Below are 144179 nucleotides of genomic sequence, written 5' to 3' on the forward strand. Positions count from 1 at the left end.
GAACCCTCTTTTTTCACCTAAACGAGCTCTCTCTTGCCAAAAAGTGTAACCCAACTCCATGCTATCACCCCTTCCTAAGAAGCTCACATCCCTATTGGAAACTAATTCCAAAGTTGATATGACTTAGAATAATACACAACTAAAGACACAAGCTTAAGAGAAATTTAAATATTAATATTTAATATTTGTATTTGGCTCCCTTTGAACCCTTAAGCGTTGTTCTTTTCTTTATTATAGAATCTTATGCCCCATTTTTTTCATCCTTTTCTTAAAAGCTATAATGTATTCTTTTATAATGTATTCTTTTATGAAAATACAATATTTATATATTCATAATTATTTCGCTTTTAACCATTCATCACATACACATATATAAATTGTTAATCCAAGGATCAAAACTAATGTTATTACAGTAACCATCATCACATGATGTTGGGATATTATAATCCAGTCTTGGATTCCATGTACTCTTTTTTAATATTCATAGTAAAAATTTTGGGCTTTTGGACATATTTAGATTTGGATTGGTAAGTGGTGTTATATAAATGCCTCTTCTTTGGTGGAAGTTGGTTTGAATGGTGTTAATATAGCCAATTTGTTTTACACCATGGCACCAAAATAATTTTCTCTACGAGTGATTTATGATACGAGTGACTTATGATATTCTTCAAAGATATACATATCTAACTAACTTGTTTAGACACTTAGACATGATTTTTACCTTCCCATCTCCATGATTGATATACATTGTAGTAAAACCAATAAAAGAGGCATAGGATTCAAAAGGGGAAAAAGACCCCTACGTCTATTGGGGACTAAATGATAGGAGAAAAGTCGATCGAGCCATGAAAACCATTATGAGTTCTATGATGATAGCAACTGCATTTGGTTATGGAAGAGAAGAAATAGAAAAGGGAAGTTTTATAATAAGGTAACAGATCTATTGAATCATCAACCTACCCAAATTTGGCATATTTGAAATTTTAGGTGCACTGCATATGAGGTTTGAAAACCCTTATATGCTGCAAATTATTCACCCAATTTTTTTTATGAAGCCAACATGAAGATGATTCTATTGCACTTGCGCATGATTTCGTCTTTATTTCACCGTGAAGATAATTTCTATTGTACCTGCACATGATCCTATTGCTTCCTCTATTTCTATTGTTGGAACTAGATTTGTAACTAGAACTATTGTAGCATCATTTGTTATGGAGAAATCGTTGGTTGAACCAGCCATTTGCATTATGAGAAGCAAGTCAAGCAACGATTGCTTGTTATGGTAATCCCATAATATGTGTGTGGAGACTTCCATGACCCTATTTTCCTTAACATACTTCTTGGAAAGTGAGTCAATCTATGCTACTAAAAGGAATTTAGACGGTGGGAAGGCTATGAAGCAGTGAAGTTGCCCCATGTCAAAGGCCAGTTAGATGAAATGCTGCTTAGTCGAACGTAGATGAGACATTTGTGTCTAATATCTTTTTTTTGTGTGTGTAAATTGATCAGTAGATTTCTATTAATATGGGAGAAGAACAGTTTACATTGTAACCACTTCCCTAGTGCTTTCCAAAATTTTCTTTTGAGTAGGCATGGTGTGAACTATGGAAACACAAAACGATAGAAGATTGAAAGACTAGCATTGATGCCTATCCAATCTCGCTACTAGAAACTTAACCAAGTCTTCTACTTTAAACTAAAACAAGTTGGAAAAGTAACTTATTTACTGCATACATATATATGTCAAAAGAACAAAAAGTGACTACATCCCAAGAGTAACCAACCCCAAATTTTTTTAATAGACCAACATACTGATTTCTTGGTGGCCCTTTTAGTCTAGGATTATGATGGTGATGTGGTTGTAGAGTTGGCCTAAGGGGAGGCTTGAGTTAGAGCATTGATGACAACAAGTCCTTCCTGGTGCTTGTTTAACTCAGTGTCTAAGTCAAAGACAACATAACGTTCTATGTGAGACAACTAAACAACTATATCATCCAATTTGTATCTAATTCCTCTCAGAATTCACTTTATATCCTCCTGACCTACAAAGACCTTGTAGTTGTCTTCTTACTTGTCTCTGATGACCACGCTGATAAGAGTTTCCATTTGACGATTTAAAGTGATAGACTGAAGGAAGTGGATCCTTCACCTGTGAAAATTCCTCGGGTCTGGTACCCACTTGAGGTTACTGCCTCCTATATTTGAGTTTGATAAGTAAACATGATCTTCGAATTCCTTTGCCTCAAGCTGAAGAATTTCTTTTCAAACCTCTAGGGGTGCTTCTTCAAAGAAATTAGTTACTAATTCCCAGCCAAACAGTCTATGATGACGCATCAAAGGGGACCCTGAAGCACCTCCTCTACGTCTGGGAGTGCGTAACCTTAGAGCCATGAGAAAAATAAACCTACAATACAAAGAACTACGATTGGTAGTTGAACGACCCACTTGAATGGACTTATAGACATGAAGGTACAACAACAGAAGAAGAGGGTTGAGGAGACTTGATGACACAACAACAACTCTAAGTTTTACACTACAATGACTCCAAATGGGCCAATTAAAACCATATGGAGAAGGTACATGGTTACCAAACTCCACACCCCAAAATAGGACAAGGAAAAGAAATCCACGTACGGTCCAATTTTTTGGGAGTTGTCAAGGGAAGGACCATAACGAGTTCAAACAAAAGTCTAGACCCGAAATTATGAAGAAAAAGAACAAATAACATTGACCCTTGTAAGAAGTAACCAGTAGAGCTTGACTAGAGAGAAAACATGAGTGATTACCAACAAACAATACATAACCCATTGGCAATTGAAATGGAAGAGGACTAGATGTAAACAATATTACTAGAGACCCAAGACTAATTTTAAGGAAACAGGTCGACCTTGGCAAGACAATAACCAAGCATTGCATTAACACTTTGAAAATGATAGGTTGAGAGATTAACCTAATACCCAATGACCAACCAAAAATGGTGAAGCTAGCGTCAGACCAAACTTTAATTCTATAGGTAAAGAACAGGTAAAAAATACCTTTGCTAGAAAATTCCTTGAAAATATCACTGAGGGTCTGGAAGCCAATACCTCTGTATCTGTGTGCAACATGAGAATTTTACCAACATGCAGAGAGCTTTGTCATGACCCAAAGTCTTCGTCACCCTAAGACCATAGTTATGCAAATATAAGGAACCCGAGACGTGAGTGTATGAGCCTATGGAATAAGGAGAGACGTCGGTACTCATTCCATTGCGAGCCAGGTGTATAGTATGAAACCATAGGCTTGCCTTCCAAGACTGTAAACCATAATTTGCTCATAAATGAGCTTACCTCCTATGTTAGAAGAGAGTGCAGATGCATCCAATCCGCCATGAGATGGGAAACCCATCTCCAAACTGACAGAAGGGAATTTACAGTCGGCCATTTTACCACACGCAGGGATTAACACTCCCATCTGCATGCATTTACGTTTCTTTGACTTACACATTTGCAAATAGTGATGCGACATGAAATCCTGCCACACCAGTGTCCTAGTCCTCTAGGTGTAAGGTGCATCTCTACCACTGAGGGTCGTCGCCTTAGTGACCAACCAAATTTTGCGCATGCCCATTATGACGAGGCCATTGAGAAAATACCACCAACGGGTCTTGGTATCGGAGAACCGCATTTTGCGTTCGAATTCCAAGCATCTCATGGTTATAACAGAGTGGTCGTAAAAACACCCCCATTGGGGAGACATATGTATCCAATATCAGTTGGACATCTGTATCCAATATCAATTACAAATGAGTGTTTAGCATGGATAAACATAAGCAATTTCATTGAAATTTATAAGTATTGAAACTTTAGTTTAGTAATTGTTGTGTCCAAAGTATGGTAGAGATGTTGTTCTCTAACTTAATGTAATGTAAACATTTTAACTTGGCCAAAATAAAATAAAATAAAAATAACCCCATAAAAATAAATAAAAAATAAAATGAAAATGACCAATCATATTGAGAATCCATGGTATTGACCCATGGTATTCATGTGGAATATAGCTTAATTAAAGGGGGACATTAAACCGACCTAGATCCATTTTAACTCTGGATTTACCAAGCGTCAAGAGGGATCAAATCTCTTGAGATGTAAACCTCTTTTAAAATGAAAAAAATCTCTTGAGATGTAAACCTCTTTTAGAATGAAAAAATCTCTTGAGATATGAACCTTTTTTATAGCGAAAAGGGATTTGATCAAGAATTACTACAATAAATCTAGGTTGATAAATATTGAAATTTGCATTGTTGTATCAAATATAAAAAATGGAGTTGTCTTGAGTGCGAATTTTTGGACTTTTCGATATTGGTATCTGGCGGAAAAATTTGAGGTGAAATTTTGATTGCATTATTTAAACTAGTTTTTTGAACGTATATATGGATTCAGCACCCTAAAAAACCCCTAGGGCACTTTGATTGTGTAAGGGTTACCCATCAAGCTTGTGATTTCAAAAAACTTCCTACCGGATTTTGGATAAATTAGACTGTGAAATCACACCATAAAAACTTCCAACAAATATCACTAAAGGCAACTCTGATAAAAAATTATGTTAAACTAAATTTATTAAAAGAACTAAATAAAATAAGCTTTGAATCCATTATCCAATCATATATAAAATAATAAATTATATATATATATATATATAAAACTAAATTTGTGTTTCCTATTTTAAACATTATATGTTAAATAAATAGTATATTCAAAACTAAGGTAATAGCAAGTCAATTGAAAATCGATCGCTATAATAAAGCAATGAAATGTTTCTAAGCTTTGTTTTTGTTTTTTTTTAATGTTAACATAGAGATATTTATTTAATTAATCGTTATTATATTAATCACATAGTAACATATGAACATAATTAAATTGCATTATGAACAAGAGTTACATAGTAACTAGTACTTGTTGTTTAGTTCAAATATAGCTTAATTAAACTAAAAAATCATATAGCTTAGTTCAAATATTGTATTGTTAAATGTCATGATGAAAAATTAAGAAATATGATTAACTAATATTGTTTATATAAACATACATACACTTTAATTTATATGTTTATTATCTATGTGTGTGTGTTTTATTTTATTTTTAGTATATATAATAATAATAATAATAATAATAATAATAATAATAATTAAATTTATTAAAATATGTTTTTAATATAATAATAATTCACCTTAAATTGAAAATATGGAGGAAAAAATACAAGTTATAAAAATGGAAATAATGGAAAAAATAAAAAAATAAGAAACGTAAATAAAAATAAAAATAAATAAAAATGAAAAATTAGTAACAAATAGAAGTTACTAAGCAACCTATAATAAGACCTAAACCAATCACCTTAAAAATAAATAAATTTAAATAATAACAAAAAATAATAAAAATTGAATTCCTAATGTTAAACTATGGGTAAACAACATAAATTCTTGGTCAAAGGCAAACTAATATGCGATGCGTAATACCATGCCTGAAACAAATATAATAAGTTTATAAACCTAAAATGTCACTATTATTAATAGTAAAATAAAAGTATAACATATGAAATTAAATTTAATAATAATAATAATACATTATATAGAATTCATTAAATGATATAGGTTAATAAGTTATAAAAGATTCATGAAATGAGATATTAAAAGTATTAATAATGTCAATATTAATGAATTTTGTGTCTCACAAATAAGAGGTTTCATACATTAATTTGGTGTCTACTTTAACCATGAAATTTGAATTAAATGAAATGTATTTATTAATATTACACTAGAGACAAAAAAATATGACATTGAAGATATCGATAACATTAAATATTATTTAAAATAAAAGAAAACAAGATAGTGTTATTAATACTTAACGACTGTAATAATAATTTAACACTATCAAAAGTACAATACAACATGAGTATATATTGGGAGTGCAAAAATAATTATTTTAGTTAATTTACTAAAAATAAAAATGATATGTAAACTACCTTAGATGTTCCAATGGAATAATTCTTCACAACATATTTGATAAAACACCGAAATCTTTAATGTGAAGATTAATATCCTTTGGATCTCAGATTGTTTAATTACTAGTTTTTTGCTTAAATATAAAATAGTTGAAATGTGAAAATACATAAAATAAAAATAAAAATAAAAAAATACTCACACATCATCCACATATAAACACAATATTTACCCTAGGAAACAGAAGTAGAAAGTGAGACCACTATGCTTTCTTTTCTCTAGTATGAATTTAGTATGCAAATACAAAGAAATATGTACTCTTTGTGGAGTTAACTAGACACTAGGGCCTGTAAGACAACTACAAAATCTTATCCTCCTCTATTATACTCTCTAAGTTACTACACCTAGTTTCTCTATTCAACTAGGGAACAAAAAATGACATAAAATTGAACTTATTTTTCCCCTAATGACTCAATATGTAACATAGCCAAATAACCATCTAGGATTATGGGTTTGAATTCCTCAAGCCTCATTGTGATAATGTTTTGGACCTTCTAGAATCTTCTTGAAATTACACACATGGATAACCCCACGTGTGAGCAATGGGGGTTGACGTTGCATCTTGTATTATGGTGGTAAACAAGGTAGGTCAACTTTCAAGAGGTGTAACTTTCACATACAAGTTATAATTGATGTGATTTTCATGTCATTGGTATGTTCTTAGTCTATATATAAATCTTAGTGGTGTGTGCACAACTTATGGACCCTATAAACCAAAAAAATGATGTTGTATGCCTAAAAAATGACCCCAAAAGGCTATGGACCCCAATTTTCCAAACTTGGACATATCGCTAAAATGGAACTACAAGTTTATTCCTCTAGTTTTTTCCACCTATAAAGTATCAAGATATATGACAAGTAGTATGATGATCCAATATATATCATACCTTCACATTTAGGGAGATTTTTGGTATCCAAAAGCCTCATTGAATGAGGTGGGGAATTATTTTTCTCTACCTTCTCTTTGGAGTACCATTTTCTTTTTTCAGAAGTTTTCCCTTCAACCCAATTTTCCAAAGATCACACTACTCTTATCTTGTAGTTCTAGATGTCTTCTACAAAACTATGTCTTATTCCAACTCTGATTGAGCAATTGGTGCTAAGACCTCTATCGTATGTAGTACCTACTCCTCTAAATCTAACATGGAAGGCTCATAAGTTTCAAATTCTACAGATTCACTACCAAGTAAATGTGCATATATCAAGGTAGATTGAGTCTATAGGAAATGTATCCCACCTTCTTTAATAAATCAAAGGATGTTACCACAGAACCTTGATCTTCTTACCAAGACCCTATAGTATTTCCTTGTTCAATGTAAACAAACTTTGTCTCCCACTTTGAATGATTTCTCTTGTGTACGCTATTCATGTCAATCCTTGTACCTTTATATGACCTATTCAACATCTATAATACTTGCAAATGGATTTTCCTAATATTTTCAGCAAAATTCTCTACTTTAATGCTTGTCTAATGTTGGATTCCCTTACTCTTTATTGCCCATAAACAACATCCAAATATGAAGGGTGGAAATACCCAAAAGAAGTTTCAAAAGGGGACTTACTAGTAAAGGTGTGGACTAATCTATTAGAAGAATGTTGAATATAAATTAGATTTCCATCTTAGGTATTTAGGTGCTCCTAATTATAGCCCCTCAAAAGTTGAACCAAAGTCTTGTTGACTAATTCAGTGTACCCATCTATTTGTGGATGGAATGTTGTATACCTCTTCAACTTAGTGTTCATATTTTCCCGAATTGTAGTCCAAAAGGCACTTATAAATTTAATATCCCTATCTGAAATGATGCTCGTTGTATCCCGAAGTGCACCTAGACTTGTTCAAAGAAAATTTTTGCTACTACTTGTCACTTTTGGTCCTTTTACAAGGCATCAAAATGCACATTTTGTTGAACCTGTCAACTACCATAAAAAAGTAAGCATGTTCCTTTTGATGTTTTGGTAATCAAACCAAAAAAATGCATGAAAATGATTTCTCAAGGTCATGTGGGTATGGTGAGATATGGTAAAGACCTTGTTTTATATTATTTGGCTTTTTGTACAAAAAATATGCATTTTCTAATATGCTATGTGTTGATGGTGCTGCAAATCCATCAACCAAGGAGATCTCCCTGATGTGAAGTCCCAACTAGACCTCACACTGTTTGGTGTAGGAGTCCCATCTGGTATGAAGACCCGGTTGCCATATACTTAGAGATCTGCCTTGGCTCTAATTTTCAGCACATGAGAGTGTTACATTGGTATCTTCAAACAACAAGGTATGTGTGCCTAGTGAGTGCATAATGTAATTGTGTCAAGGTTCTCTTACTGCAAAAGGGGAGAGTAAAGTGAGCCTCTAAGTGATAGGTAGTAGTACCACCTTGGAAGAGACACATGCGAACTAAAAAGGGTATGTCTAGCATCTAGCGGAATAGTCCACAGCGGATGCGATAGTCGTGAAAACTAAGGTGAAGGGGACAACACGTACACCACCCAACAGAGTAGTCCACACAGATGTGATAGTCATTATAACCAGAAAACAAAGATGGTCTATCGAGTATACTAGGGAGTAGTCCACAAGGATGTGATAGCTGTGATAAACAATGCACAAAGGTGGTCTATCTAGTATCCCGCGGAGTAGTCCACAGGGATGAGACAACGATGATAAACAATAGAACACATCTTCAACAATGTAAGTACTAAAATAACCAAAGTAGTTCAACTATCTTAGTACAGTTTAAGCAAACATGCATTACAAATGTTTAAAGAGTAGTCTTACAAACATGTGTGAAAACGTGTTGGCCTTAATAGGCTTCTAAATTAAGCAAAAGTCCCTAGACACAAGTGTACACCATACATCACTAGTCCCAGTTGTGGGACATTGGAGCCACTCCTCTCTCCTCAAATAACAGACTAAAAACTATCAAGGATATGTGGGAGGAGCCAAGGTAAAAATTCCTTTCTTATATAATGGGAGGGGTATATATGGCCAAGGGTGATGCTTGACCCTTGTGACTCTTGGACTACCCTCATGACCGTTCAACTTACAATGACTTTTCAACTAACATGACACTCTTCAACTTCTTGTGTGCGCCCATTGGAATTCACTTTACATTACATTGAGTTACAACATATATGGCCCATAGTGGTGATGTGGCCAAGACAACTCATGACACAACTCAACATGACACTGCTGACATGTATTGGTTGAATGTGGTGCCTGTGTAAAGCTGTTGCATTTTTTAGTGATGGATGTACTCTTGGTTTTCTTTTTCTTCTCCTCCGCATGACATAGAGTTGTGGGGTCTTTGATGGTCTTGGTCTTGCATGATGGTTCTATGCATGTCTTTCTCTCACTTGATGCTTGATGTGCTTGGTACATCCGTCCAACTGCAAGCAAGTATTCTAGCACGTGTGTTGCTTCTTCATCATGTTTGTCATCTCACCATGATGTATCAGTGTACTTGTTCCTACAATTTACTCATGACGAGACGAAATCAAACCCAAAACCTCCTAGTCTAGCATGATGCATTGTTCTCATGTTTCAGGTGACAAGGAGGGAGGTGTTGTAGTGGCTACAACCACCCTCCAACATTTTTCCTTAGCCTATTTTGGAGCCTCCCTACCAACCTTCACAGCAGCTTGCCTTGCTTCGTCAGGTCCTTAAGCTTCAATGTCTTTCTTGCTCAAAGGCAGTCTGTCAATCATAGTTTGATGTTTTCCCTTCACAGGTTGCTCACCCGGACTTGGTCCAGCTGCAAGCTAAGCAGCTTCCCCTTGAAAATTGTACATTTCTAGAGGGAAACTAGCCTTCCCTCCAAAATTGCGCAATCCTCTCTGACAACCTGCTAGGCTCCAAGATTGCGCAATCCTGCTAGCCAACCCTCCCAGCCAGATTTGCGCAAATTTTCCTAGCATCAGGTTTTTCAGCCCAGGATTTGCACAAATCTGGGCAGTAGTAAGTTGCTTTGCCCAGAAATTGCGCAAATCTCCTGTGCAGCCAACCCAAATCCCAGCTAGAAATGCACATTTTTCTCCAGCAGTTAAGCAGTCTCTTGCATGTGCAGTTGAGTTGACTAGTTCCTTCCGGGACCGAGCAAAACTGACTTTCATGCATGGGCTACTTCTCCTAAGGGAACATGCAAAGGAATCCCTTGTTTCATGGATCTATGTTTAGCAGTTGGAGGTTACATGCAAGGATCAATTCAAAAACCTCCCACCAAGTGTCGCTTCCCCTAGATTTGTGGCATGCATGTCACAACCTTGATGTTATCAAAACTCATCAACTGAACACTCCAGAGCTCATTCCTCACATCAACCTTGTAGCTCTGACATCCCACATCACATCTAAGAGAAGTCAGCACATTCAGCTCAACTTTTTGGGGTAAGATCGCTTCCCATGCCTTGTGTTTCATTTCTGTCACTTTTTGTGTTTTCGCTTGTGGGAGTATTGTTTGCTTTATTTATTTGAACGCTTGCTGTCATTTACATGTATTCTAGCTTGTCCTAGATTTGTTTTAGTTTTCATTGCTATCTCACTGCTGTCGCTTGCATGAAATTGTTTTGCATGGACGTTCACCAACCGACGAACTACCTCACCCACATACATGTTGATATTCTTAATGAATCTTTCTTTCATGTTTTTCATGCGCTATTAATCACTTCTTCTATCACTTAGTGTCGCCATGCATTCACTGACTTACTTGCTTTCAGTTGCCCATCGGCGAGTCAATCCAACCTTGGCCCAAGCTCTGTCTTCACCAAGGTTGCATTGCACAATCTAGGAAAGGAAGGCTCACCTTCCTCTCCATATTTGTGCATTCCTACCCAGCACTGGCCTCCAGGATTTTTTTCACATTTATGGAGGACAATGGCTACTTGGCCCAAGAAATTCCACAAATATGTCCCTGGGCCAGTAGTCCTTCCCAGCTGGAATTGCTCATTGTGTAATCCCAATAGTCAGCAGCCAAATTGGACTATGCATTGCATAGTTCCAACAGTCAGTTAGTCTCCCAGCAGCCCAAACTGTGCCTTGTGTAGTCTTGGCAGTCGGTCTCCCGACCTCCTGGCCAAAATTGCACAACCTTCATGATCATTCACTCAGGTATGTTACAAGTCAGTTCTCATGTTCATTTTGGTTTTCAACTGAGAAATTGCTTGCCATGAGTGTTGCCATGTCTCCAGGTATCTTAGGTGTTCATCTGCCTCTCAGTAGTATAGGTACAATGATTTCCAGGAGAGAAAAGACGAAGACACCATTCAGAGCATGCCTACGGATGCAGTCGATCAAGTGTCCATGGACTTTCCTACCCACAAAGACATCAAGTTGTTTGTAGACAAGGACATCAAGATAGGACAATAGTGACATCACAACAAGCATCATCATGAGCAGTAGCTGAAGACAGCATACCAAATGCAATGAATGCAAGAGGAGGGTTGTTGACAACACGAAGGCGGAATAAGGTTGCAAGCTCAAGTAGGTTCATTGATGATGAAAGAAACTTTGGAGACTCCAAATATGAAGTGACAGTGCGACATGAAGATCGCGCGAAGGCAGAAGATGGAACAAAGAAGGAGTTGCATGTGTTGAAGCAACAAATCAGGAAGAACATGAAGATGCACAGAAAAATGAATGAGTTGCAGCAGGAACATGAACATCAGTGGGCACAACATGCACTCACGGATGAAACTGTACCTGTACAAGTTAAGGATCCATCCCAGCAGCGGACACAGAGCAGAAATGGTGAGAAGTTTTGTTGATCACATGCAAGGGATTCAACAACATGCATGTCTTTGAGTGCACACATGCAATCCAACCCATTCAACACACTCACAAGGGTGAAGACACGAATCAAGTCCAACTTGGGCTAAACCTGTACTTCGGCAAGTTAGTGTGCATGACCACCAACACACACTTGAAGATCAGCACAGACACTATGCATCAGTGTGTTTCTGGTTCAACTGTACCCAAGAATACCATGCGCATGTTAGCAGACAAGTTGGATGAAGGGGTCGAACCAATGCACTGGTTGCAACAGAGGTAAGAGTTCGCTTCAGCAAGATGTCACCATGAGGTGCATGCACACCATCACGGACAACCAAGCTTGGCATCAGCTCACCACCTTCACCATCACAAGCATGTCAATGAGTTGGTATCATCACAACGGACCGAGTGTTAGTGATGTCTTGCAAGGCTTGCTTAAGCATGTTGTCTCACATAAGTACATGTGCATTGTAATGTTGAGTCATGTCAAGTGTTAATGGTTGGATGTAATAGTCATAGAGTAGGTGAAGAGTCATGAGGGTAGTTGAACTGTCACAAAGGGGAATGTCAAGGGTCACCCCACCCTTTTCTATAAATAGTCCCTCATAACTCATTGTAAGGGATTTTGGTCAGCCAAGCTTCTACTAAGACTATCTTGAAGAAATATTGGACAGTATTGTAACACACCTTGGCTTCTCCATTGCACAGAGCTAGTACATCTCTTTGGAGGAGCAGGAGGATGTGGCTGTAATGTTCCACTGTTGGGGCTAGCAGGTTTAAATGGTGTATTGTATGATTGTGACATAAACTTCTTTATATAATAAGAGCCAACACATTTTCATGCATATGTTGTTATTGTAGTTGGACTGCTCCAGTTTCGTTAATGATATATGTTGTTTAACTTATGTACTTGTGTATGAACTGATTTGTATGCAATTATATGAATCTTCAGTTGTTAATGTGTTGTGTATGTTCTTAATGTTGTCACCGTCCGTGTCGACTGCTCTGCCAGACATCAGAAAAACCTTTCACATGAACCTCGCTATAACAACTGTCACACTCGTCTTGGACTAATCCGTGAGTGTTGTTTGTTTGATCTTACCTTGTATAATGTGACTGTCACATCTGAGTGGACTTCTTTGCTGGAAGCTATGCATGTCCTTTGTGTTGTGTGTTCCTAGCCGAGTTGGGATTGATCCCTTTCAACTTGGAACTCACCTTCACCTTCTTCTCCCTTCAAAGTTTTGGAACCTCTCATACACCTTCCTTAACTCACTACATTAGTCACACCCTTTCTACTGACAGAGTTATCTTTCTTGCCTCTATGCGACATTGCGATCAAGGAATTACCTTACGATCCACTGTTGGGACTCCTACACCAAACAGTCTGAGGTCTAATTGGGACTTCTTAACGAGGAGATCCCCTTAACCTGTTGGCAGGTCCAGCACCGTCAATAGGAGGAAAACTCACTGAGACAACGCAGAGTGTAGCTTAGGTTGGAATGAGGAACTCCGGGAGGACATCCTGCACTGTCAGGAAAAACTGCACAGTGACCACTGGGATGAAGAATTGCGTAGTGAAGGACACCAGTGGTAGCTGCAAGGTGGGACCTTGAGGGGCATTTATGCATAGTTCCTAGAGGGAAGGCAAGACAAGGCTACAGGGTACCTATTGGGAATTTTTGCATAGTTTTCAGAAGCAAGGCATGACAGGGTTGCGAGGGACCTGCTGAGCATGACTGCGTAGTTTTGGAGAACAGTGTAGGATAGGCAACAGAGGGCCTACTAGACATGACTGCGCAGTTTTAGAGAATAGTGCAGGACAGGCAGCAGAGGGCTTGCTAGACATGACTACGCAGTTTTGGAGGACAATGCATGATATGCAGTAGAGGGCCTGCAAGACATGGCTATGCAGTTTTGGAGAATAGCGCGGGACAAGCAACAAAGGGATTAGTTGGGCATGTCTACGTAGTTTTTGAGAGTAGCACACACCCAAGCCTCGGTGTAGTGCAGGGTTCCGATAGATTAGAGGGAGGCTTGATGACCGTGGTTAAGAAATGTGTAGTTCAGTTTGGGCATGAAGGAAATTTCTGCACAGTTCTAGGAGGCAAACAGGTTGTTCCCCTCTGGGATTGCGCAGTGAAAATGACCTGGAGGACAACCTCAAACACTACGCAATTCCAGGTAGTAGAGGAAGGTCACTGAGGGCTAAGACTATGCAGTGCGACTTAGTCGGGGTCTGGTGGGAGAGAGTTATCCGGTCAGACAGATTTTCAAGAAAATGGCTAAGTGTTGAAAGAAAGTGAACTTGTGCAGACTTGACATAGTGATCATACACTTAGCGTAATTGGACGATGAGACAACACACACCACCAGTACAACAAGAAAAAACATGTCCTCAGTGAGACTGTCTTAGAGCTTAAAGTGACAAGCATGACACTTGAGATAGACCTTCGGACGACCGTGATAACACTTGCACGACGATGCTTAAAAATTTGTGTGTGAGTATGATAGATGTTTACATAGCGAAGACAACTAAAACACACAAATACAAACCTTTAACTCACCAGAACAAGATCACAAGCATGACAAAGCAATCAATATGCCAAAAGATGATTATTGGTCAAACAAGCAAAAGGGTGAAAAGAATTCACAAGATCCCATGGTGTGAGCTTGAGTGTTTGCAACCATCAAAGGAAAAACCAAGGAAGGCTCAGAAATTTGGATGTAAGCCAAAATTTTGGAGGGTGTTGCAATCACTACAACACTTGGCGAAACACTAGTTTAATACCAACTTCTCTATTTTGGTTCATTTTCAGCATAGGGCCTTCGGCTTTCAGGGAGTATTGATTCGTTGTGCAGATCACTTCAGCTTCCCCAGTTACCCCATGGATATACACGGTTCACCTTGTACCAACTAAGTTGAATATAACACAAAATATAGCCAGATCACAATGTTTCAAATCGGGAAGGGTAATTTGGCTCGCAAGCTTAAGATTTTCAAAGTATAGTTTTTCACATCTGGTGTTGCTCTGCTTCCAGCAGGCTTGGACAATACCCCAACAAAGTCACACAGGAACACAAGCATTGGTGCACTGCCAGCGAGCCTCGTGTTGGGCATGGAATCCCCCCAAGGCATGTTTTGGGGCTCAAAGCCCAAGTTTGACCTGATATTGTTGTAAAGACTTCGTGAAGTGTGGGCGCGGAGTGTGAAATGTATGATAGAGTCACAGGGTTGTCTGCCCTAGTTTTGTAACGTAATGTCAGCCTATCCATGGTCCGTGGGCCATGGGATTGTATAAATAGAGTGAGGCTCTAAGTGTAAAATAGAGCAGCGAAGAGAAGAGAAAGAGTCTAGGTGACTAAGTGTGTCTTTGGGTCGTAGAGTAGGAGAAGGCTCTGCAGCTGAGTGCGCAGAGGCCTAGTAGTCCGCAGCTGAGTGCATGGACCCCTACAACTGAGTGCACAGGGTGGAGTCGAGTCTGTAACCGAGGAAGAAATTAATAAAGAGAAGTTTTGTTACCAATTTGTGTATTTGTTCTGGGATTAATGCATGTTTGATATAAACTGCAAATATATTGTTTATTTACTGCGCTCACCTGTATGAATGATTTATGTTGTTAAGTATAACTTAAAGCACGCAATTAGGTTAAAATAATCAACTAACATTGGAATATTAGTATGGAATTGGGTAATAACAACGTTCGGCCCCCGAGTAGGGCTGCGCGAAGGTAACATTTCAGGCTGCGAGGTACAAGAAAGTGTGCGTAGCGACGTGTGCATAGGGTCGAACTGCGGACCACTTGAACTCATCAGAGATCTCCAGGGCGCGGAAACCTAGTTCTAGCACCCTCCCATACTACTTCAAGTGAGACCTCCATCTACGCTTCATGGGCTGTTGCCAAAAGGGCCAGTAGTACCGGGATTTTTTGGCTAAATCAACTCTAAACCTGGGTCAGGTCCCAATAAGCCAACAAATGGTTTCGTTGCCAGGACCGGGATCTGCATAAGAGATGTCTGATGTCGTGTCACTAGAATCCGACAAAGAAAGAAATTGAAGAGTGGTTGGACAGGAAAATTCACGAGTTCATGGTGCAGGAGAACAGGAATCCGTGAGTATTAAAGGAAGAGTGGTTAGAGTGCTACTTATATACAGAAATCCACAAAAGTTTCTTTGCATCCTTCCCCTCTAAGTTGTACAAGTGGATCACGAAGCTAGCAGACAGTCAAGGAAGGTGTAGGCTCAACAAACCTATTGTGTGGACTCCAGAGTTGGTGCGCAGACTGGAAGCATCAGAAGATAAGATCGTGTGCGATGTGGACCATTGGCTCGATCAAATTATAGGAGGGTTTATCACCAAGTTTGCGGTAGATATTTCAGTCAATTATAGAGAGGCAGAATGACGCTTCCTCAAAGGACCGTGAGGTAAGTATGTTAAATCTTTGAACACTTGGATTAAAATGTTGTTGTGTGAAAAGCGGGTTATGCGAATAAATTCATGTTTGGGGCTACATGAAGTGGGAAGATCTACAAAAATGAAGATAGCACAGAATTAGAGACTAGCCCCTTGATTTCACCTCTGCGAGAAAGCAAGGAAGAGCCTGTGAAAGTTTCACCAAGAAATGCGATCAGTCTGATAAGGCAATGAATTTCGTGCATACCACCCCCACCTAACCACCACTAGTTTCACCTTCTTCACCCCCATCTTCGCCCAGACCACCTCCACCTCCACCACCACCACTGTTCAATATGGCGAGCGCGATAAAGTTGTCGGTGTTCAAAGGAGTAGGGAACGAAGATCCTGACCAATTTTGGTTCATGGTAAAGGCTGTTTGGGAAGCACAGGGAGTCACAGATGACAACATAAAGAAAGAAACATTGGTCAGTGCCTTGCAGGATCGCACACTAACATGGTACATTAATCATTCCAATGAAAATCCAAATGTAGGGATCGTGGATATCCAAGCTGCGCTAAACAGGGAATTTAACAGGCCAAAATCAGAGACACAATCGATTATTGGATTTATGGAAATCATGATGCTTCCAGGTGAGACCCCCTGGGAGCTAGATCAAAGACTGAAGTGTATGATTCGTTAAGCCAATATGACCTTGACAGATGGGCAACGCCGCGCATGATTTGTGTCACTAACAACGCATCTAAGGACCATACTGTCACAGTAGAAGCTATCCACTCAGGCCGAGGCCTTGGAGATCGCGATGAGACTGCACGAGACCCCGATACAAGATCCTAACTTGGGAGTCCAATAGATCCATGCACAGTTGAAAAACTTATGTCTTGAGATGCAGAGCTTGAAACAAGACAGGACAACTCGCCTAGAAGCGCGGGAGGTGGTTTGGTGCATAAAGTGCAAAGGTCAGGGACATGACAAGGACCATTGTCTAGTCCTCGTGAACTATCAGGCGGGAGGAAGGCCATTGCCATTGAGACCAGAGGCACAAGCAGGACTGAGTGTGACACCTGCATTATGGTGTGCAATTTTTCAAATAGGAGGGAAGCATGCTACAGATAACTACCATCTATTACAGAAGTATATGCAGACGTCCCAACAATTGTTCTGTAATTTCTGCAGGTCAGTAGGCCATGATGAGTGTACCTGTAGAAGTTATGAACTGATGATGGATCAAACTCCTACCTACAGAGTTCAGACCAAAACATGATCCCTTGATCAAAATGCAGGGATGGTGCACACTGGATTTCAAGGGCGCGTATGAGGTCTAGGTGGAATGGGGCTAGGAAGGGGTCACAGATAGCTGATCTACTACAATTGCGGAGGGCCAGGGCATTATGCCCAGGGTTATAAAAATCCGATGAGAGCATCATGTTTATATTGTACCCAGTTTGATCATGAGATGAAGGACTGCCCCACACTGATAGAGAGGTTGCGCGATAAAGGAACACTCCAACCTCCCCTGACTCAGAACCTGCAAATGATGAGGTCTGAGCCACGCGAGGAGGACCTAAATGTAAAAATCATGCTTTTAAGTGGTATCATGATAGGGGATGACAAGGGCAAGCAGCCCGAAGAGAGTGCCTGGGTTCACAAGGCTCCGACAAAGGAACCAGAATTTGATTTGGAGTGCGCTAAGGAGACATTCATGGAAGCTAAGAAGAGCTTCACGGAGGGAGATGGACCCATCAATGCTCACTACCTTTCTGGAGACATGCATGAAGCTACTGTGTGATAGCAAAGCAGTGAAGGGGCTACAAGAACTCATCACTAGATGTGCTGGACTAGGAGAACCACACGTAGTCTGGAAGCTCGGAAAGCACACAACACATACAGGAAGGGAGATGAGATTGACTGCACAAATCAGAGAATATGAGATGGATCAAGTGATTTTGGATCTAGGATCGGATGCGAATGTCCTACCAAAGCAGATGTGGGAGTGCATGGGCAGGCCCGCATTGCAATGGTCTCCTATTCAATTGTGAATGGTGAACCAACAAAAGATCCTACCGATGGGAAGATTGCAGGGAATAACAGTAGATATCGAAGGTGCGAGCGCACTTGTAGATTTCGAAGTGATAGATATTTTTGATGATAGCAATCTCTATCTCATGCTATTAGGAATAGATTGGACCACTGACATGAATGGAGTAATAAATCTAAAGAAGTGCAAGATGATTTTTGAGAAAAAGTCATTATGCGTAGTGGTACCTTTAGACCCTACGGAAGGATAGTGCTACACAGAGCCGATGTGTGATTGTGACAGTGACGATGATCTAGAATGTATCTACAAGATAACCGCATGAGAGTAGGACTAGGTGAATCCAACAGTAGATGGCAGGATTTCGTGGGAGCACAAAAGGTCTTGCACCTTAGATTTAGATGAAGAGATAGAACGATTGCAGAACCAGTTACACGAGGTAACCATGCTTAACTGCAACATCATGACAAGGTTGCTACACTGTGTGGCAATAGAGGCAAGAGATCTGCCTATGTATGATGGACTGACCGAGGTAGATGATTTCCTGAACAAATTTGAAAGAGAAGTACTGGAACAGCAGTGTTTTGACGCTCTGAAATGGGCATTATGCGCTACACCTGCAAAATGGTGGGGTACGCATCAAAGAAGTTTTGAGGACTGGCACGAATGCAGAAGGATGATGCTCATGCAGTTTGGAAAGCCTCAGATGTGGATGAAAGCCGGGTATGATGGATGAAACATCCTGTGTGACCACCTCTCTAGATGGGTATAGGCATATGGTACACAACCTGCACGAACGCACACCATCCTCGCAATAGGTAACAAGACCAACAAGTAGGGGCGGGAAAGATGAAGGCACGAACGATGAAGTATGATAAGACCAAGCACACCAAAGATTATCCACATAGAAGCCTTTGACAAAGTGTGCGAAGTACTGAACATAGTCCACCATGTGAGACGCACTAATTGGGACCTGCGCGTACCAGCATTCTATGGGCTTATAGGACCATGTACAAAACCCTGACCAAGTGGGCACTTCCGAAGCTAAAGTATGAAGCAGAGGCTGTAATCCCTATGGAGCATGTAAAGCCTAGATCACGCACAGTAGCAACCGTAGATATGATGTTTCACAAAGCCCAGAAAGGAGGGATCACACAGCTGCAAGAAATTGAACGCATGGGACTTGAGGAAGCAATCCAATAGGGAAACCTTAGACTCCGCGAACTTGAAAAAGAAAGGGTATGGTTAAGGAATAAAACCGCTTTGATGGAAATAGAGGTCAAGAAGCTAGAGGATGAGATAAAGGAAGAGTTTCTCGCCGAAAAAACTAGGATGATAAGGCAAGGTGTGCACGATCATACTGACAGGTTTGAGAGCTATCACGTGAATTGGTTAGTCTGATGCCTTGAATTGGATCGCATATTGCTAAGCATAGTGACCAGGGTAGCGCGTTGCAAATGGTGAAGTGCGCGATGCTGACCACAACAGTAGAAAGTGGGGATTCTCCTAGAACAGTGATGGAGGACAGGATGGAGCCCCACACAGGTGGAGCGAACAATTGACTAGCCAAGGGAAGGATAGTCTTAGCACTCCAGGCAGTTGGAAGGGAGTGTGGGACTATAGACTATTCTACCCGGGAGCTGCGTGATATGGGAGATGCGCGCCAAAGCAGAGAGTCACAAGGTGTGCGACCACGCACGGAGGGCTGCGTTGCTGTGAGAGATGGCTAGAAAGTGACCGTTGAAGTCACTATTCACGATGGGATGCTCAACTTGAGGCCAAATGGAGCGGGCGACAGGCATTTAAGACGCGAATTATGGGCAATATTTGGGAAAATCTACTGCCAAGAAAGCATTAATGAACAAGAATTGGGGGAAATGGTCGAATTCGAATTTAAAAAGTGTTATAAAACAAAAAGGGCTGCCGAGTAAACAACACTTGGTCATTTTTGAATTGAACGATTAAGCAGAGCCCTAAGCATAGTGAGCTGAGCATTGATTGAGCCCCTGAATTTGCGAGTGACAAATTACAGCCCAGATACAATGACAGAAACTAAGGATGGTTTTGGAATAGAAGAGGTAACTACCAGTGAGGCCGCACAGGCCCTAACTGTGGAGGATGTTCCAGAAGGTGTTGGGGTTGTGGAAGAGATCCCCAAATCACCACGTACGCCAAGACCCAAGAAGGATAAACAAGCAATGGCTCCCGTACGCATGTCCCCAAGGAACCCACTGTGCAACAAACTATCGTTGGAAGAGAAGGGGAAAGCTGTCACGATAGAAACATATGAGGAAGAAGAAGATTTACAAGCCTTTATTATCGTAGAGGAAGAAGATGAAGGCATGGAGGTGGATACTCAGCCTAGGAACTCTACGACTAAACTACCCGCTTATGTCCCTCCGTGGAAAGGGAACGCCAAAGTTACCAAATACCTAGACGAGACCAAGAGTTCACTCCAGACCCCGCTACTCCTAGATGGCATTACGTTTGAAGGCACACACCTGGGCCACGTGTCGACTATGAAATTTGAATATTGGGACCTCACTAACTACGATAATTTCCCTCACCTTGAGACTGGGAACCTCATGAAGCAGCACATCACGGGGGTAGTAACAACATTGGAGCCGCGGAAGTGGTTGCGCGGTGTGGAAAAGGCCAGGTTGCTGAACCTACATTGGGTGTCGCATTTCCACCACCCCCCAATAACCATTTTCATCATCAAGCAGCTATTCGGCCTGGTGCATGATGGGTATCTATGGTTGGAGGAGCCCATCCCCATCACAACAGACCTAATTCATCGTGTCTCCCGGCTCCCCTACAAAGGAAAGGACCCTGCAACCATATCAGAAGGAAAGGGTAGTGATTTGGCCCTCGCGGAGGCCATGAAGATGAAGTACAAGCTAGAGAAGAAGAAGAGGGGTCACGCCATCTCCAGCATTAAGCACAAAGCGGTATGCATGGCAACCCAAATTCTGGCAGGCAAAGTTATGCAGAAGTGTTGCGTAGACGAGGTACTTGCGTCGATGGTCGCACTGGCCGAGCAGTGCGCAGAGGGGGTCTAGTTTAACTGGTCCAAATTCCTCTGCACGAAATTCTTAGAGAATTGTCACGAAGCCCAAGAGCAGGGTAAAACCTTCCACTACACGTGGCTATTGCTATCCATAGTGCTCGTAGCAGGGGAACTGCGGGAGGATAGTTAATTCCCCAAAATTGACAGAGATTTACTAGAGGCCGCGAAGTACGCTTCGCTCTAGGCCACGAAGGATGAGACAAGGATACGTGACACCAAAATATTCTGGGTTCTCATGGAGATGACCATTTGGATGTGGATCAACTGTAAGCGCGGTTGTTGCCCACGGTGTACAACAATCTGCAGAGTTTTGCAGAATTTAAGGCAAACATGCACAACATCTTTATCACAGCGCTCAAGGATCCAATGAAGCTATGGACAAATCTACCTTTTGTAGCCACTGACAACACCATTTTCACTGTCTTGGAGGAATGGCCTCCAGAATGACGCACCCCAGATCTTGTAGAACTCGAGAGGGCAACAGCGCAAAAGAAGAAAGACGATACCAAGTTGCGCATCACACAATTGGCCGAGAAAATGCGGAAGGAAACAACAGCAGTTGAGGTACGGGAAGCATAGGAAGCGACACAGAAAGCCGTTGAGCATAAGAAAGCCACAGAAGCAGCCGCCGTAGCACGGGAAGCAACTGTGTAGGCGAGCGAGGGCCAAGAAATGCCCTTGCAGGGGCAGGAGGCAAAGGAAGCAGAAACAGAAGAAGGAGGCGCGTACCCACGAACCGTGTCCACATAGTTGAAATGCCCACACAAGACAGAGCAAGCATGATCGAGGAAGAAGGTCAAGGCCTTGAAATTGGCCATTGACCCGATCACCCTAACCAAGGGTGATCTATATGACATCACCGAGATGGTGTGCGATGTCACAAAGGAGGCCCTTCAGGATTTCATGCAGGAGAACCAGACTGTGTTGGGGGCCCTCAGAGCGTAGTTGCAGGAGTTACAGGTGCACCCCCCTCAGGTTGGTACCCTTTCAACCCACCTCACAGCAGGATCCTCGGCAGCAGAGCAGATGCTGCGTGCATGGATGGAAAACACAATAGTGTTGTCGGAAGGGGCTCTAGTGACATTGAATGAGGCCGATATATTATCAGTTAGCATGATGAAAGGCCTTGGCCTTAATCTGGCTACCCTTCTGTGTGAGACACTATATCTGTTATAGGATGGGATAACAGCAGAGCTGCGCGCTAGGGAGAGCCGTGCGATCTAAGTCCTCAGTGATCAAAAGATAAATATGGAACAACTCAGCTTGTAGTGCGATGATTTGGTGTTGCAAAATCAACAGTTAGTGTAAGTGGTAAATGACGCTTGCTGAAGCATCCCAGAGCTGGCCATCCTAGCAGACCTACCAGTGGAGGTGCGGATCCACAGGTTAGCAACAAGAGTCCACGAGGCCAGGGAAGAAATGATAAAGGTTCAGCTGGAGCTAAATCTTAAGATCGCGAAGCTGCAGTTAAAGGTGCAGCCATCCGCTCCTCTAGAATTAAGAGAATAGCGTGTTAATGCTATCATAACGAGATTGGAGGAAATGGGAGATGTGGTGCAAGACTGCACCAGCATGTTGGAAGAAGCACTTGAGGTTCTCACAAATTTGTAGGAGGACCCCAACATCGAGCGCTTAGAGACCGAGGTGCGAGAACTCCAACAACAATATGACAATGTCCGAGGAACTACATAGATAGTGGTCCTCACCTAGCGGCTTGCGAGGATGCAACAGGATAAGGCACTAAAGGAGTAGGTGGACGCGGCTCGACACAAGGAGGAATTTCTAAAAGCGTGTGTCTAGCCTTGGATTGACGAGGCTTGCACTATCACGGTAGCCATCGAAGGAAATCTCACACACAGACAGGGGATGCATGTATAGATGTAGAGAAGCACCTCAGACACAGAGGTCTCGGAACAGCAGATGTAGCTGATCCAGCAAGCAACAACTCAGTGCGTTGTTGACCTCAGCACAAGTCGAGAACAGTTGGAGGGACTCCATGCAAAGATCATCGTGCTGACAGAGTGACTTGAGGGCGAGTCACGATATTTGTGTTGGGGGCTTGTTGGGCATGGAATCCCCCTAAGGCATGTTTTTGGGCTCAAAGCCCATGTTTTGACCCGATATTGTTGTAAAGACACCACGAAGTGCGGGCGCGGAGCGCAAAATGTATGATAGAGTCACCGGGTTATCCACCCTAGTTTTGTAATGTAATGTCGGCCTACCCATGGTCCGTGGACCATGGGATTGTATAAATAAAGCGAGGTTGTACGTGTAAAAGAGATCAACGAAGAGAAGAGAAAGAGTCTAAGTGACGAAGTGTGTCTTTGGGTCGTAGAGTAGGAGAAGGCTCTGGAGCTGAGTGCGCAGAGGCCAAGTAGTCCGCAGCTGAGTGTGCAGACCCCTACAGTTGAGTGCACAGGGTGGAGTTGAGTCTATAACCAAGGAAGAAATTAATAAAGAGAATTTATGTTACCAATTTGTGTATTTGTTCTGGGATTAATGCATGTTTGATATAACTGCAAATATACTGTTTATTTATTGTGCACACCTGTATGAATGATTTATGTTGTTAAGTATGACTTAAAGCACACAAGTAGGCTAAAATAATCAACTAACATTGGAATACTAGTAAGGACTTGGGTAATAACAACATTCGGCCCCCGAGTAGGGCTGCGCGAAGGAAACATCTCAGGCTGCGAGGTACGGGAAAGTGCGTGTAGCGACATGCATGTAGGGTTGAACTGCGGACCACTTGAACTCATCATACATCTCCAGGGTGCAGAAACATGGTTCTAGCACCCTCCTATACTACTTTGAGTGAGACCTCAGACTGCGCTCGGCGGACTGTTGCCGCAAGGGCGAGTAGTACCAGGATTTGTTTGGCTAAATCAACTCTGAACCTAGGTCAGGCCCCAATAAGCCAACACCTGGATAATACCTTGGTGGTATTGCCTACTTCACCTCTCTGTGCAAGAAGCCTTTATCTTCTTTCACCCTTTTTATTATCTTTTTAAAAGAGAACTGTGCATATGCACTTATTTATTTTTGGGGCAGAAGAGGGATCTTGCCTTATTGAGAGTAGGAGAGGTTTTTCCTTTAGAGAAGAATATAAAGACATTTGGTTCACGTTTTCTCATTTAGATTTTTCCCTTCTCTATCTATACTAGTTGGATAAGCTTGGACGTACTATAGAAGAAAACTTAGGTATGAGGTTTCCCAGACTGGACACGGGTTCATGGTTCGGACAAAACTTTCCTTGTAGATGGATCATATTTTCCATCAAGACTTCATCAGCCAGAAGTTTCAACCAAGAACAAAGAAGATAGACATAGCACTGGCCAAGCAATGGAGTGTCACAAGACTCTTTGAACTTCAGCCACATACCCATTTAGAATCCAGAACACAAGTCCAAGCACAACACTTATTCATGTAGTGCAAACAAACAGAAAATTCAACACAAAAGGAAAAACAAGATGAGAGGAAATGCATACACAACAAGGAAACAAAACCAGAAGACAAGAAATAAAAATGACTAAAGAAAACAAGTTGTAAAAACATAATAAGAAAACCATGACAGACTACGAGTGCAAGATGTAGGTTTTAACCCCGTAGAAAAATTACCTGCATACAAATTCTAAAACACAGAAAATAAACAATGCGAGAGCATAACACATAAAACACATATACATAGAGATTTTCTCTTGGATCCCAAAACCAAGACTACCAGCTTTATTTTTCATTATATTCCTTTCAATGTTACAATACATATTTATACATGCTGAAGCATCCAATACCATGGACCGAAAACCATTGCGTCCAAAACCATGGACCGAAAACCATAGGTAGGTCCACTCAACCTAATATAGGGTCAAAAAAAAAATTCCTGAGGCACTGCACTGAACCCTGTAGAGGGGGGCTACCCGCCCCCCTCAAACCCACCAAACAGGGGGAGCTGTCGCCCCCACTACGCAATTGGCACAACAAATGGGGGGCTCCGCCCCCCCTCTAACCCCCTGGTTCACTACGTAGGTTAGTCGTGGAAAGAATATAACACAACCCAACATTCTCCCACTTGTTGTTTTCTTTCCACAAGGGACCACATGAGAGCTTAGTCATTTTTCCAGCCTTGAAATGCCCATTGTTTCTCTACACCAGGAGAACTTCTCAGAGCTCACAGATTTTGTCAATGCATCTAAGTATTCTTCAAAGTATCCACCTTTTTGTCTTCTATCATATCCCTCACAAAGTGATACTGAACATCAATGTGATTTGTCTTTGAATGATAGGCAGGGTTCTTTGATAAGAAAATTTCACTTTGGCTGTCACAGTCTATCCTTATAGCTCCCTGTACTAACCCCATACTTAAACACAATCTCTGCAACCAAACTGCTTCCTTGCTTTCATGAGTGGCTTCCATGTATTCTGCCTCTATAGTTGATAGTGCCACTACAAATTGTTCCTTACTCATCCAACTGACTGCACCTCCAAATAGGTTAAACACATACCCATTTGTAAATCTTCTTTGATCCAAATCTCCAACCCAGTCTGCATCAACAAAGCCATGGATATCCAAAGCTCTATCCAATCCTGGTCTTCCTTGGTAGCACAAACCATAATCACTAGTGCCATGCAAATACCTAAAAACCCGCTTCATTGTTGTCCAATGCTCCTTCCCTGGTTTTGACTTAAACCTGCTCAATACTCCCACTACATGTGCAATGTCTGGTCTAGTACAGACCATTGCATACATTAGGCTACTGACTGCATTTTCATATGGAACACGAGACATATCCTCTTCCTCTTCTTGTGTCTTGGGACACTGTTCAGCAGATAACTTTACACCTACAGCAATAGGAACCTTCACCGGTTTACTATCCTGCATATTAAACCTCTACAGTATTGTCTCGACATACTTCCTCTGGTTTAACCAGAGCTTCCTCTTTGCCTGATCTCTTTTAATTTCCATGCCCAAAATATAGTTTGCAGCACCAGGATCTTTCATGTCGAATTTGGAGGACAATTTGGTCTTCAAATCCTGGATAATTTCTTTGTCATTTCCAACCAGAAACATATCATCCACATACAAAACCAGATAAATAACACGGTCAACAATTAATTTAAAATACACACAGTGATTTGCTTTGCTTCTGGTGAAGCCAAGTCCCCGTATAAGTGTATCAAATTTCTGATACCACATCCTTGGTGACTGTTTTAACCCATACAGAGACCTATTTAACTTGCATACCAATTCTTTCTTACTCTTCACCACAAAGCCTTCAGGTTGCTTCATGTATATCTCCTCTTCCAGATCCCCGTGAAGAAATGTTGTCTTCACATCCATCTTTTCTAACTCAAAATCAAAAGCAACAGCAACAGATAAAAGTAATCTAATAGAAGTTACCTTGGTAACAAGAGAAAAAATATCACCAAAATCAATTCCCGGCACCTGGGAATAACCTTTTGCTACCAACCGAGCTTTGTATTTCTCCTCCTTTCCTTCTACATTTGTCTTCTTCTTGAACACCCATTTGTTGCCAATGGGTTTCCTTCCAGCCGGCAACTCCACCAGATCCCAAGCCTCATTTTTGTGCAAAGATGCCATTTCATCAACCATGGCCTCTTTCTAGAGTTTTCCATCCTCTGAATCTACTACTTCCTTCACATTTTTGGGATCATCATCAATAATAGATAAAGCAAAATTTGAACAGAAAGCAGATGGACTATACCTTTCTGGTTGCCTTCTTTCTCGAACTGATCTTCTTACACTCGGAGTTTGTGGCTCTTCATCTTCTGATTCCTCCTCTGCTGTAGAGTCTGATTCTTCCTCCTTTAGCTCAAACTCTATCTTCTCAGGTTCCTTTGGTTGGACTTCATGTTTAATAACATCTTTCACCTCTTTGAACACCACATCTTGGTTGTACACTACCTTCCTTGTTGCTGGGTTCCAAAGCTTATAACCCTTTAAACCATACTTATAACCAATAAAGATGCACTTTTCAGATTTACTATCTAACTTGGTTCGTTTCTCCTTTGGAACATGTACATATGCATCACATCCAAATACCCTCAAATGTGAAAGGGAGGGTTTCTTACTAGTCCATACATCTTGTGGAGTCTTATCCTCCAATGCTAATGAAGGTGATTTGTTGACCAGGTAACATGATGTCTCCACCGCCTCTGCCCAGAATTCCTATCCTAACCTGGCACCACTGAGCATGCTTCTTGCCCTTTCCATCATTGTCTTATTCATTCTTTCTACAACTCCATTTTGTTGAGGTGTATATGGAGTAGTCTTCTTCCGTTCTAGACCACACTTCTTACAGAATTCTTCAAATTCCTTACTGCAAAACTCTCCACCATTATCTATCCTCAACACCTTTATCTTCTTCTCTGTCTAGTTTTCCACCAGAGCCTTAAATTCTTTAAACCTATCAAAGACTTTAGATTTATTCTTAAGGAAATATATCCATGTATTCCTTGAGAATACATCTATAAAGTATGCATAGTACACAAACTTACCCAGTGATGGAACCTTCACAGGTCCAAACACATCACTGTGCACAAGCTCTAATATCTGTTTCGTCCTCTTAACACCAGATGGGAAACTCACTCGATTCTACTTCCCATATACACAATTTTCACAGAAATCAAAATCCAGAGAGCTATTACTCATACCTTTTACCTTACCTTTACTATGAAGTATTCGAAGGCCCTTCTTTCCAATATGTCCAAGACTTTGATGCCACAACATGGTATTCTCTCCAGAGACCACTAGATTTCCTGCTCCACTTTTAGGAACCACAAAACTATTGAACCCATCAACAATAGTGCTACCTTGCAGCTTGTACAGAGTTCCAGTCCAAACTCCCCACATCAATACCAGTTCTCCCTGAACCATCTTGCAGGTATCCTTCTCGAACACTGTTTTTACACCTGCATCATCCAACTTGCTTACATAAATCAGATTTCTGGCTAATGCAGGAATACGCAGAACACTCGGAAGTGTTCTAACCCTTCCACCTTGCAACTTCAACTTTACTTTTCCACGACCAACAATTCTAGCCTTCCTATCATCCCCTAAGAAGACATCACCACCATCGTATTTATCATAGTCGCAAAACCACTCTCTATGGGGAGTGAAGTGAAAGGATGCACATGAGTCAATCAACCATGCCTCATGATCTACATGTGTACTTGAAGAAGCCAAGTACACATCCCCACCTTCATTTGAGGTGGTTTTCACCTCTGTAGAAGAAGCATCATCAGATCCCTTTCCTTTGTCAGGAGCTTTAGATTTACAGTCCCTTTTGTAGTGCCCTTCCTTTCTGCATTTCCAACATACCACCTTTACAGGTTTTCCTGGAGATTTAGATCTCCCTCTAGATTTAGATCTCCCACTCGATGACTTATTTTTGTTTCTGTTCTGGGACCATCCTCGTACAGACAAGGCATCACCATTCTGGCTCTCCATATTTTTCCATCTCATCTCCTCCATTAGCAAGGATGAGAGTATTTCATCAAACTACAAGGCAATTGCATTGCTACCTATTGCAATAACCAAACTATCCCACAAATTTGGTAGAGAACACAACAAACTGATGCACTTATCTTCATCTGAAATTGTAATATCAATAGATAATAACTGACTTGCCACTGTATTAAATGCATTCAGATGCTCTGTCACCGAGTCTCCATCTTTCATCCTTAGGATATACAGTTTTTTCCATAGGAACAATTTATTCACCAGAGACTTAGATTGGTACAAAGTCCTTAACTTGTCCCACAAAGCTTTCATCATAGCTTCCCCTGATACATTCAACAATACTGAATCTAAGACACACAATCGTATTGTGCTCTTAGCCTTCCGATCCAACTTCTTCCATTCTTCATCAGACACTCTCGTTGGTTTAGTACCTAGATCTATCATAATCCATTGATCTTTATCCACCAACAGATCCTCCATATTGAGTTTCCACAACTCAAAACTCTGACCATTAAATTTCTCAATCTCTATCTTTCCATTGCTCGCCATCTTCTTTCACCACCAGAATTGATCCCGCAGATCTCCCACTAAACAGGGTCTACCACAGGCCCGAGTGAAACCCCTCAGCAACAAAGGCATCCCCTTGAAGCCAAAACAAATCTGACACCAAATGTAGGTTTGAACCCCATACAAAAATTACCTGCATACAAATTCTAAAACACATAAAATAAACAATGTGAGAGCATAACACATAAAGCACATATACACAGAGATTTTCCCCTGGATCCCAAAACCGGGACTACCAGCTTGATTTTTCATTATATTCCTTTCAATGTTACAGTACATATTTATACATGCCGAAGCATCCAATACCATGGACTGAAAACCATCGCATCCAAAACCATGGACCGAAAACCATAGGTAGGTCCACCCAACCTAATATAGGTTCCAAAAAAAAAAATTTCTCGGGGCGTTGCCCCGGACCCCATACAAGGGGGCTACCCACCCCCCTCAAACCCCCCCTGCTGCGCAATCGGCACAACGAAGGGGGGACTCCACAACCCCCCCCGTCCCCCTTCCCCTTATAACCCCCCAGTTGACTACGTAGGTTAGTCATGGAAAGAATATAACACAACCCAACACAAGATGACTGCAAGGGAGGGAAAACTAAGATGCAACTAATCCTACTCCTATCCTAACAATTAAACGGGCAGGGTTATGTGAAATCAAATTTCCAGTGAAGCCACCATATTCGCTCATGACCTGCATCCACAAAGATACAAATGATTAAAACAAATAAAAATTAGTGTGTAGCAAAAAATACAAAAACTTGAACAAGCTGCACACAGAAAGGGAGGTCTTGCCTGTGGGAAAAAATATGTGTCACAACCACTACTTTTACCCAATACACATGCTTACCTTTTTGATGACTACCCTTATTCAACAAACTTTGGAAACCTCTTGCGAGTGCATCCTCATCTGTTCCTATCTTCTTGGCAAGCGCGAGGACTAATTGAAACTTATTGTCTGCATTAGAGCTTACCAAGTAAGATTGTTCCAGCCATTCAATGATTGGATCGTAAAATTTGTAATGGTTGTCTGGAAAGCCTCATGATCTTTGAAAAGATGGATTTTTTATTTGATAGACGTAATCACAATGGGAATATCATAAGGAAAAATAATTCTGATCATTCTCAATAGTCATTCCAAGACAGTGAGGACCTACCATCAACGCAGGCTAAAGTGCCTCACCTGATTGTCAAACATCTGAGGAGAAATATGTTAAACAATGAATATTAGAGTGTTGGAAGCAACTGTCGTCAGACGTTCTAATGGGAAAATGATAAGTCGAATGAAATTCACCCAAGATAGAGAAATTATTAGATGAGCTGGTTGAGACGTCATATTCCCAATTTTCAATTTGAACAGTGTTTTGAATGCTCTGCACAATCGAACCAAGTTCATTGTGAGCTAGATATGATGGACCACCTTCCTACAACTGGTGAAAAATTGCACAGGCATCATGGTCATCATAGGAATTTAAAAAGGATGCCAACACTGTGAATGTGTGAAACCAATTGGGGCATCGTGAATGCAGAGGAACTTGATCCATGTGATAGCTTGTGCGCTCATCATCACCCAAGGATATTTTTGGTGTGATGAGCAGACAAATTTTCACTACAAGGATTGCAAGTAGACTGAGGAGCTAATCGTGAGAGGGAAAATTCAATAAGTATGATTGCGGGCAAAGACAGTCTTTGAGATGATAAACTTCACAATTCCATGATTTCCTGAGGGACGGGCACTCCCAACCCAAGTTGGATGTAACAGATGTGCATGAAGACGGGTGCACTGTAATAGATTCATGGATTCGGTCATAAGTGAAATTTTGAAAATTTGAAAGATCACACCCAGAATACCAAATTTTTTTTTACATGGGAATACACATCAATTGAGACCATGTAGATAGACAGATTGTGTGTGAGAAACCAAATCTAATTGGGTTCGAGGTCTTACTAGAGTCGCAAGGTCCTAACATAACCATTAAAAGATGTTGAAGTGCCTCGACTCCTTGGCACATCCCGTAACTTTTCAGAATTTGATAATCGTATTTTGAAGCTTGAACCAGATCATGCATGGCTTGAGGATGGATGTTGTTGCTGATTTCAAAACTACTCTCAGGATGGCAGCCATCATTGTCATAGGTTGCACCAGATTTTTCAACTTCAGCAAGCTGACTTGAAGAGTTATCTTCATGCAAGAGAAGAGATGGCAGGGAGTTGGAAGTACGCTCTATGATTTGACTATTTTCAACTTTATCATGGACAACATCGCTGTCTTGTGTCAATCGAGGAGATAACTCATCGAATGGAGAAACAAAAAGGCACGGAATATCTTTTTCGCATGTACATGCATTGTGAATGGTAGGACACACAGGCAAGTGAGGTGAAGAGGAAGTTTCGATATGAATGTATTCTTTAACTAGAGCACATTCTAGATTTGAGTTAGAGTCTTCATGAGAAAATAGAAGATCACATGATGTGCTTGGGCATTCATCACGACATATGGAAGCATGGGAGTGGTGACTACCTAAGACTAGGGTTTGATCGAAAGAATTAATTATACATAATATTCCATCGAGATTAGAATATTTAGAATCGTTCAAGAATGGAAGCTCATTGTTTTGATGCACACAATTTTGAATCAGAGAGGGAAGATTGATAGTGTCCTTACCTTTTTGCTCCTTTTCCTATGTAATGTGACTGCCTTGTGCCTTATCATAATTTGAGCCAATAGCTTGAGAATTAAGAGGATACGAACAGCTGGCTAGTGAAGTGGGCTGATCAAGCGAGTCATGGTACAAGGAGTCATGTCTTGTAGATGATGGAGGATGGTAGAGATGCAGATTAGATTCAAGACTTGAGTTACGAACGGTGATGTCCTCTTACGGGATGGAGGAGTGAGTCTTCGCTATAGGCTTCCTGAACCATTCTAGAACTTCCTCCATAGAAGCGGGAGACAAATGAAAAGATGGGCTGGGGACATGTTCCACAAAATTCTCATCTTTGCAATCACTGCAAGGGGGCACCCACATCGGGATTGGAAAAGGAGGAGGACAAGGAACAAACGGGGTGTTGGGATCCTCCTATGTAATTTGAGGTGCCTTATGTTTTGCAAGAGGTGGGAAAGAGGGGAATTCAGGAGGTTCACCATATTAGGAAACATGAACTAGGCGTTTAAAATCTTGTCCCAAGAAATATGAGTTCAATTTTCTTTTCGGGAATTTCACAACAGAGGTGAAGGAACCAATCGGTAAAGTCCTCAACTAATTCATCATGCTTCATTCTTAAACAACGGATTTTTTTACAGACATCTTGGTGGTTGTACTTATTGAAATATTTACACAACATCCTAGAAAGCTGAGCAATTGAATGAATAGAAGCAACGGGTAGTGTATGACACCATTTCCTAACACGACCTTCAAATGTGAGGGTGAGTAATCTAGCCATGACATATTCAGAATCTACTTTGTTACAAAAATAGAGATAGATAACTTGAAAGAGATAGTCACAAAAAGTTGATTCACCCTCACCATCAAACTTAAGTTCAGAAAAGTCATGAACGAGTTCCGTAGGGATGGTACAATTAATCTCTTTGTAAAAACATCCCAGGATTATGATTTTAGGATGAGCCATTTTTAACATAAGAGGTTCAAACCAGACTCTACGGTCATAGTCTGTTGTCTGGCCCTCTACTAGCTTGAGGGGCTCAGACCTAGGTTTAGAGTTAGTTGCACTAACCAACAAAACCCTATACCACCGACCCTTTCAGCAATGATCTTCTTGCGCAGACTGCAGTCTCACCCAAGGTGATATTAGGGGATGCTAGAACCAGGTTTCCACATCGAGAAGGATATGGAGTGTAGATCTTGACTTAGTATTAGATCTATATCTACGCTATGCAATCTTACTTAGTATTATACTAAATCTAATCTATTCATGCAAAAAGACTACTTGAAATCTAAAATCTATCTATTGTACATAAATCAATGGATCTTAATTGTAATTAATTGTAACTGCATTCAGTTACGAATTTTGATTTTATCTTTATTGCAAAACACAAGATTAAATAATAATCACATAAAGTAAAGTACAAAAGGTAAGCACACAATTATGCCCTCAAAATCTTCTTTATTAACTTCAAATATTCATAGTTACAATATTCTTACCCTGCGCACATAGCTGTAGGGGTCTACGCACATAGCTGTAGGGGTCTATGCACACAGCCACAGAAGCCTTCCCCTTTGCTCTAACACAGAAAGATATAACAATATAGACTTGAAACGATCAAAATATGATGAATGCTTTTGACTTACTAAGACAACCCTTTATATTTCTTTTTCCCTCACAATACCATGGTTCGCAAACCATGGGTAGAACTTAAAACATTCAAATTAATCCCATCCCTTTATAAAATAAGGGGATTTGGCCTGCCCTAAAGCCCCTATGACTTCTAAAACACTGTGCAAAGTGCTTTCCTCTCCTCAAAATGTGGGTTCTTTGCAAAACTTTGACCTAGGGGTACCCTACCCAACAAGCCCCCAGCATAAATATGTGACTCGTCCCGAGTCACTTAGCTAGTACGTCATAAATCTTTGCTTTGAGACCACTGTATGCATCCTTCAAAGTTTGAAGTGTCTCTGCATATTACATGGCAGCTTGTTGTACTTACTCTACCTACTTTTCTATCGTCAGCCCTGTTGTCGCCAGAGCGATGGTTCTTTGCATTTGCCTTATGTTCTTCAGCTTGCTCTCCATTGACTGTGGGAGATGAAAGGCTTCCTTGACCCATGACTACATCTGTGCTTATATAATATTCTCCTTTAACCATAGCTCATAAATTTGTCCCTGAAAAAACTTCCCCACCTCAAGATGGGAAAACCGTTGCGTAGGTGCTAGGGTCTGCAATGTCACTTTGATTTCATCAAACTTTTGTTGCTTGTCGCAGATCTCTGCCTAAATCTTTTGTACATGTGGGTACTCCTGTAGTGAGGTCCATATCTCCATAGTGTCTTCAAATATATGACCACATTCCTTGACTGTATTAGCTATATCTTCCATAGTAGCCTTGATATATGTTGCACGTTATTCGCGAACCTCTGGAGAATTGTGAGCTACAACCTCATTTGCAACTCCACAATTTGCATTTACAACTTGAATTTGACTCTATCAACTTGTGCCTTTGATTCTTTGACTGTTGCTGCAAATTCTAAAACTTCTCCTCTGGTGCTACCTCAGTATAGATCTGGAGCTCTGGTAGCTCAGTTCATGCTCTAGCGATGGCTAATTCTAGTTGTTGTCTATGCACAACTGCCTCATAATGCTCCATGATGGCCTGATCCTTGGTCTCTAACATCTGTCGGTTGTCATATTTAGCTTCTTTAATCACAAATATAGTGCATTTCTCCTGTATCTTTAGTTCATCAATGACTCCCTGATGTAACTCATGCAAAGCCTGAATGGGGAGCGCCACAAGGTTGAGACTCATATTTTTCCATTGTTGTGCGCACTCCTTGTCTTCAGTTGTTTCAAAATGTAGATATCCCCCTGGTAGTTGCACAACCTAGAACTCGGATGTGATTTATGTAGTTGTACTAAATGATATCATGCTCGCTTGACCCACGCTCGCTTGAGTCACGCTTGTTTTAACCGCGCTCGCTTGAACTTCTAGCTTCTTGAGGCCCTATTGGACCTCTTTCAACACTTCTTTATACTGGTCTTCAATGTTTCCCCATAAGTCCTCCATCACAGCTCGAACTATGTCTCCTATCTTGTCGATGTCCCACTTAATGAGGACCATCAGTTATGCACCAGCAAATTTATCAAATTTTTTCTTCTTTTGGCTGCCTCCAACACTTGATTTCCACCTTTTAATGATGAAAGGGGAATCCACCTCCTCAGTATCAACAAAAGGGTCTTCACCACCCTAATCACCACATCCAGTGGCCTCTTCTTCCTGCTCGACTGCATGCTCTGTCTCTGGCCTAGTGTCCTTCTCTAGCTCGACTGTGACTGTCTTAGTCACCTTCCTTTGGTCCTTCTTGTTTCCATTGTTCGTTGGATGCTTCTAAGTCCACGCATCTAAAACATTTTTCACTGATCGACTGGTGCCTACTTGTTCTTTCTATGCTCCTTTCGTTGGTGGAGTTAGCCAATCACTTGACCAGTTGCTCACCACTTGCGTCATGTCGTCATCAGTGACCAAGAATGGCAGCTCATACCATACTCCCTCCAAGTCCTTCTTAGCGCAGATGTGTACATGGTAAAAGTCCACCTTGAAGTCTGCAATAGCTTTATATTGTTCAAACAAAAATGATGACATGCTCAACTTCTGGCTAATCATAGAGCGCAACTCCATTTCAACCAAGACCTAGAACATTGTTTTCTCTGTAACATGGGTCAGATCCTTGGATGCCAGTGAGGCAAACCTTGCAACCTCGCAGATATCTGGGTCCATAGTGAGGAGTTGTGAATCCTCTGGTGTTATCCATGTTGTTAATGCTATCAAGAGAAATAACCACACATAGTGGAATTGGATTCCCTCTTCTTGTGCCTCCCAACAATCATTCAAAAATTCTTGGCACAGATATCCTGCCCAGTTAAATTAGACGCCCTTGCTGCACTGCACAGCCAATGATATGATCGATGTGGGCACCTCATCTGCCTGAAACTTTTTCATTATTTTCTCAGCCAAAATGTGCACAGAAAAGTGCACAATCAAATCATTAATGGAGCTTATTAAAAATCTCCTAAACTTCCTGATTAGATCATGCTCCTTATTCATTGTCTCAGCCATCTTTTTCTCCTGATATTTTCCGATGAATGCATCAGTGGGGATCTCTCCTTGGTAGGGAAGCGTAGTTATCCTTCTAATCAACATATCATCAATGGGGATCCTCGCCCCCAACCATAGACATCCATCATGCACCAATGCCAACAACTGGTACACACAAATTGTGTTGATATTGTTGCGCCCAAAGTGCAGAATATAGAGCATATTCAACAACCCAACTCATTGAATTCATGCTACCCATGACAACGGTTCGACCTTGTTACTCCAACTTCCTCATAGTAAACTGATTTAAGATACTTGTTGGGCTCAAACTGGGGATACTTGCTCCGATTGTTAAGATCTCAATCCTCCATGCGCAGTTGTGGCACCCTTGCCAACAACTCTCCCTCAATTGGCACCTCATCTGGCAACAGTGATGTAAAGACTTTGAATTTTATAGCATCTGGGTCCTTGGTATCCTTGGAGGTTGGATTTTGCATGACATATAAGCTGGCAACCTGGAGATCGGTTCCACATCTTCTGCGTTGATATCTTCAATTCCAACGGCCACTTCTTCCACATCTGAATCTTGGGGCTCCATCAATTGCTTTTGTTTGTCCAATCTCTCCTTAGTTATTTGTTCCTTAGTGATTTTTCTCGGCGATTTCCTAACTAGAGGTTGGTTCGTATTCTACTTTTGTGTGCTTGCGCCAGTAGTTTTCTTCCTTGGGGACCTCAGCCTGGTGACAGGCGTTGGTGGTGTTGATCCAGGTGGATGTTGGTGGCCACCCACCTATCCCATTTGGACCCCCACAACTATCTCTTTCAGATTTTTTAGTTTCCTAAATTGTAGCATAGTTTACTATTTTTAGCAGTTTTTCGGGTCCTAAACTTCCGGAGCCGTTTTGAGGCCCTAAACGACATTTTTTGGGAAATCTGGGGGCAACATGGGTCCATGGATTGATGTTTCCCTTCCCAAAGTGGTAGTGCTTGGATAGATCTTTCTAACAAGCTATTGTATGCGTCAAACGGAGATCGTATGCCAAAGTTACGACCTCAGGAAATTGATGTACCAATTTACCCAAACGGGGCCCACAATTTGGCATTTCATCTTCTAGGGTTAGGTTTTAGGATGTTAAGGGTTTTACATTGTTTCTCAACAATAAATATGCCTTCGAGCCTCATTGTAACACATTTCAGAGGCATGTAGCCACCGCATCTCTTCTCAGAGATAAGCTACCATCGCCCTAGCTGTTTATTTCCATTTTCTGTTTGTAAGCATATCTCAGTATTTTACATTAATGAAATGTAGTATTATTTCAACTGTATCTTTGTGTTTATGGTTATCTCTGTAATTTGTTGCATTCATATTTAAATATGGATCAGTGGTATCAGAGCGGTCTGCTTTTTCTTTGTTTTTCTTTGCATGTCCCCAACGAGGTCGGGATATAAGGAGTTATGGCTTGAACTGGTCGAACCTTTGCAAGACCAGCCTTGCAAATCCCGACGGCCTCCCATGGTGGATGAGAAGAAAGACGAGGGGGCAGGAGATCCTATCAAAATCTTGCTCAAAGAAGCCCTCGAGTGACAAAGGAACGCGATGATGGACAACTTTACCCAGATCCTTCAGCGACTACCCAGAAGCGACGCATCGGCTTCCAGCAGCTACTCTGGAAACGCCATGCCCTTTAAGGTACAAGTTAATTTTGAAATCCCCATCTTCGAGGGTCAAATAGACGCAGATGTCGTAGATAAATGGTTAAATCTGCTAGATGGGTATTTTTCTGTTCATGAATTTTCGAGTCGAGAAAAGATTGTTTTCGCTCTTCTCAAAGTAGCTCCCCACGTCAAGGACTAGTGGGAAACCTACTGCACGCAGAAGGATGAAAGCACAGGCTCACTATTTTCAGTAGCACCCATTTGGGATTCATTCTGATATGCCGTCAAGGAGCAGTACTACCCTGTCAAAATCTATGAGGACAAATACATCAAATGGACCACGCTGCGGCAGGGACGGGACCAGGATGTGCCAGAGTTCACAAACATTTTTCATACCCTTCGCACATAGTTGGGTATCAAGGACTCTGAGCTGAATTTGGTACTCAAATACTACGGCTGCCTACACAGATACATCCAGGAAGAGATGGAGTTCCTGAACATCTCCTCGCTCGACACGACGTACCAATACGCTGTCAAAATCGAGCAAAAGTTCAAACAGAAGAAGTGAGACTTCGGATCTCCAAATCCGAAGCCCAAAGGACAAAGCCAAGGTGGGGTGACCCAAGACAACCTGTTGAAGCCGCAAGAAAATAACAACACCAAGAAGCTGAAGAAGGACATAGGAAAGTGGTGTGAGTTCCACAAGAGCCCCACTCACAACACAAGTGAGTGTTGGACCAAACAGTCACTGGTGGCCAAGTTGAAGGCTTCCGAATCAGATGCATGTTCCGACCCTGAGCCAGAACCCAGCAAGGAATGGCAAAGGGAAGTAGATCATTGATGCAGATCCCAGCGCCACTGTTGCCACCGCCAAGATCTAGAAGAATGAGCTTGAAGACCCAGAGGAGGGGGAGAGCCTTTTCCACTCACAAATGTGGGTGAAGGGTTCACGCTACAGTTCATTGTTGATAGTGGGAGCCAAAAGAACCTTGTTTTAGCAGAGGTCGTGAAGCGGTTGGTCCTACCGACTACACCACACCCGCAGCCGTACAGTATCAGGTGGCTTCACGAAGACGAGATCTCAAAGTTTGCCAGTAGTGTCGCCTTCCCTACAGCATCAATCCCTTCACAGACGAGGTATTGTGTGATGTTACACCTCTGGATGTTTGCGATGTACTATTAGTCCAACCATACTTGTGGAGGCGACATGCTGTGTATGAGTCAAAGCCTCGCGCTGTCATTATTTCTTTGGATAATTCATTATACAGGATACCGGAGGTAGCCCCACATACCGCCACCTCTTTGATCACTGCTAATAAAGGCAACAAGCTCATCTCCCAGACTAGGAAATTCATTTTCTGTCTGGTTCGCTCCCAAAGTAAGGGGAAGATCATTGCTACATCCATGACCCCCGCAAAGGGTTCCTCCACGCAGCAGCAGCAGCAAAGGGATACGGTCATGACAAAACACAGGAACAACTTCTCCTCACCCACAGGGGTACCACACAAGTTTCAGGTGGGTGACAAAGTTTTGTTACATCTGCAAAGAGAACGCCTTACCAGAACCCATCAGAAACTCAAACCACTCTGACATGGTCCTTACACCTGTACCAAGGCTATGGGAAATAATGCTTTGAAGCACAACATTCCCCCATTCCTTCGCTTGCACTGAGTTTTCAATGTGGACCATCGTCGACCATGCTTCCCACCATTTCTGGACACATCAGAGATTGCAGAACAGCTCACCAGAGACCCAGCTTAGCAGAAGCTTCCTCATCTCAGGGAGGAACTCAACGCAATGGGGACCATTGCTTCCTAAGGCGGGAGGAATGATCCAAGTGGATGTTGTTGGACACCCACCTATCCTATTGGACCCCCACAACTCTCTCTTTCATCTTTTTCAGTTTCCTAAATTGTAGCACAGTTTACTATTTTAGCAGTTTTTCGGGTCTTGAACTTTCGGAGCCGTTTTGAGGCTCTAAACGACGTTTTTTGGGAAATCCTGGGGCAACATAGGTCCATGGATTGATGTTTCCCTCCCCAAAGTGGTAGTTCTCGGATAGATCTTTCTAATGAGCTATTGTACGCGTCAAACGGAGATCGTATGCCAAAGTTACGACCCCGGGAAATTGATGTACCAATTTACCCAAACGGGGCCCACAATTTGGCGTTTCATCTTCTAGGGTTAGGTTTTGGGATGTTAAGGGTTTTACATTGTTTCTCAACAATAAATAGGCTTTCGAGCCTCATTGTAACACAGTTCAGAGGCATGTAGCCACCACATCTCTTCTTAGAGATAAGCTACCATCGCCCTAGCTATTTATTTCCATTTTCTGTTTGTAAGCATATCTCACTATTTTGCATTAATGAAATGAAGTATTATTTCCACTGTATCTTTTTTGTTTATGGTTATCTTTGTAATTTTTTGCATTCCTATTTAAATCCGGATCAGGTGTAGCAGTCATTAGGAATCCTAGCCCTCGTCTATGAAATTATTCTTCAATCTCCTCCCAATTCATGCAATAGAACACTCCGCTCACACTTAAGAGAAAAACCACCAGTCGAAATATCAGTGAGAAAAGTGTTCGAATGTGGAGTGGGTTGCGATATTTATAAACTTTTTGAATTTCAAACTTCATGATCTCCTTCAGATCCACCTCATAAATCTGAATTTGGTGGCAGATTTCCCTATATATGCCCATTAAATGTGTTCCCCCTGCTCCTTTTAACATAAATTTCCCTGTCAAATCAACTGTAGTGGTACCAATGGTCATATTATAGATGAAATTCATCAGATCTCACCCTACAACGTAGTTACTCCTTCTTTGTCACAGCTTCCTCCACTTGTGCCATCCTTCTGAATATCGTGCAACACTTCCGCTTCGACAAAGTCCTTCTTTGGCAGAGTAGATTAAAGTCTCATGCTTCCTTCCAAATACCTATAGCGCTAAGACTCTTCTCCATTCATATAGTCATTGCATTGATCCATAAAATACCATGGATATTCCACTGGACAGTTCATCACAACCGATCTGATAATATTATATTAAAAATTTTAAAATTCTACACTATTACAGTTTCATTTAATTTCTAGATCTGTAAAACTAATTGTAATTAGTGCATGCATGTAAAATTAAATCAAGAATAAAAGTAGATAATGACAAAATAAGCTCACACACACATAACACACAATATATTCTCTTTGGGAAACCATTTCAAAAGAAAGCCCAGTTGGAAGGTAAGGTTGCTTCACTCTCTTTCTCCATCTAGAAATATGGTTGTAGATACAAAGAAGTAATGTCTATGGCCTGTGGGCTGCTACAATGCACAAATACTCTCTTTTTGCTCTACCTCCTATCTCCCCTAGCTATCTTTTCTCAACTATGGAACAAAATTCTCTCGAAAGAATGGAATGCCTCTTCCCCCTAGTGGCCCGGTTATAATAGACCCTGATAGCCTACTAGTGGTTAATTTTGACTACATCAACTCTTAATTAGAGCTACAAAATAAACTCTTCTAGAGTCTTTTACATCAAAAACATGTGGCTATCCCCTTTTCCATAAATAATGGGGGCTGATGCGGCATCCTCCCGAGCTATAGGTGTGAAAATAGGAAGTTCAACTTCTGAGTGGCATAACTTTTGCATACGGACTCTGATTGACGCAATTCTTACGCCGTTGGAAATTTTTATGTGTGTATAATAGCATGAAAAGCTGATGTTCTTTAGCGGAAAAATTTTACCCCAAAAAAAACATCATTTGATGCCTAAAAACATTCTCGAAAGGTTTCAGACACTGTTTTGCCAAATTGGGTCCCGCTAGTAAAAACAGTCTCGTGCACTGATTCCTCCACCATTTCCACTCCAAATGCATCAAGATGGATGAAAGAAAACATAATGATCCAATTTGGATCATTCGTAGTCCCAGGGATAGAATCCTCCCTGTATATTTTCAACCTATTCCCATTTACTCGTCTAGGAAAGACTTCTCCATTAAGCTTCGCGAGCTTAACTATGGCAGCGATGCTTCTGCACTGCTATGGCAGTGACCTGCGCTATTTCCCAAAATTACACCACAATTCTAACTTATCTTCTTACAGATGTTAGTTAAATTCGTGTAAGCAAATATTATATCTCGCATTTGTTGGCTTGAGGTGGCTTGACCCAGGTTCAGAGTTATTTAGCCAAACAAATCCCTACACTACTGGCCCTTTCAGCGTCAGCCCGCGGAGCGTGGAATGAAGTCTCACCCGAAGCAGTATGGGGGAATGCTGGAACCAAGTTCCCGCATTCTTGAGATGTTTGTGGTGTCGATTTAGTCCAACTATGCCTACCTTTGTACAGGTTATTTCGCGCACTGTTCTAACCTTCAATACCTTTGCGATCTGTTATAATCATCTTTTGTGTAGCCCTAACTTGGCGCTGAGATGCTTCCGCGCTACTATGGCAGTGACCTGCGCTATTTCCCCAAATTACACTGTGATTATAACTTATCTTCTTACAGATGTTAGTTAAATTCACGTAAGCAGATATTCTATCTCACATTCACTTAATCAACACATTCATATATATTCGCGCATCATATAAACAGTGGAAGTGAAATTTATACCCAATATATTCAATGCATAAAACAAGAAATAAACACAGAGAATTGATATGAAACTTCTCTTTATTAATACTTCCAACTGTTACAGACTTGACTCACCCTGTGCACTCAGCTGTAGGGTTCTGCACACTTAGCTACATACTACTAGACTTCTTCGCACTTAACTACAAAGCCTTCTCCTACTCTACGACCCAAAACTAGACTTTACTCCACATAGACGACTCAACTCTTCATCCTTCTCCTCATCAATTTTTGTTATCTTTTAACTACTTAGACCCTCGCTCTATTTATACAATCCCATGGTCCGTGGACCATGGGTAGATTTCCACAGCCGACATTTCAATAACAAAACTAAGGGTGAACAACCCTATGGCCCTTTTACAAACTATGCGCTCCGCACCCACAAAATGCAGAGTCTTTACATCGAAATTACAATCTTTGGTCAAAATCCGGGCTTTAAGCCCCAAAACTTCTCTTGGCGGATCCCGCGCCCAATAGGCCCCCAACGCAAACATCGTGACTCACCCCTGAGTCACTCTGTTGGTGTGGAGATCTTTGCGTGAAGACCTCCAAGCTCTGACTCGATCACTGCAAGCTCGGCAGCGCACTGAGCGACTTCTTGTTGCACTTCCTCGACATGTTGTTCAATGACTGCTGTGACTGAATTGATGTCCTGGATCCTTTCCTGTATTGCTTGCAGCTGCATGAGCTTTGCTTCAATGGTGGTTGTAGTGGTGTACACCTCATCAATCCATGGCTATAAGCACGCCTTCAAAACTTCTTCCTTATGCCGAGCAGCGTCCACCTGCTCCTTGAGCGCTTTAGCTTGCTGCATCCTCGCGAGCCTCTGTGTAAGGGAAATTGTCTGCCTGGTCCCTTTTAATTCGTTGTATATCTATTGTAGCTAGCGCGCCTCTATCTTTAGGTGATGTATGTTTGGGTCCTCCTGTAGGGTGGTGAGAACCTCGAACGACTACTCGAACAACTTTGTGCAGTCTGTCACTGCACTGTTAGCCTCCACTATTACTTTTGTAATCATGATGTCACAATTTTCCTTAACCTCCAGTGGAGTTGAAGGTTGTGCCTTCAATTGCAATTCTGTTATCTGAAGGTTTAGCTCCAGCTGAACCCTGGCCATTTCCTCTTTTGCCTCACACACCCCTGCTGCTAATTTTCAGACACGCACTTCCACTAGTTCTTTTGCTTGGATGGCCAACTCCGGGACCATTTGGTAGGCTTCCTCTACCACCTGCACTATTTGTTTGTTCTATAGCACTACCTCGTCATGTTGCAGGCTTAACTGTTCAATGTTGATGTGTTGCTCGCTCATTACCTGGAGTGCGCGACCCTCCCTAGCTCATAGTTCTGCAGTAACTCCATCCTACAAAATATAGAGTGTCTCTTGAGGGAGCGCAGCTACGTTCAATCTGATTCCCTTCAACTCACTGACCATAGGCCTGTCGGCCTCATTTTCTGTAACAAGTGCTCCATCTAGCAGCACTATGGTGTTGGTCATCTGGGTGCATAGCATTTCCTCGGTCGCAGATGTGCCTACTGCGAGGCTGGTTGACACAGTACCAACCTGTGGAGTGCGCACCTGAAACTCGTGTATCTGTGCCCGGAGGGCCCCAAACACCATCTAGTGTTCCTCCTCGAACTGTTGGAGGGCCTCCATGGTGACGTTCCTCACCGTCTTGCCAATGTCAGGTAGATCCCCCTCAGTGAGGGTGATTGGGTCAAAAGAAGTTTTTGAAGCCTTTGAATTCCTTCGCGGTCCTACCTGCTCTCTTGGGTGCGGATGTTTTAGCTGGGTGGATGGTGTCTATGGGTCTGTGCCACCTTGCTCTGTATCTGTCTCCATCTCAAGCAAAGGCAAATTCTATCCTTTGCACTCTTCCTCTATTGCCTTTTGCTTCTCTTCCGCCAACTTCGCAGCGTCGCGCGCCTCCTAGGCCTTAGCTGTTGCTGCTTCGTTTATGCGCTTTTCTTCCAACTGTGCCATCTGTAGTTTTGCCTCTTCCTTTTTCCGCTGTGCAGTGGACTTCTCTGTTTCCACCATGGAGCTCACTGGAGCATGCCACTCTGGTGGCCACGACTCGAGGACCACGAAGATGACATCGTCTGTCACCAGATAGGGTAGCTTGCGCCACGTCTTCATGGGGTCCTTCCGTGCCTTGATGTAAACATGGTGGAAATTTGCCTTGAACTCTGTAAAGCTCTATAGACTGTTGTAGACTGTGGGCGATAACCATGCCTTGTGATTAATCCCCATTCTGGTGTTCATCTCCATGAATGATCCAGATTTAAGCAGGAACGCAATAGATTACAGAGATAACCATAAATACAGAGATGCGATAACCATAAAAACAGAGATGCAGCGGAAATAATACTTCATTTCATTAATGGAGAATACTGAAATATGCTTACAAATAGAAATAACCCAGCTAGGGCGATGGTAGCTTATCTCTGAGAAGAAATGTGTCGGCTACATGCCTCTGAACTGTTTCGAACTGTCTTTACAATGAGGCTCGAAGGCCTATTTATTATTGAGAAACAATGGAAAACCCTTCACATTCCAAAACCTAACCCTAGAAGATGAAACGCCAAATTGTGGGCCCCGTTTTAGGGTGAGTTGGACAGCCAACTTCCCGAGGTCGCGAATTGGTCGTCTTATCTCCATTTGACGCGAATGATAGCCCGTTGGAAAGATCTCTCCGAGGACTACGACGAAAAAGATGATTTTTATCAGAAAAATCGCTGCGGTGGATTTCCCAAAAAACGTCGTTTAGGGCCTCAAAACGGCTCCGGAAGTTTAAGACCCGAAAAACTGCTAAAAATAGTAAACTGCACTATAATTAAGGAAAGTGAAAAACTGAAAGAAACAGTTGTGGGGGTCCAAATGGGATAGGTGGGTGGCCACCAACATCCACCTGGATCATTCCTCCCCCCTTAGGAAGCAATGGTCCCCATTGCGTTGAGTTCCTCCCTGAGATGAGGAAGCTTCTGTTGAGCTGGGTCTCTGGTGAGTTGTTCTGCAATCTCTAATGTGTCGAGAAATGGTGGGAAGCATGGTCGACGATGGTCCACATTGAACACTTGGTGCAAGCGAAGGAATGGAGGAATGCTTTGCTTCAAAGAATTGTTGCCCGTAGCCTTGGTACTAGTGTAAGGACCATGTCGGAGTGGCCTGAGCTTCTGATGGGTTCTGGTAAGGCGTTCTTTCTGTCGATGCAACCAAACTTTGTTCCCCACCTGAAACTTGTGTGGTACCCCCGTGGGTGAGAAGAAGTTGTTCCTGTGTTATGTTCTGACTGTATCCCTCTGTTGCTGCTGCTTCGTGGAGGAACCCTTCGTGGGGGTCATGGATGTAGCAATGATCTTCCCCTTACTTTGGGAGCGAACCAGACAGAAAATAAATTTCCTAGTCTGTGAGATGAGCTTGTTGCCTTTCTTAGCAGTGATCAAAGAGGTGGCAGTAGGTGGGGCTACCTCCGGTATCCTGTATAATGAATTATCCAAAGAAATAATGACAGCGCGAGGCCTTGACTCATACACAGCATGTCGCCTCCACAAGTATGGCTGGCCTAATAGTACATCACAAACATCCAGAGGTGTAACATCACATAATACCTCGTCTGTGAAGGGCTTGATGCTATAGGGAAGGCGGCACTGCTGGCAAACTTTGAGATCTCGTCCTTCGTGAAGCCACCCGATACTGTACGGCTGCGGGTGTGGTGTAGTCGGTAGGCCCAACCGCTTCATGACCTCTGCTGAAATGAGGTTCTTTTGGCTGCCACTGTCGACAATGAATTGCAGTGGCGAACCCTTCACCCACATTTGTGAGTGGAAAAGACGTTCCCCCTCCTCTGGCTCTTCGGGCTCATTCTTCTGGATCTTGGCAGTGGCAACAGTGGCACTAGGATCTGCATCAATGATCTGCTTCCCTTTGCCATTCCCCTTGTCGAGTTCTGGCTCAGAGTCAGAACATGCATCTGATTCGGAAGCCTTCAACTCGGCCACCAGCGACTGCTTGGTCCGACACTCACTTGTGTTATGAGTGGGACTCTTGTGGAACTCACACCACTTTCCTGTGTCCTTCTTCGGCTTCGTGGTGGTGTTCTTTTCTTGCGGCTTCGAGGGGTTGTCTTGGGTCACCCCACCTTGGCTTTGTCCTTTAGGCTTCAGATTTGTAGATCCAAAGTCTCGCTTCTTTTGTTTGAACTTTTGCTCGATTTTGACAGCGTATCGGTATGCTGTGCCGAGTGAGGAGATGTTCAAGAACTCCATCTCTTCCTGGATGTATCTGTGTAGGAAGCCACGGTATTTGAGTACCAGATGCAGCTCAGAATCTTTGATACCCAACTGTGTGCGAAGGGTATGAAAAATATTTGTGAACTCTGGCACATCTTGGTCTCATCCCTGCCGCAGTGTGGTCCATTTGATGTATTTGTCCTCATAGCTTTTGACAGGGTAGTACTGCTCCTTGATGGCATCCCGAAAGTCATTCCAAGTGGGGGCGACTGAAAACAGTGAGCCTGTACTTTCATCCTTCTGCTCGCAGTATGTTTCCCACCAGTCCTTGACGTGGGGGGCTGCTTTGAGAAGAGCGAAAATAATCTTTTCCCGACTTGAAAATTCATGAACAGAAAAATACCCATCTAGCAGATTTAACCATTTATCTATGGCATCTGCCTCTATTTGACCCTCGAAGATGGGGATTTCAAAATTAACTTGTACCTTAAACGGTGTGGCATTTCCAGAGTAGCTGTTGGAAGCCGATGCGTCGCCTCTAGGTAGCCGCTGAAGGATCTGCGCAAAGCTATCCATCATCACGTTTCTTTGCCGCTCGAGGGCTTCTTCGAGCAAGATTCTGATAGGATCTCCTGCCCCCTCGTCTTTCTTCTCATCCGCCATGGGAGGTCGTCGAGATTTGCGAGGCTGGTCTTGCAAAGGTTCGACCAATTCAAGCCCTAACTCCTTATATCCCGACCTCGTTGGGGACATGCAAAGAAAAACAAAGAAAAAGCAGACCGCTCTGATACCACTGATCCAGATTTAAGCAGGAACGCAATAGATTACAGAGATAACCATAAATACAGAGATGCGATAACCATAAAAACAGAGATGCAGTGGAAATAATACTTCATTTCATTAATGGAGAATACTGAAATATGCTTACAAATAGAAATAACCCAGCTAGGGCGATGGTAGCTTATCTCTGAGAAGAAATGTGTCGGCTACATGCCTTTGAACTGTTTCGAACTGTCTTTACAATGAGGCTCGAAGGCCTATTTATTATTGAGAAACAATGGAAAACCCTTCACATTCCAAAACCAAACCCTAGAAGATGAAACGCCAAATTGTGGGCCCCGTTTTGGGGTGAGTTGGACAGCCAACTTCCCGGGGTCGCGAATTGGTCGTCTTATCTCCGTTTGACGCACATGATAGCCCGTTGGAAAGATCTCTCCGAGGACTACGACGGAAAAGACAATTTTTATTAGAAAAATCGCTGGTGGTGGATTTCCCAAAAAACGTCGTTTAGGGCCTCAAAACGGCTCCGGAAGTTTAAGACCCGAAAAACTGCTAAAAATAGTAAACTGCACTATAATTAAGGAAAGTGAAAAACTGAAAGAGATAGTTGTGGGGGTCCAAATGGGATAGGTGGGTGGCCACCAACATCCACCTGGATCAATGAACACCCAGAAGATTTTGCTGTCCCTTATCCTTTGCGCATCCCTTGTTTCCCACAGCGAAGCGTACTTCGCTACCTCCGGAAGGTCCTGCACAATCATTGGGAACTGGCTGTCTTTGGGCAATTCCCATGCCACTAGTACTATGGACAACAGAAGCCATGCATAGTGAAAAGTTTTTCCCTGCTCCTGTGCCTTGCAGCAGTTCTCAAGGAACTCTCTGCATAAGTAGTTTTCCCAATTGAATTGGACCCCTTCTGTGCATTGCACTGCTAGTGCAACCACCAGTGCGGGCACCTCATCCGTGTGGCACTTCTACATAACCTTTCCTGCCAATATTTGCGTCGCGACTTTGACCACAGGGTTGTTGATGCTGGAAATGGCGTACCCTCTCTTCTTTTTCTCCAGCTTAAACTTCTTCTTCATGGCCTTTGCGATGGCCAAGTCATCACTCTTTCCCTCCGAGATGTTTACTGGATCCTCCCCTTTGCAAGGGAGCTAGGTAATTTTGTGAATCAAATGGTCTGTGATGGGGATGGGCTCCTCCAGCCACAAGCACCCATCATGCACCAAGCAGAGCAGCTGCCTGATGACAAAAATGGTCACTGGGGCGCGATGGTAATGCGACACCCAGAGCAAGTTTAATAGTCCTACCTTCTCTACACCTCTCAGTCATTTACGTGGATCCAACTCTGTGATTCCAGTCGGTGTGTCTTTCTTCTAGCGCATTAGCTGCGTAGTTACCAAATGTGGGAACTTCTCGTAGTCCGCGAGATCCCACTCTTCAAATTTTAGTACAGACGCTCACCCCAAGTGTGCTCCTTCAAAAATAATGTTGTCAGGGACCAACGGAGTCCACATAGAGCTTTTTCTCTCATCTATATCTTTGGGCACCTTTTCTTTACCCTTCCACAGAGGAACATATGTGGGCAGCCTGGTAAGAGGGTCTGCACCCTGGGTTTCAACCTCCATTTCTACATCCTCCTCCTCTACCGGGATTTCTTCAAATTCTTCCTCCTAATCTACCTCCAAATTGATGGCCTTCCCCTTTTCTTCCATGGTAAGCTTAGTCCTTAACAGATTCCCAGGGGATACGCGCACTGGTACCATAGCCTACTTATCTTTCTTCGGTCTCGGTGTGCATGGATATTTAGGGATTTCTGTGACTATCTCGACACTTTTAGGGGCTTCTACTTCCATAATGGCATGCGTGACTTCCTCAACGGTCATTACTCTGGTATCCATGGCTTCCTTAGGTGTTGCCATAGTGCAATTCCACAATACTCTTAATGGCTCGGGTAATTGCTCAAGCAACGAATTCGACTTCAAAAGATTGAACAAGTCTGGGTTCATGAATGTCTGGGCACACAACAACTCAGTTCTCAAATTTCCAAGTGTTTTTTGCTAGGCAACCCTGTGTAATTTATAGCGCCTTTTGAATTTGAATTCGCCTGTTCCCCCCACATTCGATCCATTAATGCTTGATTGGCGACATATTTTCAACAATCTAGCCCATAAAGTTCGCCTTAAATTCCTGTTGCCCACTCCATTTGGTCTCAAACCAAGCATCACATCATGAATAGTGACTGTAACGGTCACTTTTCAGCCGACTCGTGTGGCAATGTAGCTACCCTCGCGCTGTCGTGGATTCTGTGACACTTCGCTACTGCGCGTATTCCTAACATCGTGTAACTCCCAGGCAGAGTAGTTTATAGTCCCACACCTCATTTCAGCTGCCTGGAGTGCTAAGACTGTGCTTCAGTCAGCTAGTTAGATGGCCGGTCCACCTATGTATGGCTTCAAACGACTACCATTTACTTTTCCTGGGAAGAGTTTTCCATTTAACTTTACCAACTACACCATGCCACCATCTGTGATCTCCTTAATAACATATGGTCCCAGCCAATGCATTTTGAGCTTCCCTAGGAATTTATCAAACTTACTATCATATAACAACACCAAATCATTCACATAAAGAGTGTGTAGCTTAATATGTCGATCGTGTCAGGCCTTTTCGCACTGCTTTTGTACCTGCTGGTGGAATCTAGCCAAAAATCGTTCTTCTTCGAGCTCCTCCAACTGTGTGAGCCTCTCCTCCAAGGCTCTGCGGTCTATCCTACCTTTGAGCATTGTTATGCACAAAATAGGCATGATGTATTTGTTAAAATTGGAAACCAGGGAAAAACTTCATGTGGGTCATCTTATTCATGGCTGATAATATTTTTATTAGATTCCTCTCGTCAAGAGGTATAGGATTGATATAAAGATCATCCGATTCCGATAAGTATTCATGGAGATATGAATTTATTTTGATTATGGAATTATTATCAAGCCGACCTACAACTCTTGTAGGCTCAGAAGCCCAACAGTCGCATCTATTCACCCACCAACGTTGTGTATAAATATAAGAGGACTTTTCCTCATTTGGACTCACTCATCTCATCACATCTCTCTCTCTCTACTGCGCAGATATGAGTCTCTTCTCTATTGCGCTGAAATGGGTCTCTCTCTCTCACACATGTGAAGCCGGAAACTGCTGAATTTGAAGCTGCAACTGCAGAAGTAAAGATTGACTTGCGTGGCCTAGAGGATCTCCTCTTTGGAACTGTGTTGTAGGTTCATCTGAACCTCCTTTGAAAGCCGCAACTTTTGGTGGTGGAATGAAGTCAATCCGACGAACGGTTTGTAAGATATCGACTGCCCTAGTTTGAAGCCGGAAACTGCTGAAACTGAAGTTGCAACTGCGGAAGTAAAGATTGACTTGCGTGGCCTAGAATATCTCCTCATCTAAACTGCACTATAGGTTCATCTGAACCTCCTCTGGAAGCCGAAACTTTTGGTGGTGGAATGAAGTCAATCCGACTGTCGGTTTGTGAGATATGGTCTGCCCTAGTTTGATAATGAAGCTGCTAATGCTGATGCTACTGATCTAGGGTTTGCTACTGCTGATATGAATCAGATTTGTTGTACTATTTCTCTCTGCTGAATTATTGAAGATAAAAGAAGATTTGATCAAAGGGTTTCCCCACACATTGTGGGGTTTGTCCCTGGCTAGCCACCACATCTTGTGTCTCTTGTCTTGGCTTGTTTTCTGTCGATCGTTTAATGTTCTATCTGCACTTTACTTTATGTACGTGTGATTGCTAATCTTTGGAATATAATAAGGAAAAGAAGTAAATTGTTATAAGCATAGAACATACCATAACTTAACATGGTATCAGAGCTGAGGTGAAGACAAAGCCCGAGCAAGAGCAAGAGCAATCATCGAAGAGAAGATTGGCAAGGCTATCCTAAAAGAACTATGGGGTCCTCAACACTCTTTCCTGCCGAAGACAAGCTCCGTGAGAAAGCTGACTATCATGGATGGAAGATGTCTATCGATCTAACCCTTGAAGATCAAGGAGTGCTGGACCATGTAAGAGGCAATATTGTTGAGCCTTCATCAAATGCATCTGCTGCTACCTGGAACAAATGGAAAAATGGAGAAGTCAAAACAAAGAAGATCATCCGGGACTCTATCAACAAGTGTTTGGTGGCCTACATCTTTGATCTAGACACCTCCAAGGAAATCTACGACAGACTGGTGAGTTTATTTAAAGTTAATGATGCATATCAAGTTTTGTTTCTTAGAAATAAGTTGAGGGAAATCAAGAAGGGTAAATATGAAAGTATGCAAGCATACTTCTTAAGAATCACCGAGATCAAGAACGATCTCCTATCTATTGGGGAAACCATTACTGACAGAGAAATGGCACTCACAACTCTCGGAGGATTACCATCTGAATGGTATGTGTTCAGGACTACTCTTCTGAACAATAATGTAATTCCTAGTTTCGAGGAATTAATGGCTAGATGCATTCAAGAAGAAACAAGGGAAGAAGTGCAAGAAATGCCCATGCCTAAAGGTCCTCCTGCTGCTTTTTCTTCTCATGCTAAGAAAAGAAATAATTCTGGGTCTAAATCGAAAAGAAAGGCTGGATTTAAGGGTGGAAGAAAAGGACGATGTTTCATTTGCAATAAAGCAGGTCACTATGCAAGGGAATGCCCTGATAGAAAGGACTCTCACCGTGACGATGATCGAAATCCCTCTGATGGCAATCAAAGGAATGACAAATTCAACAGCAAAGGTAAGAGGAGAGCTGGGAATCAAGGAAGAGGACAAGCATTCAAGAAGGCTAGAAATTCCAGGATGTATTAAATGCACCTGACCTCAAAAGGAACCTAGTGTCCATCTTGGCAATGGAAGACAGAGGCTACAAGGTAACCTTCAGCAATGGCAAGGTATGTATATGGAAAAATAATGTTAAAGATGCTTTTACTCTTGGGTTTAGTGTTGATTCATTATATCAGGTCGATGGAAGTCCGCTAGGTGTCATGTCTTGTGACACAACTCTTTAGTCCGAACTTTGGCATCAGAGGTTTGCCCACCTTCATTACAAAGCTCTACCCGATGTAAGACAGATGGTAACAGGGATGCCCAAATTCCAAGTAGAGAAAGAAGGTGTATGTCCGAGATGTGCCAAAGGAAAGCTCAAAAGGGGACCATTCCCCTCAAGCCAAAGCAAGACCTCCGATATATTATAATTGGTTCACTCAGGCATACCTGAGGTTGGCATTAAGAGGGAGACTACTACACCACATACTCCTGAGTAGAATGGTGTGGTGGGAAGGAAGAACCGCACAATTATGGAAGCTGTCCGGGCCATGCTACATGATCAAAGTCTTCCTAAGTTTCTATGGGCTGAAGCTGCAAACACTGCCGTATATGTACAAAATCGATGCCCTCATCAAGCATTGGGTTCCAAGACTCCTGAAGAAAAATTCACTGGTAAGAAACCTGATGTTTCTCATTTTAAAATTTTTGGAAGCCCTGTATACTTTCATGTGCCGAAAGAGAAAAGAAATAAATTGGGAGCATCTAGAAAGAAGGAAATTTTCGTGGGCTATGGTGAAAATACTAAAGGCTATAGAATCTATGTAGCCGGTCAAAGGGAAGTCATAATTAGTCATGATGTCACCTTTGACGAAGATATGGCTCTCAGCAAGGTGATCAATCTTCCGACTTTGAGGAGCTCTCAAGAAGCCAACACCAGGGAACCAAAAGAAAAGGATGATGAATCAATGCATGATGTAGAAGAACCCATGGATCCGATTGATCCTCCTCCATATGAGCCTTCCTCTTCTAGGAAGAGGCCTTCATGGCTTAAGGGGTTACTTGATGATGCTGAAGGACATGCTGACCATCATGAGCACGATCATACAAAATGAGCCTTCGTCATTCTCAGATTCCGTCAAGCATCAAGTATGGAAGGATGCTATGAAAAAAGAATATGAGTCTATCATAAAGAATGATGTTTGGGAAGTAGTTCCCAGACCCCAGGACAAGACTGTTGTTACTTCCAAATGGCTTTACAAGATAAAGCATGCAGCAGATGGAAGCACGGAAAAGTATAAGGCTCGTTTTGTTGCTCGAGGTTTCTCCCAAAAGGACGGTATAGACTATGATGAGATATTTGCACCTGTTGCCAGATATACGACCATCTACTCGATCATAGCTCTTGCTGCTTCACAAGGATGGAACCTACATCAGATGGATGTCAAGACTACGTTCCTGCATGGCTCGATCAAAGAAGAGGTCTACGTGGAACAACCCGAAGGATTTGAGATTTATGATCAAAAATCTCATGTATGCAGGTTGAAGAAAGCTCTCTATGGGCTAAAGCAAGCACCCCGAGCATGGTATGAGAGGATCGATAGCTACTTGATGAAGCTGGGATTCACTAGGAGTGAAGCCGATCCTAACCTTTACTTTAAGGTTGAAGATGACAAGCCTCTCATATTGGTGTTGTATGTGGATGACCTCTTTCTAACAGGTGCAAACCCTCTCATTCAAAAATATAAGAGGGAGATGGCTTCTGAATTTGAAATGAAGGACCAAGGACTTGAAGTGTGGCAGAAGCCAAGGGAAATTTTCCTATCTCAAGGAAAATATGTGGTAAATATATTAGAAAGATTCGGTATGATGGACTGCAAGCCTGTGACTACCTCGAGGATCTTAACTTTTAGAAGTTATATGGTAGTGATGTCGGACCAGACTTGGGAAATGCCTCTGAGTTTCAAAAACTCATTCGCATTGATGTTCTTGGTGAACCTCCGTCCGAACATATGTTTTGCAGTTAGCATTGTGAGCTCATATTTGGTTGAGCCTCACTGGATTGATGCCAGAGTACTCCCTACGCTAGGATGACCTCCATTGATCTGGAATCAATGATACTGGTTTGGGACCAGTGGTAGGAGTTGTACCATACTATGACGCTGACTTCGGGTCGGTTGAGACTGGTCTGGGATCAGTGGTACATACTCTGAGACTGACTTTGAGTCAGTGGAGGATGATATTGGTTTGGGACCATTGGAGTTGTACTCACTATGACGCTGACTTTGGGTTGGTTGAGACTGGTCTGAGATCAGTGGTACATACTCTGAGACTGACTTTGAGTCAGTATGATACATCCTCGATCATTTCTTCTTCTTCTTCATAATTCAGACAAAAGTAGAGTAGAACAGAACAATGCAAGAGTAGAGCAGAACAGAACAAAACAGTACAGATCAGTGCAGGGCAGAATAAGACAAAGCAAAACAGGCAAAATAGAGTAGAGCAGGGCAAGGGTCAGGCTGTACAGGGCAGTGCATTTGATGGATGAATAGTAACGACCGATAGACAGATTGCAGATGAAGTTCTCCATGGTTGAGAGGGAGTGTTAAAATTGGCAACCAAGGCAAAACTTCATGTGGGTCATCTTATTCATGGCTGATAATATTTTTATTAGATTCCTCTCGTCGAGAGGTATAGGATTGATATAAAGATCATCCGATTCCGATAAGTATTCATGGAGATACGAATTTATTTTCATTATGGAATTATTATCAAGCCGACCTACAACTCATGTAGGCTCAGAAGCCCAACAGTCGCATCTATTCACCCACCAACGTTGTGTATAAATATAAGAGGACTTTTCCTCATTTGGACTCACTCATCTCATCACATCTCTCTCTCTCTCTACTGCGCAGATATGAGTCTCTTCTCTACTGCGCTGAAATGGGTCTCTCTCTCTCACACATGTGAAGCCGGAAACTGCTGAATTTGAAGCTGCAACTGCAGAAGTAAATATTGACTTGCGTGGCCTAGAAGATCTCCTCTTTGGAACTGCGCTGTAGGTTCATCTGAACCTCCTTTGAAAGCCGCAACTTTTGGTGGTGGAATGAAGTCAATCCGACGAATGGTTTGCAAGATATCGACTGCCCTAGTTTGAAGCCGGAAACTGCTGAAACTGAAGCTGCTACTGCAGAAGTAAAGATTGACTTGCGTAGCCTAGAAGATCTCCTCATCTGAACTACACTGTAGGTTCATCTGAACCTCCTCTAGAAGCCAAAACTTTTGGTGGTGGAATGAATTCAATCCGACTGTCGGTTTGTGAGATATGGTCTGCCCTAGTTTGATAATGAAGCCGCTAATGCTGATGCTACTGATCTAGGGTTTGCTGCTGCTGATATGAATCAGATTTATTGTACTATTTCTCTCTACTGAATTATTGAAGATAAAAGAAGATTTGATCAAAGGGTTTCCCCACACATTGTGGGGTTTGTCCCTGGCTAGCCACCACATCTTGTGTCTCTTGTCTTGGCTTGTTTTCTGTCAATCGTTTAATGTTCTATCTGCACTTTACTTTATGTACGTGTGATTGCTAATCTTTGGAATATAATAAGGAAAAGAAGTAAACTGTTATAAGCATAGAACATACCATAACTTAACAGTATTCCATAAGCATTACGGCTTCCACTCCATAGACAAGCCTAAAAGGTTTCTGTCCTGTCAGTTTCTTGCATGTGTCCTATAAGCCCATAATACTGTGGGTATGCGTAGGTCCCAATCACTTTGCTGTGCATTACATGCCATGGTCAGTGCGATCTCTAGTACTTTGTTAAATTCTTCTACTGTCCCATTAGCCTGTGGGTGATATGGTTTGCTTTTCTGATGATACACCTGAAACTCTTCCGTCAGTGCGCTGATTGTATCATTCATGAAATGTGTACCGCGATCGATAATCAAGATCTTTAGACATCTGAAACGTGTCAGTACGTGTTCAAACAGAAACTTCATGGCCGTCGTGGCCATGCAATCCTTTACCGGTTTCGCTTTTGCCCAACGAGTTAGGTACTCTGTCGCAGTGATAATATATCTCTCACCTATCTTTCCTTGAGGTTTGATAGGTCCTATAAAGTCGATTGCCCACTTTTCGAAGGGCTGCAACATCATTTGCAGATTCAACGACATCTCATCCCTCTGCGATGGTTTACCTATTCTTTGACATACATCACATGCCTTGCAATGTGCTTTTGAATCCTGATGAAAGGTTTGCCACCACAACCCTGCGAGGAGAATCTCCTGCGTGGTTGCTCTCCCTGCATAATGTCCTCCCGCAGCACTCCCATGGGCATTTGCAAGGATGCTGCTTCGTTCAAACTCAAGTACATACCTTCGCAATATCTCATCATTCCCCATCTTATATATATGCCCCAAAATGACAGAGAAATCTGTTGCGCGCACCAATATTTCCTTCTTTTGTTGGACAAAGTATCCTTCCAACGTAGTTCTAGTTGTTAAAAAGTGAATTATATCTTCAAAATGTCCATCCGCTACGCGCACAGCAAAAAGTTGTGCATTGGGTAGTCCCTCCTCCAAACTGGTAGGTTCCTCCCCTGTCTCAATGTGCAAAAATTGATCTTGTCCCACGTTTAATCGTTCAGGCTTCACAACAACTCTAAAATCATATTCTTGGAATAATAAAAGCCACCTGCATATGCGCCCCCCCAATACAGGCTTATTGACCAAGTACTTCAGTGTGGAATGATCTGTATACATCTTGAAGTGACTGCCTAAAAAGTAGTGTCGATACTTCTGGAGCGCATACACCATAGCTAGTCCCTCGCATTCAGTGGTGGAATAGTTCTTTTCTGCGTTAGATAATATGCGACTCGCGAACACGATAGGGTGATCCAAGCCTTCCCCACCATCTTGCATTAGTACTGCCCCCAGTGCTATACACGATGCATCAACATGAACATGAAACTCTTTCTTCCAATTTGGGAAGACAAGAATTGGTGTAGTAACCATCTTCTCCTTTAATATATCCAGGTTTTTCTTATAGTCATCATCCCAGCAGAATGTGACATCCTTTCTCCAATAGTTTTTCCATCGGTGTAGTGATCTGGGCATAACCTTTGATAAAATTTCTGTAGTACCCTACATGTCCCAGAGTAGCACGCAACTGTTTCACACTGCGCGGTGCTTCCAAATTCAGAATCACCGTGATCTTCATGGGATCTACCATTAGCCCTTGTCTGCAAACCACGTGTCCCAATAGGTTCCCAAAAGGAACAAGAAACACACATTTCTTGAAGTTGAGCGCGATTTGGCATCTTCAGCAGGTATCCGACATCAAGTGTAAGCTCTCTACATGGAACTTAACCAACCCAAATATAGTCCAGTCATCAAAATAGACTTCCTAGAACTTATGGATATATTCCTTGAATACCGCAACAACTACGCATGAAAATATGGCCGACGTGTTCTTTAGTCCAAAGGGCATGACAGTATATTGAAAGCAACCCCACTTAGTTGCAAAGATTGTCTTGCTCCTATCATCAGGCGTGATTTTGATCTGGTGGTACCCTGAGAACTCATTAGTAAAAGAATATGCTTCCTAACTGCCTAAATTGTCCAACACCTCATCCGTGAACGAAGTTGGTAATAGATCATGCACACACGCGTCATCCAATTTCTTGATATCCACACATATTTTTATTTCGTCCTTCTACTTCTTCTCTTGCACCACGATTGGGCTTACCCAATCGGATTCTTCCACAGACTCAATGATGCCAGCCGCGAGCATCTTGTCTAGTTCTACGTGGACCTTCTCCTTGTATTTCAAATTTAAGCAGTACAACCTCTACTTAACTGGCTTCGCATCGGGCTTTAATGTGATCTTCATTACCCCTAAATCTTTGATTATTCCTTTCATATCTGTAAACTTGGTCGGGAATAAGTCCTAATACTCGCGGAGTAATTCAGCAACCTTATCTACCATCGTGTCGTCCTAGTAGTCCCCGATCTTCGCGAATTTAGGTTCCACCTCCGTACCAATATTCACCTGCTTAGTCTTCACTGGTGCGGTTATGTCACAGTTCTCAATTTGTGGTCCTTGAACCTCGCGTTAGCCTTCTATATTTGGAATGTTAATTTTCCATGGAACTTCATCCTCTTCTTCAGTAGTTACATTATAACACTCCAGCGCACAACTTAACTGAGCAGTCCATTCAAGTCGCGCCAGGTCTACAGGATCCTATGGAATCCTAAAGATGGCAGCTTTTACTTCTTGTAGCGCTTCTTCAATACAGTCAAATCCATCCTCAAAGTTGAAGGTCATCATGAACCCTTCGTGTAGGATATCCCATTTTCCAGTTCCATGGCGAAGCTCTCTTTCTATATACCAGTTCATCAATATAACATCGATAGTATGACAAAACAGGTGCACCCATTCAGGTTGTGGCCTTTCTCCATATGCCTGCACCCACCTGGCCAGATGTGTGCGCAGATCATCCCATCCATTGTACTTGTCTGTCAATTGCACCCTAGGCTTCCCAAATCATGTGCACATCATTCTCCTACATTCACGCCAGTCATCAAAGCTTCCTTTGTGCGTACCCCACCATCTCGTGGGCATAGCGCATAGTACCCAGTCCAAGGCTTGGAAGCATTAATTTTCTGACACTTCTCTTTCAAATTTATCCAAGAAGGTATCTACCTCACTTAAACCATCATAAGTAGGCATATCTCTTTCTTCGGTCGATACACAACATAGTGACCTTGTCATCATATTACAATTAAGCACAGTTACTTCGTGTAACCGATTATGCCATCACTATATCTCCTCATTAGAATTCGAAGTACAGGAGCTCTAACGCTCCCATGAAATTTCCCATCCGCAGTGGGATTTACCCAGTCATGCTCTCGCGTTGTTATCTTGTAGATGCAGTCCAAGTCATCATCACTTTCATAGTCGTGCACCGGCTTGGTATAGCGCGATCCTTCAGCAGGGTCCACGGGTATAATTACACATAGTGACTTCTCAAAAATCATCTTGCGCTTCTTCAAATTAATCACCCCGTTCATGTCAGTGGTCAAATCAATTCCTAAGAGCGCAGTTTAGGGATTGCTATCTTCAACAATCTCTATCACTTCAAAGTCTGCCAGTGCGCTCGCTCCCTCAATATCCATGATTTTTCCCTGCAATCGCCCCATGGGTATTATTTTCTGTTGGTTCGCCATTCGCAGCTGAATTGGAGACCACTGCAATGTAGGTTGCCCCTTTCGTTCCCATGTCTGCTTCGGCAAAACATTTGCATTTGATCCTAAATCTAGGATAACTTGATCCATATCATATTCTTTGATTTTCATGGTTAGTCTCATTTCTCTTCCCATCCTTGTCTTATGCTTCCCAATCTTTTGGACTACGTGCGGTTCTAGCTTCCATGAAGGTTTCCAAGTGCACTCCAAATCAAACTTTACTTCTTTCGCTGGGGCTTTGCGAACCCAAGTACTATCTTCCAGCTATTTTCCTTTGTCATCTCCAATCGCCATTCCACTTCGGAGCACAATGTTCACATTCAGATCTTCCTCACACAGCTCAAACCTCACCATCTGCCGGTTCTGAGTCAGGGGAGGTGGTAGCGCTCCTTTGTCACGTATCCTAGCTATTAGCATAGGACAATCTTCTGTCTCATGATAAAAAAAGGTACAATACAACAGGCACGTTCGGTTCATGAAATCGCGAGCATAATGTCCTGGACCTCCGCAATTGTAGCATATCAACTGTCCGTGACCTCTTCCAAGTCCTCCTCCACCTCAGCCTCATCCACACCCCTAAAATCCTGTTCGTGCTATTCCTGCATTCGGGTCTAGGAGCCGCGTTTTGGCCTGAACTCTGTAGGTCGGAGTTTTATCCATCATCAACTCATAGCTTCTATAAGTGCGCTCATCGTGTCCCACCAACCTACAAAAGTTGTAAAACAACTGTTGCGAATTTTGCGTATCTTTCTGTAACAAGTGGCAGTTGTCCATGGCATGTTTTCCAACTATTTGACAAATCGGGCACCTCAAAGCAGGCGCCGCACTAGGTCGTTCTTACACTTCCGGCCTTAAAGGCATTGGTCCTCCTCCTACAAGGTAATTTGTGAAAACCGGGCAGTGGGCCTTATCATGACCCTAACCCTTGTATTTTACGCACCACACCTCTTCGCGCACTTTTGGTCGAGTTGTCCTGTCCTGTTTTAGACTCTACATCTCAAGGCATAAATTCTTCAGTTGCACGTGGATTTATTGAAATCCCAAGTCGGGATCCTACATCGGGGTCTCATGCAGCCTCATCACAATCTCTTAGGCCTCTGCTTGCATCGTTAGCTTCTACTGCGATAGCGCACTCCTTAAATGTGGTGTTAGCGAAGCTACAAACCACTCGCGATGTTGTCCATCCGTCATATTCATATTAGCTTCGTGAATCATACATTTCAGCTTCTGATCCAGCTCCCAAGGAGTCTCACCTGGTAGTATCATGATATCTTTGAATCCAATGATTGACGGTGCTTCAGACTTTGGCTTGCTAAATTCTTTATTTAGTGTTATTTGGATATCCACAATTCCCACATTTGGATGATCATTAGAGTGCTTAACATACCAGGTCAACGTACGATCCTGCAGGGCACTAACTAGTGTCACTTTCTTTATATCGTCATCTGTAACTCCTTGTGCTTCCCATACGGCCCTTACAACAAACCAGAATTGGTCTGAATCCTCATTTCTCAATCCCTTGAACACAGGCAACTTCACTGTGCTTGCCATATTGAATCGTGATGGTGGTGGAGGTGGTACATGTGAAGATGGAGGTGATGGTGGTGAAGCTAGTGGTGGAGTGGCTAGAGGTGGTATTCGTGGAATTCTTTTCCTTATCAGATGTATCGTACTTCGCGAAGAGACCTTCACGAGCTCCTCCTCGTCCCCTTGCGGAGATGAAATCAAGGGGCTAGTTTCTAGTCCCTTATTTCCTTTATTCCTGTAAGCTTTTCCACTTCTCGTAGCCTTGAACATCAAGGTAACTGCATAACCCTCTTTTCGCACAATAAAATTTTAATCCAAGCATTCAAAGACCTTATGTACTTACCTCACGGTCCTTTGAGAAAGTGTCGCTTTGCCTCGCTATAGCTAACTGAGGTGTCGACCGCAAACTCAGTAATGAATCCTCCTATAATCTGATCGATCCAATGATCAGCAGCACACGTGATCTTATCCTTCGATGCTTCCAACCTTCACACTAACTCTGGGGTCCACACAATAGGACCGTTAAGTTTCCACCTTCCTTGGTTATCTGCTAGCTTCGTGATCCACTCGTATAGCTTAGTAGGGAAGGACGCGGAGAATATTTCATGGATCTCTGTGTATAGGTAGCAGTCCAACCACTCTTCTTTTGATAGTCATGGGTTCCTGTTCTCGTGTGCTGCAAACTCGTGAATTCTTCTATCCAACCAGCATTCAATTTCCTTCTTAGTTGGATTCCAATGATATGACATTAGACATCTCTATGCATATTTCGGTCTCGGCAATGGAACCATTTGTTGGCTTATGGGGGCCTGACCCAAGTTTGGATTTATTTAGCCAAACAAATCCCTACACTACTGGCCCTTTCGGCATCAACCCACGGAGCGCAGATTGAAGTCTCACCGGAAGCAGTATGGGGGGACGTTGGAACCAAGTTTTTGCACCCTTGAGATGTCTAAAATGTTGACTTAGTCCAACTAGATTTGTCTTCGCGTAGGGCACTTCACGCACTTGCTCCAATCTTTAATACCTTCGCGATCTGTTATAATCGTCTTTTGCGCAGCCCTAACCTGGGTGGAGATGCTTTTACGCTGCTATGGTAGCGACCAACGCTATTTCCCCAAATTACACTGCAATTCTAGCTTATCTTCTTACAGATGTTAGTTAACTTCGTGTAAGCAGATATTATATCTCGCATTCACTTAATCAACACATTCATATATATTCACGCATCATATAAACATTAGAAGTGCAATTTATACCCAATATATTCAATGCATAAAACAGGAAATAAATACACAGAATTGATATGAAACTTCTCTTTATTAATACTTCCAACTATTACAGACTCGACTCACCCTGCACACTCAACTGCAGGGGTTTGCGCACTCAACTGTGGACTACTAGGCCTCTGTGCACTCAGCTGCAGAGCCTTATCCTACTCTACGACCCAAAACTAGACTTTACTCCACAAATACGACTCAACTCTTCATCCTTCTCCTCATCATTTTTTGTTATATTTTAACTACTTAGAGCCTCACTCTATTTATACAATCCCATAGTCCACGGACCATGGGTAGATTTCTACAGCCAACATGACGATAACAAAACTAAGGGTGGATAACCCTATGACTCATTTACAAACTACGCGCTCTGCACCCATAAAATGTGGAGTCTTTACATCGGAATTACAATATTTGGTCAAAATCTAGGCTCTAAGCCCCAAAACTTCTCTTGGGGGATCTTGAACCCAACACCTCCTATATCTCCTAGCTATATTTTCTCAACGTTGGAACAAAATTCTCTCGAAGGAATGGAATGTCTCTTCCCCCTAGTGGTCCGGTTATAATAGACCTCGATAGCCTACTAGTGGTTAATTTTGACTACATCAAATCTTAATTAGAGCTACAAAATAAACTCTTCTAGAGTATTTTACATAAAAAACATGTGGCTAGCCCCTTTCCCATGAATAATGGGGGCTGACGCAGCATCCTCCCGAGCTATAGGTGTGAAAACAGGAAGGTTAACTTCCGAGTGGCATAACTTTTGCATACGGACTCCGATTGACATGATTCTTGCGCTGTTGGAAATTTTTATGTGTGTATAATAGCATGAAAAGATGATGTGCTTTAGTGGAAAAATTTTGCCCCAAGAAAAACATCATTTGATGCCTAAAAACGTTCCCGAAAGGTTTTAGACCTTGTTTTGCCAAATTGGGTCCCGCCAGTAAAAACGGTCCCATGAGCTGATTCCTCCACCATTTCCACTCCTAATGCATCGAGATGGATGAAAAAAACATAATGATCCAATTTGGATCATGCATAGTCCCAGGGATAGAATCCTCCCTATATATTTTCAACCTATTCCCATTTACTCGTCGAGGAAAGAGTTCTCCATTAAGCTTCACGAGCTTAACTACGCCACCATTTGAGATCACCCGGACAATGTATGGTCCTAACCAAATCATTTTCAATTTTCCTGGGAATTTTGTGAACTTACTATCGTACAACATCACCAATTATCCATTCTTGAAAGTTTTTTTCTTAATATTTTGGTCATGCCAGACCGTTTCCCTGGCTTTTTGTACTTGTTGGTGAAATCCTGCAATAAAGTGATCTTCCTCGAGTGTGATCAGTTGTTCCAACCTCTCCTCCATAATGGAATTGTCCACCATGTCCATGACTACAGAAATTCTAAGACTCGGTACTATGTATTCCCAGTTGTATGCACACATCCCAATAGTTTCCGTTGACGTTGCATACTTTAGTTAGAGCGTTCTCCAACATTTTGTTGAAAACCTCAATCATTTCATTCGCTTGAGGATGATAAGGTGTGCTCTTTTGATGTTGTACTTGAAACTCCTCCGTTAATGCTTCAATACTGATGTGTAGGAAGTGCAGTCCTCGATCACTCATCAAGATCTTTGGACACCCAAATCTTGACAATATGTATTCAAAGATGAAGTGTGCAACAGTGTCTGTGCTACAATCCTTTACCAGTTGTTCTTCAACCCGCATGGTCAGATAATTTGTCATAGTAATAAATTATCGCGCACCAGTATTCTTTCTTGGAAGATTGATCGACACAACAAAGTCAATTGCCCACTTATCAAAGGCCTTCAAGGCAACTTATGGATTCAGTGGAAACTCATCCCTTCTTTATGGTCTTCCAATCCTCTGGCAGAAATCGCAAGAATTACATAGTTCTTTAGAATCCTTGTGCACCATGGGCCACCATAGTCCTGCTCTTAAAATATTTTCCACAATGTATTTTCATGCATAGTTTCCTCCTGCGACACCACCATGTACTTCTACCAAAATAACGTATCTTTCGTGCTCAGGGACATATGCACACAATATCTGGTTGGAGCCCATTTTATACAAATGCCCGACAATCAGAGAAAACTTTGCAGCTCTACATACGAGTTCTTTCTTCTGTTGAGTCGTATACTCCTCAGGGGCTACTCAAGTAGAAAAATAGTAAATGATATCGGTGAAATGATCATCATAAACCCTTACTGCAAAGAGCTATGCATCAGGCAATCCTTCTTCAATGTTCGTCAGTTCCTCACTGGTCTCAATTCTATATAGATGATCCGACCCAACGTTCAATCGTCCTGGCTTAACTATTACCTCAAAATCGTAATATTTGAACAACAATAGCCACCTATAGATCTTCCCCCCCAACACACGCTTGTTCACCAAGTACTTCAACACAGAATGGTCTGTGAACATCTTGAAGTGTGCATCTGTTAAGTAATGCCTGAATTTTTGCAGTGCATACACGATAGCTAAACCTTCTCGTTCCGTTGTGGAATAATTTATTTCCACCTTAGATAACTTTCGAATCGCAAATGTGATGGGGTGATCAAGATCCCCTTCTCTTGGTTGCACTAAGACAACCCCCAAAGTTATGCACAACGCATCTACATGAACGTGGAACTCCTTCTTCCAATTTGGAAACACCAGAATCAACACAATGACCATTTTTTCCTTTAAGATGTCGAGGCTCTTCTAACATTCATCATCCCAACAAAAGGTCACATATTTCTTCAATAATTTTTCCATCAGCGCAGTGATTTGTGCGTAGGCCTTTATGAACTTCCAATAATAACCAGTATGTCCTAGAGTCACATGTAGTTGCTTCACATTCTTCAGTGGATCCAAATTGATAATAACATCAATTTTTGCAGGTTCCACCATTAGCCCCTGCTTGTAAACAACATGTTCTAGTAATATTCCATATGGTACACAAAAAAAACACTTTTTTATATTCAGTGAGATTTTATATTTCCTACAAGTATCAAAAATCAAGCACAAGATCGAAACATGCTTCTTTAACAGTCGAAATATTGTCCAGTCATCAAAGTAAACCTCCAGAAATTTGTGAATGAATTCTTTAAATGTTGTGACGACAACTATGGAGAATATTGCATGTGCATTCTTCAATCCAAATGGCATGACTGTATATTAAAATGATCCCCATTCCGTAGCAAAATTGGTCTTACTCCTATCTTCTGGCACAATATTAATCTGATGGTACCCTGAAAAACCATCTATAAAGGTGTAGGCCTCCTTTCCTCCCACATTATCCAAAACTTCATCAATAAATGGTGTTGGGAATAGGTCATGCATGCTTGCATCATTCAAATTTCTTAAATCGACACAAATCCTTATTTCTCCCTTAGTATTTTTTTCTTGTACTACCATTGGGCTCACCCATTTGGATTCTTCCATAGCTTCAATTATTCTTTCTACAACCATCTTCTTGAGCTCCTCCTTCACCTTCTCTTTGTATTTAGGATTTAGCCTATATGGTCGTTTTTTTACAGGTTTCACACCTGGTTTCAAAGTGATCTTCATTACACCCATATCGTCTACAATACCTTTTAACTCAATGAACTTTGTCGGAAACAACTCTTGATACTCATGCAGTGATTCGACGACCTTACTGACTGTATCCTCATCCCAGTAATCTCTAATGCATGTAAATTTAGGCTCCGCCTCGGAGCCTATATTTACTTGCTTCATCTTAACAGGTTGTGTTATGTTAGGTATCTCAACTTCTGGTCTCGCAACCTCGCCTTGTCCTTCTGATTCAGGGATGTTAATGTTTCATGTATCGTCCTCGCCCTCCTCTACGGTCATATTATAGCACTCGATTGCATGTTGCAACTACGTGTTCCAATCGGGTTGTACCCAAGTCTTTGGCTCATTTGATGTCCAGAAAATTGCTGCTTTGATTTCTTGAAGGGCATCATCAATACACAAAAAACCATCTTCAAAGCTAAAGGCCAATATGATGCTTTATTTCATACTGTACCAGTGGGCGGTGTCATGTTGTAGATCTGTTTCGAGATACCTATTCATCGGTATCACATCTAAAGTGTGGACAAATATATGTACCCATTCTGGTCAAGGTTCTTCGCCCCATGCCATAGTCCAACAAAGCAAGTGTTCACAGGGATCATCCTTACCATTGTACTTCTCTGCAAGCCTTTTGCTCGCATGGCCGAACCTAAGCCTCATCAATTGGTGATACTCCATCCAATCTCTTATATTGTCTTTATGCGTGCCCCACCATCGCACAGGTGTAGCCCTCAAATCTATATCCAAGGCCTGGAATTGTTCTTCTTCCGGTACATCCCTTTCAAACTCATCAAGAAATAAGTTGACATCACCTATCCCATCAAAGGTAAATTACATACCTCTATTGAGATGAATCGAAGAGATTTTGTAAGTCCATTATAATGTAGAGTAGAAACTACGTATAGTCGGTTCTGCCAATTCTCCAATGCCTCATTAGAGTCCGAGACACACGAACTATCATTTTCCCATCTTATCGTCCCATTTGCATTGGGGTTGATCCAATCCTCATCCCATGCAGTTAACTTATAGATATGGTCAATATATTCATCGCCATATTTGTCACAGACAGGTTCTATATACCGCGCTCCTTTAGAGGGGTCCAAAGGAACAACAACCTTGGTACCATTATTCTTGAATACCATACTTATCCTTTTTACATTGATTATGTCATCCATATCAAAAGCCCAATCGATTCCAAGTAAACCCGGATACGGCTTACTGTCATCCACAATCTCAATGACTTCAAAATCTTCCATCGCACTTACTCCTTCAATGTCCACAACAACACCTTACAATCAACCCATTGGGATAATTTTTTGTTGATTGGCCATGCATAGCTGAATTGGCGACCATTGTAGCTTTGGTTGCCCCATCCTCTCCCAACTCCATAATTACTTGATCCATTTTGAATTCACAAATCTGTGCAGTTAATCGCATTTCTTGGCTAGTTCTTTTCTCATTTTTGTTGACTTTATTTATTGTGCGTTGTTTAGGTTGTGGCTTCTCTTTACTAGCACAGTTGTTGATTAGTTCTTGCAATCCTTCCACTTTCTTTTTATCCCTAAGCAACTTCATACAAGTCTACATAAAGGACTTTAGAATGGTCGAATTAGGGTTCTTTGTCACAGTAACTACTTCAGGATCATTCTTTAGTGGTACTAATTGCATCCACGTCTTTGATGTCAAAGATCCTAGGTCCATGAAATTATTCTTCACTTCCATAAAGGTTTCTTTCTCCCTCTGCATATTGAACTTGGTACTCTTTTCTCTAGCCTTCTTGAACCATGTATCCTCCATAGGCTTCTTTCTTTTTGTTTTATCTTCTCTTGTAGCTACGCCACTTCGTGTTACTATGTTAACACTTGGATCATCTTCACGTGGTTTAGCCCTCATCATTTTCAAGTTCTATACAAGCTGTTGATTCTTCTTTTCCTGCATTTTAGCCATCAAAATGGGACAATCCTCTATTACATGGTTGAACTATCTACAATACTTACAGGAAGGGGTGGTGGGATTCTGAAAATCCCGTGAAAAATGCCCAGCTTCGTCGCAGTTATAACATATAATCTGACCCTGACCTCATCCAACGCCCCCTCCTCGACCGTGTCCTTGACCCTGAAATCCTTCATGGGCCACAGGTGAACCATGATCTTCCTGCGCATGGCCTTCATCTTGCATTCTATACGCCGCAATTTTCTCTATCATTAAATCATAGCTACGACAATTTCTTTCATCATGTCCTACTGACTGGCAGAAGTTACAAAATAACTGATTTGGCGCCTGCAAATACTTCTGTAACAAATAGGAGTGGTTAGTCGGGTGCTGGCCTGCAACTTGGAATATACTACACCAGAAAATCAATATGGTACCTGGTCTAGCACTAGGTTTTGGTTTCAAAGGATTAGGACCTCCAGCAACGAAATAATTAGGATAGACAGGACATGTGTCCTTATAGTGACCATCCATTTTACACTTGATGCACCAAACATCTAAGCGTGTATCAAGCAGAATTTATTTTCCCTTCTTCAAATATTGTAGCCCCATATGTAAGCTCGCTAACTAGGTCTGCATATGTTGAACTCATATGTGAGTATCCTGTATCGACGATGCTTCTAGCTTCATCACATTTTCTAATGCCTTATCCTGTGATGCGATCTATTGTTGCGATATAGGTAATATGAGATGTGATAATAGCGCAAATATATACCACTCTTTGTGCTACTCATCAAAGATCTGAACCCAAAAACATGTTAGTCTCTGATCTAATTCACAGGCAGTCTCATTGACTTCTTGCTTTATCTCTTTTTTCTCTATAATGTAATGTAATGTGACTGTGACTTTGGTTTCTTGAACTCTATGTTCAGTGCTTTCTTCATCTCATCTAACTAAGCGGCTGGGTTTGTTGTACTATACTTAATATACCATGACAACACTCTATGCTACAGTGCTGTGACAAGCTAAGATTTCTTCATATCTGCATCATTGATTTGTTGCGCTTTCCATACAGTTTCTGCGATAAACCAAAATTTCTCAGGATCCTCTGATTCCTGGCCCTTAAAAATAGGCATCTTTATTGCGTTAGCCATATTAAATGGGGGAAATGAAGGTGGAGGTGGAGGTGGAGGTGAAGGTGGAGATGGAGTGGTCAAATGGGGAATCCCATAAGTGCCTTGATTATCTGACTGCGACGCACCTCTAGGCGTACTAGGGTTGCTCCTTTCTTCTTCGCTTTTTGATTCACCCAATAACGGACTGTAAATAGCTTCATCTAAATTATCATAGTCTATTTTGAATCTCTCTTCACTCTGTGTAGACCCAGTCTTGTCCCCCTTAAACATCAATTCGCTTGCATGCGCAATATGCCCTTTTCACATAACAACATCTTAATTTGGAGCTTTAAGGAATTAAAATACTTACATCTCGGACCCTTGAAAAACTGGTGCTCAACTTCACTATAGGATACCAATGCGTCAATTGTGAATTCAATAATAAAGCCTCCGAGAATACTATTGATCCATTAATTGATAGCTCTTGCAACCTTATTTTCAGTTTCCTTAAGTCGCTTAATCAACTATGGGGTCCATGTAGTAGGTTCGTCGCACTTCCAACAGGTCTTCTGTCTAGCTAGTTTTGAAAGCCACTCATGTAGCTCATAAGCGAATGATGCAAACAAGATCTCATGTTGTTCTATATAGATATACCTCTGCAACCACCTTTCTATTGACAGGTGCGGATTTCTATTCTCTTGTGCTGGAAATTCATGCAACTTCAGATCAACCCAATCTTGAATCTCTTTTTTATTGGATGCCACATCACATATCCCTCAGAAAGATCCCAGTCCCAACAATGGAACCATTTGTTAGCTTAAGGGCCTCAAACCCAGGTTCATAGTTAGCTACGCTAACCAACAAAACCATATACCATTGTCCCTTTCGACAATGATCTGCTCGCCTAGATCGCAGTCTCACCCAAGACAATATTGGGGGCTTTTGGAACCAGGTTTCCACATCCATAAGGATATGGACTGTGGATCTTGACTTAGTCTTAGTTCTATATATATGATATGCGATCTTATTATTATACTGAATCTGATATATTCATGCAAAAAGACTACTCGCAAATCTAAACTCTATCTAATGCGCATAAATCAATGGATCTTAACTGTAATTAATTATAACTACATTCAGCTATGAATTCTAATCTTATCTTTATTGTCCAACATAAGAGTAAAAAATAATTGCATAAAGTAATGTACAAAAGGTAAGCACACAGATCTGCCTTCAAAATCTTCTTTATTAATTTCAGATCTTCACCATTACAATCTTCTTACCTTGCACACACAACTACAGGAGCCTTCCCCTTCACTCTAACACAGAAATATATAACAATAGAAACTCGAAATGATCAAAATATGATGAATTATTTTGGCTTACTAATACAACCCTTTATAAATCTTTTACCCTTACAATACCATGGTTTGCAAACCATGGGCAGAACTTAAAATATTCAAATTAATCCCATCCCTTTGCAAAATAAGGGGTTTTGACCCACCCTAAAGCCCCTATGACTTCTAAAACACTACGTGGATCTCTTTCCTCTCCTCAAAATTCGGGTTCTTTGCAATAATATGACAAAACTTCAACCTAGGGGTCCCTACCCAACAAGCCCCCAACACAAAGATGTGACTTGTCTCGAGTCACTCAGCTAGTATATCCTAAATATTTGCTTTGAGACCATTTTATGCATCCTTCAAAGGTTGAAGTGTCTATGCACACTACATGGTGGCTTGTCATACTTCTTCTACCAGCTTTTTGGTCGTCGACCCTGCTATCGCTAGACTGATGGTTCTTTGTGTTTGCCTTATATTCTTCAGCTTGCTCTCCACTGTCTGTGAGATATGAATGGCTACCTCGGCCCATGGTTGTGTCCATGATAACAGAACCTGCCCCTTTCGTTGTAGCTCATCAATCTGTCCCTGCAAAAACTTCCCCTCCTGGAGATGGAAAAATCATCGCGCAGGTGCTAAGGTCCGCGCCGTCACTTTGATTTCATCAAAATTTTGTTGCGTTTCACGGATCTCTGCCTGAATCTTCTGTACATTTGGGTCCTCCTAGAGTGAGGTCCATATCGCCATAATGTCTTCAAATAACTAACTACATTCCTTGACTGTAGTAGCTATATCTATCATATCAACCTTGATATCCACTGTGCACTGTTTGTGGACCTCTAGGGGAGTTAACGACTGCAACCTTATCTGCATTTCCAACTCAAATTTGACTCTATCAAATTGCACCTTTGATTCTTTGACTATTGTCGTAGGCTTCTAAAGCTTCTCCTCTAGTTTGCCTTTAGTAGCTCAGTTCATGCTCTAGTGATGGTCGCTTCTAGTTTTTTCCTATGCGTAGCTACCTCATCATGCTCCATGATGGCCTGATTCTTTGTCTCGAACATCTATCAGTTGTCATATTTAACTTTTTTAATCACCAACAGAGCGTGTTTCTCCTGTATATTTAGTTCATCAGTGAGTTTGTGATGTAACTTGTACGAAGTCTGAATGGGGAGTGTTAGCACTCCAGGAAACTCTCCTATGGTTGCAGCTCGGAAATGCCTGGTAACATATAATCTTCAATATTGTTCTCTAAACTATTGGAATGAAAGATGGTTTGGATAAAGCCAGATTAACCATTTCAACTCTGTTTTTACTGAAGACATGCATGAACACCCTCAGCTTTACAAGGCTTTAGACCACTAATGCTCAATAGTTTGTAGATTTAATGAATGGATGGAGAATACCTACTATACCAGCAGACGCATATATAAACACATATGAATGGCCAACCAGGAAGTAAAAGAAGCTTGAAAATATAATTTATTAATGCAGAGATAATATGATAGTTATTTGCCATTAGACACAGAAGAAACATGAACAACTTGTTCAAGTGCAAGCTTGGAACAGAAGAGAAAATGGAAATTGAACATATAACAGTAAAAGAAGCTTATATTGCTAGAATGAAGATGAGAAGCTTGAGTAGCAAAGTCTCAATAGTCTCCAGAAGTTGAACCTATGTTACATCTTGTTTTCAGCTATTTATAGCTTGTTTACAATGGTCCTGAGCCTTTTGAGGCTTCAGGTGTCTTAATCTATCCCTCTGTCTTGTTTAACTGATTGATTCCCTCAATAGGCAGGCATGGCCCAACGATTTTCCTCTTCTGACAAAGGAATAACCGCATTCAGATATTTTGGGTAGTTGTTGCGCTGTCTGGGAGCTCTACCATGCCAGAGATGCCCCACAATCATTTTGTTTGTTTGCTGAGCTGTGTTGTCGATGCCCATGATTGCTTCTCGGCCTCTGTCTCCTGGAATTTATTTCCCGGCCTTTGTTTATGTGATAGAATGGGTCTTCGAGCCTCTGTTATCTTCTAAATGCAAACGGGGACTACTTTCTGTTATAACAGAGAAATGATGCAACTGTGAGAAATCCTACCAAACCTTCAACGTTTCAGACTTCAAAAGTCCTTAACCATGGCATATATATCTATCGGGTCCGCCCTTTGGGTCGTTGTCACCTATCGCAGATGGCATGGTCCCTTTGTTCCCTTTGTTCCTTGAAATACTTGAAAAAACACGGGAAATACATGAAAAAGGCCTCCCTCCAGACTTCAAATATTATAGATTTCATTCCTGAACCCTTTTGGGTCCGGGCTTCATTGCTATCGGCGCTACTGAGTTCCCCTTTGTATTTCATTATATAATGAAATACATTGAAAATGGGCTTTGGCAGACATGAAAGATTATACATTTTGCTTCTAAAACCCATCGGGTCCAGGTCTTATCGCATCGCACACATATACATGTAAAGGATGTGCCCCTTGGTTTTCCCGATTACGATCCGTCGATGCGGTGTGGGCCGTCGATCTGCGCATGCAATCGATGGTCCACGTTGAATCGCCGATCACGATTTCTCATTGCATACTGTTTGTGCTGTAGCAGACATGAAATATTATACATTTTACTTCTGAAACCCATCGGGTCCGGGTCTTATCGCATCATGCACATATACATGTAAAGGCTGTGCCCCTTGGTTTTCCCAATTGCGATCCGCCGATGCGATGTGGGCCATCGATCTATGCACGCAATCGACGGTCCATGTTGAATCGCCGATTGCGATCGCTCATTGCATACTGTCTGCACCGATAACCTCTGACTCGCCTCCCTGACTGCGATCCGCCGATGCGATGTGGGTCGTCGATCTGATCGCGTGATCGACGGTCCTCGTTTAATCATCGATCACCGTTGCCCTCGCCCCTTGGTTTCCGCCGATGCGATGTGCCGACCCGATCATCGGCGATCGCTGATCAGCGATGTCTTGCACCTATTGCCACTACCTGCCTATGCCGATTGCGATTTGCCGCTTAGATCTAGGCCGTTGATCAGCCAGATCTAACGGCTGCTGTGATTTGGACTATTTTTCATGGTTTTTCATGGTTTTGGAGTGTTTTCGCCTCCCGATAGTGTATTTCCGCCCTTCCAAGGGCTCTTGGCATGCAATGGTTTTGACTTTGAATGGTCCTTAAGAGGCTTTTGAAGACTTCAAGAGCATATATGGATCCATTGGCATGCTTTTAAGAAAACTTGGATACTTTGGGGCATATTTGGGTCCATTGTTTGGGCCATTTGCCAACAAGGCTAACAAGGAGCATCGCAAGGTTGAGACTCAATTTTTTCCAGTGATATGTGTGCTCATAGTCTTTGGTTGTCTCAAAATGTAGAGATACCCCTTGTAGTTTCACAACCCAGAGCTTGGATGTGATTTCTGTAGTTATACAAAATGGTGCCACGCTCGCCTGAGTCACACTTACTTGAAACATACTCGCCTGAACTTCCAGCTTCTTGAGGCCCTGTTGGACCTCTATCAACATTACTTTGCACCGGTCTTCAATGATTCCCCATAAGTCCTTTGTCATAGGTTGGACTATGTCTCCTATCTCGTCAATGTCCCCCTTAGTGAGGACCATCGGTTCGGTACCAGCGGATTTGTCTGATTTTTTCTTCTTTCATGTGCCTCTAACACTTTATTTCCACCTTTTAATGATGAAAGGGGAATCCACCTCCTCAGTATCAACAAAAGGGTCTTCACCACCCTGATCACCGTCTTTGATGGCCTCTTCTTCATACTTGACTGCGCGCTCTATCTCCGGTGTAGTGTCCTTCTCTAGCTCGACTGTGACTATCTCAGTCACCTTATTTTGGTCCTTCTTGTTGCCCTTCTTGGTTGGCTTCTTCTTATTTCGTGCACCTGAAACATCTATTATTGCTCGACTAGTGCCTTCTTGTTCTTTCCCTTCTCCTTTAGTTGGTGGAGTTAGCCAATCACTAGGCCAGCTTCTCACCACTTGCGTGATGTCGTCATAAGTGACCAAGATGGAAACTCATACCATACTTCCTACAAGTCCTTCTTGGCAAGGATGTGTACATGGTGAAAGTCTTCCTTGAAGTTTACAATTGCTTTATATTATTCAAAAAGAATGGTGAAAACCTCAGCTTTTGGCTGATCATGGTGTGCAACCCCATTTCAACCAAGACCCAGAACATTTTTTTCTCTGTAACACAGGTCGGCTCCTTAGACGCCCATAGCGAGGCAAACCTTGCAGCCTCGCAGATATCAAGGTCCACAATGGGGAAATGTGACTCCTCTAGTGTTCTCCATGTTGTCAAGTATATCAAGAGCAATAACCACACATAGTGGAATTTCTTTCCCTCTTCTTGTGCCTCCCAACAATCATCCAAAAACTCTTGGCACAGATATACTGCCTAGTTAAGCTAGATGCCCTTGCTGCACTGCCTAGCTAATGATATGACCAACGCAGATACCTCATCCGCCCAACACTTTCTCATTATTTTCCCATCCAAAATGTGCATGGAAAAGAACACAGTGGATCATTAATGGAGCTAATTAAAAATCCCCTGGACTTCATGATCATATCATACTCCTTCATTGTCTCAGCTAGCATTATCTCTTGATATTTTCCAATGAATGCATTGGTGGGGTTCGCTCCTTACTAGGGAATCAAAATTATCCTTCTAATCAACATATCATCAATGGGGATCCTCATCCCCAGCCATAGACTTCCATCATGCACCAATCCCAACAACTGGCACACGCAAATTGTGTTGATATTGTTGTGCCCAAAGTGCGGAATATAGAGTATATTCAATAGCCCAACTCGTTGAATTCTTGCTGCCCACAACAGAAATTCGAGCCTTGTTACTCTAGCTTCCTCATAGTAACCTAATTTCATATACTTTTTGGGCTCGAACTAGGGATACTTGCTCTGATCGTTAAGATCCCAGTCCTCTATGCACAATTGTGGCACCCTTTCCAACAACTCTCCCTCAATTGGCACCTCATCCAGTAACAATGGTGTAAAGACTTTGAATTTTATAGCATATGGGTCCTTGGTAACCTTAGAGGTTGGATTTCATAGCGACATATAAGGTGACAATCTTGAGATCTGTTCCACATCTTCTGTGTCAATATCTTCAATTCTGTCAGCCACATGTGAATCTTGGGGCTCCATCAGTTGCTTCTACTTGTCCAGACTCTCCTTAGTTCTTTGTTCCTTAGTGATTTTTCTCGACGATTACCTAACTGGAGGTTGCTTCATCTTCTGCTTCTACGTGCTTGCACCAGTTGTTAGCTTCCTTGGGGACCTCGGCCTGGTGACAGGTGCTGGCAGTGTAGCATTCATTAGGAATCCTAGCCCTTGTCTAAGCATTTTTTTCTCAATCTCCTCCTAATTCATGCAACAGAACGCTTGACTCGCACTTAAGGGAAAAACCACTAGTCGAAATCTCAATGAGAAAAGTGTTCAAATGTGGAGTGGGTTGCCATATTTATAACCTTTTTGAATTTTGAAACTTCATGATATCCTTCTGATTCACCTCATAAATGCAAATTTGAAGGCAAATTTTCCCAGATATGCCCATTAAATGCATTCCCCCCACTCCTTTTAACGGAAATTTCCCTGTCAAAAAAACTATATCAGTCCCAACGGTCATATTCTGGATGAAATACGTCATACCCTGCCATACAACATAGTTACTTGGCCTTTGTCGCAACTTCCTCCACCTGCGCCATCCTCGTGAATATTGCACAAAACTTCTGATTCAACAAAGTCCTTCTTTGGGAGAGTAGTTTAAAGTCTCATGCTTCCTTCCAACTGCCTGTAGCACTAAGACACTTCTCCATTCATATAGTCATTGGTTAGTCCTAGGGACAGAATCGTCCCTATAGAGTTTCAACCTACTCCCATTTACTCGTCTAGGATATATATCTCCATTCAGCTTCGTGAGCTGAACTACACCACCATCTGAGATATCCCAGTAATGTATTTTCCTAACCAATGAATTTTGAATTTTCTCGGGAATATTACGAACTTACTATCGTACAACAACACCAAGTGTCCATTCTTTAAAGTTTCTGCCTAATATGTCGATAGGGCCAGGACTTTTCCCTGTCTTTTTGCAATTTTTAGTGAAATATTGCAATAAATCGATCTTCTCGAGTGCGAGCAGTTGTTCCAGCCTCTCCTCCATAATGTCATTTTCCACCATGTCTATGACTATGGCAATTCTAAGTCTCGGTACTATGTATTTCGTAGGCATTATGGCTTCCTATCCATAGACCAATCTAAATAGAGTCTGTCTCGTCAACTTCTTGTAGGTAGTCCTGTATGCCCATAAAATTGTTGGTATGCGCACATCCTAATCGTTTATGTTGACGTTGCATAATTTATTGAGAGCGTTCTCCAAAAGTTTTTTGAAAGCCTCAATCATGCCATTCGCCTAAGGATAATAAGGTGTGCTCTTTTAATGATGCTCTAGAAACTCCTATGTTAATACTTCAATAGTGTTGTGTAGGAAGTGCGATCCTCGGTCGCTCATCAAGATCTTTGGACACCCAAATCTCGACAAGATATATTCAAAGATGAAGTGCACAGCAGTGTCTACACTACAATCCTTTATCGGTTGTGCTTCAGCCCACCCAGCCAGATAATCTGCTGCAGTAATAATGTATCGCGCACCAGTCTTCTTTCCTAGTGCATTGATCGGCCCAACAAAGTCAATCTCCCACTAATCAAAGGCCTTCAAGGTGAATTCTAAAACACTGTGCGAAGCGCTTTCCACTCCTATGACCTCTAAAACATTGCATGAAGCACTTTTCGCTCCCCAAAATGTCTATTCTTTGAAAAACTTTGACCTAGGGGGACCCTACCCAAGACCCTCCTTCTAGCACCATTTTGTTGATGGTGTTGGAAATCCATCAATCAAGGGGATCTCCCCGATGTGAATTCCCAACTAGACCTCACACCATTTGGTGTAAGAGTCCCATCTAGTATGAAGGCCCAATTTCCATATACTTAGAGATCTGCCTTGGCTCTAGCTATCAGTACATGAGAGTGTTACGCTGGTATCTTCAAACATCAAGGTACATTTGCCTGGTGAGTGTGTAATGTAACTATGTCAAGGTTCTCTTACTACAAAAGGGGAGAGTAAAGTGAGCCTCTAAGTGAGAGGTAGTAGTACCACCCAGGAAGAGACACATATGAACTAAAAAGGGTTTGTCCAGCATCCAACGGAATAGTCCACAAAGGACACAACAGTCATTAAAACCAAGGTGAAGGGACAACACATACACCACCCAGTGGAGTTATCCACACGAATGTGACGGTCATTATAACCAAAAAAAAAAATAATAATAATAATAAAATAATAAATAAATAAATAAAATATGGTATGTTGAGTATCCCATGGAGTAGTCCACAAGGATGTGAGAGCATTGATAGCCAATACACAAAGGTGGTCTGTCTAGTATCCTGCAGAGTAGTCCACACAGATGTGATGGTCGTTATAACCAGAAAACAAATATGGTATGTCGAGTATACTGCAGAGTAGTCCACAAGGATGTGATAGCGATGATAGACAATACACAAAAGTGGTCTATCTCGTATCCCGTGGAGTAGTCCGCAAGGATGAGACAACGGTGATAAACAATACAACAAATATTCAACAATGTAAGTACTAAAATAACCAAAGTAGTTCAACTATCTTAGTACAGGTTAAGCAAACATGCATTACAAATGTTTAAAGAGTAGTCTTACAAACATCTACAAAACATGTGTGAAAATGTGTTGGCCTTAACATGCTTCTGAATTAAGCAAAAGTCCCTAGACACATCTGTACACCATACATCACTAGTCCCAGTAGTGGGAAATTGGAGCCACTCCTCACTCCTCAAATAACAGTCTAAAGACTCTCAAGGATATGTGGGAGGAGCCGAGGTGAAAATTCCTTTCTCATACAATGGGAGGCATATATATAGCCAAGGGTGATGCTTGACCCTTGTGACTCTTGGACTACCCTCATGACTGTTCAACTTCCAATGAATTTTCAACTAACATGACTCTTCAACTTCTTGTGTGTTCCCATTAGACTTCACTTTACCTTACATTGAGTTACAATGGATATGGCCCATAGTGGTGATGTGTCCAAGACAACTCATGACATAACTCAACATGACACTGCTGACATGTACTGGCTGAATGTGGTGCCTATGTCAAGTTGTTGCACTGTTGAGTGATGGATGTACTCTTGGTTTTCTTTGTCTTCTCGTCCACATGACATAGTGTTGCAGGATCTTCAATGGTCTTGGTCTTGCATGATGGTTCTATGCATGTGTTTCTCTCGCTTGTTGCTTGATGTTCTTGGTACGTTCATCCAGTTGCAAGCGAGACTTCTAGCATGTGCACTCCTTCTTCATCTTGTTCGTCATCTCGCCATGATCTATCAGTGTTCATGTTCCTGCAATTCAGTCATGACGGGATGACATCAAATCCAAAACCTCCTAGTCTAGCATGATTCATTGTTCTCGTGTTTTGGGTGACAGGGAGGGAAGACAACTCACTGAGATAGCGCAGGGTGTAGCTCAAGCTGGAATGAGGAACTCCAAGAGGAAAACCTGCACTATTGGGAAAAACTATGCAGTGACCACTGGGAGGAATAATTATGCAGTGAAGGACACCAATGGCAGCTGCATGGTGGGACCCTAAGGGGCATTTCTGTGCAGTTCTTGGAGGGAAGGCAAGACAGGGCTGTAGGGGACCTACTGGGTAATTCTATGCAGTTTTCAAGAGCAAGGCATGACAGGGCTGCAAGGGACATGTTGGGAAGTTCTGTGCAGTTTTTAGGAGCAAGGCATGACAGGGCTGCAAGGGACCTGTTGGGAAGTTCTGTGCAGTTTTTAGGAGCAAGGCATGACAGGGTTGCAAGGGACCTGCTGAGCATGACTGTGCAATTTTGGAGAAAATTACAGGACAAGCAATAGAGGGCCTGCTAGACACAACTGCACAGTTTTGGAGAATAGTGCAGAACGGGCAGCAGAGGGCCTGCCAGACATGGATGCACATTTTTAGAGGACAGTACAGGAAAGGCAGCAGAGGACCTGCTAGACATGACTGCACAGTTTTTGAGAACAGTACATGACAGGCAGTAGAGGGATTAGATAGGAATGTCTATGCATGTTTGGAGAGTAGTGCAGACCCAAGTCTCGATGCAATGCAAGGTTCTGACAGACAAGAGGGAGGCTTGATGACTGTGCTTAAGAAATGCGTAGTTCAGTTTGGACATGAAGGAAATTTCTGCACAGTTCTGGGAGGCAGGTAAGCTGCTCACCTTCGAGATTGCACAGTGCAACTGACTTGGAGAACATCCTCAAGCATTTTGCAGTTTCGGGTAGCAGAGCAAGGTCAGTGAGGGCTGAGACTATGCAATGCATCTTTGTCAAGGTTCGGTGGGAGAGGGTTGTTCGATCAAATAGATTTTCAGGAAAATGGCTAAGTGTTGAAAGCAAGTGAACTTGTGAAAACTTGACATTGTGATCATACACTTAGCATACTTCAATGATGACACAACACATACCACTAGTACAACAAGAAAAAACATGTCCTCGGTGAGATTGTCTTAGAGCAAAAAGTGACAAGCATGACACTTGAGATAGACCTTCAGATGATCATGACCACTCTTGTGCGATAGTGCTTACGACTTTGTGTGTGAGTACTACAGATGTTTACATAGTGAAGACAACCCAAACACACATATAAAAACCTTCAAACTCACCAGAACAAGATCGCAAGAATGACAAAGAAATCAATATGCCAAAAGATGACCGTTGGTCAAACAAGAAAAAGGGTGAAAATACTTCACAAGAGCTCATGGGGTGAGCTCAAGTGTTTGCAACCATCAAAGGAAAAACCAAGGAAGGCTCAAAATTTGGATGTAAGCCAAAATTTGGAGGGTGTTTCAGCTGCTACAACACTATGCTACTTCTTTTCCAGTCTAAACCAATACACATACCTTTGCAAGTAGGCAATGTTCTTCCCTACACCAAAATGTCTTTCAACCTTGGATGTGTAACCCTCTCTAATATGCTATAATCCTTCACCTTTAGGGACACAAATATTGTCCAACTTGTAGAGTAACCCACTCTGCAAATAATAATCAACCTCACTATCAATACCGTCTACATGAATATGGCCCTATAGCTATTGAAACACATCCATGAAGCCCTCATCTTCTGTGTATGCCTCTTTGTATAAATAATGAGTAAATGGATCTATGTGCATAATATTTCCTAAATATGTAATATTGTTTGTGGGTGGGCTTAATATAATTTCTACCAACTGATTAGTGATGCCCTTCTTGTACATGATGACTAAATGAAATTGTTGTAATAATCCCATCCACTTGTAATGTCTTGTTTTCTAAAGACTACTCTATGCTTTAAAATATTGTAGTGGTTGTTGACCTATGTTGAATATGATATCCTTTCTAATTAGATAACTCTTCCACTTTTTGATAACTTGAACCAGGGCATAGGGTTCCTTTTCATAAATAGGGTATTTACACATTTCTCGTTAATTTTTTTTAGAATGATAACATATAAACCTTCCTCCTTGCATCGAAACTACTCCCATGGCATACCCACTTGCATTTGTCTCCACTTCAAATGGATTGTAAAATTTTGGTAATATGAGAATTGGTTCTTAACTGATCTTTGTGTTTATCTCATTAAAATATTTATGTTTATTCTCCCCCCCTAATAACTCTTACCACTCGATATTATGGTGTGGAATGGTGCAACTATCATTGAAAATGATGCTATGAGCTTCCACAGGTATTGTGCAACCCCAAAAAATAGCCTAAATGTTGTGGAAATCATAGGATATTGTCATTTCATGAAGGCCTCCATATTTACATGTTCTATCTTGAGTTCCTCTCTGTTGATCACATACCACTAATACATCAAATATTGCTAAGAAAACTCACATTTATTGAGGATAGCTATGGTAGCTAGTGCTTCTTTAGAATCTCTAACACATATTTGAGATGTGATATGTGTCCCTCCCTAGTAGAGATATATCACCCAACTATATTATAATATATGAATCTAAATATGTATATAATACATCATTCATTAGTATCATAAATGTTGTTGGTGCATTGTATAAACCAAATGAAACAACCAACCATTCATATAAACCTTATATTCTTGTAAAGAAAATATTCTAAGTGTCTTCTTCCTTGATGTGTACCTAGTGGTATCCCAATTTGAGATCCACTTGGTGAAATGTTTTACATGTTGTAACTAATATAGTAGAACATCAATCCTGAGAATAGGGTATCAATCCTTGATTCTTGACTGTAATTTTGTTCAACACTTTCTAGTTGATATACATTTTCCAAATCTCATACTTATTTGGTACAATAAAGATATTAAGACCCACAATATGAGGTGCTTGGTTGAATCACACCTTGCTCAAGCTACTAGTGTAACTACTTTTCCATCTATTTTTATTCTAAAATAGACCATCTATATAACCCAATATTTGGTAATGGGGAGTCCAGAAATAACTATATTTCATGCTCCCTTCCCTCTTAGGTGGTATTCCTTTAGGCTCTTACAGCACGTCTTTGTATGCTTGTTACAATTCCCCCAACATATTTTTCTACTCTTTAGTACATCCCTCCAAGAGTGTCCTTACTTTTACTGTTTCACTATCAAGGATATTTTCTCTTAATAAAGAAAAATGCATTTATTACCAAAACAAATCAACTCCTTGTCTTGGTTTTCACTTACCTGTGAGATCATTGACTTGCTTTTATGTATGTTAATGATGTAGGACTTCCCATCCTTCATTAGGTAATAATGGTTGGCTCTCTCATGAATATTGCATCCCTCATATAACACAGGGCCTTCCAAACACTATTCAACATATGTCAACAGGTACTATGTCCAATTCCACTTCATCAATAAAATCAACACCTAAAACAAATTTAATCTTGCACCATTTCATTACTTTTATCTCTGCATCCTTGTTTATCCATCCCAATTAATATGGGCTAGGATTATTGCAAACCTCCAATCCAATATCACTTACTAGATTTTTTGCTATGACAATAACCTATGAACCAAATTCAAACAGAGCATCTACCTTGGTCTTATTAACCTAGATATTCATGTGGAAGAGTTTGGTCATCTCCCTCTCTTCTTAGTGATAAAGGCTACCTAGATTCACGTCCTTATGCATTGATGTATAGATAATATTCTTATCCACAACAAATCTTCTTTCGACCTAATTTCTCAAATTTGTGGCTAAAAGATTATTTTTATTTACATTTATTCTATGATTCTTTGGGTTTAGTTATGGATGTAGTTTTGAACACTTTTCCTCAATGTCACCATCGATATTACAATATTTACAATGGTTTTCAGGATCCTTGCATTGATGCGTAGTGGTTGTCATCTTCTCATCCTCCCCCTTTTCCACTTCTTCTCCCATCCTTAGAAGCTTCTTGGTGCTCTTTCTATATGGAACTGCTTGGTTGGCATTTTTTGTGGCCTATGTTTTCCAAATATTGTGCCTATACACATGGCTAATCCATTATTCTTGTCTTGAAAACATCGCTTGCTTTCATAGATGACTATGTAGACCCCCCAAATACTTGAGGAGTACATTTGGGCTCTATTGACCCAAAACATTGTCTAATCCTATGATGAAAAGGAATTCCATCCAAAAATTCTATTCAAATCCCTTCGCACTTTTTCCTTATATGTAACACTTAGTTAATTTCCCACATGTGAAGGAACTTGATATACCTATCTCTTTGCACATTGGTTCTCCACACTCTACCTCTCCACAAACCTTACTCCACACACTTTCTTTTTTCATTTTGTTCTTCTACATACAAAATTATTCATATCATGCCTCTAGACATACTCATCTTCCACACAACAAGAGATTCTATAAAATTTGTTCATTTTCAATCCTTTTCATTATTAAACATTAATTTTGGATATCATGTGTTAGGAACTCATTCCACCACTTTTAGTCTTCAACTCCCATTTTTGCTCATTTTGAGATCACTTAAAGCACCCATAAAGGGAATTTATCTCCAAGGAAAGGTTATGTGATGGATATCATACTTCAAGACCTACTCCCAATCATTCCTTGTAAAGCATGATTATGCTTAGTAACTTCTAGTTATTATTTTACCTTGACCAATGAAATGGCACATAGAAACTGATTATATTAATAATTTTACTAAGGAATGAGGAATTAATAGTTGATCAAGACATATTTCCCTAAGTACAAGAAACAAATGGCTACAAGAAAGAAGAGAGATTTGGTTTTCAATGGCACGTTAAATTCACTTGCTCGCACAGATAAAAAAAATCATTGGTCGACCGCGTACTAGTGGTATTTGAACCTATCAATAGATGAGAAAATAAATAATAGAATTTGGACCATGGGACCAAAAAACACTACATGCCTCCCTAAGGTATTTGATTTCAATGAAATAGTTTATTTATGTGTGTGGCATTTTGAACCAAAGACCAGAACTGACAAGCTTGTACATAAAAAGAATCTAGCCCTCTTGATCCCAAAATAATTCAGAAGGCGATGTTGGAACCTACAAAGCTACTCAAGTTATCAGAGGCTAATACTTTCTTAAACTACAAGGCATGTAGAATGAATATTATTCATGAGTTCATCATGCCTTTTGTACAAGTTCCTTCTGATATTTCTTTCTTAGATATTACAATATTTTCTAAGCCTTTAATAGATCTTTAATGTTTTTTTTCCTGTGTAAGGGGATGAGAAACTATTGTGAATGTCCCTAAGTTTTTTCTTTACACGTTGTATTTTTATTTTAAAAGAGATGTTCTTTTTTATTGGGAATACCTCATCTCTACCGAGTTATCATTTCAACTCACTATATGTCTAAAACTCATAAGTTTAACATGACATCTTATATAGTCTTGACGCTAGTCTCATGTTATGCCATCTATGGTTTACCCATAAGAACAATTTGAATCTAGATCTAGAACCAGTGCAATTTTGTTACCCTGCGTTGTGGAAGCATAAGGCCTCATTTCATTTTTGTCAACTACATTCTTTTGTTAAAGAAGTTATCTATATAATAATTTGGGTGAGAACTCACCTGAGTTTCAAATGAAGCACAAACCTCTGGGGAAATGACATACATGAAGAAAGAGAGTAAAACACACTTGTATTCATATATGTTGCTTCGTAAATTTCCATTGGGTAGGTACTTTTTTGTTGAATTTTGCAAAGAGTATCATCCATGGCTCATTCTATTTGAGAGAAAGAAAAAGAAGATGTTTATTTCCTTTCCCTTTCTTGTGGCAGAAGTAACTGTAAAAAATGTGTCCCACTAGGTGGAATTCTCAATCATTGAAAGTTTTGAATTTAAATGCAATAGAGCCAATCAAAGGTTTTTATCTAGAAGATATATTTTCAAGGCACCTTGACATAGTAAGATATGGAAATTAATTTACCAGAATTACTGAATAAAGTAGAGAAAGTCACATTGGCCCATGAAAGGAAAAAGAAACACTTTCCCCTATTGAAACAATTGTTCAAGAGAGCAGTATTATGTTGGAAGGGAAATGTTAGTGTCTATGAGTCACCAGTGATCAAATGTACTCTTTCCATGTGGTTGATAGGGTCTTAGGTCAAATTGTTATATTTTCAAATAAAATTTGACATATTTTTGTTGTCAAATGATCAGTGGTTCTTGTCTAGGTTAGTGCTACTCCCTTCACTTACTCATGATCATCATCAATCATCATGCTCATGTCATCATCTAGGTGTCCTAGGTCATCAAAATAGTTAATGTGTCATCATATAGGTTATGGTCTAGGATTTCACTTGATTGTCATCATTATGTCAGTCATCAAAATCAAATAAGGGAGTCATGTCCATCATTTGGGTCACCATCATGAAGATAAGGCAGCAGAAGACATCATTAAGGAGCAACAGGCACAGATCAAAGAGTTACAAGATGACCTTTCTAAAGCCAACCACATGGTGGCATTCTTACAGCAAGAAAACAGAGAGCTAAGGAAAACCCTAGTACAACAAGGCAAAGTGAAAATGGACTCTCCATCAACAAACAAATCAGAAAAGGATAAGGGTAAGGACATCATGGATGTAGAGAAGCAATATGAAGACACACAGGTACATCTTGAGAGGACTACCACCAGGGCTATGGCAAAGAAAGGACAACAAGCAGAAAAGCCATCTTCATCTCAAACCCTAGACACCATTGATGACACTATAGCAGCTGAGTTTGAGAAAGACAAGGAATATTGGCTTGATAAGGTCAATGAGTGCCTAGAGATGCTCCTAAAGAAGGAAAATAGAGACACCAAGCTTTAGAGACACATGGCAAGGTACTACTTCACCAGGAACCAAATTTGCAAAATTAGGGTTAGAAGCATGAAAAGGAAACTTAAAAAAACCCTGATCAAGCTAAAGAAGAAGGATAAATTGGATTTGCTTGTTGAGGCCTCTCTAGTTGTCTAGGCCACCACTCAGAGATGTTAAAGATGAATTTTCAGCCAATTTTGAGAAATTTTGGTCAATTTTTGAATTTTTGGTGAATTTTGGCAATTCAGTTGCACAGAAGAGCAACGTGGCCACGCTGCGCTTTTTCTCAGGGCATCCAAATCACAAATGGCTTGCATGGATGGATAGACCTTGACCCTTAAATCAGATTCATGTACTTTATTTTCCATGTCAGCTCATAATTTTGGAGAAAAGGTCAAAAAATAGGTCATTTTTCATGTTTCTACCTCCTTTTTGGACCCCACGCTATGCTTATGGAGTAGCCTTGGGAGATTTGATTTTTTGGTGTCATGGAGGTGGATTTTTGGAGGATTAAAGGTTTAGTGGTATTCTAGACATCCTAAGTTATCTTCATCAGCCTTCAAGTCAGGAAAAAGATCAAGGAAAATCCCTCAAAAATTCCCCACAAGCAGCACACTATGCTTCTATCTCTCATGTTACGCTTTTGCCAGGAGGTCAAATTTTCGAGTTTTATCAGTCCAAGTCAACTTTTCATGATCTATTTTGTCTTATTTGGTTTTCTCATGATGTAATGAATTGTAATGGAGATGGTAAATGTCAAATTGATGTAGATTCATTCTCATTAATGCTTGTAAAGTTAAAGTGAATCAACTAAGTCTAAACAGGGATTTAGTTTCTAACTTCCCTAGTTTTAGGTTTGGTTAGAGAGTTTGATGTAATCCGTTCCTAGGATTGAAGGATTCGACCGTGAGAGGTGGAATGTGGTTTCTAGTCTATATGTAGCCTGATCTAAGTCATAGAGAGAGTTGGATGCTTCTGATCCAAAGGCTTTGAAACTAGCGTACACCATCTCTTTTGTAGGAGTAATATAGGCAGTTTGCAGCTATTATCTTGGAATTCCTATGGTATGATTTTGTGACAGGATTTCTTCTTTGTTTTATCATTAGTATGAACTTTATGTCTCCTTACTTCCATATTAATGCTTTCATGTGATCATCTTAGTAGTATTCAAGGAGAATTCATATGTTTATGCTATGTTTTGATGAGATTTTCATGTTTATGTTTAATTTCCTCTGATAAATGAATTCATAACTCATATGCTCATTTTGATCCTTCACTTTTTCAACCCTACACCACCATGAAAACTCAAAAATGTCACTAAACATACCTACCTTGCCCCATTATATCTCTGCAGCTGATCTTTTGAAACCCTAACCTAGTTTCCTAGACCTATTGACCCTGCTCCAACAAACCCTAAATTCAGACCTACTGAGCTTTGAATATCTAGCCTAAGATTTATCTTCCTCTCAATTCACTCATTATTTGTGAGATCATAAAGAGATACCTCTCTGATTTGGTAGAGCTAGCTACCAGATCCAAAAGTTGGTTTGAGGTTACCTTCGTTGGCCTCCTTTCTCAGCCTTGGGACATTGAGGAGTGCTAACATGAAAAATAGAGAAATAGGCAAAAAGCCTACAAACACCCCTCCACCTTATGCACCTCAATCTCACCCAAGTTCATTGTCTGGTCATAGAATAAAGGACTCCAATATGGATGGAGAGATGAGTAATGATAGGCATTCTAGTGGAGAAGACGGAGAAATACTACATCACCTAATATGGCAGGAGATATAAAAAAAACCATATAGGCCGAAAAATGTCCATGAAAAAAATTAGACACAAAAAATTATCTATAGAAACAAAAAAATCGAGGCTTCCGAAAAGTGATGAAATTATTGTTCCATTTTACATTTATAATAATAAGGAAAAAGCATCATATATGACTTTTATGACCCATTTGTATAAAAAATTGATATGTACTTGTGAGGTTGTGATAGAAATATGAAAAGAAAAACAAAATCAACTGAAGAATGCCTTAAAATATGAATGGGACCATGTGTATTAGCCACTGCCAGTAGCTAGCACTGAAAAATGATCTTGATATGGATGATGGAAGTATCCATGTGATTGATCATTGACCTGTTCCATTGTTGCCCAAACATCCTTTTCTAAATGAAGGTCGTAGGTTGACAAATTGTCAACAACGTGATTCCTTTCCTTATAAATATGTAAGCAAGAGAAAGTTGTGAAAGAATTAGAAATACATTTTAACTCCTCTAGAATAGGCCTAAGGAAGATGTTCTCGGATGGAATAATGTCATTAAGCCAATTTATAAAGAGCATGGAGTCCCCATAAATGTGAATATATGTGCAACCCTTCTCTTTTGCAAACAAGAGCAGGCTTTTGCATGGAAGAAGTTTAGCTTGGATATTAGTCCTAGGTCCCAAACCCAACATGAATTTGAAACTATGATTTGAAGAAAGGAATAAAATGAAACTCCTACTACATATATGATCATTGTTGATAAAAGCACCATAAAAAATATCCACAACTTAGAAGAATCAATTTTTTCAGGGATAAACACTCTAGGAGAAGTAAAATCCTTTTCCTACAAATAATGGTTTAATATGGCTAGCACTTCATATATAAAGTATGAAAGAATTGAAATATTGTGCTAAAAAACCACCTCATTTATGACCAAGCAGACCCCACAGTACATGGTGAGGGAAAGACCTTTCAATGGGTGAAAAGGGGTGTTGGTATGCCAAGAAATCCAAGCCGCCTCCAAATCTACACTTGCCAATAGAATAGAATGATACAATGTTGAACTACAAATATTGACATAGTTACCAATCAAACGGGAACTGTATTGAATTCTCACTTTTTAAAGGTTGCAAAATATAACTTCAATTTGAAAAGTGTTGATTCAGAATATACATTTTTTTTGGAGCACAATTTTGAGACTTAAAATTTTCTTCTCTATTAAGTATGCACATTTTTTTTTAAATGTTAGTGATTTTCATGTCAATTTTGAAAAGCATTGAAGTAACATCAACACTTTTTTGGGGGGATTTATTATTGACACTTTAAATTTTTTGATATATTAAGTATGGATAAAAAAATTAAATGCTAGTGATTTTCATGGAGATTTTGAAAAGTTTTTTTGAGACATATTTTTGACACCTTAAATTGGCATAGTCTAAATTATAGACGAAATAACTTTTTTCACCGGAATCACCAAAATCCAGTATTATAATTTCAAGATTTTTTGTTTTTTTAAATACATTTTTGAATGCATAAATGGATTCAACGCCGTGAAAAACCCCTAGGGCACTCGAATTATGCAGATTAAACAATTTACACTCAAGTTTTTAAAAATATCTGTAGGATTTTGATTAAAATTAACTAGAAAAAATGTCGTGAAAAAGGTAATTTCTTCTATAAGTTAGACTACGCCCTTTACATTTTCTTATGTCCTAAGTACGCATAATTTTTTTAAATGTTGATAATTTAACCATTGTTCAAGTTGTTTTATTCCTCTTCTTGTTTTTCATCCTAAGATGCTTGTTTCTTAAGGGTTTTAAAAACTTGTGTTTTTTGTTTTTCTTTACAAATTTTTTTATAATGAATTTTTTTTCTGCAAAGTTTAAAAAAAAAGTTGAGATTTTGAAGTTGAAATTTTTTACAAATTTATATATCGCTAATTAATACTTCAATTCACATAAAACAATTGTTAATAAAAATTTATAATTTTAAACACTAAACAAAAAATACACATTTTGCATATAGGTATAATTTTAAAAATATGATACCTTTTAGCTAAAAATGACATGTTAAATAATAAATTAAAAAAGAAAAAAATGAATTAAAAAGTTTGGAAAAATAGCAAATTTTATGAAATTTTTATGAATTTTATATCCAAAGATGATGGTGTTTCAACTTTTTTCCCAACAAAAAATAATTCACATAAAATTTTAAGTAAAAATAATGAAAATAAAAATGTATTAAAAAAATCAAACATGTAAATAAAATAAATTAAAATAATAATAATAAAAAATAAGATAAATTAATTGCAACCAACATTTTTCAAATAGTTGAATTGATGGTATGTCTATATGCTACTGATCATGTTAGCCATCTAATCAATATAATGAATCCAAGTCAAAATATGGTACACAAAGACATGATTTCTTTTCTCTATAAAATGTGTTACAAAAACTCACAACAATAGCTAAAATCCACCATGGAGTCACTAACGAAGAGTATTTATGCAGTTTCTTTTAATGGCTAAACTGGATTTTAATAAGGCGTGGCCGTGGTAAATTGTAGATTGGATGCCAACAATTTGACCAAATGCCTAAAAAGAATGTCATCTCATGGAGTGCAATGATTGTTGGATACAGAATGCATGGCAACAGGCCAATGAAACTAGCAACAATGGAATCCAAATAATTCCATTAATGCGTCAGGAATGGGAAAACCATAATGAAAAGCAACAATAGTCACTCAAAATTCCAATAAACCACCTTAAGAAAAAACCAAAAGCTTACCTTCAGAATCGAGAAATGGAAATTCGTGCAAGCAAGAAAGTTGAAGGCTGCTATGCCAACAATGCAAAAAGACCAAAGAAATTATTGTTATTTCCCATTGGCAAGTACATCAACTCTTGTAATTAACACTCTAATATCCCAGATAACTAAATTACCAGTCTATGTGATGTAAAGGAGGTGATGCTGAAAATGAGTTATGTGAAATGTAAACCAGGCGAAGCTGCAAATACCTGCTGTGAAATCCAAACTAGAATGAGAGAATGAAAAGTTTTCATAGCTTTGAAGTCGTAAGAAATTGTATAATTTGGAAGAATAGGAGTTCATGGGTAGCAAAGGAAATTTTGTTGGTTTTTATGTTTTTGCAAAAGGCCCAAAGATAATGGAAACTTGTGCTAGGTGTCGTTATAAAATCTAGATTTTATAATAATTATATTTATAGATAATTACTTATTAAAAACTTACAAATAAAATTATTGAATGCTTAAACAAATTTATAAATCTAGTTATAATAAAATCAAATACATTCAACACAGTGTAATATGGAGTGTTTGTTGCTTTAGTTTTTAAAACAGTCAGCCCATGGTTAGTAAAATCGCAAAAAGTAATGTCAATTGTTTTTTTAGAAAAGAAAATATTTTTTATGGAAAAGTCTATAAATAAGGAAAAAAAATTGATAATTAATTTATGAGGACACTTGGCAATTAGAGTTTTTTTTTTTTTAATAATAATTTTTAATTCTGAATTTTTTTATTTTAAACCACATAAAATTAGTCATCCACCAATCAAAAATTAGAAATTTAAATTCCAAAAATTCAAAAAATAATTTTCAATTTCTAAAAAAATGAGTTTAATATTCAATTTTCCCAAAACTTTAATAAACTTTAGAAATAGGTTCTAAAAATTTACAAATTAATTAAAAGTCAAAGCATTTTACCCAAATTGATAATAATATACTAGAGCTTTAAGCGTTTCTAATGACAATCATTTCAATGAAGAGAAAGCACATCTCCTAAGTGTTTTCTTTAATAATGGGTATAGTAGACACCAATGTACTAAGGGTTTCCGTAGAGCTGAAAAAGGTCCTAGTGCTAAGAAAGATACCAAGGATCAATTTTCTGGTGTTCATCTTCCTTTTATCCAAGGGATCACTGACAAGATTGTGAGAATCCTAAGGAAGCATAAGGTGGCTTCAACCTTTAGGCCTTTAAATACCATCCAGAGCTCCCTTAGATCTATAAAAGATCTAGTGGACCCCAAGAATATGAAGGGTGTTTACATTATCCCATGCTCTTGTGGGACTCCCTACATTGGTGAGACTAGGTGCTTGATTAATCAAAGGATTCTTGAGCATGTCGCTGACATCAAGCATGGCAGGACCCGCTCCTCTACTTTGGCAGAGCATGCAGATAAATCTAAGCAGCACATTTGCATTGAGCAGGCCTAAGTCATTGCTAGGGTTAGTCATTTCCATCATGGTAAATTGAGGGAGGGCCTAGAACTCGAAAAAAGGCCTAATAATTTGAATAGAGACGATGGTTGGATTATTAGTAGAAGTTGGGTCCCTGTCATGTCCTCCTAGTTTTTTAGGTTTCTTTTTGGGATTTATTTTGTTTGTTTATTTATCTATGTAGGTATTGGTGTCCTTTTTATAGTATTTGTTGTTGATTTATTCTTCATTAGAGTTTATATTCTTGATCCTTCATGTTTTCTTAAATATTTTATCATCCTATTAATTCTTAACTCCTTTTAGTATTTTTCTTATTTGTTAAATGGGCCTCAGCCCTATATTTAATTATTGAACATGTTTTATTTATTGATTACTTTTCTTTGGATATATATATCTATATATATATATATATATATATATATATATATATATATATATATATATATATATATATATCTTTTGACTTGTGTATATTTTTTTTCTATTAATTATTTTTATTTATTAAATGATCTTGTCTCGATTAGGGTCTTCACTTCTTTTTATAATTTTTGACTTCCCTCTTTGTTTGGAATTTGACTTTGACTTTTTTATTCTTGTTAATTTGTTGTTTTTTTTCCAATTATTTCCCAGTAATAGAATTTTTAATAATATTTGATTTTAATAACTTAATTTAAACATTATTTTTCAAAAACTAGTTGTTTAATATAGTCATTACTTATTAATATTTGTTTTTAATAAATTAATATCATAATTTAAATATTATTTTCCAAAAACTAGTCGTTTAATATAGTCATTACTTAATAATATTTGTTTTTAATATATTAATAAATTAATATCATAATTTAAATATTATTGCTCAAATATAGTCGTTACTTGAAATTATGGTCTCTACATTGCTCTCTATTTAAGCCTTTGTCATGGTCCTCTTCACCTGGTCTTGATGATGAACCACACTTGTTGGTTCGAAACCCGTCAGCCAAAAATTTCTCTTATGTGATTTCTACCGAAAGACTTTTCTTAATTAAAAAAATACAATTAAAAAAAAAAAAAAAAAAACAAACAAACAAACAAACAAACAAACATTAAAATAAATTAAATTAAAAAAATTAAAACGGAACACACATTAAAATAAAAAAAAATTAAACAAAAACATTAAAAAGAAATTAAAGAAAAAAAACATTAATATAAAACAAAACAACAACAACAATAATATAAAATCAAAATTTAAAAAATATATATTAAAAAAAATTAAAACAATAAAAATAAGAACAAAAAACATTAAAATCAAATCAAAATAATAATAATAATAAATACATAATAAGCAATTAAAAAAAAACTAAATTAGGGCCCCCACCTAGCGCAATGGCTTTCCGCCTGCCTCCCAAACCGCCTCCCCCTCTCCCGACCTTGACCTTGACCACAACTGTTGGAGGTCAATTCTAAGAATCACCCCTTCGCCATCCAGGGGCTAGAGGGCCACCACAAAGTTAGTGGAGCGGCCTTGAAGGTGGGGTCCAAGTTTAATTTTTATATTTTATTTTTTTATTATTATTTTCATTTATTTATTTTAAATTTTATAATTTTGATTTTATTTTAATCGTTAATTAATTTTTAAATTTTATCTTTCTAATGCTTTTATTTTAAATTTTCTATTTTCTAATTTTTATTGTTTTTTATTTTTAATTTTTTATTTATTTTTAATGATTTTTTATTTTAATTCTTTTTAATGTTTTTTTTTTCAAATTCCTTTTAAGGTTTTGTTTTTAATATATTTTTTAAAGTTTTTTTTTATTTGTTTATATTTTAATTATTTAATTTGCTTTTATTTATTTCTTTTTTGGTGTTCAATTTTTAAATTGTTTTCCTAAATTGTGTTTTTTTAATATTTTTTTTTTCATTTATTTTTTATTTTTTTTTAAATTTGTTTATATATATATATTTATCTTTTATGAGTTCATTTGGGTTTTTTACATATTTTTTATGTTTTATTTTTTGGAGTGTTTTTTATATATTTTTTTATGTTTCCATTTTTTTTTTTATATTTTTGCATTTTTTATATTTTTATCATTTTTTAAATTTATATCTTAGCATATTTTTTTATTTACTTCTCACTTTTTTTAATAGCATGAATGTTTCCACAATCATTAACATATTGTTGATGGGAGCTTATGGAGTCTTGTGTGAATTGTTTGAAGAGCCCAACGTTTCAAGTGAACACTTCACCCATCTTCAAGAGCAGGAAGAAAACTGATGATAGGAAGAGTGCATGACCAAGATATATAGAGAATGAGGGAATTAGCCGTTAGAGATAAACGTTATATAAATGATTATTTTGATTACCAATAGAGAGAAAAAATATTTGTTAAGAGTAAAATTATATTATATTATAATTCAAAGATTTGTTAGTTGAATTAAGATATTTGAAATTAAAACAAAAATAAATAAAAGGAATTAATTTTTTTTATTTTTTATTTTATTAGTTATCCACATTTTTTGGCTTTTTCATATGGTCAATAAGACCTCAATTTCTCGTTTTTGATGAGTAACTATACGTGTATTATGTGGCTTTAACGGTTTTTCTATCATTGTTATCTACCTGGTTATATGATGGTTATAAGCATGGTTATATGAGAAACTTAAGTATGGCTCTTATCACATTTTAATTAATGACCTAATTGTTGTTACGACAACTATTGTGAGAAGGCATTGGTCCTTCTTGTTAAACCTCAGATAATTTTTAGGCCCACATGTTCATATATGCATTCATGACATGTGGGTTGCATGTTTACCATGTGTTTAACGGAATGCTTGTCCTGGTTGGGAGGGGTTGGGTTAGTTCCTTGTTCAAGTTCTTGGTTTAGAAGCTTTGTTTCTATGTTTTTCATCATTTCTGGAAGTTTCATTGAGTTCTGGGCAGAGGCCTAAGTCCTAGTTCTGAAAAAGTGGCTCATAATTCAGGGTTGCTAACATAGAATTGACTGGAAATGTCCATAGTTAATGGGAAACAGGCCTATGGGAGCAAATAGAGGCTTACAATCACTTGGATTCCCTTTCAAGGGAGTGACTAAGATCTAGGTTAGTAAAAAGCAAGTTAGCTTAGGGGTCGGACACTTGGAGTGGTTGGGTAGCTCCTGGAGGTCCTGTAACACCCGAGGGAAGTCAATAAGGTCTTAAGTTGTCAAATCCATTTCCTTAAGGTCATATAGGATGTTGAGTCTTATCATAGTGACCCTCATCTCATGTTTACCTCAAGAAAATTGGTGAAAGTGGGTAAATGTGGGAGGAGGCGGTTATAGGGTGGTATCAGAGCCAAGTTGCGATCTCTTTGGATAAAATCTGATGTTGTCAAGGTTATGGTTGTCATGCATGGGGTCATGGTATACAGTTGGTATAGTCATGCATGATGTTGTTATATTGATATCATTATGATTATATATGTATCATGCTAATGTGGACTAATTTTTCAAATGAGATAAACCTCCCTTGAACGTTAATGAGGTATGGTTTTGATTTTGGTATCTATTTGGTTTATCTGGCATGGCCTACTTGCAGGAAGAAGAGAATTAGAGATGATGAGAAAAATGGTAGACTACAGTTCCTATGACTCTCCCTAAATATTAGTTGGGCAGCAAGGAGATGATTATTCTCCTGGTATGGAAGATACATTAAGGAGTTTGAGGGCAGAGATCAGAAGTTGAAAACCATACAATGACAGGTTGGTTGAGGCTCGGGAAAGACTTGCAAGGGCTTGGGAAAAGCAGGAAGAATTCAATGCAATGATTCTTCAGATCTTGTTAGATTTGCAGAGACAGGGTGATCCGGATCTTGAGGGGAGGCCCCTAAGATCTAAAAAATTGAAATGGATCTTGGGGTAGAGAGACCCCCAAGATCTGAAAACTTGAAATGCCAGAAGAAAAAGATGAGAATGCCCAATAAACAAAACCACAAAGAAACTTTTATTTAAAATAGTGATGGAAATAAACTAGCTAGGGCGATGGTAGCTTATCTCTAAGAAGAGATGTGGTGGCTACATGCCTCTGAACTGTAAAGGCTACATTGTGGCGGACAATCTGTCCTTTTACAAAATGTGACTTGTTACTTATAGTATTTTTTAGTTACAATGCCACGGGTCAATTCCATGGGTGAATGAATACCATGGGTGGATTTCACAATACCACGGGCCAATTCCATGGGTGAATGAATACCATGAGTGGATGTCACAATACCATGGGCACTTACCATGGGTGAATGAATACCATTGGTGGATGTCACTTACAATATCATGGGTGGATGCCATTTACAATACCATAGGTAAATTCCATGGGTAGATGAATAATATGGGTGGATGAGTACCATGGGTTGATGCCATTTTCCATTCAGATCATTCCTCCCTCCTTAAGAAGCAATGGTCCCCATTGCGTAAAGTTCCCTCCTGCGAAGCCTTTGTGGAATATGAAGAGCCACTGAAGATAAGGGTTTTATGTGGTTAACCCAAAACCCTGATAAACGAAGATCCGAGGATAGAGTTACCCTGTAATGCTTGTGACCAACTGTGATTCTGACAGTGTGTGGCCTAGCAAATGGACTTCGATGATAAGGATTTTATGCGGTTGACCCATAACCATGATGTTGGTTGCTGATGAAGTAGCAGGTGCCTACATAGCCTGGGGTGGGAGGGCACATCTCCAAATAACCCAAGCCGAATGCTGCTCCAGAATTAAAATGGACATAACTCGGCCAATATAACTCAGAATATTTATTATAACCTGTTTTTGGAAGCAGAAGGATCATTTTGCATCTTCCCATGAGTTGGAAATCCTTATCTGGGCACTCTGAGATTTCAGATTCATGCTGCAACAGTTCCGCCGTCACAAAAATTCTGATAAAATACTGATTTTAAATCAGCGATATCTCCCACATCTGGACTCCGATTTGACCCATTTTTTTTTTGAAATTGGACGATTTTTTGAGAGGAATCCAGATCTACTATTTGTTTTTTTGTAAATTTTGTACCAAATGTTTCAGATCTGATCTGAAAAGTCGCCGCCCAAAAAAAATCCTGCAAAAAATGAAAAAAAAATTCTTCCTGCTTGACCCAAGAAAGTGCTCTGTGGAGGTTGTAGCACATGCCTGAAGTTTGTTCAATATTGCTGCAAAATTTGAAACTGAAATATGCATCAAACCCTCATTCCCATGGAATCATAACCTGCTTTGATACCACTGATCCGGATCTTGAGGGGAGGCCCCTAAGATCTAAAAAATTGAAATGGATCTTGGGGTAGAGAGACCCCCAAGATCTAAAAACTTGAAATGCCAGAAGAAAAAGAGGAGAATGCCCAATAAACAAAACCACAAAGAAACTTTTATTTAAAATAGTGATGGAAATAAACTAGCTAGGGCGATGGTAGCTTATCTCTGAGAAGAGATGTGGTGGCTACATGCCTCTGAACTGTAAAGGCTACATTGTGGCGGACAATATGTCCTTTTACAAAATGTGACTTGTTACTTATAGTATTTTTCAGTTACAATACCACGGGTCAATTCCATGGGTGAATGAATACCATGGGTGGATTTCACAATACCACGGGCCAATTCCATGGGTGAATGAATACCATGGGCACTTACCATGGGTGAATGAATACCATTGGTGGATGTCACTTACAATATCATGGGTGGATGCCATTTACAATACCATGGGTAAATTCCATGGGTAGATGAATAATATGGGTGGATGAGTACCATGGGTTGATGCCATTTTCCATTCAGATCACAGGGTCAGTTGAGGATCAGTCAAGAATAGGAAGAGAAAACTAATGGAGCCTATGGTAGCAAGTATCGGTCCAGATACAGGTTGGATAAAGGGGATACAGTCAGAGACAGAAAATCACTAGATACACCTAACAAGAGGACTTGTATGTATGGGTATCATTTCATCTTGTAGAAATTATCACCATCAGCACCGTCATCGTCCTTATAGGAGAAGTGAGTACTTTCGTGAGGAGTTCAAGAAAGTAAAGCCTCATACATTCGATGGAGAGATAAAGAAGTCAAAAGATGTAAAGGCATGGTTGCTTGGGATGAAGAAATTCTTCATATTGCATAACTACTAAAAGAACATGAAATCCAAAATATCTACCTTCAGTATTAAAGGGAAAGAAAATATCTGGTGGGAATATGTGAATAATTTCAAGGGTATTAGAGAAGAAGAGTTGATTTGGGATGAGTTTGAGAGACTCCTCAAGAAGAAGTACCTATCGAAGAGGTACTATGATGATAGAGCTGAGGAGTTTTATGAGTTGCAGATGGATTCTATGATAGATGATGAGTATACTAGCTGGTGGGCTCCAGTATTGTAGCAATAATGCTACAACTCCTGGAGCTTCCTATCTCTAATTTTATCAACCCGGTAGTTCGTAACAAACTTGGAAGCGACGGTGCTGTATGCACAAGTACTAGCTCTTGTCGCAGCTGTCACTTGGTCAGCTGGCACAAGTCCGCTAGGGCTCAAGCCAACTTCTATATGTTCTCAGAAGAAGCTTTCTAAATGATGGACGAAGGCTATCTCAAAGGAAATTAATCTACTTTGCAAAAATGAACTGAAAACCAACCAAAACATGGAAACCCTAGTAAACCCTAATCTGACTAGCTTAATCTCTATGATGCAATGGTGGGAGTGCAAATGTCTAAGAATGATGCCATTACTTCTAATGATGTGAAATGCATGAACTCAAACTACTTCTATTGAAAAGAACATGTTTTTATATTTTTGCTTAAGTGGTTGGAGTGATTATGATTTTGTTTCTTATTAGGGTTTGGCTGTGCAGAGGTGGTGCGAAGGGAGAGAAAGCTTGGGAAAGGTCAAGAGGGCTAGGAGAGGTTCCAGGGGATCCCTAACATCATTCCACAGGAGTCCACAACGTTCAGATGCTCAGCAACCGAGTTTGCAGGCTTCTACAGGATGTCTGCAGGGGATCCTACAGGAAGCTTGAGATTTCTACAGGAAGTCTGCTAACTTCTACAGGATGTGCTATGGTGGGAGTTTTGGGTGATGGTGAAGTGATGGAGCGGTATGGGTGGATAGGTAAGATGGAGATGGAGCTTGTGATGGCTCAGGGGCAGAGAAATAAGATGGAGAAAGAGTGCATGAAGTTGGTTGGTGGATAGAAGGATGGAAGCAACGAAAGGTCAAGAAAATGGAGCTACGTGGACAATGGAAGAGTTGGAAGGCAAACGCGCTGAACAGAAGTCGAGTAGGTGGCTTTAGGCGTGGTTAAGAAGAAGAAGAAGGAAATGGAATGATACTGAGCAGTGTAAATAAAACAAATTTCTTATGTCTTGCACCAAAAACGAGAATTCATTAACTTGTGCTACCTGTGCTATTAAACCAATGAACAGCAATGTAAATCGTGAAGAGAAGTCGTGCATGGAGTTGGAATGAAGAAGTATGGCTCAAGATCAGAGTGCATGGATGGATCTATAATTAAAACGACTATGTTGCAGCTTGCATGAAAGCATAAGACTTCGTTTTTTTGGTGGTTGGTACAGCCCACACCCCCAATCTCTAAACAGAGATGGCAGCGAGTGCACTATCAACCTTTTTTGAATCTCCAATGAATTACAATCCTCCTATTCTAATCTAAACAACTAAAAGCGATTTAACCATAAGCTAATCCTTCTCAATCTCATTAAAGAAATCAAATCAGCAAACTGTAAATTCTAAATGCATGTCAAAACAGAGGGAATAAAGTGCTGCAACGAAAGGCAATTAACACTACAAAGAAGAGGAGGTCTATTGCTCTCAGGTTGGGCCCTAACCTAAGAGCTATAGCTCCCTTAAAAACTCAGAATTAGATCCAAATCTGCTTGCCTTTATTCATAATCAAGAGTCTAATGTCATGCCAAAACTGGCTTACAAAAACAAACACCGAGTTGTAACTCGTGCTCAGAAATTACAATAGTAATTCAAAAGTTCAAAAAGCTCCTATCAAAGGCTACAGCCTTCATATTTATACACAATGAAGATCAAGCTGGCTTCCTCCATTCGTGGAGCTTGGCTGTCCAACTAAAAGTTAAACTGTTGATCCTGTAGAATCCGTTGGCTGCCTTTAAGCTCGGTGGGGAGAGCTATTGGAGCTCGGAGTTAAGGTGAAAATCACGAGGAAGGTCATCAAGACTGTGGACAACCTCCCTATGAACCCGCAATGTCACCTTTGCTGTCTCCTTGTCTCCATTTGCGTGGTCTTTTGCTCTCTTTAATGCCAAAAACCTGAAATCATCATGTATTAGCCACATAGATATAATGCCTGCCCTTCTTCCTACAAATAACACGAATATACTAAGAAATGAATGCATAAGTGTTAAAAGATGAATGGTTGAGCAAGGTAAGTAGGCCAAATGAGCCCAAATTGTACCAAAACTTGGGGCTCATCATCACCCCCCAGCTAAAACATTTGCTCATCCTTGAGCAACTTAGTCCAAATCTTCATCCTTCATTGCTTTTACTACTTCCCTTACATCCCAAGCCTCTGTGGTAGTGTCCTCCTTGCTGATATGAAACCCAGCTTTCCTGTTCACCTCTTCCCATTGTTCACTGTCATCCTTCTCTGTGCTACCTTCAGCCAATCCTAGCAGCAGTGGTGGGCTGAGTTTAAGGCCAATCCAGCTGGCCTGGAGGCTTTGCATGGATTTCTTGTAAAGGTCTACCCTTACCAAAGCTTCCCTCATCCGTGTTGGTGTATGGTACTCTCGGATCTTCAAACTGTGTGCCAAAGTATTCCATCTGCGTGTGCATGCTTGGGCAGCAGTTTCTCCTAACAGTCTTTCCATGTCTTCAAAATGAGCTATGGCTTGGGCCTGTTGGTCCATAAATCTCAAGGAAGCTGTGGGATCAGTAGACAAGTGTTGGTGTGCTGAGATGAGTGCCACTAGATCCTCTGGTTCTGCACGAATGAACAACAGCTCGTTCAATTCTCGGTTCATGACCGATTTTGCTTTAGCTGCTCTTTGATCCTCATGGTTCAACCATGAAGCGAACGCCATCAATTGCATATCTCCCAAGGCAGTATTGGGATCCCAGGAAACTTCATTAGGCAAGGCCAAATTGTGGAGGTAGAACTCTGCTAATTTGGCTTTATCTTCTGACGAACTAGTACTGCACAACTCAGAAAATTGCTGTGGGTCCTGGATCTGAGAAATACCTCTTTGTGCCAGGGTATTTATTTGGAACTGCAGCCATTGGTCTTTCAAATACAAACCATAGGATTTTGCAGGTTGTCTGCACTGTATTGCCTCCATGGCCCAACTGGCCATGCAGGCCAATTGTGCTTCCTTTTGCTGCAGCTGTTCTTTTAGAGCTTGCACTTCAATTTGTGCTTGCTGTTCTGCTTCCTGTAGAAGTGTCATTGGCTCCTCAAGGCTGGTGGTCAGCTCCTTTTTGCCTTGTTGTTCTTCTGTGGTGTCTTTGGAGGATGTACCTGCCCCTGCCCTTAGCTCCTGTAGCTGCAATCTCAGCTTCTGGTTTTCTTCCTGTAGAAGCACACGTTGGCAATTAGCCACATGTTTAGCCATGGCGAATTCACTCCTGACCTCCTTGAGCTGCTCTTGTAAAGGTCCTATGTCCGCCACACCTTTTGACTTTTCTATCTTCATCCATGTGTGCGTACGGACTCTTTCTTCCTCTAATGCAAAAAACAGAGGCACAGTAAATTTCTGCGGTATGATTTTGCCCGCCTCTAAAAAGGTGTAGTATGAACTCAGACTAGGCAAAGGGCTAGGTTCTGGTATATGTTCTTTTTCTACCTCTTCAGGTGGCTCTATCCCACCCTCCTTTGGTGGTGATGAGGGTCCTTCTCCTTCCCTCTTCTCTGTTTCCTGTAGCCGGGCCAGAGTGTCCTATAGAACATTTTCAGCCTCCTGTAGCCGAGCTTTTTCGGTCAACAGGTCTAACCTTTCTTGCCACGTATTTTTCTTTGGGCTCCCCTTCTCATAGGTGACTGTTATCCTTGAGGGGGACTTTTCCTTGGGATAAGCAGGGGTATCTTCAATGACAATTGGGCTGCTGGACGAAGGCTGTGGCCTGCCCGTCTTTATCCTAACACTTCTTTGAGCTTTAAAGTGTAGATGGGTCTCCCTCTTTCTTTTCTCTTTTGGCTTAGGTGGCGTGCTGAGGGCAGCCAGCACAACTACTGCCTCTCTTTCACGAATATCAGCCTTCTTCTCCTCGGGTTTCACTTTGCCAGGGCTTCCTGTAGAAGACCCTGTTTTAGCAATTTTCGGGCTTCCTGTAGAAGACTGTTTCTGCTTTCCTGTATACACAGGTGTCGCCACCTTGGCTTGCTTTGCTGCGTGGGTTTTGCTTTTTGGTTGGGTTGCGGGTGCTGATGAGGTACTTGGGCTGATGTGGACCATCTCAGCTTTGTCCGTTCTGCTCTGCAACCTCTTCTCTCTTGTTGACAAGATGGGTGTGTCACCTTTTTCTTTGTCATCCTTTTTCTCATGCTTCTTCTTTTGTTCTTTCTTCTGCACTATGGTCGAGGTCTTCTGGCCTGTTTCTCTCTTTCGCGTGGCCACTGATTCTTTTTCCTCACTGCTGGAGGAACCACTTTCCTTGGTCAACATCTTTATGTCCCCATCTTGTGTCAAATTCCTGAATGATTCCCATGAGAGGGGAACCTTATATGAATGAAGTGCATCCTCCACAAGAATTTTGATCAACCCATGGTGGGCTACCTGATCTGGTATGCCTTCTTTTAACTTTGTGGCACACTCAATTAAAGACTGGAGCAGGAAATAAGGAATGCTCAGTTTATTTTCTACAGGAAGATCAATCTGGTGTCTCAATTCAGTGAGCAACCTAAAGTGATACCCGTACACAATGCTAAAACGGCCTTCACAGGTTATATACTTCATGATCTGCAAGCTAACTTCATTCCATGGTGGCAACAAACTTGTTCTACGCACCCCATTTTTGTCCTCCGTGAATTCCTCCTCAGGTGGAAAGAATTCTTTCTTTGCTTGCTGGCTCAACTTCCTTTCTTCCTTATCCCACGGCAGACCCATTGGAAGTTCAGTAATTTGACTGATATATTGTGGGGTGAGCTTGAGGCTTAGGCCCCTGAAATTCATTGTGGCCAATGTTTTGGATTTCGGCCTCAAGGCTTGTAAAAATTCTTCTGCCACTTCGTCGTCATAACCCTGCAGCTTGTCACAAAAGGATATCCATTGTGCTCTTGTGAAGAGCTCCACCACCTCCTGGTTTTCTCTTAATTTTAATGAATCAGTGGGTTCCCGTCTAATAAACCCACCCGACATGATAAAAACTGTTGCTAGAGGTGGCGAATGCGGGAGAAATTTAGCTTATTGGGACAGGGCGTAGAATTACGCTTCTGTTGTGCAAATAATCCACAAAACTTATCCCTGAGGACCTTAACACCGTTTAATTCACTGACATCCTGTAGAACGACAGTATAGGCACAGCAGACAACAATTTCACCAATTTTCTATGACCAGACTGTGGACGACGATTCTGCCACCTTTAAAAACCAATTGCATGAAGAGTTCAAGGTTACCTTTATAATCTGCCACCTTTTTACGTGAGGCACCCGCCTTCCTGTAGAAACTACGTTCCTGTAGAAACAGCGTTCCTGTAGGAGCAGCGCGCGATTTTCGGGAAAGACTGTAGTTGGTCTGCGCTCTGGGTGTGCTTCACAAGCGTTCTGATAGCCAAAGGCTCGGCGTATCGAACTGCAGAAAGATCAGGATAGCCACTCGAGTTCAAAATGGTGGTTGATAAATGCATGAGTGCAATCTAGCCGATTAGATTTTGAATCGGCGGAATCCGTGGCACGGGGGTGAGCTGTCCCCGCCGGACCGTTGGGCGACGTCGTCCCATCATTTGCCTGCGAGTTCCCTTGCTGCCGCATCAATTCCTGCAGATCTGCCGCCGCCTTTTCTGTTAAACTCGTTTTTTTTTCCGACGGGATTGCTCTCACGTGCGTGCTGCCCATTCTTTTTGTCATGGCCGCCACCCAAACATCCAACCAGACCATTAACTGGCCGACGTGGCCGGCCAAATGGCCATACGGCCGCTCAACCCATTCACCTTTACACTTTGCAATCAATTCAAAGTAAAATTCATGCAATCTGATGGAAGGAAGGGTCGAGACACTTACCTGCGCGGCTGCACACGATGTTTCGGTTTTTGGACGATGATGAGTGGATCTACCTGCTGCTGGCGAACTTACACAGGCCCGGAGGTTCATGTTTACAGGCTGCCGACGATGGATTGGATGCTTTGGCTGCATGCGCCCGCGTTTCATTGCATATGGCCAGCGCTGTGATTGGTATCCACTCTAGCGGGCTTAACTGTTACAGGACTCCCGCGGGATGTCTTGTAACAGTTCTTCCTCCTTGGGTGCATGCTGCACGACGAAGGATCTGGCCTCCCGATCACGCTCCCAGGGCTTCTGGATGACTGAGATGGATATGGTATGAGATCTCCAGCGTTTTTTCATTTAAAACTTGCTTTTCTTGAGAACTCATCGATTTGCTTTGCTGGTGCAGGTAACTTCGTTGCATGTCGACAAGGATGGCAGGACGAGGTGACAACAATGTGCAAGGGAGACAATATTAGCTTGCATGCGTCCAAACCGATCCTTAACCGTTAGATCTCCTCACAAAATGGATTCTGGGCCGTTCTGATTTTCTACAGGGAGTTTCCTGTAGAAATACAGAGCTTCCTGTAGAAAGGTTGCGTTTCCTGTAGAGAGTCTGCACCTTCCTGTAGAAAATCTGCGTCTTCCTGTAGAAGACTCAAGCTGTAATACAATTGCACATACCTTGGAGAAAATGAGTATTCTTGGAGGAGGTGCTGGTGAGGTGTCCTGATTGCATGATAAGGATCCTTGGCTTTGAGTTGAGAGGCTCCCTCTCCTCCATAGAACACCTGCAACTTGCATGCATTTTTACATTATGAATTTGCTAACCTTGTTTTTTCTTTTCTTTTTTTTCTTTTTTTTTTTCTTTTTTTTTGAAAGATAACAGGGGCGCCTCAATGAGGTTTTCACCCTTGCCATCTGCCCTGAGCGCCTCAGAAAGGTTTTCACTCAAGGATCTTTTCCAAATTTTTCTCTTTTTTTTTTGAAAGACAATAGGGGCGCCTCAATGAGGTTTTCACCCCTACCACCTGCCTTGGGCGCCTCAGAAAGGTTTTCACCCAAGGATCTTTATTATTATTATTATTATTATTATTTTTTTTTTTTTCAGGGTATGCCCAAAGCAGAGGCAGAACCCTTCTCTATGACCAACACTGACTTCTCCATAGTTTTGATGAACTCTTGTCTTGAGAGAGGCTTCCTGTAGATCTTCAATCGATGCCCATTGACAAGCATGGGGATGGCTTCCTCATCAATGGTCCGAATAAGAACAGATCCATTGTCATGACATTTCTCCACTGCATATGGCCCTAGCCATCTGGTTCTCAGCTTCCCCTTGAAATCTTTGTATCTGGAGTCATACAACAAGGCCCAATCTCTTGGCTGGAATTGCTTGTCATGGAGGTGTTGGTCATGCCACACCTTTCTCTGAAGTTGAACCACTTCCGAGTGAAGGAGGGCCTGCATTCGGTGCTCATCCAGCCCATTTAGCTGCAATAACCTCTCTCGTTGTGCATGGCTGAGATCTAGGTCCAGCTGAGCTGCCATCCTCAAAGTGTTGTATTCAAATTCAATGGACAGCAAAGCTTTCTTCCCATAGACCAGCTCATAAGGTGTGAAGCCGGTGGTGGTCTTCCAAGTGGTGTTGTAAGCCCATGTGGCTTCAACCAGGCGATCTGCCCAGTCCTTTCTGCTGCTGCTCACCACCTTAGTCAAGATCCCTTCTAATGCTCTATTGGTGACTTCCACCTGCCCATTTGCTTGAGGGTGATAGGGGGTGGAAGTCTTATGCTTGATCTTGTGATGAGCTAGTAGATCTTCAACCAGGTTGGAGGTGAACTGGCTCCCTTGATTGGTGACCAGCTCTCTTGGATAGCCAAACTTATAGAAGATGTTTTCTCTTAAGAACTCGGCCACCTTTTCTTCTGTTGCTGCTTTGATTGCTTTGGTCTCTGCCCACTTTGTCAGGTAGTCAGTGCACACAATGATGTAAGACCTTTGCCTCGAAGGAGGGTTGATTGGGCCCACAAAGTCCATACCCCACTTCTCAAATGGCTCAAGAGTCACCTGAGGTTGGAGAGGCATCTCATCCCTTTGGGTCGGTTTCCCCATTCTTTGGCATTGGTCACATTGGCTGACATATCTTCTGACATCTTGATGAAGTGTGGGCCAATAGTAGCCTGCCTGCAGGATCTTGAAGGCAGTCCTCTTTGCTGCAAAATGTCCTCCACAAGGCCCATCATGACAGGTGAGGAGGATATCAAAGACTTCCTCCTCCCTTACACAACGCCTTAAGATCTGATCGGGGCCAAGCTTGAATAGATTGCCCCCGATCCAAGTAAATGAGGCACTTTTTCTGATGATTCTGCTCTTCTCTCTTGAAGATAGGTGCGGAGGGAACTGTGTTGAAACAAGGTAGTTTGCTATATCAGCAAACCATGGAGAGAGTAATGAAATAGCAAACAGATGTTCATCGGGCATCTGGTCATCCACTGTTCCATCCTCATCTGCAGACAAATCCAATCTAGATAAAAAGTCAGCAACAACATTTTCTCTACCTGGTTTGTCAACAATGGTCAAATCAAACTGCTGCAATAAAAGTAACCATCTAATAATACGAGCATTCACATCTGGTTTATTCATTAAATATCTAATTGCAGCATGGTCAGTATGTACAAATATTTGATAGCCAGTGATATAATGTCGGAACTTGTTCAGTGCATGGACCACAGCCAAAAACTCTTTCTCGGTTACAGTGTAATTCAGCTCGGCTTTGGACAAGTTTTTGCTAACAAAGTAAATGGCATATGGAAGTTTTTGCTCAACTTGTCCTAAGGCTGCACCTATGGCTTTGTTCGAGGCATCAGTGTGGATGTGGAAAGGTAGGGCCCAGTTTGGACCTCTCAGGATTGGGGCTGACACCAACTTGTCCTTCAATTCATTCAAAGCCCTCTGACAATCGTCAGTCCATTTAAACTCCACATCTTTTGCCAACAGGCCAAACAATGGCGAGGCTAGCTTGCTGAAGTCTTTAATGAATCTCCGGTAATATCCTGCTAATCCCAAGAAACTCCGAACATCCCTTACCTTTTGAGGAGGTGGAACCCTCTTGATGAGAGCAATTTTGTTAGGATCCACCTGTAACCCTTGGCAAGAGATGGTATGGCCTAGCACGGTCCCTTCAGTCATTAGGAATTCACATTTTTCAGGACTAAGGGACAAGTTCATCTCAATGCATTTGGTTAGGACTTTTCCCAGATTGGACAATGCTTCCTGGAAGTTGGCCCCATAAGGAGTGAAGTCATCCATATAGATTTCCACTGCATCATGGACCAGCTCTGAGAAGATGCTCAAGACAGCTCTCTGGAAGGTAGCAGGAGCATTGCATAGTCCAAAGGGAAGGACACGGTAGGCAAAGGTACCCCAAGGACAAGTGAAGGTGGTCTTATCTTGGTCTTCCGGGCTGATTTGGATCTGGTTGTACCCGCTAAACCCATCCAGGAAAGAGAAGAACTTCTTTCCTGCCAGTCCATCCAACACTTGATCTATGAAAGGTAGAGGGAAATGGTCTTTCTTGGTGGCTTTGTTCAGCTCTCGGTAGTCCACACAGATTCTCCACTTCCCATTTTTCTTGGGAACCAAAACCAGAGGGGACACCCACTCACTATCTGAGATGGGGTAAATGAATCCGGCATCCAACAGTTTTTGCAATTCTTCCTTGACAATGTCCTTAAGGGCTGGATTCATTCTCCTCTGAGGTTGCCTAACCGGCTTACAATCCTCTTTGATGTATATGTGATGGGTACAGACTGAAGGATGAACTCCTTTCATCTCCTTATAGCTCCAAGCAAAAGCATCTAGGTGACTGGCCAACAGGCTACACAGCTCCTTTTCCTGAGAAGGAGTTAGGGAGGAGCTGATCTTTAACATTCTCTCAGGGCCGAACTCCACATTTTTGACTCTGGGAGTGACAGGGTTTGTTGTACAAAGATCCACTAAGGTGCTGGCTTGGGCATCCTCCACCAATTTTTCTAAGGATAGTGCACTGGAAGGTGGATTCTGGATCAAGGTCTCAATCAAGTCATCCTCGGTTGGGGGGTCTCTTCTAGTGGTATCTAGGGTGCACAAAGGTGCTGAGTACACCTCGTCTTCGTCTCCTTCCTCCAACCAGAGTGGTAAGTTATGCTCTAAAGAGGGTTGGGCAGGAGGGTAGAGGACTAGCTGCTTGGACATAGGACCGTTTTTTATGGTCATGTTTCCTGCACGACAACTTATGTAAGCATCTGCAGTGGCTAACCAAGGCCTTCCCAGAATGAGAGGGTATCCAGTAAGCTTTGCCTTTGGTTGCAGAACCAGGAAGTCTGCAAGGTATTCCCAAGAGTCGATAGAGACCAAGACATCCTCCACAATCCCTTCGGGAGTCACAGTGGAGCGATCTGCTAATTGCAGTACTGTCGAGGTCTTCCTCAAGGAACCCTGAAGATTGAGTTTGAGCATGGTATCCCTGGTCATCACATTAATGGCAGCCCCCAAATCAATCAAGGTGTGTGGTATGATGGTGCCATTGATGTGGACATCTACTACAGGACTCCTAGGATCTAGATACTTTGGGCAGATGACTTGTCCTAGCATAAGGTCAGACAGTTGTCCTAAGACATTGATGGTTGAAGCATCTTTCTTCCGCCTGCTTGGGTGTTTGAAACACTTTTCCTTAACCAGTTTGTTGTATATTGGCACATCCTTGATGGCTTGGAGAAGTGGTATTTTCACACACAACTGCTTGAGCTCACCCAGAAGCTCATCCTCCTCTGGGTTGGGTTGTGTGGTGGCTGTTAGTCTCTCAGGAAAGGGTGGAATAGCCTTTGGTTCACTTTCCTGTTTATCTTCCTCATCCTCTGGGGGAGGAGGTTGGCGATCTGGTAGAGTCTTTCCAGATCAAAGATTGATCTCCTGGATCTCCACAGCATAGGTAGGGCATGAGGTTTCCCCAGTGTATACCTGCTGGGCCTGTCTATTGTTGGGGTTCGGGTTCGGTTGAGCAGGCATTTGAGGTTGCCTTGGAGGAGCAGGAGGTAATGGCTGAGGTTGAACTGGTGGTGGAGGCAAAATGGCAGGAGGAGTGTTGTATTGGGGCCTCCACCCCGACTGAGGTGCATTCCACTGAGGCTGTGGCTGGGCATGTGAATGATATGAATGAGAAGTAGGTTGAGTAGGGTACTGAGGTGGATAAGACCATGGAGGAGGCATGGACCAGGAAGGATGAGCAGGGGGACCCCAGGAAGGCATAGGAGTCGATTGGTTGGGGCTGTAATAAGCTTGAGGTGCCCCTTGCATCCCCTGCTGGTAAGGTCTAGGTCCTTGTGGCCTCCTTTGGTTGAGGTAGTAGAGAGGTTCAGTGGAAGCTTTTGTCCCTTGGTACATGGCTTTAAACCCAGGTAAGGTTGGACACTGATTTGTGGGATGGTCCTCCTCACAAACGAAACACACTTCAACCGAATGCAATGGACATTCGTTCTTAGGGTGTCTCCTTGTACATCTAGGGCAGAAGATAGCCAAGGCTCTCTCAGCTTCTTCCTTCTTCTGCTGGATCCTGAATGTGTCCAGCTGCATGGCGATGGTCTGTCTCACCTCACTCTTAAGATCTTCTAATTGATTTGCAAACTCATGCTTGGAGAAAGGAATACCAGCTGAGGGGAGGTTTCCTCTACCTCGTTTCCGAGCTGCCCTGGAGTGGTTTCTAAACACAGTCTTGATGTCCTCATAAGGCAGTTGGTAAATATCCCCCCCAGCTAACATGTGAAGGGTATCTAAAAGGTCTTTAGGGACTCCTCGGAGAAGGACCAACTTGAGGGATTCAGGGTCAAGTGTGCACCTAGCCCGCTTATAGCTAAGTTGGAACCTCTCCTCATAATCCTCTAAGGACTCATCATTTCCCATGGTCATCCGAAAGATTTCTCCCTTGGTTTCCTTGGACCTACAGTAATCCCGGTACTTGGTATTGAAAGCTTGCTGCATCTGAGCCCAAGTAGTGATACTATTCCCAGGTAAGCCCATGAACCAGCGTAATGCTGCATCCTTAAGAGTTGAAGGGAAGAGTTTCAGCTTTTGTTCATCTTCAGTATAGTCATAGGTTCTACAAAGGACAGCAAACTCAAACAGGAAGGTATCAGGATCTTCAGTGGTCAGTCCATGGAAGTGAGGTAAAGCAGAGGGGCTAATGTTCTTCATTTTCATCTCTCCATTGGTCTCTCAGATGGGGAAGGCACCTTCTATTCTCTCATCTTCTCCTCTATTGTCAGCCATAGCTTCGGATGGAGTGGTCTCTAACTCTTCTTCTTCTATAGGATCTTTGTATATCTCAGGATGTTCACCTATAGGTTCTTCTGGGTCACTGTCACCAAAGAAGAGAGAAGGGTGACTCAGTGATGTGGTGGGGGTGTTGGGTAGGAATTTTCCTGATTTATCTCGGTTCCTACGAGGCATGAAATGGAAAAGACTTTCTTTTTTTTTATTGCTTTTGCTTTTTTCTTTGGTACCTGCAAAACTGAAACAGATTGATCTACAACTAACTATCTTACTGAAATGAAGATGCAGAATTGAATTGAAAGCAGGAAAGAACTAGTCTACTTTGCTCAAATGAAATTGCAGGAATGGAAATGCTAGTCTACGCTTGTAGAATTGAAATTGCGGAATTGAAATGCTAATCTATGAAAGCAGGAAATGTCTATGCTACTTTTGCAGAATGGAAATGAAATAAACTACTGAGCAGAAGGCAAGAGTAAGAAAATAGAAGAATAGCAACAATTACTAATACTCTGACGCTTCCCCGGCAACGGCGCCAAAAAGATGGTGGGCTCCAGTATTGTAGCAATAATGCTACAACTCCTGGAGCTTCCTATCTCTAATTTTATCAACCCGGTAGTTCGTAACAAACTTGGAAGCGACGGTGCTGTATGCACAAGTACTAGCCCTTGTCGCAGCTGTCACTTGGTCAGCTGGCACAAGTCCGCTAGGGCTCAAGCCAACTTCTATATGTTCTCAGAAGAAGCTTTCTAAATGATGGACGAAGGCTATCTCAAAGGAAATTAATCTACTTTGCAAAAATGAACTGAAAACCAACCAAAACATGGAAACCCTAGTAAACCCTAACCTAACTAGCTTAATCTCTATGATGCAATGGTGGGAGTGCAAATGTCTAAGAATGATGCCATTACTTCTAATGATGTGAAATGCATGAACTCAAACTACTTCTATTGAAAAGAACATGTTTTTATATTTTTGCTTAAGTGGTTGGAGTGATTATGATTTTGTTTCTTATTAGGGTTTGGCTGTGCAGAGGTGGTGCGAAGGGAGAGAAAGCTTGGGAAAGGTCAAGAGGGCTAGGAGAGGTTCCAGGGGATCCCTAACATCATTCCACAGGAGTCCACAACATTCAGATGCTCAGCAACCGAGTTTGCAGGCTTCTACAGGATGTCTGCAGGGGATCCTACAGGAAGCTTGAGATTTCTACAGGAAGTCTGCTAACTTCTACAGGATGTGCTATGGTGGGAGTTTTGGGTGATGGTGAAGTGATGGAGCGGTATGGGTGGATAGGTAAGATGGAGATGGAGCTGGTGATGGCTCAGGGGCAGAGAAATAAGATGGAGAAAGAGTGCATGAAGTTGGTTGGTGGATAGAAGGATGGAAGCAACGAAAGGTCAAGAAAATGGAGCTACGTGGACAATGGAAGAGTTGGAAGGCAAACGAGCTGAACAGAAGTCGAGTAGGTGGCTTTAGGTGTGGTTAAGAAGAAGAAGAAGGAAATGGAATGATACTGAGCAGTGTAAATAAAACAAATTGCTTATGTCTTGCACCAAAAACGAGAATTCATTAACTTGTGCTACCTGTGCTATTAAACCAATGAACAGCAATGTAAATCAGGAAGAGAAGTCGTGCATGGAGTTGGAATGAAGAAGTATGGCTCAAGATCAGAGTGCATGGATGGATCTATAATTAAAACGACTGTGTTGCAGCTTGCATGAAAGCATAAGACTGCGTTTTTTTGGTGGTTGGTACAGCCCACACCCCCAATCTCTAAACAGAGATGGCAGCAAGTGCACTATCAACCTTTTTTGAATCTCCAATGAATTACAATCCTCCTATTCTAATCTAAACAACTAAAAGCGATTTAACCATAAGCTAATCCTTCTCAATCTCATTAAAGAAATCAAATCAGCAAACTGTAAATTCTAAATGCATGTCAAAACAGAGGGAATAAAGTGCTGCAACGAAAGGCAATTAACACTACAAAGAAGAGGAGGTCTATTGCTCTCAGGTTGGGCCCTAACCTGAGAGCTATAGCTCCCTTAAAAACTCAAAATTAGATCCAAATCTGCTTGCCTTTATTCATAATCAAGAGTCTAATGTCATGCCAAAACTGGCTTACAAAAACAAACACCGAGCTGTAACTCGTGCTCAGAAATTACAATAGTAATTCAAAAGTTCAAAAAGCTCCTATCAAAGGCTACGGCCTTCATATTTATACACAATGAAGATCAAGCTGGCTTCCTCCATTCGTGGAGCTTGGCTGTCCAACTGAAAGTTAAACTGCTGATCCTGTAGAATCCGTTGGCTGCCTTTAAGCTCGGTGGGGAGAGCTGTTGGAGCTCGGAGTTAAGGTGAAAATCACGAGGAAGGTCATCAAGACTGTGGACAACCTCCCTATGAACCCGCAATGTCACCTTTGCTGTCTCCTTGTCTCCATTTGCGTGGTCTTTTGCTCTCTTTAATGCCAAAAACCTGAAATCATCATGTATTAGCCACATAGATATAATGCCTGCCCTTCTTCCTACAAATAACACGAATATACTAAGAAATGAATGCATAAGTGTTAAAAGATGAATGGTTGAGCAAGGTAAGTAGGCCAAATGAACCCAAATTGTACCAAAAATTGGGGCTCATCACTAGCAGGTTCATGGATTTGTTGAGGTATGTGCCTTACCTCAAGGATGAGAAGGCAAAGATTCAAAGGTTCATTAGTGGGTTGCCAGCAACATACAGAGATCGGATTGAGTTTGATGAGCCACCATCGCTGGAGGAAGCCATCAAGAAACTAAAGCATTGTTATGAGTAGTCAAAGTGTAAATCTAAGCCTAAGTGTGATTTTAAAGGGAATGAGAAAGTTAAATGGAAATGGCCATCGAAGTGGGAAGACCTCAGGATCCAGGTGAGAAATAAAATGTTGCTCCTTACAAGAAGTTCAATGTAGTTGAGAATGGACATGGGTTGCAACCTAGAGATCAGCAGAATAGAGGTGATGATAGGGGACCATTGCAGTGTTGGATATGTGGAAAAGATCATTGCAATAAGGATTTTCCATTGTACCAGGGTGGTAGGCCTCAGATCTATAGCGCTCAGGATGCGCAGATAGTTGGGGATATTGGTCATAACATTCCTCGTATTTATGCAGTTATAGACAACAAGCAGATCATCAAGCATCCATTATTGAGATAGAAGGTAAGCTCTATGATCAAGTTATTTCTATTTTGATTGATTCTAGATCTAATTATAATTATGTTAATCCTGGCCTGGTGGATAAGTTTGGTTGGAGAAAAGAAGTGCATGAAAGTCTTAGTTGGTGAAGTTGGCTATAGGTACTAAGAAGAGATTTCATCATTGGGTAAGAGCTTGTACATTTGAGTTTAATGGTATGCCTACAGTAGCACATCTGAATACACTACCATTGGGATCATTTAGTATGTTTTTGGGTATGGATTGGTTGTACCTTCACAAAACCAAAGTAGATTGTTATGACAAGGCCATTGAGTGCTTGGATGATAATGGGGAAAAGAGAATCTTGCAGGGAAAGAGGAAGCCTATATCATTTAGGATGGTCACAACTATGCAGGCTAACTGTGGTTGTGAAAATGGGTGTGTAATGTTTGCAATTCATATTTATAGTGGTAGGGGTAAGGATGTTGAGGATGCAGAAATCTTCAAGAGGTACTTTGTATTGCAATACTTTTAGGATGTGTTTCCAGTAGAGATTCTAGAGTTTCCTCCTCACAAGGAGGTGGACTTTTCTATTGAGTTGGTACTAGGGGCAGCACTAGCATCAAAGAAACCTTACCAGATGAGCACACTAGAGTTAGTAGAGTTGAAGTTGTAGTTGAAGGAAATGGTTGATAAGGGATATATTAGGACAAGTGCATCGCCTTGGGGTGCACCAATGTTGTTCGTGAAGAAGAAGGATGGTACTTGATGAGTGTTGAAAATTTCTTATTTTTTTTCCCTTACCCACCTCTATTTCACCCAATTTTAGCCTAAACCTATGGTGCTTATCCTTCATTTTGATGTGGTTTTTGAAGAAAAGTATTGCAAATACAATATCTCACAAAGCTAGGTAGGAATATTTGTGTTTAATGTCAGAGTTATTTGATTTTTGTCCTTTTCTAAAACTGTGTGATCAATATAAACCACTAACCCTAATTTATACAATTCTCATACCTAGGTGGTTGTCGATGCCATAGATTAACAATCAACTTTTCATAATGTGAGTTGGTAGTCAGATTGTTTGAAGAGATCTGGAAAAAAACTTTTGTTTCTCTCCACCAATGTAACAGCTAGAGAAAGCAAGGGCAAAGACTCAATGGTTGACTTCTACAGGTAGATCCAGATCAGTCTAGGGCATCTGGTTTTATGTTGGACCCAAACTGGATCTCAGATCCAACTGTTTCTAAATAGGAGTCGACCTTAGTGCCTCTTTATTATTCATCATTATGTATAAATTGTATAACCGGGCCTGCACGTGAAACTAGTGAGAATAGGGGAGATGCTATTGAAGTTCTCACTCCTCAAACTGGATGAACTTATGATTTGAAGACTGTTTAATTAATACAACCTCTATTGTCGGCATTTATTTATATATGTGATTTATGTTATTTTACATGATTAATTTCTTGCTCCTGTAAGTTATCTCTTTAATCTGGGTGTGAAATCTGGTCTAGTAAGGGCTCACTAGCCCAGCTCCACAACCCTTTGTATATTGTCTATAGATTAAATGTGTGTGTGCATTGTGGTTGAAGCATTGTTGTAGATTTCGATTGTAAATACTATACTGATTTCTTGGTATTGTACTATCCTTATATTGAATATTGTTGTTTCATTCTTACGCTAGTTTCTTTGAATAGACGAGTTGGATTTGAATCTTTATTTCATTAATGAATCGCACAATCATCCTTTATGAAACGATTGCAGGCGTTTTGGATCTAGTTGCTTAAGGGTTTCAATATTTATTTGAGACTCATAAGGTTTCCTATAATTTTGATTTGTTGCTTCTTCTCATGCGACTGTTCCTTTCTTGGTTCATGGTCTGAATCTTCTTTTGCGTCGATTGTTAAACATTTCGATGGGTGAGTCATGGGGTAAGGGCCGATTATCTTTTGTGATAGTATTCATATTGTCACTCAAGATAACCAGTTATTTGTGGCTCGGGTCACCGTGAGTTTAGTTCAGTTTGTAAAGACAAACCTAACTTGTTATGTGCATCATTAAGAACAAACTATTTCCTTAAGTCTTAGTGATTGGTTCCCAATTGGAATTTGTTCTGAACTTTGTTCCTAACCCTTTATTATTTCCCCCCCGTGTTCTCTCATGACCTAACTTGACATAGCTCAGGGTGCTTATGATTTATGTCATCGAATCAAAACATCGATTGTTCCCTTGTCTGGGTAAGAAAAAGTGATTTCGTTCTTGTCATTTATGATCTATGTTGAGTTCAGGATTAGGGTTGTTCATCTCAGTATAGCACTATATGGGGTACGAGTGGTATATTGAGTACATCTATTCAAGTATAATAGAGCATTACTTTCAATTACTTTGCTAAAAGGACAAAATCATGATTTGTATTTGATGTTGTGTGTTGCATTATATTTATTGAGAGTTATGACAGAATTGTTGCAGGTGTGGATTATTTCATGAAGGGTGTGATGATAGTTTGATTGATTGGTACTTTTCTAAGATTCAAAACAACAGTGTGATTCTATTTATTGGGCTTTCCACACATATATTTGCAGACATAATGTATGTATGGTTTGAAGATTGAAGTAATGTATTTGTAGTGAAAATTTCCATTAATACATGTGATGCATTGGATCGCAGAATCAGTTAATTTATCTTGCTTGGTTGGTGAGGTTGTGATTTTAAATTTTTGTCCATATTTGAATGTTATTGGTAGTTTAGTCTTTTTAATAAGTTTCCCTCTTTTTCTATAGACAAAGATTTATTAAAGGAGTGAAACTTCAAGTAGATATCTTATTTTAAGTTTGAAGGTTGGAAGAATTGCTTATGATTTGATTTGATTTAGCGAAATCAGATAGGGTACAGAGTCTTTCTGGTACATATAGTACTGCACCTCGAACTTAACAATTTTGGATTGACAAAAATAAATGTTGAGTCAAATATAAACCAATACTGCAACCAACATTTTAGCGTCGTTGTAGGGGAGGTGCTTAGGATATTATGGTAATAATTTTAGCATTTGTTTCTAGCTCTAAAGGTAAATTTATGTGATATCTTTTCAGCAGGTGTGCCTCTTTTTGTTGTTGAATAGGAGGGGTAAATTTCCAGAGTGTTGTTAGTGCGTTTTTTAACTACAACATTTAAATTTGGATTGAATTTATGTTTTCCAGCAAGTGTTTTTATAGTTTTGATTATTTTCTGATTTTATTTTCTTTTAAAATTGCATGACTAGGAGAGTTATGGGTCCAAAGCCCAAGAAGGGAAGAGGAAATATTAATAAATCGGAAAGTTTTTCTCATGGTGGACCTTCTGTTGCAGGCAAGATCTCCAAGTAGACACAGAACAATCAAGTTGGTACATTGCACCTGTATTCTGGAGACAACAGTTTAGGGGTATCACAGGCATTGGTAGGGAAGAAGGGGACTGTTGAAACTGAGAAATTAAATCTAAAACACAGTTAGCTTTCACAATCTATAGGAGGTAATATATTTGGAGGAGAAAGGATGGCAAATCATGGAGAAGTTCATGGTGAAGGTGTTGGTGTTGGTGAGAATTATCCACTGGAAGAACAATCCACCTTTGGATTCCCAATTGTGGACCTCAATGCAGTTTTTAAAATGAAAAACATCCCACCTTCAATTCTTCCACATTTCCATGGTAAGGTACATGAGGATCTTGATTCCTTTATTTTTTAATTTGACATACTTTGTAGGAGTTATGATTATTCTTTGGATGCCCATAAGTTGAATCTTTTTCCTGCAACCCTTAAAGACCCAACTTTACGCTGGTTTATGGGGTTAGGAGGAAATATTATTATGTCCTGGGAGAAAATGAAGAGGAATTTTCTGAATAAATATCAAGAATATTGTAATACATGAGAAATGTAGGACGAAAATTTTCACTATCACACAACATGATGATGAGATTTTGGAGGATTATTTGGAAAGATTTTTGTATATCCTTCAAAGTCCAAAGCATAAATTTGAAACAAGCACCATTAGAACCCTATTTTTACGAGGTCTTTTGGATGATTATAGGAATAATATGAATCTGTTAGGATGGGGGGGCATTGCTTAGCTTACTTTTGACCAAATTGGTGACTCGTGCATGAATTTTTCACGAAACCAATACAGATCTGGTAAGGGGATTAGAGGAAATTCCAAGAACACTAGATTTGGAGCTACGGATGCTATGATTATCTATTTGGAAAATAAAATGGATAACATGAAAACCGAAATTATGAATATTGTTAGCAAGAAGATAGATTCTTTACAGATTCAATAAAATTAGTACAAGAACAAGAAACATTGTCCATTTAATGTCCCAAGTGTATAAAAAAGTATATTTTACTTGAATGTACTGTAGATGTCCAAGTTACTACTAATTGTGTGATATGTGAAGGTAAACATCCTATCGAATAATGCCCATCTATATCGGGCTTGAAAGCAGCATTTGAAGGGGAGAATTTAGTACCTAAGCCATTACATGCTATGGGAGCTTGAAAAGCATGGCCACAGGTAAGTACAGGATTGTTGGACTTGCACCATATTATCCTAATTTTCATAACGCACCATAGTATTCTTTTCTATACATGAATTATCCTCAGTCTTGGCAACATGTCTATCATTCTCATTTGAGGAGTCTGCTCCTCCTTGGGAACAAGGATGGAGGGGACCACCACATTCTCATTTTTCCTATCCCTTGCCTACCCAGCCATATCCTACATTATATGCACCTTATCCTATGGTACAACCTACATTGTCAATTGTTCTGCCTGTTACACGGTATTTTGTCACACCTCCCGCACTTCCTTGTGACATACCCCGAAGTGCCCGAAACTTGGAAATCATGTAGTGTACTCATCCTAATATGTAACTCAGATACTCCCTAGAATACTAATGGAAAAATTCCTTGACATTCCCTGAAGAAAAGAGCTCTAAAACCCTAATTTGAGGATCATCACTCCCCTGACATTGGCAACCCATGCTGGTCGCTAGTTGCACTATACTAGCCTCGCAATGCCATCATATTTTTGGCTTGGATACCCGCGATGATCCCTGAAAGGAAATTTTTTCCAAAGAGGACAAGAAGCTTCATGATCTAGAGGCTTCCAGAACAACGAGTTGGAGGTTGTTCGACATGGATGACGTCGAGTTCTATTAACTTGGCCCTTTGGTCTTATCCCTATGAGCTACCTCCTTTAGATGAGGGCCTTCTGTTATTAAATTATATATTATAAAGCAATAGAACATATAAAAATATTGCAGAAATATAAACACAGAAAATGCATAAAACAAGAGAGACACAGATATTCATGGCTCACCCAATTTGGGCTATGTCCATAGAGAAATATCTAGTCCTTCCTTTTATATTATCTAGCAAAATGAAGAGATACAACCTACAATAGATCCATTGTAATTCCATCTTCGCTCTCACACAATATCCTCTCTCTTTCTCGCTCAGAATACACATCTACATAGCCGCAATACAATTCCCTCATATATAGAGAGGGGTTTCCTTCTAAGGCAAAAAACTCTAAATTAAACATAACTTCTACCAACATATTTCTGCCTAATGAACGGCCCAATTTGACTACAAAATCACAACATTTTACAAGGAAATTTTACATCTATTTTTAGCTTCGGGGTTGGTGCCATCGATCCCCCACCAAGGGGTGGCTCTAAAGAATCATCATCGCCCCCTTGGACCCCCCTGGTAGTGCGCAAAAATGGGCGGCGTTTCCACCCCATTATTAACTGGGTTCCAATGCGGCAATACCTTTAAATAAAGAAGATAATCAAGATACACACCCAACACCTTCTCCTATCTTTGGAGAGATCCTAACTCCTTTTCCGTGCCTATATATTCATCTTTTCCCATTCCCAAATGGTTGATCTTTGTCTATTTGCACCCTTATGCTGAGATAGTGCCTACATGATACCCATTTGGCTTGGAGAAGGAGTGCTTGGAAAGCTTATCGACATCAAGGCTTGGTTGTATGCTTCATCCTTTATTCTATTAATATATACCCCTGTTGGTTAACATTCCATAAATGTGTGTGTTAGTGCATCATTTATCTTAATGCTCCTTCATTTTTTAAGTGGATTACTTTCAATTATGATATTTGTGTTCGTATGCTTTGTTGTGTCTTTGATATCTTGTGCAGTCATTCAAACGATGTGAGCAGTAGGACTGAGCCCGAGGCGCAAGTGATTCGAGGTCTTTGACAAAGGAGGATGTTATAGAATCATAATGAGGTAAGCCATCTTCCTCTTCTCTCATTTCAATTTTAATTTAGGAAAGTGTCTTGTAGATTGTCACGTAGGTTTCTAGTCCTACTCATTGGGCTAGAGGGATTTTCTCTATCCGTAGAGAGGATTTGCCTAGACAAAAAAAATGGTGACTCCACTGGGGAAGCTATAACCCTTTCCATCCATTCCTTCAATCTGATCCTTTGATTAGTTTGACCAACTGTCCATTTCTCAGTTAGATTGATTTAGTATAGGTATGCACAATCATTGATTACTCCCTTAGAGTGCTAAGTCTCAATTGTTTCTTGGAATATTTTTGTTTTTTTCATATTCCTTGCTCAACGCGAGTTTTACCAGTGGTAGTCGCGTTGGTAGCGCTTCTTTTTACCTTTACAGTCGCACTGAAAACAATTTTTTGCTCTCGCACTGAAAATCATCACTACTTTTTCTATATAAAGTAGTGTTGATGACCCCTACCAATGCGAGCTTTGTTATGAAAAGTAGCATTGATAACCCAATCATCACGGGTTTTGGTATATAAAGTAGCGTTGATCCTTGAATGTGTGAATTTTTAGGGTTTATACCTTAGAATCCAATGTGTCTTGGCCCCTAAGGGCTTTTCCCATCCTGTATGCTTGGATTTTTCAGTTCTTTGATTGATTGTCTTGATTAATTTGCAAAATTTGTCTCATTGGCTTCGAAGTGAAATCTGACTGATTTCTAGGATTTTTGGTCAATTGGTCATTGTTTGTTGCTTGTTGGTGTCATTGAGATGTTGGTTTTTCTAATTGATTGAGTGTTGTTTTCTGTGGAAATCATTGAAAACATCATTGTGCATTTGTTTTAGCTTGTTTTCCAAAATTTACTTTTCATGAAAATGCATTAGATTAGTTGCATTGAAAAGTTATTTTTTGAGATTCATCATTGAAAATAGATCACATTTTTCAGTGATTGAAAGCTAAAAATTGTATTAGGTCCATCAAATCATTCAAAACAAAAAGAAAAACATAATTCATATAAGTGCATCTTAGTAAAGTCAAAATCATTTTGCTTTTGAAAAGTTGCATTTAGGATAGTGAAAAGTGAAAATCTTTTTTACTTTTGGCATTGCATTTGGAAGACGAAAGTGAAAGTTAGTGGAAGGCATTTTGCATGATGCATTTTGTTTGATGCATTATTGATTGAAATTTCTTCCCTTGATTAGTCTAGTTTTCATTGAAATGAAAAGTTTTCCTTTTCTCATATAGTTGCATCATAGGTGTTTAGGTGACATCATTTTGAACCTTAAAACTGAAACTTAATTGAAGATAAACTTAAAATTTACCTTAATTAACCTATGGATCATTTGGAACTTAACGCAAATATCTAGAGGTCTAGGCTAGAGACATGTTTCAGCGTCTTTAAACATAGCCACTGTCATTAACTACCTGCATTGTATCCTGGGGGTGAAATCTCATTCCAGTATGGAAGTATATCAAAGGTTCTCTAGTACTTTCGGGTATATCGGAGGCACTTCAGTATGGAAACTATATGGAAATGCTCTCACCGGACGATTATGCATTATACAATGCTAACATGGACTTGTGCTCCCTGTACCATCGAGTATATATTGGGAGACCCCATTAGGTTTCTATCCTTTAGCCACAGGTAACCGAGTCAACCACCTTGTAAATGTGATACACCAAACACAACATTCGGGGAGATTAGTCATTGTACGTTAAGTCCTTGGTTTCGGCTAAGGTGTATATAGTGGTTCACAAATACTTGGTAAACCCTTTTGCCTAGATTCCCCCCTCTTTTTTTTGTTAAAGCTATAAAATCAATTAATTGACTGTGGAACAACATCCTTCTTGTGGAAATAGTCCTTAGTAGATCTTAGGTTGATACTGATGGCAACTTTTCTTGAGTTTACCAGTTAAGGAAACCCCTTTGAGGGGAATCCTAGTCCTTTTCCTTCTTTTGGAAATACGGGTGCTCCTTATATGGCAACATTGGCCTTTCCTGGATTGACCATTGGTCTGCTAGTTTGGTTATTTTCGACCTCGATGATTCCGAGTGTCCAAACTTCTTTTCAACCAAGTTCTCCTCCACCTGAACAACATTAACCTCATGTTGATCCTAAAGTTGACCCCTTGCTTTCTTTGCCTATTTCTTCACCCTGTTCTTCCTCTTCACCTGGTGAAAGTTTGGATTCTAGTAACCAGGAAGCTAAGAAGAAGAAGAAGAGGATGAAGAAGAAAAAGCAAAATAAGCAAGGGGGAAACAAAAAAATTTGTATGAATTTACAGGGTAAGTTCCTCAGATAGAACAACAAAGGACACCACTCACAAATAGATCACATATCAATACACCAGTATTGTTGACGTGGTTAAAACCATCAAAGAGGGAAACAGTCCATAGCCTGAGCCAACGCGGCCACTTCAGGCAATTTATTAATAAAAGAATGAAAATTTACATAAGCTTCTCTCATGAACGGTTACCCTACAAATGACCTTCCATTCTCTTTAAATATAGATCATGGACCAATCAGGTGTTAAGCCACAGATCAAGTGTCGGTAATACTGAGGAGAGAATGAATTATTGGATCACTTCATGTCTAGAACATATCGTGACTGTCAGATTGTATTACAAAAGTACATAGTAAAGAAACACACTTTACCTAACTCTACACTAGACCAAGTTATACTTAACTATTTCCTATGTGTCTGAATATCCTAACAAAATTGTTGTTACTGATGCAACTAATGAAGAAAATTCTTCCATAGACCAAGTTATACTTAACTATTTCCTATGTGTCTGAATATCCTAACAAAATTGTTGTTACTGATGCAACTAATGAAGAAAATTCTTCCAACCAGCCCTAGAAAGTAAAATTCCCTTGCATGTTATGTAAGGGTGATCACCTTCTTTGAAATTGTCCTGGTATTCCCAAGGTCTTAGAAGTATGGTCCATAGGTTCACATCGACCTTTGTCATCATCCTCTAGAGTTCATGCTAGTGACAAACCCTCAACTAGTAATAATAAGGTCCATGGAGAAAAGGGAAAAGTAAAATTTCCTTATAAGTTGTGTGAAGGTAATCATCCCATTCACCTTTGTCCTCTTATGGGTGAAGCTTCCAAAGAGTTGGAAAACCTTACTACTTCCCAGCCTCATCTTCCAGTTGGTTATCGGAAGCTTTCCCCTGATCCTCTGCTAGTTGATCTAGTGATTGATCAAAAGTCATTTCTGGTCAACCCGGCTCTCTCTAAAAATGAGTCTCATGAGTTCATTCTTGACCAATCATTGGTTGAGAAAATGGTAGACTTGGCTCCACCTTTAGTTAACCATACCTTTCTGGTAGAGAGTGAACCTCATACCTTTTAGGTTCTTCTGGTTTCTTCAATTTTGAATTAGCTAGAGGGAAATCCTCCCATTCCCTAGGTGCATGAGAGCAGTTATCATGTTCCCATAGAGCAAGAGAGTAGCTCTCTCGTTCCTACAACACCCCCTCCAAGTAGTTTAGTCACTTATTTTGATTTGAGTCGACTGGAAGGATACTGTCTTCCATCTTATGTGCCTTTCCAGATTACAGTACAGGCTTACCATATGACCGTACCTAGCACAGTCATAGACTAGGGCACATCTATTAGCATTCTATCCTCAACTGCTTGGCAAGCTTTAGGTTCTCCTCAGCTTTTCCCTATCACCCAGAATTTGTTAGATTTTAACAGAGAAACCAGTCAACCGTTAGGGATCCTTCCTAAGTTTCCTATTACTATGGGAGGAAATATTGTCTATATAGATGTGATGTTTGTCCAAGGCCCATTGGATTTTAATCTACTCCTTGTTCGTGCTTATTTTTATGTGATGGGAGCTCTTGTCTCTTCACTCTTCCATGTGATGTGTTTCCCGCATGAAGGAAGCATTGTCATCATTGATCAGCGTACATTCATTTGGACTGAATCAACTCCCAATCAACCATCATCCCTAAATGGTTCTTATATGCAAGAAGCATCACCCCCGCCACAGGTTAATTACGTGGCCACTTGTTCCATGCCCACATCTACTAATGATCTAGTAGGTGATGTAGTACATCATGTATTAGGGACATTGGAGCCCGATTTTTCATTTGAATCCCTAGACATGTATCATTTCTAGAGTGTTGTTCTCCCATTAGATGAGAACCTCTTAGAAGCCATGGCCTCTTTTGGTTTGTGATCAAGGGCCATGGAGCAGAGTTCCTTGTCTTGTGTCAAGCTCGGTAGAAAATGAAATAAGGGCCATGAGGATAGTTCTTTTATTATTTCAACCTCGTTAAAAAATGAAATAGGTCCCTATGAGGATAGTTCTTTTACTATGTCAACCTCGTTAAAAAATGAAATAGTTCCCTATGAGCAGAGTTCTTTTACTTGTTTCAAGCTCGTTAAAAAGTGAAACAAGGTGTCATGAGCATGGTTCTTTTCCTATTTCAAGCTCGTTAAAAAATGAAACCTATCCCCTTCCAACTCGAGTCTTTGATTATATCTCGTAAAATCCCAGTCGATTCTTTCACTTTATCTCCTAAGTGAACCTTCATTAGATCCGCCCATTAGTAACCCATAGTCTACTTAGGTGAATGAAATGAAGCTTGTGGGGCATGTACCTCGAATTGAGTCATTATGCTGGGGGCATGCAAACTCATCTCAAGAATAGTTTATCTTTGTTTCAATATTGTGTAAAAATGAAACCAAATATCAAGCATAGTTTGTCTCTATTTCAAGCTTGTGTAAAAATGAAACCATTTTCATCTTATCTCTCATGATTGTCACTTTTATCATCCTGTTTTTGCTAGATAAAGCCTTGGTTTTTTCATTCCATCATCATCATCTCTTTGGTTGCTCATACACTCTCACTTGGTTGTTTTACCCTTGCCTAAGGAACATCTACAATGAGTGGTCTTATTAGCTAGCCTCTTGACCCTTATAGGTTTTGAGCAGTTCCATTATGACCTGAACCGGTGTTATCCTTTTATACCACTCATTTCTCCAGGAGGAGTCATCTTTAAGCTCTTTTCTGACTCTCGAAAAATGAAAATATTGTCGAGTAATTGTCTTTTCTAGCTTGTTAAATTAAATGAATTGACATCGTCTCAGTATATGTTTACCACTTTTTTGGGTTGAGATTGACTATTTACGAAAAAGGCACACCTTGGTCGACATGGTCAAGAGGTTCTCTCGAATATTATTTTCTACCTTTTCGGGTTTGAGGGACAAATTACAAAAAGGGACATGATGGAGTTTTCTTTTTTGTATCTTTTTCAAAATCTCTAAATATGAAAAATATACCTAGTTATCCTTCCATCGGACTCATTACAAATATTTACGATGAAAGACTTGTCACCATGACAAGACTGAGTTTCTCCTTCCTAGGACTCGTAAAACTTACTAGGATGGATTCATTCGAAGAATTAAGTTATATGACAAGCATATGATATCCCTTTCAAGCTTGTGATTAAAAATAATTCAGGTACTCGCTAGAAATAGTGGGGGAAAATGAAAGTGAAACATCCCTTGTATAGGCAACATATCTCTCTTGAACATGACACTCATTTGTTTCTTATGTAGGGTTTGGGATATCCTCACTCAATCACTTGGCTTTTTGGGTTTGGGTGATCCATTTTGCCTCTCATCTGACTATTCTACTTCATCGTCATGACCCTTAGTCCTATGTTGAGTCAAATTTTGCCACACTTCGGAGTTGTGTCGCCGATATGTTTAAGAGAAGTCCTACTTGCAGTTTGTTACCTATACTTTGTCTGACATTTTGCTACAGTCTTGATCATACTCATTCACTTTATTCCTTGTTTCGTGTCGATGATGGGGTAATAATTATGGCCCTCCTTCGACGAGCCACTTCCTGTCGACTTCAACTCATTTTCCAGGAAGATGACTTAGAGACTCCCTTTCAGTACCTTAGAGCATGCATGCCTTAATGGAAATTTCTTCGCATCTGACAACAGGTTTTCATCCTTGGCATTCGATTGGATGATTCCATGAGTGTTCGACTTCAGCTTCATTTTCACATTAACGGATTGTATTGTCGTACCTTGAGAACCATTGTCATTATTGGTGGTTTCTCTTGTGCCTGTTAACAGTCCACATCATTGGTCAGTAATCAAGTGGTTTTCTAGCGTGTTTGACTTCGACACATTCATTCACATGTTAGAATTTGTACTTTGATTGGGTTAGGATGGAGTGCAAGACCCTGAGTTTTGTCTGATATGACTCAGGCTACGTGGAGTTATGTATTGTTCATGATTGTACACATGTTTCTTCTATGCGAATGGTTGTGAACATACCATGGGACTTTACATTTATGATGATGATCCTTCTATATCGGGTGGCTGTGTCCATAGCTTGGATCTTAGATTTACAGATGATCCTTTTAATTTGAATGGTTGCACCCATACCATGGATCTTTCCACATAGTCCTTCCTATCTGGATGGCTGCATCCATACCATGGATTCATATTTTTATATCAGATATGTATATGTATATGCGTCCTTGATTTGCAGGTCTCTTGATAGTGTTTGTTCTCGTCCTTACAAAAGCTCGTAAAGCATCTCATCCATCACTCCCTATTTTTCCTTCATGCTTTAGGGGGCATCTATTATATATTTTTTGTCACACCTCTCGCGCTTCCCTGTGACATACCCCAAAGTGCATGAAACTTGGTTATCATGCAGTGTACTCATCCTGAAATGTAGCTCAGATCCTCCCTAGAACAACTATGGGAAAACGCCTTGAGCTTCCCTAAAGAAAAGAGCTCTAAAACCCTAATTTTAGGATCATCGCTCCCCTGACATTGGGAACCCATGCTAGTCGCTAGCTACACTATACTAGCCTTGTGATGCCAGTGCATTTTTGGCTTGGATACCCGTGATGATCCCTAAAAGGAAATTTTTCCCAAAGAGGACAAGAATCTTCATGATCTAGAGGCTTCTAGAATGACGAGCTGAAGGTTGTTTGGCATGGATGAGGTTGAGTTATCTCAACTTGTCCCTTTGGTCTTATCCCTATGAGCTACCTCCTTGAGATGAGGGCCTTCTCCTATCTTTGGAGAGATCCTAACTCCCTTTCCCTGCCTATATATTCATATTTTCCCATTCCCAAATGGTTGGTCTTTGGCTATTTGCACCCTTATGCTGAGATAGTGCCTACATGCTACTCATTTGGCTTGGAGAAGGAGTTCTTGGAGAGCTTGAGCTTGGACTTGGACATTCACTCAAGGAGAGATTATCGACAAGAAGGCTTGGTTGTATGCTTCCTCCTTTATTCTATTAATATATGCAACTACTGGTTCACTTTCCATAAATGTGTGTGTTAATGCATCATTTATCTTAATGGTCCTTGATCTGTTAAGTGGATTACTTTTGATTATGCTATTTGTATTCACATTCTTTATTGTGTCTTTGATATCTTGTTCAGGCATTCAAATGTTGTGAGCAGTAGGACTAAACCCAAGGTGCAAGTGATTCGAGGTCTTCAACAAAGGAGGAAGTTATAGCATCAGAATGAGCTAATCCATCTTCCTCTTCTCTCATTTCGATTGTAATTTAGGAAAGTGTCTTGTAGATTGTCACGTAGGTTGCTAGTCCCATTCATTGGGCTAGAGGGATCGTCTCTATTCGCAAAGAGGATTTTCCTAGACAACACTGCCTCAGCAAACACAGCCTATGCCACCACCATTTTGACCACCTCAGTTTCCAGCACAGACTGTTTCTAACCCAAATAATAAAGTAGTACAAATTATTCACTCTATTGGACCACTCCATTTCCCTTCTTATCAGACCATGCCAGTTGGGGTCAATGACCTCCAACTGAGATTGGGAAGGGTAATAAATTCAAAAAAAAAACAAAACAAAACAAAACAAAAGCAAAAACAAAAACAAAAACAAAAATAAAAACAATCTGCAATAATCATTGAGGATAAAACTGAGGAGGAAACTCCTTATATTTTAAGAAATGATGTTTCTCCACAACCTATTCGCATACACTCAGAGTCCTTACCCTCTTCTTAAAACCATCCTCCCTTTCTGAAGAGGTTGGCTTTGGAGAAAGTTGGCCCCACCCCTAAGTTTGACCTAGCTTCTGAGTTGATAAACCTTTATATAAAGGTTCCTCTACTATAGGCTATAAAAGAGATTCATATATGTACTACAATCGTTTGATAGCTCTATCTTAAAAAGCCAGGAAGGAAGAGAGTTGAACCTCACACTATCCAGTTTGTTGGGAGAACAACTGATTTGATGACAGGATGTGCTCAAGTTGAGAAATATATTGATCCTGGAAACCTAGTTGTCTCTGTTCAGATAGGTGATATCCTCATTCCCAATGTGTTGATAGACCTTGGAGTGGATATTAATGTTATGACTAGGAAAACCATGGAGCAACTTTGGCTGACTCACATCTGTCCTACCCCCATTGTGCTTGAACTTGCTAATAGATCTAAAATCAAGCCAGAGGGTGTGTTAGATGATGTGATTGTCTCAATTGACTCATGGGAGTACCCTACATATTTCATTATTTTACAACCAAAAAATCCTATTAGGGGACACCCTTTAATTTTTGGATGACCATGGCTTACTACAGTCAATGCCTATATAGGTTGTCACTCTAGTGACATGTATATTTCTCATGGGGATGCTAGGAAGAAGGTCACCTTGTACCCACCTTCCATATCTATCCAGGAGCTTCATGACACCTTGTGGTTGGATTATGATAGTAGTGATGAGGAGACTCAGTCTCTTTCTATGATTCATCAATATATTGAGTATATTGAGGAGAGTGTGATCCTGAATTTGCTTGGTAACCTGGATATCATGCAAGGCTTTGGACTGCTTCATAAAACATTTAGCCCATGTTTTCAAGAAAATTGTGATCCACAATCCTCATCATCCTTACAGAGTTTGGTAGCTACCACAAATGTTTATGAGCCAAACACAACTCTTGTTGAGGTAAGTCTAGGCAAATCTTTATACATTAGTATAGACCTGGACCCATCCTAGCAAGAGTAGCTTGTGATTTTTTTGTGAGACCATATTGATTCCTTTGCATGGAGTTACGAGGAAATGAGAGGCATCCCTCTTGAACCTTATACCCATCATATTTATATTTAGGAGGGTGCTTGATCTTTCCAACAACCCCATAGGTGAATGAACCCTACATTGAGAGAATTTTGTTAAAGACAAACTTCAAAAACTCTTAGATGTAGGTTTTATCTGTCCTATATTTGATAGCCAGTGGATCTCTTCATTGGTAGTATTCCCGAGGGAAGGTGGGAGATGGCGAATTTGTATTGATTATAGAGAAATAAACAAAGCCACTCTCAAGGATTACTTCCCCCTTTCCTTCATCGATCAAGTACTAGACACCCTCATGGGTAAAAATTACTTCTCATTCATGGATGGCTTTAGTGGTTACAACCAAATCTAGATCGCACCGAGGATCAAAACAAGACTCCCTTTAGTTGTCCCTGGGGAACATTTGCCTATCAAGTGCTTCCCTTCAGACTTTGTAATGCTCTTGCTACTTTTCAGAGGGAACCTTAGCTATTTTTGCTAACCTCGAGTGTGTAGAGGTTTATATGGATGACTTTTCAGTATTTGGTGATTCATTTCAGGAAGCCCTCCAAAACTTGAAGAAAGTACTAGTTAGATGCCAGGAGGCTTGCCTTGCTTTGAGTGACAAAAAATGTAGATTGATATGAAAAGAAGCAGTGTTCCTTGGCAATCTTATCTTTTATAAGGGTATCTAGGTAGATCCAGCCAAGATAGATTTCATCATACACCTGCTTGTACCAAAAACATAAATGGAAGTGAGAGGATTCCTGGTTCATGCGAGTTACTGTTGAAGATTCATTAAGAATTTTCTAGGATAGCTACACCTATTTTTCAATTATTGGCTAAGGATATTGATTTATCTTGTATCGAAGCTTTCCAACAAGATTTCGATAATCTGAAGGAGAGATTAGTACAAGCACCAATTCTGAGGGGGCTAACTTGACGCTTCCATTCCATATCTCCTCGAATGCCTCAAATACTTCCATTTGTGTGGCATTGGGACAAGAGGAAAATCAGAAATCATATGCCATATACTTCGTTAGTAAAAACTTGTCATCTGTCGAGCTTAATTATACAGTGACAGAGAAAGAGTTCCTAGCTGTGGTTTTTTCTATTAATAAGTTCAGACACTATATTACAGGATATGAAGTATTTATACACACAGATCACTCTTCCATAAAATATTTGATGAAAAAACCTTTAACCAGTAGTAGGATAACTAGGTGGTTACTTTTACTACAGGAATTCAATGTAACTATAATTAATAGGCCAAGAAAGTCAAATATGGTAGTTGATTTTCTTTCTAGATTGAACAATCCTGGCCAAGAAATTCTTGTAGATGATTCATTTCACGATGAACATCTCTTTGTTGTTTCAGCAAACTCCCCTTGGTTTGTTGATATAGCAAATTATCTTGTCATGGGAAAAACACCACCACACCTATCTGCTAGGGAAAGGTAGAGGATCATTCAGAATAATGCTCCATACTCCTGGATTCAAGGAGAGCTATTTTACATAGGACCCAATCTCATTATCCATAGATGTGTAAGAGAAGAGGATGTGTTTTACATTTTAAAGTCGCCCACGACAAGCCTTGTGGGGGTCGTTTCGTAGAAAAAAGGATAGCATATAAATTTTTTTGCATTGGCTACTTTTGGCTCTCCATGTTTAAGGATGCCAAAGAGATGTTAAGCATTGTGATAGTTGTCAGCGGATGGGCCAACCTAGTCAAGCCGATGAGATTCCTTTATGCCCGCAAGTTATGTTAGAGCCCTTTGAAAAATGGGCCATTGAATTTGTGGGACCTATAACTCCAACATATTTAAATAAAAGACATATCATGGTTTGTAAATATTTTGTGACAAAATGGATAGAAGTTAGGGTTGTTCCTTATGCCATTGAAAAAGTTGTTTTTGATTTCTTATTTACTGAAATTTTTACTCAATTTGGTGTACTACAAGAAATTGTTACTGACAATGGACCACTATTTGTTTCTAATATGGTGAAAGGAATTGTAGATCAATACAATATTCGGCATAGGAAATCTACATCGTACCACCCACAAGAAAATGGCCAGGTAGAGTCCACAAATAAAGTGATTGAGTCCATCCTTACAAAAACAATGAATATCCATAAAAAGGATTGGGAAAGCAGTTTACCAGAAGCATTGTGGGCTTACAAAACCACTTGGAGGAATAGTATAGGTCACACACCTTATGATATTGTGTATGGGAAACAAGTATTGTTTCCAATTGAATTCCATATTAAAACTTTCAGAACTACAGTCCAATTGGGGTTAGATCTCTCAGAGTAAAAATAACAACATCTTTTGAATTTAAGTGAATTGGATGAGATGAGAAGGGATGTTGTACAAAAAATTATTTTGATTCAACAATAGCATAGTAGATGGCATGATAAGTTAATCAAGAAAAATAAGTTTCGGTAGGGTAACTGGGTGCTTCTTTACAATCCAAAATTCAAGAATTTTAAAGGGAAGCTTCGTACACGATGGATGGGACCTTACAAGGTGGTTAGAGCTTTTGAGAATGGGGAAATTGAGATAAAAACCATTGATGAAGAAGGTATTATCTTCCTGGTAAACGGACATAGGTTTAGACGATATCTTTAGCCCAACACCAAGGAAGACTTTATGCAACAAGTTCAGCAACAATCAAACTAAAATTAGTAGGAAGGGGAGAACACCAGCCTAATGTGAGTACTTTTTGAATTGATCTTTTTCTGGAATTAAAAAAAAAAAAAAAGAATAAATAAAAATAAAAAAGAAGAAGAAAAAATAATGATACATGACTGTGAAAATTGGCTCATTGGCGCAATTATGTAGGAGGTCACCTGAAAACCAAGTGACTGGAAGGTAGAGTCCCTTTTTAAGAAAAAGGGAACGTTTACTAGATTTATAAACATGTTTTTTCCATCCTTGAGAAGAAGCAAGACTCTTCAGGTATTTCTGGTGGCAACAAGAGTCAACTAGCAGAAGCTTTCCCTTACTAAAGTTTAAGGCAGACAACTTGTCAAATTTGCACATAGTCAACATGGAAAGTTCCCACTGCAATTAATTTTTTTACAATACCACAACATCAAAACAAGTATAGGTATGATAATTGGAAATGGGCAAACTCTACTTGACTTTGTTTCCTACTTCTTTCTTTCCCATTCTACATTAAAAGTTAACTCCTGTCCTATTTATGTCTTCCCCTCTGTATTCCTTGTATTTACACTTCCCATTCTTTATTCTCCATATCCATGTTCTATTTTTCCCTCTCTTTAGGGAAGAATTCCTTATTTATGTGTGTCTTTCTCTTCCTAAACTTGATACCCTCTCATTCTAACTCCTATTCCCTATTTTTTGTTTCCCACTGGTTTGAAAGTTAACAAGATCTGTTTCTTTTTTTTAAATCACTTGACATGTATAAGAAACATCTTGGGCAACACCTAGCATTGAACCGTCATCACCAAAGCCAAACTTATAGATCTAGATTGAGAACAATTGTTTTGAAAGATATGAATAACTTCAAAATGTTCCTTCTTTTGACTTCTAATACAGTATAGCCAAGCTATGCAGTGCATGCATATTATTCAATACACGCAGGATGCATAGTATAAATAGTGGCCCTATGCAATATTTTTTACCCAGCACCCTATTGATTAATATCATCAGTTTTTGTTTATTGATCTGTGATTTTTTTTGGGTTATGTCATATATCTTGTTCATATTTTTTAGTAGGAACAAGTTACTTAATATATTTAGGATTTTAGTGGTTATTTATATTCCAAAGTTAGAAAGCGCACTAAATTAAAAATTTTATATTGGCATATCTCTAACCTATCCTAGAATTTACATATATAATGTTAATATTTGCAATTACTAATATGATAAGCCACAATCATGATGAGGAGGCACAAGTTTGGTGTCCTTGTTGTCACTATCATACATGTTAATTAAATTAGCTAAAATGTTTTCCCATGCCTCGTATTAAACTCATAGCCAAAGTATTGATGATGTTATTTCTTGGTGTTAGTTATCATATGAATGCATGTGGCATGATTATCTGTGTTGGACCCGTCATTCTACAATCACCCTCGATCAAAAGAAATCATTTTTTGTGACCTCAATCTCATCATGACTAGATATTTGCACAATTGTCACCGCTGCCAATTGGTTTGAAAAGTGATGGAAATGGAATAATTCAGCGAATTAAATTCCAACGGTATGTGAAAAAGGGAAATTATATTTATTGTTTCATGCAAGCTTGCAGGGATGATTGTGCTACTGATATGGAGACAGGTTGATGAAAGTGAAGTGTAAGGTTGAGGAAGGAGCAGTGTAACATATTTTGAGTAGAAGTCTGTAGTGGAAAGCATGCCAACAGTGAGATTTAAACCAAGTTCGGTTGGAGTAGTTAAGAAGTTTCCTAAGTATAAAATCGGATTCCAAATATTGAAGGTTCGTTACCATTCCTGAAGAATTTTCATGGGTATGACTTGAAAGTTGCACATGTATTCGTTGAGAACTTTGATGGTAAAAGGGAAACAATTGAGGCCTTGGTGCTTATGTTTCTGAATGGTTTTTGGCTAAAGTAGTCGGTCTTCCATGGGAGGGAGAGAACTAGTTTAAAAAGGGAGATTTTAATACAAGTGCATGGCAAAGATTCATGACAGATCCTAACCACAAAGTTGATTAGAGGCATGGATTTCATGTGAAATGCTTGATCAAGAAGTGGAGAATCTTGTTACTGATTCTGCAGAAATTCTTGACCTGTGAAGGTCAATTCTCAATGGTACTCCTCTATCATATCCGACTCTTGTTTCATTTCAAATCAAGTCAGACCTTGAATTTTCCTCATTTTCTTCTTAAAAGCTTAGCAAGAATGTCACATGGAATTAAAAGGAGCCCTACTAACAAAAAGGAGAAGTGATTATATCATGTTGGGTTAATTAAGATATTAGTTTCTGAGGAGTTGAGTCAATGAGGGTCTGACTAGGATCAATTTCTAGTGAAATTCAAGACTGGTGGCTTAAGACAACATGTTAATTTATAATAACGGTCTCCAGGAGGATTTTCTATGTAGGTATGCAAGCATGTTGATAAAAATAAACAGAGTAAATCTATGAAAGAGTCTTAAGTTTGTGAAAAAAGGAAGACGTGTGGAGGAGTCTAAAACTGTAAAACAGAAGGAATCTGTGAAGAAGAAGAAGATTGTGAAACAGAGTAAATCTATGGAGGGGTAGAAGATCAGGAAATAGAGAAAGCTTGTGGAAGGTTTTGAGACCATGAAATAGAGTAAATCAGTTAAAAAGTATAAGAATGCAAGGTAGAAACAACCCTTGGAAGGGTCAAAGTATGTATGGGTTGAGCCATCTTTGGCATCTATGGCTAGTACCAGGAGAATGGTTAGGGAAAGGGCTAAGGCAGAGTTTGCCTCTCCACTTGTAAAAAGAGAAGATATTCCAACTAAAACCATTCCTATGACTGAAAGTATTCCTGTGTCAAAAGACGTTCTGGTGGAAGATCCAGAATATGGTCAGGGCCCTATGTGTGAAACATAAGTGGTAAGCCACAATCCTTAGACGTCGAATCAATATGATGAAATCCCTGTAGAATCTACTATTGAAGTTGACACTCGCGTCTGGTCAAGCACTAAGAAAAAAAGGAAAAAAAAAACTAAAAATTGATAATAAGAAGTCGCGAGTGGATGAAAAGCTTAAAGGGATTGTTGAAGAAGCCATAGCAGAACTGATCTGAGATCATGAGGATGTGCCAGTTGAAGATTCAGAATATTTGGTTCCTCTCATAACCTTTCTTAAACAAAATAAAGATGCAAAGAGAATTATCTTTTTGCATAATGAAGTGAGGGAGATCAAATTCTTGAATCAGTTTATTCAAACTCAGAATTCAACCTTGAAAAACATTGTGGCCTGAATGAATGTGGAGATAGCAGAATTGAGAGAAAATAATAAAAAAATTGAAGATGAATTAAATACTTGTAAGGAGAAGAACAGACAATTGGAAGGAGAACTTGACACTTCGAAGGATAAGGGCAAGAGAACAAGGAAGAAGCAGAAGGAAATCCTAAGTTCAGATATGGAAATTAATATTAAAGTTAATAAGTGATGAAAAGGGTTTCCAAAATTTTGTTTTTGCAGAGGTTGGTAATTTTGTGTGAGGACACACAAGTAGATAGGGTTGGGGGAGTGATGGGTGTTGAAAATGTCTTATTTTTTCCCTTACTCACCTCTGTTTCACCCAATTTTGGCGTAAACCTATAGTGATTATCCTTCATTTTGATGTGGTTTTTGAAGAAAAGTATTGCAAATACAATATTTTACAAATCTAGGTAGGCACATTTATGTTTATTGTCAAAATTATTTGATTTTTGTGTTTTTATAAAACGTTTTGATCAATATAAACCATTAACCCTAATCTATGCAGTGCTCATACCTAGGTGGTTTCCTATACCATGGATTCATAGTTAACTTCTTAGATTGTGAGCTGGAAGTCAAATTGTTTGATTAGATCTGGAAAATTCTTTTGTTTCCCTCCACCGATATAACAGCCTAAGGAAGTAGGGGCAAAGACTTAATGGTCGACTTCTACAGACAGATCTAGTTCAGTCTAGGGCATTTGGTTTTATGTTGGACCCAAACTGGATCTCAGATCCAACTATTTCTAAATAGGAATCGGCTTTAGTTCCTCTTTGTTATTCATCATTATGTATAAATTGTATAATTGGGCCTCCGGGCAAAACTAGTGAGAATAGGGGAGATGTGAAGAAGTTATCGCTTCTTAAATTGGATGAACTTATGATGTGAAGATTATTTAATTAATACAACCTTTGTGTCAGATGTTTATTTATATCTGTGAGTTATGTTATTTTACATGATTAATTTCTTTCTCCTATAAGTTATCTCTTTAATCTGGGTGTGGAAGCTGGTCTGGTAAGGGCCCACCAGCCCAGCTCCACAACCCTTTGTATATTGTTTGTAGATTAAATGTGTGTGTGCGTTGTGGTTGAAGCATTGCTATAGATTTCGATTTTAAACAATGTATTGATTTCATGATATTTTACTATCCTCATATTGAAGATTGTTGTTTCATGCTTGCACTAGTCTCTTCAAATATATGAGTTGGATTTGAATCTCTATTTCGTTAATGAATCACACAGTCATTCTTTCTAAAAATATTACAGGGGTTTTGGATCTAGTTACTTGAGGGTTTCAATATTGATTTGAGACTACTAAGGTTTCATATAATTTTGATTCGTTGCTTCTTCTCACGCGATTGTTCCTTTCTTGGTGCATATCTGAATTTTCTTTTGCGTCGATTGTTAAATATTTCGAAGGGTGAGTCCTAGGGTAAGGACTGATTATATTTTGTGATAATCTTCTTGTTGTCAGTCGAGATAACTAGTTATTTGTGGCTCGGGTTACTACGAGTTGAGGTCAATTGGTAAAGGCATACCTGACTTGTTGTGTGCATCATTATGAATAAACTATTACCTAAGTCTTAGTGTTAGTGACTGGTTCACAGTTGGACATTTTTTGAACTATGTTCCTAACCCTTTTTTATTTCCCCCCCTGTGTTCTCTTGTGACCTAACTTGACACAACCCAGGGTGCATATGATTTATACCACTAAATTGAAACACTAATTGTTCCCTTGTCTAGGTAAGAAAACGTGATTTCGTTATTGTAATTTATGATTTGGGTTGAGTTCAGGATTAGGGTTGTTCATCTCATTATAGGCACTATATGAGGTACAAGTGGTATATTGAGTACATGCATACAAGTATAACAAAGCATTAATTTCAATTACTTTGCTAAAAGGACAAAATTGTTGTTTGCATTTGATGTTGTGTGTTGCATTCTATTTATTGAGAGTTGTGAGAGAATTGTTGTAAGTGTGAATTATTTCATGAAGGGTGTGATGACAGTTTGATTGATTGGTACTTTTCTAAGATTCAAAACAACAGTGTGATTCTATTTATTGGGCTTTCCACACATATACTTGCAAACATAATGTATGTATGGTTTTAAGATTGAAGGAATATATTTACAGTGAAACTTTCCATTAATACATGTGATGCACTAGACCGCAAAATCAATTAATTTATCTTGCTTGGTTGGAGAGGTTTTGATTTTGAATTTTTGTCCGGATTTGAACGTCAATGGTAGTTTAGTATTTTCAATAAGTTTCCCTCTTTTTTGTAGACAAATATTGATTAAAGGAGTGAAACTTCAAGTAGATATCTTGTTTTAAATTTGAAGGGTGGAAGAATTTCTTATGATTTGATTTGATTTAGTGAAATTAGATAGGGTACAAAGTCTTTGTGGTACATATAGTACTGCGCCTTGCAGTTAATGATTCTGGACTGAAAAAAATAAACATTGAGTCAAATATAAACCAATACTGCAACCAACATTACTCTTAGGTTGTGCATTGATTACAGAGAGTTGAACAAGGTGATGATTAAGAAAAATGTACCCATTGTCGTGGCTCGATGACTTATTTGATTAGTTTCAGGGAGCAGTAGTCTTCTCGAATATTAGTTTGAGATCAAGATATCATCATGTACGCATCAAAGACGAGGGCATCTACAAGACTGATTTCAGGACCAAGTATGGGCATTATGAGTTTGTTATGGTTCCTTTTGGTGTTGGCATTATGATTCAAGTGTTGTCCTTGATGGCAACTCACTCAGAGGTTGGTACAGGTGATGGCAACTTAATCAGAGGACAGATCTTAGTACAGCAGCCCAAGAAAGTTCATACACGCAGGTTCATTAAGCCCAAGTCGCGTATACACGCCGGTTCACTATATACCATGTCGCGTGTACGCAGGTTCGCTATATACCAAGTAGGGTGTACACGCAGGTTGGCTTCAGTAAAAGCGCGTACATGTGAAAACGTACCTTTGGTCCGTGGCAGTTATTCCTTGGAAGTTGTGCCTATGGTTTTGGACCATGGTGTCTCGACGGACGTGTTGATCCCTAGTATTGAAGTTGATGGTATTGTGTTACTATGGTTTTGGACCGTGGTATTGTAAAGGGCCTAAGGCTATATAAGGAGAAGATCATTAGGCAAATGTAAGAAAGGAAGGTATGAGAGTGTGTGAGTGATGAAGATCTGAGGAAGTGTGAGATCCAAGTGTTGGTTATGGGTTGGTGATCTGAACCAAGGTTTCCCTCATGTGGAGGAAGATGGAACGAGATCTCAAGGCTTGGAATGATTATCTTCATACGGTTTGACTGTGGATAGACTAGATCTACTGACGCATGTTTATGATCTGGGTATGTTTTGATGTCTGCGGAGTTTTAAGCTTGAATTTGCAGATCTGTACGCAGGTTGGTTTTGGTAAAAGGGCGTATACACGCAGGTTGGGTTCATCCAAGTAGCGTATACAATGTGAAGTATGATATTTGTAGATGGATTTGGATCTGGTTGTTATTATGATGTTGACAGGGTTTCAGTGATTCAGTATTGGGTGTTTCAGTGATTGATGATGCAGGTTGTACTACAATGGTGATTGCCTTATGGATCTAGTATGAAAATGTATGAAACGTGGTCCCGGGAAGATTGTAGACCGGCACCTACATACTGGTAAACATATCAGCCAGTACAAGAGCCAGGGGGTTGTAGCTCCCTTCCAGGAGCAGCTGGAAAACGAGTGAAGGTTGTAGCCTTCTGTAGGGTTGGCACCTACGTACTAGTAAATGGATCGGCTAGTACAAGAGCTATGAGGGTTGTAGCCCTCTGCAGGTTGTAGCCTGCGTACTGGTAAATGACTGCACCAGTACATTGTAAAAGAAGTTTCTTATTAAAGAAGAAAGAGACGAATTGCAGCAGGTGGTTTTCACCCACATTGGGTTTCCACCTTATATCATGGTGTTCATGTGTGTGGCTTTTGTGTGATGATCTGTTCTGTTATACTGCACCTGTTTACTGTTAATATGGTTAATAATGTTCTGATGCATTTACTGAAGATAAGCTAACTAAATCATAAGATCTCTGGATATACGCTAGTTGCTTTAGACACAGTAGCGTGTACACGCGGGTTCACTTAACTGAAGTAGCGTATATGTTTTTGAGTATGAAATTGGAAAGGTTTTACTGATCTGATAATACTGATTCACCCCCCCCCCCCCCCCCTCTCAGTATTATTTCCAACATTTGGTTTGACTAATTCCCCAACTACTTTTATGTGCTTGATGAATAGTGTATTTTGTCCTTATATGGATAAGTTTGTGATTGTATTCATTGATGATATATTTATATATTCTAAGAATGAGGAAGAGCATGTCATACATTTAGGAGTAATCACAAGGGCTTCACTTGGGTAGAAATACCATACCACATGCATTCATATTGGGGGATACATATTCGGGAGGAAATGATAATATATAAAGCAGATAATAGGGGGTAAAAGGTTTTTATATTGGCAGGTATAAAAAAAGGAGCTCAAAGTTAGTGAAAAAACATAAAAGGGTATAAAAAATGTTAATGAAAAAATGGATAACTACAATATCTAGTGAAAGTAGGGCTTTTTAAAATTAGGAAGTTGTATTGGATTTGTATTGATAGGGGGTTAAATAATGTGCTTTTTAGAGTTATTTTCCAATTTGTAGTAAAATTAAGGGTATTGTTTAGTATGCCAAGAATGCATGTGCTATGTCAGAAGTTCATCGAGTGAAGCCCCCGTGGTAGCAATATTGACATTGCTAAGAGAGCATAAGTTGTATGCAAAGATTAGTAAGTGCAACTTCTTTCAGACAAAGGTACATTACTTAGGACATGTTGTTGCCAAGGAAGGCATAATAGTGGATCTAGAAAATATAAGGGCTATCATGGAGTGGGAAGCTCCTAAGAATCTGGATGAGGTCAGATCATTGATGGGGTTAGCAGGTTACTATAGTAGCTTCATCAGGAAGGTCTCATGCATTGCATATCTTATCACATCATTACAGAGGAAAAGTAATAAATTTGAATGGACAGAGGAATGTGCATTCATTTTTGAGCAGTTGAAGCAGTTGTTGACAAATTCTCTAGTTCTTAAGATTGCAAATCTAGATAAAAAGTTTGTGGTGTGTACAGATTCTAGCAAGAGAAGACTTGGTGGAGTCCTTATGCGAGAGGGATAGGTGGTGTGCTATGAGTCCAGGAAACTAAATGAGCACAAGAAGGACTATGTAACTCATGATCTTGATTTGGTAGTAATTATTCATGCCTTATAGATGTGGAGGAATTATCTTCATGGAAAGAGGTTTGTATTGATGAGCGATCACTGTGCATTGAGATATATGTTTGACCAACTAAATCTGAATCCCAAGCAGGCTAGGTGGTTGGCCATGATCAATGAGTTTGACTTCGAGATCAGATACATTAACGGTAAGGAGAACAAGGTTGTAGATGCTCTCGGTAGGATAGTGCAGATGAACCATGTTGTTGTTGTGAGCTCATATGGGACAAATTTACAGGATCAAATCTTATAGGAAGGACAATAGGATGATAGGTATAGGGAGCTTAGGCATAGGTTACAGCAAGGTATAGGTGATTAGGATGTGGACTATCATCTCACGGTAGACAGTTTGGTGAGATTCAGAGACATGATCTATGTGTCAGATGATAGTGGGCTCAAGAAGCTTATCTTGAGGGAGTTTCATGTCAATCCATATTCAGGTCACCCAGGATATCAGAAGATGCTGATAGTAGTGAAGAAGTCTACTATTGGCCAAAATCCAAAGAAGGAAGTGGTAGATTTTGTGGCTAGATGTTTGGATTGTCATTAGGTGAAAGCAGAGTGTAAGCATCCAGGTGGGTTTCTTTAGCCTATTTTAATTCTAGAATGTAAATGGGATGTCTTCCAAGGACATTGAGGCAGCATGATTATACCATGGTTGTGGTCAATAAGTTGAGTAAGGTAGCTCACTTCATTCCAATGAAGAATATTTATTCAGCTAGTGATGTGGCACAAGTCTTCATAAAAGAGATCATGAGATTTCATGGTGTTCTAAAGAATATTGTGCCTGATAGGGATGCTAATTTCACTTCCAAGTTTTGGAAGGAGTTATTTGCAGGTCTGGGGACAGATATTGCCTTCAGTATGGCTTATCATCTACAGACAGATGGATAGTTAGAGAGGGTCAATAGGATTTTGGAGGATATGATGAGGATGTACGTCATGCACTAGCAGAGGAGATGGGAGGAGTACCTTCCATTAGTTGAGTTTTCTTACAACAATGGTTATCAGGAGTCACTAAGTCTGAGTCTGTTTGAGGCATTGTATGGGTGGATTTGTAATACTCCCATCAGTTGGAGTGATCTAGTGAACAGGGTATTTATTGGACTAGATATGTTAGCATAAATGGAATAGGAAATGCAGGTTATAAAGGAACCTGAAGGCAGCACAGGACCAGAATAAGAGTTATTCAGACCATCAAAGGGAATTTAAGGAATTTCAGGTAGGGGAGCATGTGTATTTTCGCATCAATCCTAAGAAGATATCCTTGAGGATAGGATCATGTGCCAAGTTGGCACCACAATATTGTGGGCCTTTCAAGATCCTTGAGAGGATTGGACCAATGGCCTACAAACTTGCACTGCCTCCTATGGTGAAATTCCATGATGTTTTCCATGTTTCATTTCTTAATAGATATGTAAAATATTTTGATCATGTTATTGATTGGTTTGTATTACATGTGGAACCAAAAGGATAATTCCAGTCAGAAACTATGTGCATATTGCAACGAGAACATCTCATGCTCCGGAACTGAGAAATCGAGCAAGTTAAAGTGCAGTGGAAGCACTTTGGGCCTGATGAAGCTACATGGGAGATGGTTGATCATTTGCAGGCTATGTATCCTTCATTATTTTCCAGTGGAGGCAAATGAGTTTTTTTTATTTGTACATATTTATGTATGGTTTCTATTGTAAATACCGCAATGAATTCTGTTATAAAGCTCCAATAAGTGGTATGGTTATCAGGTTGTCAAGTTTGTCATGATGATTTTTCTTTTGAGCAGGTTGTTCTTTCTAAATACTGCAACAAGCTAAGTTATAAATATCCATAAGCAGTATGCTTTTGGTTTTCAATAGTTTTGTTGGGTGTAGGTGTCATAGAACACCAAGGATGGTGTTCCCCGAAGGAGGAGGGGTTTGTAACAACCCTAGGTTAAAAGTCCATGTAATAAAATTAATAAAGGAAAAATAAGACCAAGTTCATGGGACACTTATTACAAGCTGAATATTGGGTAAAACATCCTAGTGGGAATCACTTGTTGTGTATTATGGCTAAGGATAAATTGGAAAAGGCAATGGAAAAGGCTTTGGAAAGGTAAAAAGGCATTATTGGTATTTATTTATGAAAATAAAGGAAAATAAGAGAAAAGGGGGATGAAAGGTCACATGTTGCATCAGAGGAGGAAATTGAAGGAAAAGGAAGAAATTAGACACACCAATAATAAAAATAAATCAAAGCATTAGTTTGGGGGCTTTTTTTCAATTTTGTTTTGGAATTAGTCTCAGAGAGGAGAAGAGCGCCAAGAGGAGAAGGAAATAAAGCAAGAAAAGAAAGGACAAGGAAAGCAAGGATCAAGCAAGGAAAGTTTGGATCAAGCAACTTTAGCAGGAATACTTGCAGGTAACAGGTTGCATGTATGATTTCCTAGTTGGTTTTGGCATGCATGGTATGTGCATGTGTGTATTTAGTTCATTTGTTGTCATTGGCATGGGTTTTGTTGGGTTTTGACAATGGGTTTAGCCTTGCCTTTCCATTTCCAGATAGCCATGGTGTGATTAGATTCTTTCTTGGTTGAGATTTGGATTCTCGAAAGGTTTTGGATCATGTTGGAAGCCCTTAATAGGTGGATGGAGACAAGAAAATTCCTCAAGGGATGGTGAAGGAATTCAGAGGCATCCAAGCTCGGTTTGGTTTTGTGATCTCGGTGCAGTTTAGGTGAGATCATGATATGGTGAGGGTGGAGGTGGTTTAGCCTCTAGATTCCCTTGGTTGTTTATGGATTGGTTCATCCCATGAGATCCCGCATTCATGCTTGGAATATGGCATGGGGGTGATTGACTAAAAGAAAGATTTGGTCCAGCCCAATCTATGGTTGGGTGGTACGTGGAAGTCCCTGACTTGGCTGGTTTCTGCATATGGTTAATAAGACCTAAGTTTCTCTTGTCTTTGATGAGTAACTATAATTTTATTATATGGATTTAATGGTTGTTCTATCATTGTTCTCTACCTGGTTATATTTTGGTTATAATCCATTGTTCTAAGTCATTGTTCTAATTCATTGTTCTATCATTGTACCCATGTGAGACAAAATGGCTTGAGAAATCCATGTTAGACATCACTATGACTTAGAAAACCATGGAAGTCCAACTCCTCAACATCCTCACACTGATCAATAGTAGCATACTGATGCCAATATCGGTAGTCTGCAATGGTGTTCATGTGCTCCAAGGTGACATCTTTCTGGAACCTGACTCTTGCCTCCATAGCATCTGGGTACACTGCTCATGATCCTTTGTCCAACTCATCTGTAAGAATGCACATCATTTTCTTCAATGTGGCTGGACTAGCAACATACTTGTGCATGATGTCTGAACTAATGGGAAAGTCTGTGTTAGGTGAGAGTCCCAATAGATGGGATCGCATGTGTGTGCACCACAACATCCATACTCTTGAATACACATGCATGGGAATCATGTATACTAGTGATGAGATGCGAGAGCTCTTCATAGTTCTGGATTTGACTCTAGATATGTGCCTTCAGCTCGACTACACTAGCCTTCATCATCTTAGGCAAGTGAAGAGGGGCTCCTTTGTATCTCATTGTCCATGTTTTCATGTAATCAACAACAGCGTGTAAGTTCACCAAGATATGTGCTCTTCTAGCATATCATTGCTGCCATCCGTTGAGATGGATGACCGCCTTATGCACGGTACCAAACTTGGAGTACAATGCTCGCATAACTGTGTCAATGGACAATACTTCATCTAGTATTGCCTTCTTTAGTTCATCTCAGGCGGACGATGTCACCAACTCTCCTCCTTTCTTGGCCATTTGTAGTTCCTTAGCCATTCACTCATTCTCAGTTATCAAAAAGAGAACACTTGAGTTAGTGGCTTCGGCATACACTCTGATAGCATCGGCTAAGGCTGCTAGATGTTTACTCACGTTAGACATGATCACTCGTTCCTCAACTTACGCAGGAGATGTATGATCATCTGGAGTCGACACTCTACAAGTCTGCACAGCTCTATGTTGAGACTCATCGAATGAGATGTTGTGCATCTCCCCTTTCGGTTGATATCCAAGAATCTCGGTGCCTCCTTGGTTGCTTGAGACTTGCTCATCTTCTAGATGAGGTGAAGCGAGTAAGTCAACCTCTTGGTGGCAAGGCATGAGGTCGATGTCTTGTTCCAATTCCTATTGCTCCATATCGGTGCTTGCTCTATCTCACGAGTGAAGTCCTACTCCTATGATGGTTCACCCTGTCTGCATGATGCG

Source organism: Pinus tabuliformis, chromosome 6 (assembly GCF_031772625.1).
Source record: "Pinus tabuliformis cultivar Carrire ecotype Pingquan chromosome 6, CPIR1, whole genome shotgun sequence".
NCBI classification, from domain to species: Eukaryota; Viridiplantae; Streptophyta; class Pinopsida; order Pinales; family Pinaceae; genus Pinus; species Pinus tabuliformis.